Source organism: Mobula hypostoma, chromosome 25, assembly GCF_963921235.1.
Source record: "Mobula hypostoma chromosome 25, sMobHyp1.1, whole genome shotgun sequence".
Lineage (NCBI taxonomy): Eukaryota > Metazoa > Chordata > Chondrichthyes > Myliobatiformes > Myliobatidae > Mobula > Mobula hypostoma.
The window spans coordinates 31312214-31428048 of NC_086121.1; the positions used below are offsets into that span (position 1 = coordinate 31312214).

At 42.0% G+C, this 115835-nt stretch overlaps 3 protein-coding genes and 1 long non-coding RNA gene across 6 annotated transcripts; 2 read left to right on the forward strand and 2 right to left on the reverse strand.

The window, feature by feature from the left end:
- Window positions 1-6850: 6850 nt before the first annotated feature.
- Window positions 6851-39141, reverse strand: cdc42 (cell division cycle 42). 3 transcript variants are annotated; one of them, XM_063033213.1, is made up of 6 exons: window positions 39030-39141; window positions 18005-18164; window positions 16466-16538; window positions 15155-15264; window positions 13015-13212; window positions 6851-9110 (listed from the first exon to the last, which is right to left on the reverse strand). In XM_063033213.1, exons 2-6 carry the CDS (start codon window positions 18107-18109, stop codon window positions 9018-9020), a joined length of 579 nt encoding a protein of 192 aa, XP_062889283.1. In that variant the 5' UTR covers window positions 18110-18164; window positions 39030-39141; the 3' UTR covers window positions 6851-9017. The 3 variants fall into 3 exon arrangements, with proteins under 3 accessions (XP_062889283.1, XP_062889284.1, XP_062889285.1); XM_063033214.1 differs by lacking the exon at window positions 39030-39141 and adding an exon at window positions 38893-38914; XM_063033215.1 differs by lacking the exons at window positions 6851-9110; window positions 39030-39141 and adding an exon at window positions 9117-10800.
- A 19813-nt stretch (window positions 39142-58954) lies between these two features.
- Window positions 58955-84330, forward strand: ap5b1 (adaptor related protein complex 5 subunit beta 1). Its single transcript, XM_063033253.1, has 3 exons — window positions 58955-59016; window positions 70143-70304; window positions 73026-84330. The coding sequence occupies exons 2-3, from the start codon at window positions 70155-70157 to the stop codon at window positions 75654-75656; spliced, it is 2781 nt and encodes a 926-aa protein (XP_062889323.1). The 5' UTR covers window positions 58955-59016; window positions 70143-70154; the 3' UTR covers window positions 75657-84330.
- A 136-nt stretch (window positions 84331-84466) lies between these two features.
- c25h1orf50 (chromosome 25 C1orf50 homolog) lies at window positions 84467-106683 on the reverse strand. Its single transcript, XM_063033255.1, has 5 exons — window positions 106247-106683; window positions 100259-100374; window positions 89308-89394; window positions 86140-86271; window positions 84467-85345 (listed from the first exon to the last, which is right to left on the reverse strand). The coding sequence occupies exons 1-5, from the start codon at window positions 106449-106451 to the stop codon at window positions 85154-85156; spliced, it is 732 nt and encodes a 243-aa protein (XP_062889325.1). The 5' UTR covers window positions 106452-106683; the 3' UTR covers window positions 84467-85153.
- On the forward strand, window positions 89401-99257 carry LOC134337907 (uncharacterized). The gene is made up of 4 exons (XR_010016108.1): window positions 89401-90599; window positions 90688-90872; window positions 96033-96177; window positions 98774-99257. It is a non-coding gene; the product is annotated as an uncharacterized LOC134337907 (long non-coding RNA).
- Window positions 106684-115835: the final 9152 nt, after the last annotated feature.

A 115835-nucleotide genomic window follows, 5' to 3' on the forward strand; every position in this document is an offset into this window, starting at 1 on the left:
TCCGCAATCTTCAACTGATGCCACGGCTCGCTCAGAAATAACATTAACTGATAAACCAAACTGCCCAAAAAAACCTCGTGACTTCAGCATCAGAATTTGTATTCAGATTTTTCAACCTTTTCCTCCAACTTCAGTGAGTTAGCTTGGGCTTCAGTGTGCTTGAAAACATCATAGGTTTCACTAATTGGCTTGGCTTGCTTCCTTTGAAACCTTCTGAACTTTCCTTCAGGAGAAAGAATTCTCCAACGTAATGGACAACACGACTTCAAGTCCTCAAATTTTGACTTCCTACAGAATTCTGTTAAATTGATCTTTGGTAGCATTTAAAAAAAAAAAATAAATCGACCTACATAGTTCACCAACTTCCCAATGGAATCCTTCCCTGGACCTTTTTCATATTTTGGAGGATTTCTTCAAGTAAGTTGCATCAACTGGGAGGCAAATATGGAAACATTCTCAAATAGAATGTCTAATGCTAAAGGGCGTTTACAGAGAGAATAAGAAATTAATTCTTATTCCTTCCCTCAAATATTTATTAATAGCACAACAAACATGATAAAACCAGTACAAGAACATTTCCCTGACCATCCAGGTATCATTTATTATTCCACTAGTAGTAATGCAATGCCCTTGGAAGGTACCTGCTTTGTATTTTACCAGTACTTTACCTGGTGCCTGTTACATTGGCATTTCCAAAAACAGCAAGATGATCCTCACTTACTTACAACCTTATTGGTGTTTCCTCATCCGGACCTGCAAACATAACTCTGGAGGACAATACCACTGAATGGTCGATTTGTTTGAGGAACAAACCATGTTCTAACATGGAAGAAAGTGAAAGAAACTTGCTCAAGATGTTTGTTCCCTTCCACCCCAGCCCCCATGCCACAAGATTCTTTTGGCCATCATTACCAAAGCTAGAAACAGGAGACCTAATCATCCAAAAACTTCCAGGTTCCATTATATGAAGATAGATAATGGAGATGGAAATGATAAATTTTAGCCTTTGAGTAGCACAGATCTAAAAATTGTTGCAATTTATAAACATTTCAAACTAAATCACTTGCACAAAACCTTGTTCAAGTGCTACTTTCAGTTTTGAAGAAAATAGCCAATTGTGATAGCCTTGCTCATATCCACAGCAGCAACAAAAACTCCATTAAAGCTATGAGCTTTTATAGCAGGTTACAATTTGAATTCCTTCATCAGGGTATTCTTATTTTCACCTTTCACTGGTTTTAACTCCAATTTCTGGTCACGTAGAAGTACAACACTTCCATTTTTATCCAACCCCACCCCCACGAAGCCATGTCAGATGGGGGTGGGGGGGGGGAGAGGAGTGAAAATGCACACAGATGGATTTGGAAATTTTCAGAAAGGATAAAGCAGTATTGCCATTTCGAGTGCTCTGGTTAAATGGAAACTAGACAGCAAAACTTTTGCTATAGATTAAACAAGAGACACTGGGGACTGGGGACATGCTGTCTGGAGCAAAGCAGGTTAAAACCAAGTTTGATAGGAGGATAGAAGAGCATAACTAGCTTAGATAGGTAAAGAGGAAATCTGATCCCTCTAGCAGCCAGTTAAAGAACCAGGAATATAGATTTAAAATATTAGCTTCTAATACCTCCATTATCTTTGTCTTGGGGAAAAAAAAACAATTGCTTAATACCATTTTCCTAGAAAACTTGCTTTCATATGTACAATGTGAACTTGATGCTATGTCATGTTAAATGCAAGAAGCAATTTCCTTTTATAAAAATCAGTCTCAATGTAGAAGTGTTTTCCCAACCTTTTAGCAACATTGAGCGATTAGGTTTTTTTTGTGAGCGATGGGGTTACTAGTTAGAGTCGGTAATGGACAGGCAAGAGTTTTAAAAGACCTAAACCAAGCATTTTGTGCAAGGTCCCCAGAAAGTTTTTACAATCACTGAAGCTATTCCAAATGATTATTACTGTTATAATAATACAAATGAAACAACTTGTCTCCATACAAGATGACTGGGAAGAAAAATCAGCCAGAACACCATGCTCTTCTTCAAAGAATCTGACCCATTTTCAATGGGGTAGAAAAGCTATCTTATCCCACTTGCAATTTATTTATTTATTATTTTTTTTTAAAGCAAAGTTATTAATGCAGTTCTCTACTCCTAATCACTGCCTAAGCTGTTGTACAGTTCTTGAATTTGCTTACGGAATTCCAACAGTCACATTTTTTTTGTATGCAAGTTTCCAAAGATACTACAAATGCCTGCTGCAATCAGAGGCCCAGGCTGAACTCGCCACCAAGTGCCAAGGTGCGAAAATCCATGCAGGAAGATTTACATTTTATAATATTGCCTTTTGCTAATACAGCAACTTGTTCTGGAATTACTGATGTACACAATAGTGCCATATACAGAAAAATACCCCAAGGGTTAACTCAATGTAATCAGGGTAGATCACCAGCCTTTCCTGTTATCATTCAATAAAGTTATAGCCTATTTTTCACTTGTGCCACATTCTTACATTAATTGCATATCCCTCTATTCTACTGAATAAACCAGAAGGCTCATTTGAATCTACTAGCAACTATTGTTTAAAATCTCCAGTGAATAGACCACTTCAAAGATAGAACTTTCTGGATGAAGGATTTTCTACCCCAGAAACATCCTACTCTTTGTGATGAGAACTAATGTTCAGAGCCCCATCGAAGGAAATTATTAACCCATATCTACCCTATCAAGCCATGTAAGAATTCTGTATACTTCACCAGATTCCTGCATTCTTCTGAACACATGGCCAATTCTGCTTAATCTTCTCCGAAGACAAACCCACCATAGAAATCATTCTGATGAACTACTTTTACTCTCCTGTATCGCTTTGATTCAGTGTTGTCTGGTTCCTATACAATTCCGATAAGGTACCTTCATTCTTCCACTATTTCAGGATTCAAGGTTAGTTTACTACCTATCTTCATCACTTTAGCAAAGTTAACTTGATAACAAATACCTAGGCCCCTCTGAACACCACCAAAGCATTTCAAATTTGTTTAAAAACTACTTTTCTATACTTCTGATGTTTAAAAAAAACAGAAAAGTATTCCTTCCCGTACTTAGCTACATCACCAAAACTGGCTGATTGAAGAGCTGGAACCCCATCAAATTCCCAGAGGACTGACCAGTTTTCAGTCTGTTAATCAATCCTGAGGTTCTCAATCCTCTGCTATAATTTTGCTTGTTTACCACATTCATTAATACACTCCTCTGCTAGTTACAACTCCAACGTTTCTCGAACAATTTCCCTTTAATAACCCCATGCCAACGTTGCCTAATCCAATTACTTTCCAAGGAACACACAATGCTGGAGAAACCAGGTTAGGGAGAATCTATGGAGTGAAATGAGCAGCTGATGTTTTGAGCCAAGCTTTCATCAGGACTAAAGTTAAAGGGAAGGAGCCAGAATAAAGGTGGGAGAAGCACAAGCTCGCAGGTGATAAGTGAATCTAGGTTAGGAGAAAAAAAAATGAGAAGCTGAGAGGAAGAAGCAAAGGTGGGGGTTGGGGGGGGGGGGAAAGAGGAGGGAAATCCAATAGTAGAAGATGACTACTGAATAAAGGTGGGGAACCAAAAGGAGAAAGGTGATTATGGCTGGTCAGGTGGTGGCAGAGGGGAAAGAGTAAGGGCATAAAGGTACTCAAGGGATAAGAGAAAACAAGAGGTGGGAAGAGGGGATTGGTTACTGCAAGTTACAGAACTAGATGGTGATGTTGTCAGCCTGGAGATAGCTAAGATGGAATGTGAGGTGTTGGTCTTCCAATCTGCATATCCGTCTTCAACATGGCAGTAAAGAAGGCAGTGGACAGAGATGCCAGTGTGGGGATAGGAAATGGAATTAAAATGGCTGGCCACTGAGGTGGCTGTAGCAAAAGTGCTGCATGTAGCCATCCCCCAATCCATACCGGGTTTCACCAGTGCAGAGGAGGACATACTAGGAGCACTGGATGCAATTAGTGACACTGATGGATTCACATGCAAGTGCTGCCTCCTGAAAGGACTGTTTGGTGGTGAGGGAGGGAGGTGTATGTCACACTTAGCACAGTTACAGGGTTAAGTGCCTGGAAGGGGATTGGTGGTAACGGATAAGCAGATACCTTAAGGATACAGGGTATCCTTACACTACATTACTTAGGCTACATTTTTAAATATTTTGTTAAAGTAAGTCCAGTTTATTTTTTCCCCCAAAGTGACATGAAATAGCTTCAAGAGCACTTGTAAGAGTGAACATTTAATGCATGACTAAGTTGCAGATTCAGACTTGTTGGTTCATTGGGGCATTGGGGACCTAGCACTTGTTTAGTCATGGCTGGGGTTGGCTGTACATTTGCATCACTTTGTTGCACTTGTTAAAGTTCCAAGCTTAATTCTAGATCTGCATGTGCAGTCTTGCCTGCAAGCTGCTTGTGGTTTGAACAGGATGCTTTTATTTTGCACACAACCGAGAACTGAGCTACATCACAGCAATCAAGCTAGCTAGCCACATTGGCAAGTTCTAAAGAACTGATCATTGGGGCTTGGCACCCGTGGTGTGCCAAATGTAGCAAGGGTATCATAATGTCTCCCAAAAATGGGAATAGAGTGCAAGGTACAAGGTTAAACAGCACAGAACTTCTAAATATCAGGGTTCAAAAAAATGGAAGAAATGCAACCTGCTCCTGCCAATGGAGTTGTTAGCGTAACTTTTCCTCCATTGCACCAGGGAAAGAAAAGTCAACCGGTAAGCAGTTTGGAACCTTTGTCAATCCTCCAACTTCTCAGCAACAAGTACGCCTGCAATCAGGCATTTTACACTAAACCCTTAGAAACATACCAGGTTGTGACTGGAGCAGAGGATTTCCAGCTGTCTTTGCAGCTTTATAGAACCCAGGTAACTAAGGGCTTGTGGGTAGGCTAGAACTAGAGCCAGACCCAATAGTCAATATAAAGTGAAAGTTGAGCCCAATTACATGTTGGAAAGGACATTTATAAATCAGATCCAAGAAACTATTTGTATATCAATTTAAGTAGCATGGTATTGATTTCAACCAACCTTTTGGGGTCCTGCACAATATTTGCCTCTAAACCTCTCACCCTCCTGCAACAGACAAAATGTTGGAGGAACTCAGCAGGTCAGGCAGCATCTAGGGAAATGAATAAACAGTCGACGTTCTAGGCCAAGATCGTTCTTCAGGACTGGAAAGGAAGGGGGAAGACCCTCCTGTTAAAATTATCCACATCTACCTGTCATCCATCTGTCACTTAGGCACAATAGTGTATACTGGAGAAATCCTGAAGTCTTGTTGTTTGCAATAATACAAAATTTTATGGGAGAGGAAATAGAACTTCATCTCCATCCACCAATAAACTAGAGAAAAGTAATTAAATTGTACCTTTTGTTTCACTAGTGGAATCTGCTGTTCCAGTTCCCAAGGCCTAGAAACAAGATTATTTAGAAACATTTATCGAAGAACCATTAAAGTGGCATGGCAAGTAGAACTGCTGCCTTAGCTTCAAACAATGGTTCAATCTTAACTCTGCTGCTGGGTACTGTGGGGTGGGGAGGAAGGATCAAGGCAGAAAAAGGAGCAATAGACCAACAGCTGGCTGAGGATCTAAGCAAGGCCAAAGCAAATAATGGAGATATTTTTTTAAAAAGGTAGAAAATGTTGAGGTAAATGTAGCTACCTCAAATGCTGATTAAATGGTGCCCTGCTTGCCAAAATACCAGTGTTCTGGTCTAATTTTGGACTCCTATGTAATTGGATTCATTGACTTGACATCTACTCACCAATTTTAAGTATGGCTCAAGAAAAATATCTGAACTCAGTCATGGTGAGGGTTAATGAACACAGAGGTGGCTGGAGTCTTAGCATCTAGGATGCAAATGGTGGTGGACAACATTTACAAAAGGAACCAGTTCCATGAACTTTCCCCAGTGAGAATGATGGCAGGTCCCAGCACATAAATGTTATAGGCTAAACCTTCACAACCATGTTCAGCCTGGGATAACACAATGATCCCTCTGCTTTGCCCCAAGTTTCTAGTCCACAGTCAATTCAATTAACTCCACAACATCGAGAGAGTTGAGGTTCAAGTCTATGACAGTAAACATTCTAGTCAGTGCTGAAGACATACTGCATCTCTAGCCTAATTAGTACCAGTAATATAGCTACATTCTCGATCTACCAGTACAGAAAAACTGCCATATATCCAACATTGGATAAATTGAAGACAGACTGTTGAAACTAATCTGGAGCAACAAAAAGTGCTGGAAGAACTCAGGTCAGGCTACATCTATTGAGGGAAATGCATAATTGATTATTCTGGTCATGAACTTCAGCAACCTCACCCTGTTAAATGTCCACTACCATCACATCCGAGATGTTGTAGACACCAGCCACCATCCAGATATTCATTAACATTGACCATGACTGCATTTCCCCTACCACCCACCAAGTTATATTATAGAATGGGAAGCAGATATTAAATAGACAAATCCAGATAACTGGTCTCAACCCAGACATTTTTCAAGGACCGACTCTTTCAAGACTCTGGCTCAACCAAGCCAGCAGTTCCAAAGGATTTTTCTCTTGAGGTATCATTTTGACATGGAGGGGAGTAGAAAATGGAAAGCTAGAAAAGCAAATGGATGCACTCAATGGTTGACACTGAAGTATCTTCAACAGCACTCTAATAATATGGGCAACTTTAAACATTTATACATTTTCAACAGAAAAACTGAAGGCAATATCCTCCACACACCTACCAAAGAGTCTGATTAAATCCGAAAGAACGGATGCAAAATACCAAAAACATAGTAATAAGACAGGAGAAAATTAAAATGTACCATTTTAATGTTGAGTAGGAAAAATACATACTTACATGCTACATTTTAAGACTAGAATTAATCACTATGCTTCATGACAACTTTTTTCGTACAGAAACCTTAAAGCTAGAATTTCCAAACTATTTCACTAGAGCTACTCAAGAGTTACAGAAACTGTCAGGTTAGGCTTGAGTGAAATTACCATGCCTTTCAATATTTTTCTGTTTTGCAAGTGTTACAGATTCAAATGACACATTGTGGTCCTGACAACTGCTAGAGTCCATGATCAAAGTGTAGTATGCAAGCACAACTACCACACTAAAATTCATAACCAAGTGAATGCACCACAATTTATCAATCTAATAAGGATACATACAATGTCATTATCAATTGATATTGTAAAACAAATGCAAGGGATAAAAAGTGGTGTCTGACTCCCATCTGTTTAAAGAAAGTTGCCACTTGCACACCATTATATGGAATATTGTGCTAATAAATGGACAGTTTAAAAATAAATACATCACAAGGCAACTTGGAAATGTTAAAGGCCTTTCAACTTTCCATATGCAGTTTACTGCAACATCTTGCAGATTGCTGACCATTATTCTTGGGACTCCTGCAACCCCAGTTCACCAATTCAGAATATTTACCTGCTTTAAATGCAACCTTTTTTCCCTCCAGGCAGTCCATCCTAGAAATACACGTCATGGTACACTGGTTTTGCTTTGAAGATTGCATGATTATTGCTACAATAGAAGAGACCAATGCACATGTCCTAAATGAACATATCCAAATTTTCCTGAAGTTACAAACTGCTGTGTGCAATCACTACTTAAATGGATTTTACCAAGTGGGCTAATACAGTAATTACTGGAGTTTTGCATAATGTTTTATTGTTGCCCAAATTTCATTCAGTATATTCTTTTAATGGCAAGTAACTTTGAGCCACTTTTGGTAGCATTGTTAAATACAGTACGAGTTCTGAGCTACCTGAAAATGAACAGAATGTACAATTTATTCAGATTTAAGGATTGATGTTTGGATTAAGATCATTAAGATTTCACAAAAAAAAACATGAGGAAACCAAGATGATCTGTAAGTAAGCTTGCTGGTAATTTCATTTACACATAGCCAGTGCAGCAGCAGATACAGGAAAAAGCCAGTATCATTAAATTTCAAATCTGATACAGTATTGGTTTTAGGAAAAAGTGGGGAAACCAAATTGGTAATCAATTTCAGTTCATCAATAAAGAAAGACAATTAAAGGTACAAGTTTAATATTTTGAAAAAAGCATATACAAAGAACTCAACATGAAATAAAGCTCATTATAAACCAAAGTTACCAGGATAATGAAACACAGTTCAAAAATGGTAGATCAAAATTTTGGTCAAATTTTAACACTGAACTCTACGAGATCCTTAGCATCCCCACAGGAATCCAGTCTGCACGTGTTTAAGTATCTCCTACATCACTCCCAAGTGCAATAAACCATCACCAGCATCTTGAAACAACCCACAATGAGCATCTTAACAGCCCAGTCATTGAGCAACATCATCTTCAGATCCAATCCCCAGTTTGGGCTCAGAATTTCTTGTGCCATCATCAGCACCTGTTACATTTTCACACCCTCCCTTGAAGCGTCATTGGTGTAGTTAAGGCCTTTCAAAAATTAGATTATTAATGGAGAACAATAACAAAACCTCGTGTTGCAAGTGGCAATTATGTCAGAATTTGGCCAAAAACTAACAGTCCCCATTAAGGGACCCAATTGCAATTCTTAAAGCCACGTGACAAGACTAGATTTAGATTGTGATACAATGTGAACCAGAGATGCCAGGTTGATGGATGTAGCATTTGGGAGTGTGGCAAAATCTTACAAAAAGCCATTAGTTCATTAAACAGAAGCAATACTGTGCAAGTTTCGTGCCTGTGGCAAAGAATTTTAACAGCAGATTAAAATCTAGTTATGGACAAATAATCCAGTGGAAAATAAATTGAACAGGAAATTCATTATGTCTACTTAAATGTTACATTAGAAGGGGGGACAAATTTACCATTGGCTATTCTATTCCTCCCATCATCGCCCTCCTGGTTGTGTGCAGGGTGTTATTGCAGGATGATTTAATTTTTTTTTAAAAAAACAAATGCTTCAATGTCAGCCTGCAGACACTGCTCATAACAGTGAACAGGGACGCCGTTTCTTCTTAGGTTCTGGTGGCTCCAGGGCTGCCAATATTGCTTCGTCAAATACATTCTTTAGTCCTTTCTGAAAAGTGGGAGAAAAAGGTGGGGTCTCATGGTTACAGATTCAAAAAAAATACAAGAACCAAACAAACAGCTGGGCAAATCTTGTTGACATAAATACCAAGATGCACAGTTCAAACTGAAGTATAAAAACGTTTATCCTAATGACATTTGTTAATATAGTTATGCTCCTTTAATAGTAAAATTTAAGGATTCAAGTGTGTATAAATCAAAAAAGGTGAATTGGGACTGAAGGAATCCTTTCCTCATTCCCTTCACTGATAATACAGTAGCCTTAACCTCTCTTCTATTCTCTTTAGAAGATTGGAACTGAAGCAGCTCCAGAAGTACAGCAAAAGCTTTCGGGGAAAAAAGGCCTCGTCCACAATAACTAAGAAACAATTATGAACAGTCCTGGAAGTTTATGGAATCACTTTTGGCAAGAAATTGCTTAATCAGCTAAGCCAGGAGGGTCTTCGTCATCATTAACTTCCCAAATGGCAGCACTAGAATTAGTTAGACATGCATTTCCCTTGCACATATGAAATAGTAATACAATTTTAAAACTTGCATCCGGGATGTTGGCACTAACATGCTGATTTTATTGTACACAACTCTATAAAACTTACTACACAATACAACTACCACTAACATCCTTGGTCCTAGCCAGAAGGATCTATAGCTAAAATGGTTTGCAACTGTCAGATTTCATGAATATAGATTTAAAAACTGGTATTGATTCCTTGTAGTATCTAGAACAGACAACATTCACAATTTTTGACAATGTAGGAATAAGTAGATATAGAGCACCTAACGTTAAAGACACCAGAACTATGTTGATTCAATTTATACAGCAGCTAAAGAGAGCTCATTTACCCTAATTTAGTAGCAGCTAGGTTTTACTATTTAAGCACACCACTGCACTCCTGTTGCAATATTACTCAAAGATCTGCCTCTAGTTATTTTGCCAACTATACAAATTGAGCAAATCAGATCTGCAGCATTGAAATTTATAAATCAGAATATTTTGCAATGAATGATAATGCAAAAGGTGGTGCAGAGGAGAAATCTATGCAGTAGAAACAAAAGTGGGGGGGGAGGGGAAGAGAGAAAGGTGGAATTTGAAGTTACTGGTGGGTTGAGTTCTTTAACTACTGCCATGGGACTAAAGATCTGACATTACAATGCTGGCATGGAAGTTACAGTAGAGGCAGGGACAATACTGCAAAGTTATCATTAAGTGGCACTATTCAGTTGAAATAATTTTGTCAGTGACAGTTACACAGAAGGTGCCCCTTTGTTACTTTGCCATATTTGCAAAGGATAAAGCAAGAAAAGACAAGGACCCACACAGAATGCCATCAGCTCCATTTACACAGCTCTCCATTATGGTGAACCAAAACACATTTGAGTCAATTTTATTTCAACCAAATTAACACCCACAAAAAGGTGCAACTGTACAATACCTAGATGTACATCACAATTACAGAGTTAAAAACTTTGGAAAGGTCCAAAATGGCATCCAGCAACTTTTACTTATCCATATGGAGAAAAGGAAACCATTTAAAAGGATTCATTTGAACAGCATCTCTATTGAACTGGATACAGAAAAACAGGGACACTTAAAATATACAGCATTTCCGCTTCCTTTGAGTTTCCGGTGGCTCGAGAGCAGCTAGGATAGCCTCATCAAAAACATTCTTCAGACCTCTCTACAAGACAAGGTATGGGGAGAAAAGAGAAGGGTGGGAGTGGAAAAATAGCATGAAGTTAGAGGAGAGATTTGGGTTAGAAAGACAGTTTTAACAACATCCATTTAACCTGGGATTAAAATATCCAACATGCACAACTGAACAAACAAGCAGGTCAGGACTGATGCCAACAACGGCAATGCACCTCAATGGACAAAGGTGACTGCTGACGAGTCTTACAGAAAGTAACCTCCTACATGAATCCCAACTAAATTAGCATTGAAGTGTGACTCAGATATAAGGGCAAGACATTAGAGCTTTGCATCCTATTGACTTGTGGTCGTTTGTAGTTCTGGATTATTTTAGTAATACTTCATATTCCCAAAACGTTTTATTAATAATTTTAAATTTAATCCACCCATCAACACTGTTTGCCCACCCACTGAATTGCAAAGCTTATTATTGAAGGCCAACATTAGAAAGCTCAATAATTTTTTTTTTAAAAAAAGAATTGTGCGTACATGCTGTAAGGACACTATTAGAAACATGACTGCCTAGTTGCTGGAAGTTTGAACCTGCCTTTGGTATTTGTGCAAAAAATTAAGTTCAATAATTACACAGCATTTCATTTGGGAATTTTGAAATTTAGATTTACTACTCTACTCAATGTATCATATTTAAACAGGATCTAACAAAGGTGATTCTATAATTCAGACTCAAACTGGTTCCAGCTGTACCAAAATTGGCAAAAACTGAATTTGCTAAACTAGTTAGAGGTTCTTTTCCAGAAGACTACAAAGCATAAACATGAATCAGGTCCAGATTCTCCCACGCTGAAATAGAGAAAGGAAGGAAGGGAAAAGTAAAGAGAAATGACTGTAGAGGACATGGCAAACACTTGCCAGTGAACAACACATGTCCTGGTTTGAATACTTAATGCTACATTTAGTCACTCAACTGCCTCACGTTGCCAGTGCAATTGAATACTTAAAACTAACTTAACCAACTCTTCAAACATATCAATTGATGCAGTCTCCACATCCACGAGAAAAATCAGCATCTATTCTATTTGCAACAGCTTACCAAGGCTAGGAAGGCTGCATTAACCCCATGCATACTCCAAAAAAATCTTTAAGTTAGTAACCATGACAAGGCGTAGAAGTTAAACAATAGAAAACCAGCAGGCTGAAGAATTCTCCGCCATTTCAAAGGGTCATTTTCAGCAGCTGAACCTTAATGCCTTTCCCTACCACCCCAAATAAAAGCCAAGATGTGCTTCATTTTCCCTGCTTCCTCCCACTCTGAAACTGTCATGCTCATTTATCAAATATTTGTTGCCTACAAAAACATTTCTAAGTAGAGATCCATAAACAGGTGAGTTGTGGAATTGTTCCATGGTCTAGAAAGAATGATTTGGTATGGGATGAAGAAAAACAAAGACTTCATCCAAATCTCATTCTGAAAAGTCTAACTGGGGGGGGGGGGGGAAAAGAGAGAAAAAATACCTGATTGCACCCAGACCCCCTTTTCTGAGCTCAAGACAAGTTTTACATCCACCAAAATGAAATTTGGATATCATATTTTAAATGAAAACTTGTTAATTCACACTGCGAATCTGGCCAAATTCAATTGCCAATTGTTCAGATACTTCACTGAAGTCTAGGTCAGGTATCTTATTTTGTATTCCACAAGCATTTAGATATTAAGCTAACCAGGTGACATCTGCAATTGAAATGCTCAACTTTAATGTTTGTAATTTCAGATGACAGCCACTGTGCACTGACAAAAGTTTGACACCCAAAAAAATCTGCCTGGCCAGCTTATGGTGTATACATACAACTTTTACCAAAAAAATAGAGACATCAAATGGTGGTGGTGGTGGTGGGGTGGGGGGGGGCAGGGGAAGGAGAGAAGAAAATGGGAGTGTATAGAGCAACTAGGCTTAATTCATTAGTAATGCAATAGTGCAAAGCAAGGGTAGGTGCAAACCCCTCAAGAAAAAAAAAGGTTTGTTCTTTTTAGCAGGGTATAACAGCAAATAAGTGCAAATTGAAAACTAGGGTGCCTTTAAGCCTTTATAGCATAGAGTCTGCTTATGTTGAGCCTTGTAATATCTGATATACAAAGATACAGATGTGAACATTTTACCCAAAAAGTACATTAAAACCATGCTTCTTTTGGAAGGTTATATTGATTAAGCAATTATAGAGCAGAAGGACAATTTGGAAGACTTACTTGTGTCAAGGCAGAACACTCCACATATTTGACTGCTTTCAGGTCCTTGGCCAACTTTTCAGCATTATCCAGGATGATAGGCTTCTGTTTGTTCTTTGCAAGTTTTTCAATGGTTGAGGAATCATCCCTTAGATCAATTTGAGTCCCAACCAGCAAGAATGGAGTTTTTGGACAATGATGAGTTATCTCAGGTACCCACTGTATTGACAATCAGGGGAAAAGTGAACAATGTTCAGCATGATTCAGATAACACACCTATTAGCAGAGTTCATTTTGATAAAGGCAGAGTACACATTTCAGAATTAGTTAATTGTAATCACCTTGCATACAAACCCAAGATTTAACAACGAAAAAAGACATCCTTGTACCAGTAATCCAGAGCACACCACTCACCCACATTTTGCAAGACCATGTCACGCTCACACAAAACACCAACTACAATCTGTAGCAGTATTCAATGTTATGAAATGCCCAGACTTTCTATGTCTGCAAGACTATTAGTACTTTAAAGGTTCAACTACCATAGTTGAAATTCAATTGAAGTCCCAAAAGGACATGGCACTCCAAGTTACAGATATCACTGTTCTGGAGATTATAACAAGACTAAAGTTTAGATGTTATGCATATTTGCCAAGAACAGAACTGCAAGAAAAAGCTGGTGATCTCTTTGCAATTAACTGGTTTTCTGCATTAATTACTCATAAAATGTGGTCTGATCTTCATCTAAGTCACCAATAAGAATCATAGTATGCCTAAACTAACAAACAATTGTACTTCTCGTCAAAACTGAGTACACCCTTTAAACAGTCTAGATCCAAAAAAAAGTATGTGAACCTCTGGAGTAATATCTTCTACAAAAGCTATTTGGAGTCAGGTGTTTCAGTCAATGAGATGAGTTTGGAGGTTTGGGTTGTGTCCTGCCCTATAAAAAAGACACACAAAGTCAGGTTGCTGACAGAGCCTGCTCTTCAAGATGGATCTGTTTATGTGCACCATTCCTCGATCAAAATAACTTATGAGGACCTTAGAAGAATTGTAGAGACGCATGAAGCTGGAAAGGCTACAAAAGCATTTCTAAAGACACCGAGAGCATAACATGCAATGCTGAAGGTGAAAAGGAACCCAAGCTTAACAGCAAAAGGCATGCAGAAATCTCTAGAACTTGCTGAAGTCTCTATTCCTGTGTTCACTATAAAAACACTGAACAAGAATAGTGTTCATGGAAGGGCACCAAGGAGGAAACCACTGCTACAAAAAAAAACACACAACATTGCTGCATGTCTTAAGTTTGCAAAAGACCATTTGAATGTTCCACAACACTTCTGAGACAATGTTCCGTGGACAGGAGAGACGAAAATTGAACTTTTTGGCAAAAATGCAAAGGAGGAAAAAGGGCATTGCACATTAACACCAAACTCTCATCCCAACTGTGAAGCATGGCAGAAGGCGCATCATGGTTTGGGGCTGCTTTGCTGCCTCAAGACCTATACAGCTTGCAATCATTGAGGGAACAATGAAATCAAAATTGTATTGACATTTTACAGGAGAATGTCAGAGTAGCAGTCCATTACCTGGTGCTTAGTAGAAATTGGATGATGCAACAAGACAATGGTCCGAAACACAGGAGTAAATGAACAAAAGAATGGTTTTAAAAGAAAATTCATGTTTTGGAATGACCAAGTCAGAGTCCAGACTTAACCCATTTAAAATGCTGTGGCATGACCTGAAGGTGGCTGCTCATGCAGGGTATCCCAAACATATTGATGAACTGAAACACTTGTGGAGAGGAATGGTCTAGAATTCCTCATCATTGTGCAAGTCTGATCAGCAGCTCCAGGAAACATTTGGTGCTGGTTATTGCTGCTAAAGAGGGTTCTACCAGTTATTAAATACAAGGGATCACATACTTTTTCTAATCCGGACTGTGAATGATTAAACAATGTGTTCAATAAAAACACGAAAATTGCAGATTGTATTTGTCTATTATTGTGACTTAGATGCAAATCAGAGTACATTTTGAGTAATTAATGCAGAAGACCAGGTAATTTCTTGCAACTGCACAGGACAAGTTGCTGAAAATCCAAGTTTCAGCAAGGAATTGCACCAAGTAGAACTTAAATCAAGACTGAGGTATACAAACCTTTTCTTTAACATTTTCAAATGATGATGGTGACACAACAGAAAAGCACACAAGGAAAACATCAGTCTGTGGATAACTCAGTGGTCGTAATCGGTCATAATCTTCCTGACCTGGAGACAAATTTAAATTGCCAGTCAAAACCTGAGAAAATGCCTAGACATTGCATTCAACCAAGAAAGTTAGCAAATCCCAGTGCCCAGGAAAATACCATTAAACTGTAGTCTAGCAGCTCAACAAAATTGAATGATTTTCCCCAATCTTCAGAGGCTTTTTCCCAGGGCTGAAATGGTTGCCACAAGAGGACACAGGTTTAAGGTGCTGTGGAGTAGGTACAGAGGAGATGTCAGGGGTAAGTTTTTTTTTAACTGAGAGAGTGGTGAGTGCGTGGAATGGGCTGCCGGCAACGGTGGTGGAGGAGGAGGATATGATAGGGTCTTTTAAGAGACTCTTAGATAGGTACATGGAGCTCAGCAAAATAGAGGGCTATAGGTAAGCCTAGTAATTTCTAAGGTAGGGACATGTTCAGCACAACTCTGTGGGCCAAAGGGCCTGTATTGTGCTGTAGGTTTTCTGTTTTTCTTGCTGGTTCTAGGGGAACTGACAGTTCAATACCATGAAGATACTGGATGCACATCACCCATTGCTATAAACGGTAGATAGTTTGTTCATTATCAAACATGATCTATTTACTTGAAAATATTACAAGCTTCTTTCTTCACAAGCATAGATATGCCCAAGTAACTTTTGGCAGCAACATTTGTAATTCTGTGATGGGGAACAATGGCAATTTAACCTTAAAACCAGTTGCTTCTGGCAGTTGGAGCTTGTCACCTGTGGTTGGCAGCTCATCTAGGAGAAAGAAAACTGATTACAAATTTCCACTGCCTTGCAGCTATACCCACTCATGGGGAAGGTGTGTGGGGTAAATCCAGAGGAAATATCCAAAGCTGGAGTTCCCAAGGCAGTCCTACATTGAATTCAACACTGACTAACAATTCCTGTGATGCCACTGGTGCCAAACTGCTGGTTTCTGCCATTCCTTTGGATTCATCAGCTGTGTGGAGAGAAGCCTGCAACATGTGCACCAGCTTGCTCTCCACATCACAATGCCCTGGCTAGCATATCATGTGGACAGGTAGGACACAACATCCATGATCAACTAAGACCAATGGTGTGCCTTAGCTAATGTCACACTTCATTCTTATGGACCAAGGATGCAAGACTATTCTTTGCAAAGGACATCAAAATTAAAGAAACAATAGACAATTTGACGCCATTCTTCAAAAAGAAACAGGAGGCCACCTCACTTACCTGCAGTGTCAAACAGTCCTAAGGTATATGGTTCACCTCCAATCATAACCGTCACAGCATAGTTATCAAATACCTGCAAAACAGTTCAAGGTTCACAAATTACCTATTTTTCAACTCCTCCATAAATAAAATTTAGGCGTCAAATTTATGATATCAAATTGTGCACGATACAATTATCTTTCAAAAAGCAACGCTCTATAATAGTAATCAATTCGTGTTGTACCTCACAAATGGAGACAAAGCAAAACTTATGCTGAAATCTCTTTGCTACATATTTCTGGCAGGGGAAAACTGCTAAGTCATTATTATATGTAGTCACAATACTAGTACCATGATTGACTCCTTTTGTAAGCACAATTTAATAAAATTAGCATGCCAGCTCACCTTAGGTCCCAATGACGTGCCCTTGATTCACAAACACCAATTTCAACAGCACTACCAGTTTTATGAATTTATGAAACAAAGTTTAGTATTTTCACTTAAAATGTTATCTCGCATTCTCATGTAAAGGAACAAAAAAAAGTTGTTCCTGCTCACCTGGCTAAGACCAACTACTATGCTCCCATCTTAAGGAAAGCAGTAGATTTAATAGGACTGCAAATTTAAATAAGCAATTGCCTTTAGCTATAAAAATGAACCTTACTAGTACTCAGAACAGGAATTGCCTTAGGACAAAGTAATGCTTTCACATTCAAATAAGTTTGTTGAGACAATTGATGGTGATGACTGCCAAACACTACAATATGTTTAGGGATATTTGACTTGAAACATCATCCTGTAAAGAGGTGAGGGGAGAGGGGTAGAGATGAACAGGATATACTACAGTACAATTTATTCAAGATTAACTTTTATCCAAATGGCTATTTTGCCCTGTGATACAAACCAGGCATGTTTAATTAAGTTTCAGCCTTAACCCTTACAGATATTAATTAACACAATTATCCAACTGAAATTTACATCTGATCCACTAATAAACATTTGTGCCAATTTTAGTTATCAGTTAAGATGAAACAATACTAAACAGCTAACAACAGGAATTCTGCAGATGCTGGAAATTCAAGCAACACACATCAAAATTGCTGGTGAACGCAGCAGGCCAAGCAGCTCGGCCTGAAACGTCGACTGCGCCTCTTCCTATAGATGCTGCTTGGCCTGCTGCGTTCACCAGCAATTTTGATGTGTGTTACTAAACAGCTAAGTTTGCTTGCATCATTTAGACAATTAGAGGGAAACCTAGCATCTAGACTGCAGCAGCTATAAAGCATTCACAGAAATACCAGTCCTGAAGATGGACTCTCCTTCAGAAAGATGTCAAATGATCTATTAGACGAATTCCACAAAAAGACAAAAGTGCAGTGCAAATACCATACAAGAGGCACAAGTGGGATGTTTACCTATTACAAGGCCACACCTGCTACTGATATTGGGTGTGCAAGCAGTTGTCATGTATGACTCCAATTGTTGTGCATTTACCCAATTACATCAATTAAATTTTGATGATTGACACCATATCAGTTACATTTTAATTACTATACTTACCGTAGGAACGTACTCTGATGGAAATTTGTTTGTTGTGTAAGAGATTAAGAGACATGTTTTACCAACAGCACCATCACCAACTACAACACATTTAATAGTCTGCATAGCTGTAGGTCACTTTCAAGTCTCCACTTTTATTATATTGAAAATATTGCTGTATCTGGAAAAGAAAAAAGGAAATATATTAAAACAAATCCATGCTTTCTGAAATTAAATTCTTTAAAAAGGTAGCAATATTGGCAAGATATCATTAACTACGCAAAATAAGGACTGAAAAACAGGAGTATGCATTCAAGCTTGCTCTGCCATTCATCAAGATAATGACTGCCTTCTACTTGTCACTTTTCACCATTTATCCCTTTAATATCCAAAAAACACCTGATTTTGGATCACTACAGAAGTTGAAGCGCCAAAGCCCTCTGGGGTAGAGAATTGCAAAGATCCCCACTCTCTGAAGAAATTCTACCAATCTACCTCTTTTCAGAAACTATGCTGATGTCCTTTACGACTTAGCCAGGGAAAACAAGCCTTCCCACATCTTTAATGTAAAACCTTTTAAGTTTAAAAGAAGGTTGTATACTTTGATGAGACTACTTGTCTTAATATTAGAAAACAGTCTCCACCTACATAAAAGGCAATTTCCAAAAGCATGAAAATTCTCCAAGTATATCCTCATTGGGAATATTCTCCCAGAGTATAGACAAGATTCACTCAAGTTGCTTTCAAGAAGAGCGAGCAAAAACTTTGAATAGTGCACGTCACTGAATTTGCAAGCCAAAAGCAATTCAGATCACAATTACAAAAGCTAACAACAGGAATTCTGCAGATGCTGGAAATTCAAGCAACACACATCAAAGTTGCTGGTGAACGCAGCAGGCCAGGCAGCATCTCTAGGAAGAGGTACAGTCGACGTTTCAGGCCGAGACCCTTCGTTTTTTTTAAAAAACTCGCAGGATTGTTTAAAACTGTTTTTAGTGAAGCAATGTGGCCCACCAAAATGCTACATGCCATTTGAAACTACTCAGCCACACCAATATTTAGCAGGTCAAATTAAAGTGCTGCAGAAATTGAAACAACTGAATTATATGAATGTTTATTAATTTAAAAAGATTCTGTGCAATATTGCCAACTCTAGGTAAGCAATCAATCAGCAAATATTAAGGATCAAGGAACTATAACAGCACATGAAATTAAGCACAATACAGATGTCATGCTACAATTAGTTTAAGGTATAATGACAACAACAAATTTCATATTTCCAGTGACTGATGATCAATACCACGTGCAGGAAAGATTGCAATGAATAGGTCCATCACTTATGGAACCCTCTCAAACAGGCAACTAGACAGATCCATTCTTCAGAATCAAATTCCCACATTCTTTTCCAGTATTCTAAACAATGCTGGCTGATCTACCAACTACAAGATGATAAGCAGAAATGGCCATTTGGCCATCGAGTTTGCTCCACCATTTGATCGTGGCTGATTTAATTCTGTCAACCTCATTCTCCTGCTCTCTCCCCACAACCTTTGACACTCTTACTAATCAAGAATGTATCAAACTCCACTTTAAATAAACCCAAAGATTCCATCGCTGTTTGTGGAAATGAATTCCAGATTCACCATCCTCTGGCTAAAGGAATTCCTCATTTCTGTTCTAAAGGGATCTTCATCTATTCCAAAGCTGTGCCTTATGGCCCTCACTCTTCCACTACTTCAAATACTCTCCCTACATCAGAATCAGCTTGTGTCATAAAATTTGTTAACTTAGCAGCAACAGTACCATGCACATGATAAATATCTATCTACTACTAAAACTCTCATGCTCTGTTTGTGACCTTCAATTAGAGCAAACAGTGCATTACAGCGGCACTTTTTTCGGCTAAATCCAATTAAAATGCACTAACTCACAGAATGCAGGCAAAGTTCAGGGTTATATATTCGTATAAAATAGCTCATTCACCAAAAGTCAACAGGCTGCCTTTCACCCGAGACCCAATCGGCCATCATGGAAATTGGGACGCCACAGCCCGACACATGCGCACGGCCAGCCTCAGCAGCGCCTCACCATGCTCACAGCAGCCACACCAACCGCAGCAAAAGGGCAGGGCTATCACGTCCATTTACGAGAGCACCAACCACATCATCAAGAAACAACAGCATCTTGGAGGCTTTGGTGTTACTGCTTCCTATCTTCTATCAAGCATTAGGGTAAAAAAAAATGAATAGCCTAATTATGTCGTGTGGAAAGAGAAAGGGGACATTACGGTCAAGAGAGGACACCAAATGTCATCAGGAAGCAGCAAGGAGAGGGAGAGAACAACAATCAGATGAGGCAGGGCCGCACGACTCCAGGATCAAAGGGAAAAAAATAAATGTTAGAAGAGATGAAGGATGAAAGGGCTGCGCATCTCCAGAATGACAAAAACAGGCAGAGGAGGAGGAAAGAGACAGGAGAAAAGGGAAGATTAACTCGAGAATACGTGGCACAGAGTAATTATTGTGAGAGATGTAGTCATAAAAAGTGTCCATCGTTAAACAAGGAGCAGTATTTGTCTTGCTACGTGTCTTTCTTCTTTAATACACTGAGTTCTTCTTTAATTTCCAAAGCACATCACACTGCACTACCTTTCTCTCAAAAGGTGCCCCAATGGATCACCCAGTTGTCTTGTAGAATTTAAATTTTATATAATATATATAAAAACATATACACACACATTAGTTAGATTAAATAGCAGTGCAAAAATAGAAATAATAATAAAGTGAGGTAGTATTTATGGGTTCAACATCCATTTAGAAATCAGATGGCAGAGGGGAAGAAGCTGCTCCCGAGATCGCTGAGTGTGCCTTCAGCCTTCCTGATGGTAGCAATGAGAAAGAGGGCATGTCCTGGGTGACAGGGGTCCTTAATAATGGATGTCACCCTTCTGAGGCACCACTCCTTGAAGATGTCGTGGCTACTACAGAATACCCTAATTTTACAACTTTCTGAAGCTTCTTTCAATCCTGTGCAGTAGCCTCCCCTCTCCATACCAGACAGTGATGCAGTCTGTCAGAATGCTCACCACCGTACATTTGTACAAGTTTATCCACATTTAACAGGCCTTCCAATGTTCATAGACCATTCTAAAATCTGGAAGGGAAATAATGTGTTCCATAATCAAATGTGTGGGTCTTTAAGCTCCTGTACCTCCTCCCTTATGGTATTAATAAGAGTGCATGTCCCAGTGAGTGAAGGTCTATCAGTAGAGTACTGTAGAGGCTAGTAGTAAAATTATTTTTGTAATTCTGTCTTGGATCCTAGTGATGATTTATGATTTTAGTAAAAATAGATATCCATCCTGCAACTTGGGTGAGGTTGAAATTCTTTTTATAGGAGAGAAATCCTGGCACCAATGATAAAGAAAGTTTTAGGATTAAAAGAGGTCAGATGGCAAGTAGAACATGCAGTGTCAATGGGAAAGCTGTGTGGATTTGATTGGTAGCGCATGTACATCTGCAATTTTAGACCAATTCAAGCTCGTATCCAAAGGTTGGTTGGTTTGAAACAACGCAAATACGTATCTTTGTGTGCATTTGCAGTTGTATAGAAGTATGCAGTTGAAACAATGTTTATTTTTTCAGTTGAGCACTTAAAATGGATCCACATTGACCTGTACAGCCGAAGTTAGTGAAGCATACTGATGAGGATTAGCTACACCAAATTCAAAGCTGTAACAAAGAACTAAGTTCCATTTTGGTATTTTAACTGGAATTTGGTCATCAAGATCTTGAAATGCAGTAGTCTGCGCTGATGCTTGTTGATTACAATCCTGGTTTGCGTGCTAAAAGCAGATGTTAAGATGAAGCTCAACTACACAGGGCTTTGATCCAAAAATAACCTTTGCACCTTTTCTCTGCTTTAAACTTGACAGTAAATCATTAGCTGCAAATTACAATCTTATTTGTGTATGGGAAACTAGAGCTTCCAGAAACCCAAATACAGAACAATTCATTTACTGGCAGATTACATCTTCAACCACCAGCTTTGAAATAAAACATCTTTTAATGAATTCATATGAACTCTGTTCAATATTTCCTTAGTGCCCTTCCCCAATAGCTTGTTCAAAAAACACTGGTTAACTAAGGCAGCAAAAGTTGGTATTGCACAGAGTTGATGTGAATTTGTGAAGGTATGCTTCAACTCCAAATTAGTTGGTGTTTGAGGATGGTAAGTGACAAGCTGACTGGTCTCTGGTTCTACTTTCTCTCTCATTCTGTTAACAGTAGAGTTAACTTGCTACCTCTCAATTTGAGAGTGTTATTCTAGCACCCTTGGAAATGTTCTCGCCAGCCTAGTAAAGTTATTAGGCAAGCATACTACCAGCACTCAAGCTGATCTTTAACCAGCATCAAACAATACCATTTTCCATTACATCCCTTGTCACTTGTTCAACAGGTCACTGCAGTGTTTCATTTTGAAAAGTACCATTTGCTATCTAGATGAACTTTCCACCATCCCTCTTCCCCCACCCACTTCAAGCATCAATGTGCCCAATCTCAAACTCCAGTTCAGAACTAAAGTTTAAGTTGCACACCCTCTCATGTCAGTCTGAGCATAGCCTGTTTCTAGATGTAAAAAGAGCAAGTTCTTCTAACAGAGTAGAACTTGACAGAAGTGTTACACCAATGTTGCAGTACATAACTGAAGATCAGGCTTTGCTGTTGAATATAAAAAGGAAGCAATACTGAGGCATTAAGGCTTTGATCAGACCACATTTTTGGAGGACTATGAGCAGTTATGGGTCCTGGAAGTTTACAAGAATGATCCTGATGAAAGGGTTAATGTATGAGCAGTGGTTGATGATTTTGGGCCTGTACTTGTCGGACTTTTGAAGAATGGGGAGGGGAAAATAGCATTGAAATCTAAATATCGACAGGCCTAGATGTGGAGATGGTGCCTCAAGTAGTGGGAGAGTCCAGAACCAAAGAGCATCTTTTAAACAGGAATTTCTTTAACTGGAGGATAGTGAATTTGTAGAATTCATTGCCACAGATGATTGTGGAGGATAAGCCATTGGGTATTTTTAAAGCAGGGGTTGATAAGTTCTTGTCTAGTAAGGACATGAAAGATTATGGGGAGAAGGCAGTAGAGCAGGGTTGAAAGAGAAACAAATCAACAATATTCAAATGGAGAAAACTTGATGAGCCATTTTGTCCATTCTGTTATCTCTTAGTCTTTTGTAGATTCTGTCTGCAAGTCTGACCATGGACATTCACACTCCACCCCTCTCCCATTCTTCAAACTGCTCACATTCCCCAAATAAGCACTGTTTTCCTTGTCCCTAAGCTCACTTCGCTTTTTTCTCTAACCCCAACTCTCCAGGTACTCTTTCTCAAGAGGCTACTTTTAAACTACATCCTGCCTTCTGCAGGCCTGCTTCCCACTGCCAATCTCACCCAAAGCTGGCACACTAACCCAGGTTACTCCAATAGTTTACCATTGTTTGGTTCTAAACTTTTAGTTCTATAACTCATCAATAGAAGTTTGAGCTAGTAATCATCATTGCATTAATGATTGACTCCAAAAAAAAAAATTAAAGCCCATATGGCGATGAGGATATTAGGACTGTACAGAACATTGAATGGGTAAAAGCTTGGCAAAGGAATGTAATAAGACCGTAAGATATAGGAGCAGAAGTAAGCCATTTGGCCCATTGAGTCTGCTCCGCCAGTCAATCCTAGGCTGATCCAATTCTTCCAGTCATCCCCACTCCCCTTTCACCCCATACCCTTTGATGCCCTGGCTAATCAAGAACCTATCTATCTCTGCCTTAAATACATCCAAAGACTTGGCCTCCACAGCCACTTGTGGCAACAAATTCCACAGATTTACCAACCTCTGACTAAAGTAATTTCTCTGCATCTCAGTTCAAAAGGACGTCCTTCAATCCTGAAGTTGTGCCCTCCTGTGCTAGGATCCCCTACCTACCATGGGAAGTAACTTTGCCTATCTAATCTGTTCAGGTCTTTTAACATTCTGAATGTTTCTATGAGATCACTCCTCATTCTCCTGAACTCCAGGGAATACAGCCCAAGAGCTGCCAGACATTCCTCATATGATAACCCTTTCATTGCTGGAATCATTCTGTTGAATCTTCTTTGAACCCTCTCCAATGTCAGTAACGTGAGGAGTGAAGCTGTTCACTTTGAATCTGAAGGCATCATTGCCAAAATGGGAAAAAAAACAGAGTATTCTATATTAAAGTGAGATTATTCATGTTGAAGTGCAAGATACTAAGGAGGCACAGCAGGGTAAATGTTCACTCTTCCACTTGTGGAATTCCTCAAGGGGTCATAGTTACAAGAGTAGGGAGTGATTTTTTAAAATGTGGTGGTGCATCTGAAAGTGAATCTCCAGAATACTCTATGGTAGAAAGTTGTGGAAGCTAAATCACTGGGGTATTTGGAACAAAAGTTAAAATAACTTGTAGAAGACTGGTCATGATACTTAATGGCAGGGACAGCTTAAAGGACTGAGTGCTTTGCTCCTATTTTGTGTTCCTTCATAAATTGGCTGCATACATATGTTGATTTGAAGCTTGTTATCAATAAAGCAGTGTTAATACATCTTAAGGGAGCAAAAAAATAGCTCACTGATCGATCCCTCCTCATCCCAACCCACTTATTGCCAACTTTTGTTCTGCCACTTTTTATATTGCCCATTTCTCCACTACTTTCTGTCTAGGAGATGAATGGCCTCAACCCAACCTCTTTACTGCCTGACCTGTTGAGTTTCTCCAGCATAGCTTTTTTTTTGCTGCTCCACATTCTAGCATCTGAAAACTCTGTCTCAAGCTTAGAGTATTTGTTTTCTAACATTCTAACAGCAACTCCAGTGCTTTTATTTTCAGCTATAGGTTTCAGAGTGCTGAAAGCTGTTTAATAAATACTGAAACCAAGTTGCTGCAGGAATTGGACTGCAGCATCTGGTGAATGTGGACCTGAAATATATGCCATGACACTTTCTGGAATTATAGAATGCTGCTTATTGATGACCCCACCACCACCTGCACTCAGTGAAGGTTGACTTTTTGTCATTGGCAACATGAAGATTGTCCATAAAAATCAAACTATACAGTTACATTTATCAACCCAGCTTCAAAATTTAATACATCTTGTCAGTTTCTTTTGAATTTCATAGTATGGCAGTTAACGCAATGCTTTACAGTGTCACTGGTCACTGGGGTTCAATTCCTGCTGTTGTCTGCAAGGAGTTTGTACGTTCTCCCTGTGACCATGTGGGCTTCTTCTTGCATTCCAAAGGTGCATAGGTTAGGGCTAGTGTTGTGGACATCCTGTGTTGGTGCTGGATGCATGATGATATGGGCCAGCTTCTGACTGTGGTCATTGATGCAAAGTGACACATTTCACTGCTTTGATGTACGTGACATTACTAATCTTTAATCTTTTTATAACCAGGTAGCATCATTTTTAATTTTTATATGGAGGTACAGTGCAGAATAGCGCCTTCCGGCTTAACAAACTGCACCATCCAGCAACCCACCTAATTAACATAGCCTAATCACAGGACACTTCTGAATGACCAGTTAACCTACTAATCAGTACGTCTTCAGACTGTCGGAGGGAAACTAGTGCACCTGGAGGAAACCCTTGCGTTCATGGGGAGAACATCCTTGTGTACAGGGGCAGGAATTGAACCACAATTGATGATTGCTGGCCTTACAAAGCATTGCGTTAACTGCTACACTACCATACCACTCTTGGAAACTGAAAATAAACTATCTAATCTGGGTATACTTGTATTAAATTTTGCAGCTGATTTGATTTAAAGAGCTGAAATTTTAAGGGCCTTAGCTGCAGAAATGTAGTCTGTACTTGCTGACCACCTTTCCTCTATTCCCATGGTCTGCCAATTGCTTAAGTCTTAACTTAAAATAGTTCTTGGATTTGAAAATACTTCCATGGCCCCTGCATTGGCTGTCTAAGCTTTACTTGTTTTACCTTTATATAAAAAAATATGTTCCTCCAAACTGGTCTGGTCTGCGTAGTTCTCTTTAAACTGTTGAACAACAGCTGTGTGAACCAAGTCCTGTAAATTTCTCTCCCTTTTGTTTTGGGTTTATTTGGACTCCAGTTTTTGGCCAATCTCGTAGTGATCAAATTAAATTGTAACACTTCAGTGGAGTATTTTGCAACAGATGTGAAAGCCCTATACAAGTAAGCTGTTCCCCAGATATGCTCTTCGTTTGTCAACCAACAATGAAGTTATTAGTATAAAAACACCCAATTTGAAAATTATGCTTTGAGCAATAGCTATTAAAACATGAGCTGTATTTATGCTTCCTTATGAGATAACTTGCAGTATCATTCACGTGCTACAATGTGCAAAGCTTCAGCATTCCTTTTTGTTCTTAAACTAAAATGTTTGTATTCAAGAAAAAATAGCAGTTAAAGGCCTTGGGGCTGAATTGTAAGTAATTGGCTCACAATTGAAATATGCTGCTTCAACTATACAGAATTTGGTTGAACATAAATCAGCCAATATCTGATATTGTTGGTGAGGAACCACCTGAATTCTAGACTGCAGGTTACATTTGTACTGAAAATTGGTATTTCAAGCTTGATCACGTTTAAAGTACTGCATGACATTTCTCACTCATTTTTCCGCCGCCTTAACAATGATGGAGTTCCTCTTGACCCTGCCACCAGCCCAACAGCCTCAACATCCAACACATTATTCTCCACAACTCCCACCATATTCAATGAGATCCTACCACCAAACATGTCTTTACCTCCCTAACTCCCATCCACTTTCTGCAGCTACCACTCGCTCCATGATTCCCTTGTCCATTCGTCATTGCCCACTAATATTCCTCTCGGCACTTATCCCTGCAAGGGGCTAAAGTGCTACAACTGCCCATTCACCACCTCCTTCACTTCCATTCAGGACCTCAAACAGTCCTTCCAGGTGAGGCAACATTTCACCTGCAAATCAATTGTCAGGTGCTCCTGATGCAGCCTCTTTGTTGGTGAGGCCCATCATCAATTGGGGTACTGCTTGTCGAGCATCTCTGCTCCATATGCCAAAAGTGGAAACTACCGGTGGCCAAACATTTTAATTCCCATTCCGAATTGTCAGTCCACTGCCTCCTCTTGTGCCAAGACGAGGCCACCCTTGGTGGAAGAGCAACACCTTGTATTCTGTTAGGGTAGTAACCTGATGGCATGAAAATCAATTTCTTCTTCCGGTTTAAAAAAAAATTTCGTCCCCTCTTCTGTTCCCCACTCTGTCCCCTTACCTCTTCTCACTTTCCCTTGGCGCTCCTCCTTTCCTTTCTCCTCTGGTCCACCCTCTTCTCCTATCCTTTACCTTTCTCACCCACCTGGCTTTACCCATCATACAGCTATCCGCCTTCCCCTCTGTCCACTTTTTATTCAGGCACTTTGCCCCCTCCTTTTCCAGTCCTGAAGAAGGGTCTCGGCTTGAAACATCGACTGTTCATTCATTTCCATAGATGCTGCCTGACCTGCTGAGTTCCTCCACCATTATGTGTTGCATAATATTTCTGCATGTTTAACTTCCACCTCTTACTCCACATTTTCTTAGTGTACAAATGGCTTATTTTAATTGCGGATGTTTTCATGAGATTAGTGCACTTTACCGTTGCTGCGGTCCTACAGAGATCGTAGAGAAACCTTGCAAGTCTACAGTTGCTACCGGTACTAGTTTGTGGGTGGAACTGCAATATGAAGCTAGTAGCAGTTGTATCTCACTATCTCTTCCGATGCCTTTAGGGTTATTGCCTGTCAACTAACACTAGCTCTTAGTATTATTCTTGAAGCTTAATGTCAGTTGTGTACTTTTGTCACTGAATTGAAGGTATCTGATGTAGTTACTGATTATTTTAAACTTATTGTGCCTCCATGCTGCAGCGTTGAGTGAATTTTGCTTCCTTTTCCCATTGCATTGGTACAAGACAGCTGTTTGCACATTAACTTTTGGGCAAGATGGGATGTTTACAGGGATGGTATGTAAAGCATGTTTCATGTTTGTGCCTTTTTCAGCTGATATTTACAGTGGGATATCCAATTCCTTGCAGCCTAACTAGTTCATGTCAAAGCTTGTCAACTAGCATCACTAGCTTCAACAAATATTTGCCAGAGTGCATCATAGCAGAGACAAGATAGTGACCTGAGATCTTATCTTTGTTTTGTGTACTTGGCCAGGGATGCAGATAGCAGACACTTTATTTACATTAAACCAGAATCTTGACTAATTTTGGCTGTCTAATAATGTTATGTTTTAAAGATAATAAAAACAATGACATGGATTTCAGAACAAGTTGAGCTTGACTTTTTAAATATTTATGATTCTGTAGAAAATGGGGTTTCAAAGAGTACTATGCGGTCAACTGTGCTGCACTTCAACCTTATTACAAAGGTGAAGAGTAGGCATTAATATTTTGCATACAGGATTGAACTGTATTCTACGGGATCATTGGGACCCAAGTTTGTAACTTGCAGTCTTATTTGACTGTAAAGTTCTTATTGATTCCAGTGTCATTAAATAAGATGGAAAACTTAGGAGTAAGCCTACTTGATCACTTCGATTTGGATGCACAAATGGAGAAAGTCAATTTTGCTGTTGTTCGAGGTCATTTATTTGGTTCGAAAGAATAAAGGCAGTTTATTCAATAAAAAAATTAAACCCAAATTTTAATTGCCTGGTAGTTTTAATACATTCCAATAGAGTGGCAGGATAAACTACCTGGGGTAATACTTAATTCTTGGTATATTTTATTAAATCAACTCCATGAAAACCTGCAGACAGACCATCAGGGAAATAACCTTGTATGTTTGATGCAGCAACAGGAAACAATACTATACACACATTTCAATCCACTGATCTATTAAATGCTCCTCCAAAAGGAATTTTTCAAGCTTATAATAGATCTATGCAAAGTTGACCAAGCTTGTTATACAGAAACTAATATCCAAATGTTATTTTAAATACCTTTGGTTTTCTGCAATATTTGAACTTCCACTTTTGCTTACTGCGTTAAAATTCAAATTTCATACAAGCATAGAGATACTCATCTGAACTACTGACCAATAGAAATGTAATAACAAAATATAGCAAGTAAAGCTAGACCAAGGTTTCTTAACTTGGGTTCTGCAAAGGCTGTGATATATAAAAAAATATTTTTTTTGAACTTCACGCTACTCGCGATGATACTGCTCACAGTGGTGGGCAATGACTGAACAGCCCCATTAGCAAACTCATTAGCGGTCTCTCAACTCAGCATGGTGTACACAGTAGGACTGTTTATTTGGTGAGTCCATTCTCAGTTTTTGACACGAGATGGGGAGGCCATTGATAATTGATGAGCGCTGTATTGCATGGAAGGGAGGATGGTAGGCTGATGAGGAGCACTGTGTTTTGCGATCATTGAATGGACTTGCCCAACTTGGGCTGTGACATCAATCTAACCCTCCCAAATTACCTCCCGCAACTTCCCCTTTCATCATATGAACCAGTTGAACAAGCCTGTGCAATGCCCTGGAGAAGATGTTATGACTTCAAGTGACAAGATTCTTGGATTTAAAAGGCAATAATCTTTGCTGGGGGGGGGGCGGGAGTCCTGTTGTAGTAGGAAATCCTGAAATGTTTCTACTGCTGCTTGGGCTTGAGAGTGAAGGAGGATATCAATAAGTCTTGTGTCTTACTGAAAACCAACTGGAAGAAATGCAGAACAAAATTGGATAGCATTTTTCCTCTTTCAACATAAGTGTATGACTGGGTGGGGGACCCTTTCTCCAAATCTTCTGCTCAGCCTGAGACCTTCCCTTTGACAGAAGAGGAAAAACTTCTGAGCTGCAGTCTGAGCGTGCACTCAAGATTGAGATTTACTGATCTACCCATGGACAAGTCACGATTTCTGTGAGAATATCCTGCCATTAATAGGAAAGCAATGCTGCAGTTTTCAACTTCTTACATGTGTGAGCAAGCTTTTTCTTGTTTAACAAGCATAAGAGCAAGGATAGGAATAGTATCATTTCAGTTGAAGGTGAAATCTGTGAGCTTATCTCAAGTTCGACCCAGAATTGAGTACTTGGGCAGCAAAAAAAAACAAGCACTGGTTTCACAAGCTAGGCCTGTATTTGAGCCGGATCATGTTACTTAGTAAAGGTTTTCCCCTAAAGTCCTGAGTAAAATTGTACCTTGCTATATTCTTATTCATATAGCTTTGGCTTATGGTTTTTAGTGACAATGTCAATAAAATCTTCATGCTGTAAATAGTGTTAACCAGATCAATTTACAATCTTTATTCAAATCAAATCTACCAAGCCTACTTTCAGAAAAATTAAATCCCATTTTGCTTAAGCCAGTTATTTAACAGAAGTTTATTATGTTTGCTACAGGAGTTCTCTAAAATTTATGAAAGGGAAAATTTTCAAGGTAAGCTAAGCTTGACTACCTGTTTCCACCCCCACCCAAAGAAAATTCATTCTCTACTCAAGAGCATTGACAATTGTTTTTAGATCGTTTTTCTACAACTTACTGATCACACTACCGTAATGCCAGCTGTAGATAAAATAATTTCTACACCGGTGGTCCCTCAGACCTAAAAATTATTTCAAGGGTTCCTCCAGGGCAAAAAGGAGAAAGGCTGTGCTCGCTTTGACCGTCAAAGCATGGAGGACCCATCACAAACTCCCCCAGCCCCCAATGATCCTGCGATTTCAGTGAAACCGATGTGTGAACATCCTTTGGGAGGGTGAACCCACAAAAAGAATCCAGCCCAGATGGGAGTACCAAAGCCTTCTGATCAACTGGATAGACTGCTCACTGAATCTTTAACCTCTCGCTTCAGCAATCTGAGGTACCCACATGCTTCAATTACGCAGGTGCCTACGAACATGGCAACCTGCCTCAATGACTATTGCCTAGTACTTTCAAAACACGTCATCACTGTAGACGTGAGGTTGGTGTTGAAACACAAATCCTGCGTGAGAAGAGATCTGCTCCAATTTACCCATCTGCGCAACAGCAGATGGCATTTCATTGGCTCTTCACTCAACCCTGGAGCATCTGGACAGCAAAGACACATACATCAGGATGCTCCTTACTGACTACAGCTTGGCATTCAATACCATCATCCCCTCAAGATTAAACAACAAGCTTCAAGAGCTTGACATCAATACCTCCTCACTTGCAAATCCCAATCAGCTTGGATTGGCCACAACATCATCTTCACAATCTCCAATAGCACAGGTGCACCACAAGGCCATGTGCTTAGCCCCCTGCTCTACACTTACGACATGGCTAAGCAGAACTCCAATACCATATTCAAGTGCACTGATGACACCACTGTCATAGGCCGAATCAAAGGTGGTGATGAATTAGCATAGGAGGGAGACTGAAAATCTTGCTGACTGGTGCCACAACAATCTCTTACTCAATAAGATGAAGGAACTGACTTTTGACTTCATTAGGAAACCAGGAGGTCCATGAATCAGTTCTCATTGGAAAAAAATCAGAGGTGGAGAGGGTCAGCAACTTTAAAATCCTCAATGTTATGTCAGAGGACCTGTCCTGGACACAGCAATTATGAAGAAAGCATGGCAGCACCTCAAATTCCTTCGGATTTGACATGCCATCTTTGATGAAGCTCAATGGAAGTGTGGAGGAGAGTACACTTATTGGTCGCATCCCGGCCTGATATGGAAACACATCCAATGGAAAAATCTTACAAAAAAGTAGTGGATACTGCCCAGTCTATCACGGGTAAAGCTCTCACCACCATTGAGCACATCTATACACAGTGTTCTTGTAAGAAAGCAACATCTGTTATCAGGGACACCCACTAACCTGGCCATGCTCTCTTCTCACTGCTGCCATCAGAAAGGTAGTAAGAGCCTCAGGACTCACACCACTAGGTTCAAGAACAGTTATTACCCCTCAACCATCGGGGATAACTTCACTTGCCCACTGTTGAAATATTCCCACACCCTATCGACTCACTTTCAAGGACTTTTTTCCCCCATCTCATGTTCAATATTTATTGCTTATTTATGATTGTTATTTCTTCACTCTTCGCATTTGCAGTTTATCGTCTTTTACACACTGGTTCTTTGTCGGGTTGGCGCAGTCATTATTGGATTTATTAAATATGCCTACAAGAAAATGAATCTCAGGGTTGCATGTTATTACGTATACTTTGATAATAAATTTACTTTAAACTTGGCACTTTTAACATTTGCAGTCACAACTATACTTAGTTATGTATTGTGTCCACAAGCAATAATGGGTATCAAATTATTGAAATCTTTGGTTAAAAAAATAGCAGTTCAAACAATGCTTGTCCTTACTACAACAGCCAAACATGGCATTCCTTGGAGTAACATGTATAGTCGCAATCTATTAAATTGCATCAAAGTGCAATTTCTTCCAAAGTGCATTGCCTCTGACAATAAAAAAAAGCTCCAACATAATTACTCATATGATGTTAGTGCAAAACTTCCTACTTGCATACTTAATTTTTCTAGTCTACTCAAAACTGATTAAATATTTGATGGTTTGCATACAGGAACCATGTCTGGCAAAGTAGTCAATGACAAAAGCACACATAAATTAAGCATGTAGTTTCACCTAAACCTAGTAATTTAGCAATTTACTTTAATCTCAATGTAACAATTCACTCAGTACAAAATTACAGTATCGGGGGGCCTGACTTTTTTTTTTAAAAATGATACTAAGAACATCAATATAATGTCTCACTTATTAACCACTGAGTACAACTATCTAACATGCACAAACATAGTAAATACCAAGATACAGGTTATCAATTCACAGAACAGATGGCAGGACTCTAGTCAATTATGATTCAGTACATGAAAGCCATAGTCTTTTGTCCAGAATCACACATCACTACTGGTATACTATAGTGATTTTCAAACCACCTTAAGAAACTCACCCAAGCAATCCAATACAGCTCTGCAATACAGCCTTTATTCAAATCAAAAAATAGTGACTTCTTTTAAGAAACATTGCAACTTACCCCCAAGGTCATAGCCCTCCTCTGAGAGCCTGTGATTCAGGGTACAAAACAAACCTCTACACCCCCAATCCCCAAGCTTCACCCCCCTTCCACTTACTCCATGTATCCACTCTCTCCTTGCCCCTCCTCCAATGCTCCCATTTGCCCACCCCACCTCTTTTACCAAACTTAGTCAGCCAGCATGTTACTATTTCCCCTATTCCCTCCTCTATGTTCCAATTCATCATTCCTCACGTGGATACATCTATCAATTTCCAGCCATTGCCTATCTCTTAACTTTAGACTGGTCATTACCCCTATTCTTTCAATGCAGATGAAGGATCTCAACAAAACCTTGAATGTCCATTTCCTGTACAGATGCTGCCTGATCTAGTTTCATCTAGCAGCCATTCTTTGCTAAAGGTTCCAGCACCTACAACCTCTTGTATCTAATAACCTCTTAGATTTCCTTTTAAATTTCTCTTCTACGCCTTCTAACCAATTCTAATGTTCTTAGCATCTGTCACACGTTCCATCATCTCCTGAACTAGTCATTAAGGTTTCACATTTGGTAGTCCCATTTATTTGACAAAAATATTCATTGTGAACCATTCATTGCTTCAATACTATCTGCCATCCAGTATCTGGTACAAGTTCACTTGCTGAAAAAAAACAAGAAAAATTGAAACTTCACTCCAGTCCTTTGTATTAACACTAGAATTAACTGTTAATTTGATGGTGACACTGTTCTCCCACTGAACCACATTTCATCTTCCCATTTCATTCACACATACAATCCAGAATCACCCTTACCCACATCCCACCACCACTACTGTTGCTGCTTCCTCACCCAACATGTTGGGTTTGGTATAAAAAAACTAGAGCTGCAAATGCACTCCCAGTGCAAAACAACTGCCCAAATAATTCACGCATGCTTATTTTTAATAGCCACATTGCCTCAGTCGACAATTCCATTTCTTCTTACAGTTACAATAGTTCATAGAGGATAATGCAAGTATGAAGGAACAGCTAGCAGGCTTGAACATCCAAGTCACCTGAAAAGGGTGAGACAGGAAGTCACAGATTGTATTATTAGATAACCTGTAGATTACAAGAGCAGAAGAGCTTTCACCAGATACTTGCACATCTACAGCTAGAGTAATGTGTTCAGTTCTGGTCACATTATAGGAATGATGCGATTTCACTGTAAAGAGAGGACAACAGTATACTGCCTGGAAGTTTTAGCCAAATTCGGATTAGGTCAGAACTGTTTTCTTTGGAATGCAGACAGTAGCTGAAGGAATAATACAAACAAGCCAATAGAATGGGTATGGCCTATTTCACTCACATAGATCAAAAACCAGGAGAGAAATTTTTAAAGAAAATGCAGTACAATAACATTTAAGCCAGTGGGTTGCTAAAGAATGGAACTCTGCTTGTAAAGAATGGCAGATCCAGAAACTTCCACATTTACATGTATTTGAAGCACTGTGCCTGTGGGACTCTGAATAAAATGCCAGAGGCTGGACCAGATCCAACAGATTTCTCAGGTAATTGCCATGATCCCAATGGCCAGAGTATTTTACTATTTTTACAATTTCACCCCTCCCAAAGAGACATTAATCTAGGGGTTCAAGACCCAGAGGATGTGTGGATCCAATGGGCTGAAAAAAAAAGGTAGTACAACCAGTTGAACCACTGCCTCCCATCCCAACCTGGGGTGCTGTGTCCATGGAGCTTCTGCATTTGCTCCGTGACCACTCAAAATCCCTTCTATGTTCTAAAGACATGCCAAATCTGTTAATTGGTCACAAAACTGCTTTTAGCATATAGAGTTGGTAGAACCTGAGTGTGCTGGAAAATGCATTTTTTAAAACTTCGCCCCACGATTAGTGCAAAATCTATGGTTAATAATCATTGGGCTGAAAAAAAAACCATTTCATGCAGTATCTTCTCATGAAGAATTAACAGCAAGTGCAATTCTTCATCTTGCAATCATCCAGAGAGCAGAGTCAGAAATTATATTCTTCATTCGGGATAGGGCTTCCATTTTGGTGAGTAACGACGCAGAATTGCTGAGGCAAGCTAGATTAGCACTTTCCCACAAGCGTGCAAAGACAAAGTGGCACAAATATCAGAAATCAGGTCAATTCCTTTTAAATTTCTACTCCTATTCCCTCCAACCTAAACAACTGCCTGTGATAATTTAAAAATAAATCCTCGGACACCACACGTACTTGCTTAAAGCAAGATCACACAAATTGATTAATCACAGTACAAGTCTTAAAAAGAAAATGAACCATTTAACAAGACCTGGACTGCCCAGATGGAACTTACTCAAGGTGTGGATGCTATTTATATTTTTTCCTTAAATGCAATCATGTAATACACCTTGGTAATTAGACTACACATTTTATGTTAAGGGAACTGGGAAAATACAAAATTAGTCCAGAAGAATAACTCAAGGGGTGAATAATTAATGGAGGGGTGCAGCAGTTAGGGAGCCCAATGGCCTCCTGTTTCTATTTCTCATTCCAATTTTGCACATTTCTTGTAAACTTCATAATTTCCCATTCATGAAAGTATTGCACCAAAATTTGCTAAAGCAGACAAAAAAAAGCACTCAAATGCAAGATAGCTCATGGACAAGCAGGAAAAAGGTCACTGCAGTCAATAAAAACATTTATGGAGTAAAAGGGCTTCATGAAACTCAGGCCTGCTTAACACTGTAGGCCTCAACATCAAATTGTCTGTGATGAGGTTATGTGTAAGTAACAAATAAAAAAAGATTGTATTTGGACAAACTTGCAGCCTCAGTGCACATAAGGCAACTAGACAAAACTCTATGGATTTAAATTCCAAATGTAATGGTAAAGGCAATTTTACATTATGTCAAATTAGTTATAAACAAGAGGTTTTGCAAATGCTGGTAAAGTAGAACAATACACAGAAAATGCTGGAGGAACTCAGGTCATGTTAGTTGTGGTCCAAGATCACCAGGCTGTTGATTTCAGCAAGGGCTACAAATATGAAGCTGGGAGTACAACAATTCCTTCTCTTGGAAGAAAGTTTATATTGCATGGCAAACTTAGCCATAAGCATTGCTTTGAAGAGTGCAATAGCTGTAAAGCAATATTTTTTAAAAAATATTTACTGAAAGGTAACAGAGTTTACCTGCTAATTTTAAGTATTTCTGTTAATAACTGAAAACCAGTTAGAAAAATAATTACAAACTACAACAATAGAGGTGGTGCAGTACTTGTATTATGGTCCAAAACCCAGCCAGTGATCCAAGAAACGCTGATGCAACTTTGTAACTAGTCACACTGAAGGTTACTAACCACAGCATCAAGTGCAAAGTTTCCTCACAGGAAGTGAGACTTGAAAGAACAAGCAACAATGTTGCATTTTTCTTTCATATTTTATGAAATGCATCAGAACCAACTGGGCACATTGCACTGTTCACCCAGCTAGAACAATCCTTATAAATGTTCTCATCTTCTATTGGCCCAGAAGATTCATAAACCAAAGCCTTCACCTTCAAAGTAGGCACACTGAATAAAGTACTTTAGTGTACACTGCAACTTAGTAACTTTAAAGGGAAGTTATGAACTGAACAAATTTGTTCTTGGGAAGCTGAACTCTCTGACGGGTTCAAGACTTTACATTGGTCCAAACCAATTAAACAACTCCCTTTAATATTCTGCCTTAGGAAACTAAGGAAATTTATTACATAGGACATACAAGAATTCAGTACAGCACAGAACAGGTATCTTCAGCACTAACTATGACAACTAACAAAACTAATCTCACTTATCTGCGCAGAATCCATGGTCTATTCCCTTCACATCTTAAAAAGGCCACTGTCATGTTTACTTCCATCACTATCCTGGCAGCATGTTCCAGGCATATACCACTCCAAAAAAAAACCTCCTCCTTGCTCATCCTCAAATCCATGACTTCTACTACTTAACCTTGGGAAAAAGATTCTCAAATCATGTCAGGCTTTCCCTCAGCCTCAAACGCTCCAGAGAATGTAACTGAAATGGGTCCAACTTTGTATAGCCAATACTCCCCAGTAAAGGCAACTTCCTAGTTAACCTCACCCACCCTCACCATTCTTTCTGCATGAGGCAACCTGAACCGAATATAATACACCAAATAATCAACTTCAAGGAGGATTTAAGTGATATCTCAAGATCAGTGTTTAAGATTTATGCCCTTCTTTCAAAGATTATTGACCACATTCACATTATATGCGATAAAATATTGAATTCTAATTAGATGAAGTGTTACCTTCTGGAAGTTTTAAAATCTAACTTGACCAATGTTTATACAACTAGCAAAACAAAAAAAATCCCTCCTGTACTTAACTTCCCAAAGTGAAAGCACCTAGAAATTCATGCAATGAAAGATACTCTGACGCCAATTAGATCTTCCTTCCATATGAAAATTAAAAATGAACTAAAGACATTAAAACTAAACCAAATAAGTCTCAGAAACCCTTAAACAAGGCTAACTTGCAAAGCATTCTACTGACTTCCTGTGACTGCAATACAACCTTCAACTCATTACCAAATCCAAGATGAGTCCTATATAGGTCTCAAAAGCAAACAAAAATATAGGCCCTGAATGATTCAAATCATAGTCAAAAGACAGGAATGAAGACAATCAGTGCTATTGAACTATGTACAAAAAATGACATGTTTATGCCTTCCTGACAATGTCACAATCCTTGAAAAGATTACCTTCTGAATCAGTAAATTGGGAAAACTAAACTCCATTGAATTATATTTCCTACTGTAGGATTTCAAGGACAAGGAGGAAAAAAAACACGATCAAGTAGATACTGTTCATCATGCATCAATACTGGAAGTGGAACACAGAATCCACTTTGAAAACTGCCATATTAAATTGATCAAGATGACTTTCACACTAAAAATCAGAATCACAACTTAGCAAAAACGTACTTAAATGCAAGCCTTTGAAAAAAGAGGCCTACTGAAATCTTCCAACAATAGAATCAGTGTTTTTATATACCTTGCAGCAGTAGGTGGAAATTCTGATCATCCTACCCATTTTACAAAACTATGCCTTCAATCTCAAAGACAAGTGCCATTTTCACCTCAAAAACGCTGATTTGCTCAAAACCCCGTCCAAATATGACTGCACTCCAGAGTTTGCAAACCCTTAACCCAAAATGACAAAATAGCACCCAGTTGCATCGCTCGAACTTCCTCTTCGATTCCTTGTAATGCGAGAGCAACCTTAAAACAGGAAACCCGTTTATAAAATGACAGCAGCTTTAAATGCAGTTAAATTGTCCACAACCAGGGATGTTGCTGGTGTCAGCTGGAATTAAGGAGGAAGACGCCTACAAACTGCGGCATTTAGCGAGATGTGAATAAATAAAATGCAGCAAACACACCCCTCCCCCTTTGCACTGAATATAAAGCAGTTTGCCGAATCTCCGCTGCCGCAATAAGGCCGAAAGAGCGCACCGCCCCACCCAGTCAACTCTCTGCCGTATCCGGGCTCCATTCGGAAGGGGAGCGCATATTTGGTGGGGGGGGGGGCGTAAAGAGACAGACGAGGCAATGCCCCCAAGCCGGGTGACAAGACAGGAACCGGGCAGAGGAGCCGCCGAACCTCCAGGCACTACCGACCTTCATCCCTCTTTCAATACACTGAGAAGAGGGGAAGGAGGCCCGGAGAGGCAGGCCGAGCTTCTGCCGGCCCACGCCCAATGTCTCCCGGCGTGTACCGAAACCAGAGCTCGGGGCCAGGAAGCGAGGGCCCAGGCGTTGTATGGAGCCGCGGTGGCAGCCGCGCCGCCGCCGCCTACCTGCTTCCCTCGCTCGCCCCATCTCCCTAGACCGAGCCTTCAGCTCGCCATCCCCGACACAACCGTACAGACAGCGGGACGAGGGGCCCCGCAACCGGAATAGTTCCCGAAGCTCGTACCCCCAGCCCGTCACTTACCCCAACAAGACACCGACTGCACCGGGCGTTGGCGACTGCACGGGGTTTCCTGCACAGCTTTAAACCGCTGCAGGGGCACGCCACGATGACGTTATCGCGCTGCCTCCTCAAGCCGACCGGAACGTCACTGTGCGTCATCACGCTGCCATTCTAAAGTTGATACTGTAGATAACTGGCCCAGGCATTGGGATTGCCTCTTCCTGAGTCTGCAACGTGCCTTGGGGATTGACACCATCCATGAGGCACTCCTCTGAAATGACCTGAGTGAAGCACTTGCCATTACCCACAATCCGTATGTTCGAGGCATCAACCTCCCCTTTTTTTTGGTCCCCCACCCCATCCCTCCCCACTGATCTCCTTCCTGGCACTTATCCTTGTAAGCGGAACAAGTGCTACACATGCCAGACAGCCCTTCCAGGTGAGGCGACACTTCACCTGTGAGTCGGCTGGGGTGATATACTGAGTCCGGTGCTCCCAATGCAGCCTTCTATATATTGGCGAGACCCGACGCAGACTGGGAGATCGTTTTGCTGAACACCTATGCTCTGTCCGCCAGAGAAAGCAGGATCTCCCAGTGGCCACACATTTTAATTCCACATCCCATTCCCATTCTGACATGTCTATCTACGGCCTCCTCTACTGTAAAGATGAGGCCACACTCAGGTTGGAGGAACAACACCTTATATTCCATCTAGGTAGCCTCCAACCTGATGGCATGAACATTGACTTCTCTAGCTTCCGCTAATGCCCCACCTCCTCCTCGTACCCCATTCGTTATTTATTTTTATACATACATTCTTTCTCTCACTCTCTTTTCTCTCCCTCTGTCCCTCTGACTATACCCCTTGCCCATCCTCTGGGATCCCCCCCACCTTGTCTTTCTCCCCGGACCTCCTGTCCCATGATCCTCTCATATCCCCTTTGGAATCACCTGTCCAGCTCTTGGCTCCATCCCTCCCCCTCCTGTATTCTCCTATCATTTTGGATCTCCCCCTCCCCCTCCCATTTTCAAATCTCTTACTAACTCTTCCTTCAGTTAGTCCTGACGAAGGGTCTCAGCCTGAAACGTCGACTGTACCTCTTCCTAGAGATGCTGCCTGGCCTGCTGCATTCACCAGCAACTTTGATGTGTGTTCCTTTTTTTTGGTGATTAGTTTCTCACACACCACGGGAAAATACAAAACAGGACTAAGGCATCTACTCCACTGTTCAATAACATCCTACTAATCTTCCACAGCATCATTTTCCTATTCAGTATATATATCCCTGATTCCTAAAATATACGGAAATGTACAGTATTCCTATCTGTTTTTAATGTGATTAATGTCTGACCCCCCCACACAAAACTCTTTGATACAGAATTCCAAATGTTCACCCCTGTTGTTAAAGAAATTCCTCGTCTCTTTATTCCTCAATCACATCCTCCTTTCATCAAGACTGTAAAACTAGCTTGCTATCATCTGTCCTGTTGAGTCTTATAAGCATTTTATTGTTTCAATCTAGTCACTTCTGAAATACGGGCTGATCTCATCCTGCGCAACCTCACCTCATACAGTAGAAATGCCTTCAGGTAAAGTCCTGGCATGCTTTTGCCAAACTCCCTAAATAGCAAATGCATCATTTCTTTCTTGATGAGATTGAAATGCAGTAAGACAGATTCAACCTCGTATGCATATCCTCTTAAAATAAAGACAAATTACTGTTTATCTCTGAAAATACTTGTTACACCTGCATATTCTACCCATCAAGATCTCTTTGTGCATCTCAACGTTGTTAAAGTACGCAATATTTCTATTTCTTTCCAACAAATTGGCAAGCAGTTTCAAACACCTGGGATTGCACATCTCGCATAACCTCTAATGTTCCCAAAACACCTTCTACACAATCAAGAAAGCACACCAATGCCTCTACTTTCTGAGGAAGTTTAAGCGAGCTGGACTATGCAGATCAATGCACATGTGCATCTACATATGCACAGTAGAGAGCATCCTAACATGCTGCATCACTGCACTGCAGCAGCCTGGAAGGTTCTACAACGGGCTGGTGCCAGTGATGTCCAAAGCATCACCTGCATCAGCCTACCTGCCATCAAGGACATGAATATAGAAAGGTGCCAGAAAAGGGTCAGCAATAGCATGAAGGATCCTACCCACCCTGATCATGGACCCATCAGGGAGGAGGCCACAATGCAAACATGGTAGCACCACCGAGCTCAAAAACAGTTACGTTCGCTAAGCAGTAAGTCTGATTAACACTTCCACCCACTAACCCACCCCTCCATAACCCCCACCAACACCACTTTATCATTTCCAACAAGAGTCATCATAAGTACAGATGTTCCTGTGCCTAGCGTCACTTTATGATGTACCATCTATGTACATAAATACCAATGTATTTATATTTATTGTTTTTTATATTACTGTGTTTTTTGTGCAGTATCGGATCTGGAGTAACAATTAATTTGTTCTCCTTTACACTTGTTTACTGGAAATGGCATTAAACAATCTTGAATCTTAACATTTTCCACATTATATTCTATGAGTTGCGTTGTTGCCAACTTACCTGGCCTGTCCATATTATCTTGGAGCTTCTTTGTATCTTTATCACTATTCATGCTCCCATGTCCAATTGACCAACAACTATCCAAAGTAATGGAGGAAGACATGTCTTCATGGGTGTTAAAACAAATGTTTGCATTTGCCTAAGTGTTAAACTTGTTTAGCTGATAGCTGAGGACAGCTGTGATTGATCCATAGACAGACAACCAAGAGAACAAACAAGCAATGTTGCTCATGTCCAATCATCAACTGAGCGATTGGTTTAATGTAAAGAGCAATGTATTTATATAACACTGCCATGTCTCCCTTAAGACATTCCAAAATCAGAGTTCAGGTTTATTATTGCTTACGTATGTCATGAAATTTGTTGTTTTGCAGCTGCAGTACAGTGCAAAATGTGAAAATTACTGTAAGTGACAATAACAAATCATGCAAAATACAAGTAACAAGGAAGGTGTTCATGGGTGCATGGACTATTCAAAAATCAGATGGTAGAGGGGAAGAACCTGTTCCTTAAACATTAAATCTGGGTCTTCAGACTCCTGTACTTCCTTTCCAATGGTAGTAAATGGATCCTTCATGCTATTGCTGACCCTTTTCTGGCACCTTTCTGTATTCATGTCCCAGATGGTAAGGATCCTTAATGATTGATATCCCCTTCTTGAAACAATGGCTCTTTAAGATGTCCTTGTTGGTGGGAGGGTTATGCCTGGCTGAGTCCACAATGGTCTGCATCCTCTTGTGATCCTGTGCACTGCAGCCTCCACACCAGCCTGTCATTCAACCAGTCAGAATGCTCTCAACATTACATCTGTATACATTCGATAACATATTTGGTGACGTACCAAATCTCTTCAAACTCTTAACGAAGTAGAGCTATGGCTGTGCTTTCTTCATAGTTGCATCCATGTGTTGGGCTCAGGACAGATCTCTGAGATGCTGACACCAGGAACTTGAAGATGCTTGCTCCTTCCACTCAGCCCCCAATGAGGACTGGTGTATGTGTGTTCTCTCGTGTTCTCTTCCTGAAGTCCACAATCAACTCCTTTGTCTTGCTGATGCTGAAAGTTGTTGAGACATCACTCCACCAGCCGATCTATCTCACTCCTGTACACCTCATCACCACCTGAGATTCTGCCAACAACAGTGGCGTCATTAGCAAATTTAGATGGTATTTTAACTCTGCCGAGCCATGCAGTCACGAGTGTAGGGAGTGTAGAGGAGTGAGCTTAGCACACATCCTAGAAGTACAACCGTGTTGACTGTCAGCGAGGCGATGTTATTACTGATCCGCACTGACCGTGGTTTCCTAATAAGTCGAGGATCCAGTAGTAGAGGAAGATCCAATGGCCCAGGTTTAGAAGTTAGTTGCTTCTAGCCAATGAAATACTTCTACAACAGGAATTCTGCAGATGCTGGAAATTCAAGCAACACACATAAAAGTTGCTGGTGAACGCAGCAGGCCAGGCAGCATCTCTAGGAAGAGGTGCAGTCGACGTTTCAGGCCGAGACCCTTCGTCAGGATGAACTGAAGGAAGAGTTAGTAAGGGATTTGAAAGTTGGAGGGGGAGGGGGAGATCCAAAATGATAGGAGAAGACAGGAGGGGGAGGGATGGAGCCAAGAGCTGGACAGGTGATAGGCAAAAGGGATACGAGAGGATCATGGGACAGGAGGTCCGGGAAGAAAGACAAGGGGGGGGGACCCAGAGGATGGGCAAGGGGTATAGTCAGAGGGACAGAGGGAGAAAAAGGAGAGTGAGAGAAAGAATGTGTGCATAAAAATAAGTAACAGATGGGGTACGAGGGGGAGGTGGGGTATTAGCAGAAGCTAGAGAAGTCGATGTTCATGCCATCAGGTTGGAGGCTACCCAGACGGAATATAAGGTGTTGTTCCTCCAACCTGAGTGTGGCTTCATCTTTACAGTAGAGGAGGCCGTGGATAGACATGTCAGAATGGGAATGGGATGTGGAATTAAAATGTGTGGCCACTGGGAGATCCTACTTTCTCTGGCGGACAGAGCGTAGGTGTTCAGCAAAGCGGTCTCCCAGTCTGTGTCGGGTCTCGCCAATATATAAAAGGCCACATCGGGAGCACCGGACGCAGTATATCACCCCAGCCGACTCACAGGTGAAGTGATGCCTCACCTGGAAGGACTGTTTGGGGTCCTGAATGGTGGTAAGGGAGGAAGTGTAAGGGCATGTGTAGCACTTGTTCCGCTTACACAGATAAGTGCCAGGAGGGAGATCAGTGGGGAGGGATGGGGGGGACGAATGGACAAGGGAGTTGCGTAGGGAGCGATCCCTGCGGAATGCAGAGAGAGGGGGGGAGGGAAAGATGTGCTTAGTGGTGGCTGGTGGGGTGGTAGGTGAGGACCAGGGGAACCCTATTCCTAGTGGGGTGGCAGGAGGATGGAGTGAGAGCCATTCCCTTCTCGCAATTCCTCCGTCTCCACCGCATCTGCTCTCAGGATGAGGCTTTTCATTCCAGGACGAGGGAGATGTCTTCCTTTTTTAAAGAAAGGGGCTTCCCTTCCTCCACTATCAACTCTGCTCTTAAACGCATCTCCCCCATTTCACGTACATCTGCTCTCACTCCATCCTCCCGCCACCCCACTAGGAATAGGGTTCCCCTGGTCCTCACCTACCACCCCACCAGCCTACGGGTCCAACATATTATTCTCCGTAACTTCCGCCACCTCCAACGGGATCCCACCACTAAGCACATCTTTCCCTCCCCCCCCCCTGCATTCCGCAGGGATCGCTCCCTACGCAACTCCCTTGTCCATTCGTCCCCCCCATCCCTCCCCACTGATCTCCCTCCTGGCACTTATCCGTGTAAGTGGAACAAGTGCTACACATGCCCTTACACTTCCTCCCTTACTACCATTCAGGGCCCCAAACAGTCCTTCCAGGTGAGGCAACACTTCACCTGTGAGTCGACTGGGGTGATATACTGCGTCCGGTGCTCCCGATGTGGCCTTTTATATATTGGCGAGACCCGACACAGACTGGGAGACCGCTTTGAACACCTACGCTCTGTCCGCCAGAGAAAGCAGGATCTCCCAGTGGCCACACATTTTAATTCCACATCCCATTCCCATTCTGACATGTCTATCCATGGCCTCCTCAACTGTAAAGATGAAGCCACCCTCAGGTTGGAGGAACAACACCTTATATTCCGTCTGGGTAGCCTCCAACCTGATGGCATGAACATCGACTTCTCTAGCTTCCGCTAATACCCCACCCTCCCCCTCGTACCCCATCTGTTACTTATTTTTATACACACATTCTTTCTCTCACTCTCCTTTTTCTCCCTCTGTCCCTCTGAATATACCCCTTGCCCATCCTCTGGGTCCACCCCCTCCCCCTTGTCTTTCTTCCCGGACCTCCTGTCCCATGATCCTCTCGTATCCCCTTTTGCCTATCACCTGTCCAGCTCTCGGCTCCATCCCTCCCCCTCCTGTCTTCTCCTATCATTTTGGATCTCCCCCTCCCCCTCCAACTTTCAAATCCCTTACTCACTCTTCCTTCAGTTAGTCCTGACGAAGGGTCTCGGCCTGAAACGTCGACTGTACCTCTTCCTAGAGATGCTGCCTGGCCTGCTGCGTTCACCAGCAACTTTTATGTGAAATACTTCTAAAATTCAGTTTCTGTTGTGGTAAGAAATGTGGGAACTAATTTATTCACAACAGTTCCCATACGTATTAATTAAATAATAGCAGGATCTTCTAATTAGGAGGAATGAGTAGTCATCAAGCCACTAAAAATAATGGCACCTTATATAGAACAATGCCATGGAAGCTCTTGTGCGCAACTGAGAGAGCGGAAAGGATCTTAGATTTATGTTTTGTCAAATAGTCTATTGTATTTCTGATGTTATACTACTCTCAGGGTAATGTACAGTGGCATCAACCTGGATTTGTTGTGTTTGCATCTCTGGAATGCCACAACATTCTGACTCAGACTGGAGGCCTACCGACAGAACCACACCTAACATGAGGGCACTTCATTCTGGTATTGTGTTATGTTTGGAAATGCGTCCAAGCTTACAGGTATGAGAAAGGCTGGTTTCCTTCCTGAAGAACATGAATAATGTTGAATGATATCATTCCCAATGCATCCCACCACCTTGCTCCTACTTCAAACAAATTTCTCAGTTTTCCAGTTCAGATGAAATGTTATCAGTCCACAACTTTCATAAATGCTACCTGATTTGCTGAGTACCCATGGAATTTTCTGTCTTTATTTCAGATTTACAGCAACTTTAGTATTCAAGTTCAACTTTATTGTCATTCATTCAACTGTAGACATGTGCACTGCCAAATGAGACAACCTTCCTCTGGAACAAGGTACACAATGCAGTACATATAACTCACACACATTAATTAATATCACCACAAATAATAAGGTGCACAAACAAGCTAAAAAGTAAACAGTATAATGCTACTGACACTTCATATGTAATAAAACCGGGGTGTGGAAGGCAGTTCAGTAGTCTTATAGCCTGGGGGAAGAACCTGTTTCCATCCTAACAGTTTTTGTCCTAATGCTATGGTACAGTACTTCCTGCTTGATAATAGGGGGTCAAAAAGGTTGTTGGGCTTTTGCTTCCTACCTTCAATCACATATGGGAGTTGAGAGGGTAGAATTAGAGTTGATGTGTCCCCACCCTGAGATGTCTGGAATCAGGAACACATCGGTGGTCTGGCCAGTTAGAATACAGAAAGAAGTTTGTCCTGGGTAGTAAATCTTCGGAACTCTCTACTAAAAGGGAGGTACTATGGCTAATAACCCAAAACAACCCATTCCCCTGTCTGCCACTCCAACAAGCTGCTGACTGCACTGAACTTTTGGCAACTGTGTGGGGTTTACTGCAAACCTTTAAACTGCTAGACCATGATGAAATTATCCTGGGAACTTCTACTGGAGCTGAACATGCTCAGCATTTTGCTCTGCATCATCGAGCTGAGTGATGTATAATAAATAACAAGATTATTAATAACAAGTGAAGCTTCAATATGTGAAAGGGATAAAAAGAATACATGCAAATAATAAAATTGTGAAATAAAACCAAAAATCTAATAATGCAGAGTAGATATATCAGCACTGAAAAGAATGTGTTTCAGTAACATTCATCAAGACATTATAAATAAAATGCCATTCTAGATAATTTTGAATGTTGATGCCTTAAAATGCACAGACCAAAAGACACCAAATCTAATTTGCATAGGTCTGGTCAGTGGTGGGGTGGGAACATGCAGAAGATTGGAATAAGCTGCAGAAAGTTGTAAACCCAATCAGCTCCATCATGGGCACCAGACTCCACAGCATCCAGGACATCTTCAAGGCATGATACCTCAAAAAAGCGGCATCCATTACCCGGGCATGCCTTGTTCTCATTGTTACCATCAGGGAGGAGGTACGGGGGTCTGAAGGCACACATTCAGTTAAATAGGAGCAACTTTCTCCCATCTGCCATTTGTGATTTCTGAATGGACATTGAACCCATGAACACTACCTCACTACTTTTTGTGCACAGCTCATTTAACTTTTTTATATATTTCTTACTGTAATTCACAGTTTTTATCATTATGTATTGCAATGTCCTTCTGCCACGTAACAACAAATTTCATGACATATGCATGTGATACTAAACCTGATTCTGACTTTGACATTTACGACAATCTGTACATTTTCTAGTATCAAATAACAGATAAACAAGGACAGGTCACCACTTAACATCAGAAAAAGTACAAAAGCAACTGGTTACCTTCAACCCAGGATTGCATGTTCCATCCCGCTCCTCTTACACAGTTCTAGAACATTGAACAGTACAGCACAGAAAGAGGCCGTTCAGCCCTCCATGTCTGTCCAACCCTTGACGCCAATCTAAACTAATTCCAGTTGCCTGCATATGATCTACAGCCCTCCATCCCCTTGCTGTTTACATGCCTGTCCAAACACCTCAAAAACATTGCTGTTGTATTTGTTTCCACCACTTCACCTGGCAGAGCGTCCCAGGCATCTCCCCCTCTCCTCTGTGTAAAAAAAAAGTGCCTCACAAATCTCCTTTAAACTTTCCCCCTCTTCCCTGTAGAGCTATATCCATTCTGGGATATCATCTCTGACTATATACATTACCTGTGCCTCTCAGAATTTTATGAACATCTATCAAATCAGGTTGGATTCAAGTTGGGTTCAGTGGTGTCAACATCAGTAATCTGGTTCATTCATTCAAAGCATAACCTATCCATTAACATGCATCGATTTCCACTTTGAGACATCTCTGCCCATCTCTGGCTTTACTTCATTTCCATTGCCACTGTAAAGGTCATTACGTCTTTGTTGCCTAAATGTCCTCATTTCTGCAACACATCCCACACCAGCCTTCTAAACTCAAGCTCACCACTAACTCTACTGATCCAGAATTGCTCAGAGAAGGCGAGGTGAGAAATTCAGCCAGGATTGCTAATTAATTGGTACATAATGATTTCACCAATAAGTACATGTGGCCAGATTCAATGGGTGAGAATAGGACTGTAAGCTTCATTGTTATTTGTTTTCAAGGACATATTCTTTTGTACAAGGTATAGGAGGGTGCTGACCAGTATTCTCTTCAAGAGAGGACCAGAAGTTATCAGTACAAATTTCAAAACCAGCAATAAGCCAGACATTGTCCCTGTTTATTTCTGGAAATGTAAATAAACACAGTGACTTGGACTTCAGTTTTAGGATCCCCTTGCCAAGGGTCTTCTATTAGTGGAATGGGGGTTTTAGAGATTAAACCAAATATTTTCTGTATTTAGAATAAAACCTTAAGCATTGAAATAATGAATTTCCAGCATTTGCAGTTTTTCATTTACTGTACTATACATTTGTTTTCAGTAACTGTGTACAAGAATAACATTTACACCTTTTAAATAATATCCTGCCTGTCTGTTTTCCTAGTTGAAGTGAATAACTTCATAATTGTCTACATTATACTGCAACTACCATGGCTTTGTTCACTCATTTGCCTTGAAGTCTTTTTACTTGCTCTTCACAATTCACAATCCCATCCAGTTTCATATGATAGTAACTTTGAATTATTACATTATGTTCCTTCAATCAAATCATAGATATTTAATATGAATACATATCACCATCCGGATCATGCTCTTTTCTCACTGCTGCCATCAGGTAGAAGGTACGAGAACATCAGGACTCGATCCACCAGGATCAAGAATAGTTCTACCTCTCATCAGACTTTTGAACAAAAGGAGATAACTACACTCACCTGCCCATCCACTGAGATGTTCCCACAACCAATGATATCACTCCATGGACTCTTTATTTCATTATCTCATGTTAATGTTAATTATTTCTATTTATTTATATTTGCATTTGCCCAGTCTGTTGTCTTATGCACTCTGGTTGATCTTTCATTGATCTTGTTATAGTTACTATTCTGTAGATTTGCTGAGTATGACCGCAAGAAAACCAATCTCACGGTTGTATATGGCAACATGTAAGTACCTTGATAATAAAATTTACTTTAAACTTTGAAAAGTGGAGATCCAAACACTAATCCACGCCGCACCTCACTGCTTACCACGTGACACCCTAAGAAAGCGCATGTTTTCCATGTTTCCTATCCATCAACCAAATAGCCAACATTTTGATCCATTGTATAACATTAACTGAATGAGGAAATCCTCTGCTTATCTTCCTCTTTAGATCTCCACCAGCACAGAAAGCAATCTTCAGACAATTTCAAGAAATGGCCACGAGTACAGGATATTACATCAGAATGGAATTGGACAACAGTCAGTCTGTGGTACAGAAGTCTTGAACTCCAGAACCAGCCGTGCCTTAGCCCAGATATTTTGGTTCAGTTATAGCATGGGCAGTGTAGAAAACTTCTTGGGTTTAGCCTGTTTACAAAAGGTAAGACAGATTCAATCCAGCACAATGAGTTTACCTTTTTATGTTCTTGAACTTTACCCGCACTGCACTTTTTCCCAGTAGCTTTTATACTTTATTCTGCATTGTTTTTGCTTTACCTTATTCTGGCTCAATGCACTGTAAAATGATTTGATCTGCACAAGCAAGACAAGCTTTTCACTCTATCTTGGAACATGATAATAATAAACCAATACCGATACCAATCTGTTCTCAGTCATCTACGGAAAGCTATCACTGATGGTGTTTTCAAACTGTATTGGTTCTGTAATAACCCGTTCACAGATAGCTGGAGTCAACTTTACCAGGACCCTTCAGCTCCAGAACTCATGAACAGCAATAAAAAAAACTGATTTCCACGGGTGAATAGAAGCAGTTGTTAACTATGCCACCACAGTGCCTGGTAAATCTGGAGTCAATGAGCATCAAAGGAAAAGGCATTTCCAAAGGTTGGAGACATACCTTACATGAGAGAAGATAGCTGTGGTTGCTGAAGCTCTAGCACCACTGCAGGAGGTCATCAGGGCAGTGTCCTTGGCCTAACGATCCTCAGCTACTTCATCAACGATTTTCTCTTGTCATGAGGTTAGAAGTGATGAAGTTTTCTTATACTTATATTTCCATTTGCAACTCCTCAGCAAATAAAGCAGTCTTTACCTGGATGTAGTAAGATCTGGATGACATTTAGGCATGGATTGATGTGCGGGAAATTCATGTCACTAAACTAGCAGGCTATGATCATCCTCAACAAAAGAAAAGTTGCCCAGTTTGACATTCAGTGACATACCTATTGATAAGCTTCCCACTATCATATCACTATGGATGCTGTCCAAGTTGCATGCCATCTTGGACAATGTCTCCCATCCATTACATAATGTACTGGTTGGGCACAGGAGTACATTCAGCCAGACTCATTCCACCGAGGTGCAACACAGAGAGTCATAGGAAGTCATTCCTGCCTGTGGCCAACAAACTTTACAACTCCTCCCTTGGAGGGTCAGACATCCTGAGCCAATAGGCTGGTCCTGGACTTATTTCCTGGCATAATTTACATTTAACTATTTATGGTTTTATTACTATTTATTATTTATGGTGCAACTGTAATGAAAACCAATTTCCCCCAGGATGAATAAAGTATGACTATGACTAATTCTGGGGTTCGCCATTGTCCAGAAATTTAGTAGAACCAGCAATTTACATCCTGTAACTAAGAGGCCAAATCTCCTGTAAAAATTACTCACCTTATGCTACTCTGAAAGCATCTTCAAACCAACAAACTCTCCTACCAGGAAGGACAAGGACAGCAGCACAAGGCAACATTAGCACCACCAGTTTCCTCTCTAAGTTGCACTCTATCCTCTCTTGGAAATATATTGCCATTCTTTCAGCATCATTGGACGTCCCTACCAAATACTGGTGGTGTTGAAGTATCTTCACTAGAAGTACTACAGGGGTCCAAAAATTGCTTGCCACCATGTTTTCAAGGGCACATAAAGGCTGGCATTACTAGTGACACCTTTATTCAGGAAAATGAATAAAGACGGAAGTATAAAGTTTCATATTTCCTGAAGCAAAACACATCTCAGTTTAACAGTTCCTTTTAATGATAGGTTACATGGCAGCAATCTCTCTGCTCAGCAACTTAAATAAATTGGCTCAACTGTAAGTATGAACTCACCATCTTTGACCTTTGTGGTTAAGCATTACCTGTGGTGCAGCAGTAGGAGATGCTAATAGTTAGAGCCGCCAGCACTTGTGACTTTCAAAAATCATTCAAATTCTGAACATTCACAGTAAGTTCCAGGGCAGCTTTATATTTCCATTTTCAAAACAGTGTTGACACTAAAGTAAGGGATTGCCCAACCAAAAGGAATATCACCAAAGTGAAGCATTATGAAACTACCGATTTCATTGGCCTGGTGAGCATATTGGCATAGATTTTTTTTTACTGCTTCAGTAAATGCAACTTCACTGGCAAAATTATAACCCGGTATAACATATTTCAGCATGTTTTTTTTTATCAAGCTTACAGAATATGGGCACCTCTGGCAGTATTTACTGCTCCACCTAATGAGAAGGTTTTGGCAAGTTGCCATCTCAACCAGTAAGGAACTTGTAAAGAACGCACTCCACAGTAGTGTTGGTGTAGACTTTCAACATTTGACTGCAGTGATAATGAAGAAATGCCACAGCAATGAGTCATAATAGTAAATGGTTTGTAGCTGAATCTATAGGTGATGGCGCTCCCTATCTTGTTTTTCTTGGTGACAGAGGTCATGGGTTTGGGAAATGCTACCTGAATAACCTTGGTGACCGGGAATAGCATTAATGATGGCACATATTTTAGTCACGGTGCAGAAATGGTAGAGACAAATGAATATTTAGCAAGTAAATGTTAGTGTTGGGACAGTTGGGGTATCCCGGGAGGGGTAGTATCTCTGGTGAAGGGGCTTGCCATGTCACTCCGCTCTCACCTGTGGCTCCAACGAGCTGTTTGCATGCGATGGCAGCCACCCCAGGACATTGGTTCAACATGCGGGCTAACCAGGTGAGGGTAGCTGGCAGCCTCATATCCCGGTGAGATGGGGACATGCCTGTCCTAGCTTGCGAAGTCAGCTCTGGTGGACTGAAATCTACTGTGAGATCCAACAGCTAGGCAGGCAGCACTGCAATACTCCATGGAGAGTGTAGGGCATGACGTGACACGGAAGACATCATGGTCATCTACTGCAACCAAGGAAGACCCCTATTTGTGACACTTGTTCGCACCACTGGACCCGGACTTCTGAAGTTGAGAGTGGAACTGCCCCAGTCCAACAGTCTTTTCCACTTTAAAAACTCTCCCCCACAGGTTTCCTGTCACCATTGGACACAATGGAAAACCAACAAATATCAGCACGATATTATAATATAACAGATTTTTTTTCCTTTCGGAGGAAAAATAATCATTCCAGAGCTTTGGAAAATGCATTGAACCTTTTATCACCAGTGGTAAATTCCAATCTTTCATTCTTTTTCCTGATTGATTTATTTGAGTTATCTTTGAGTGGAAGAACCTCTGAACTTTAACTTTTAAATTCAATTTTAATATTATGACAGAAAAGTCTAAGAGTTTGTATTCATTTAGTGGTCTTTACAGGGTGTTTTTAAAGCAGTTTGCAAGTAACTGAAAATGCTGGAAGCTGGAGCAAAAATCAAGCTGAAGGGTCTCAATCTGAAATACCAATAATTTCCCTCCCTCCAAAGAAGCTGCTTGACCCACTGAGTTTCTCCATCAATTCGTTAATTGCAACTGTAAAGATACTTTTCACTGAAGACAATGAGGTATGCTTGCATGAAGCTCCTCTGTCAATGTAAGAACTTAACAACAGCAGTATCTCAAGTTCAGCTTTGGTAATATTACAATTAATGACAAGATGATTTAGAAATAACTGAAAATGTTTTTAACATTTATGGAGTAAAATTGGCAAGAGAATGTTTGTAAATGCAGGTTGGATAAATGCATTATGTGCCAATCCAAGGGTCTGATCAAACCAGGTAAGGGGTATTCCAATTAGCTGTTTCTCACAATGGACCAGCAACACCCATTTTTAAAGCTGTCCCAATCATTTTTAAAGCAAAAATAAAGCATGGAGAACAATGCAAATCTGCGAAATCTGAGGAAGAAACTGAAAGTGAGAGTGCACATGCTTTTGCTGTGAAACTCTTACATCAGGCAAAGAAGGATGATGGCTGTTCAAACCACAAGCAGACTTCATAGGCAGCTTGGGGCTGAGTAACACGGCATCTTGAACCTTCACTCTCCTCATCCCACAACCTTTATACTCACTTTCAAGGACTCTTCATCTCATGTTCTTGATAGTTATTACTATTTTTTGTATTTGCACGTTTGGTTATCTTTTGCATATTGGTTGCCCATCCTGTTGGGTGCTGTCTTCCATTGATTCTACTGTGTTTCTTAGATTCACTGTGTATTCCCACAAGAAAATGAATGTCAGGGTGACATATATGTCACTTAGATAATAAATTTACTTTGAACTTTGATGGAAAACGTTAGAGATGCAGGTTGATACAGCTTCAGGATGACCATGATGCATATGACTAACAGTTCAGTCAGACAGTATGTGCGTCTCAAGATTTATTCAGGGCAAGGTTGAAAGAGTTTGGATAAGCATTAGTTTGAAGTTCATTGTCAGCGAATTTACGTATTGCTGAATATTGAAAGAGAACTGAAGTGAGTTGTGTACATGTGTACAAAATGGTAGTAATCCTACCTAAAACAATATTATGACCATGTCCACCACCAAAACAAGTTCACAGTGCTCTTATCAAATGGATTACAATAATTTTCTTGTGCTTGTGGGCACACACTCAAACTGTCGGACATGTAAGTACTTGTACAATAACAGAATGTACTATTAAAGTTGAAATGAATCAATGCTTCCCATGAAATTCCAGCAAAATTAGTGTGCAACTTTGTACTTATTTGAATTAACTTGCAATGAGATTAAACACTTATCGTCACTCTTCCAATGGGTTAGCATTGTTTTAAATTGATTGAAGAAGCAAATGTTTCTAAGTTAGTTTAGCTTTACAATTATGAAACATCAATTGGTTAACTTCTCATTTAAATATATGACTGCATTCTCTGTTATCTATTTTTTCCGGCTGAACTGTTAATGGATCATTATCTCTGCGGGCAATTGAGCGTGGTATGGACTAACTTAGGCTGCAACTTAACCAGAAGGAAATATTTCGAGGTACAACACAGCAATGTGAAAACAGTGAAAAGTTAGAGTAATCAGATCAATTTGCAAAATGAGCCTTTGCAACGGAAACCATAGAACACTACAGCACAGAAAACAGGCCATTCGGCCCTTCTAGTCTGTGCTGAAACTTTTAGTACAAATGTTTAGCCCGAAAATACATTAATTTGAATTAGTTTGCATTAGAACTCAAATGAGGAAAGTCCACTGAAATTAAATAATCACATTAAAAGAAAACACGAGGAATTCTGCAGATGCTGGAAATTCAAGCAATACACATCAAAGTTGCTGGTGAACGCAGCAGGCCAGGCAGCATCTCTAGGAAGAGGTACAGTCGACGTTTCTGGCCCAGACCCTTCATCAGGACTAACTGAAAGAAGAGCTAGTAAGGGCTAGTAAAAGAAATACCTGTAAAGAGAGATGTCAACCATGATTAGGCTATTCCTGATATCACTGTGGTGTCATCTATTATTGTTCAAGAGTCACAGAATAGCAGCGAGTTAAGAGGCTGCAAATTCTTCTGTACCAGGAGCGGGTACAATGACTTCAACAAGTTTGGAATTTAGGTCAAGCCAATTAAGGAACCTAACTGTTGTTCCTTGCGGTGCATCAGGAGGCAACTTTGCTGTTTCTTTAGCATTTTTTTGCCTGTTTTTTTTTACAGGGCGGAGTCCCTCGCTCTACGCTCAACCAACATGGATGGAAAGTGTGTAAGGAGCTGGCCGGACTCAAATCTGGGACCACTCTTCTCAAAGTCTGGTGCAGATGTCAATACATTACACCACAACCCAGCTACAGAACCTAATAAAAAGACCAAATCTATAATGTCTGTGTATAACCACAGTAAGTGTTCACAGACAATTCCTTCAAAGAGAAAAAGCAACGTAGTGTTGATATTTATGTAAATAAGGCACAATTAGCACAGCAATAATCCTCATTAGCATAAAAAGGGTAGTATGTACTATGTGTGGCAAATTCCTTATTGTTTCAATTATAATCAACACGCTGATTCAAAGACCTTGTGTTCTGCAACTGCTTTGCTATAAACACCAAAGATTGTGTAGATACTAGAAACCTTCAGAGACACACAAAAACTGTTGTAGGAACTCAGCAAGTCAGGCAGCACCTATTGAGGGAATTAAGCAGTCGACATTCCAGGCCGAGACCCTTTATCAGGAATGGCAAGGAAGGGATTTGTATTTCAGAATGCGAGCATCACTGGCAAGGACAGTATTTACTGCCAACCCTAATTTCCCTTGATGTGACGCCTATTGGATCATATCAGAGGATATTTACAAGTAAACTACTTATGTGCCTGGAGTTACATATAGTACAGCAGATTTCTACCCCCTGGAGATCACTAGTGAACTAAATAGGATGATACAACGATTAGTATTATTACTAAAGACTTTTTTGAAAACTAATTGTATTTACACCGCTGTATAATGACCTTGAACTCTGATCCCTACAACAGGATGTAACATAGAAGCATAGAAAACCTACAGCACAATACAGGCCCTTTGGCCCACAATGCTGTGCCGAACATGTACTTACTTTAGAAATTACCTAGGGTTACCCATAGCCCTCTATTTTTCCAAGCTCCATGTACCTATCCAGGAGTCTCTTAAAAGACCCTATTGTATCCGCCTCCACCATAACTAACTAACCATCCCACCATGCCCTCTTCTCAATAGACGCCTCCACTAATACTGTAGTTAGTATTGCCTTAAATGTGTTTACAGCTGCTCTTCCTACAGATGCAGCAAACTCACTGAATATTTCCAGAACTTGCTTTTAGTTGCAGAGTTGTCTGATACTTTTTTGCCTCAACTACTATCATAGGCTACTCAATTGTATCAAAATCAGTGAAAAGTCAGTAGGAATAAAATCCAACAGACCACCAGGCTCTGGCCTAAAGCACAATAAAGGCTCACACAGCCCAATCAATCACACAAAGTCCTCCTCATTAACATCTAAGGAAATTGGTGCCAGTACTGGGGGAGTTGTCTCACAAATCAGACAAGTAAATGACATACAGTCATACTCAGAGAGTGCTGGGAATAGGAGTATGTCAACACAGAAACAGTTCTCAGGCTCTCAAAAGTGCAATAACTATAGTCATGAAGAAATAGTTTGAGGAAACTTATGAAGATAGCAATTCAATTCGGGGGTGCAATTAAGTGAAGTACAAATACTGAAAGGTTGGAAGGACATCAAGGTGCATGCACTAAAGGCCAGAGTCAAGAACTCACCTATGGTTTTAATGTTTAAACTACTGTTGGTGTTGATATTGAGAAAGATAGTCTTAGATTACAGATTGATCAGTTGGTAAAAAGGGTAGAGGAATGGCAGATGGAATTTAACCCTGAGAAGTGCAAGATAGTGCACTTTGGTAAGACTATTAAGACCATAAAGCCATAGGAGCAGAATTAAACCATTTGGCCCATTGAGTCTGCTCCACCATTCAATCATGCCTGATTTATTTTCCCTCTCAACTCCATTCTTCTGCCTTCTCCGCATAACCTTTGATACCCTTGCTCATCAGGAACCCATCAACCTCTGCTTCAGACATACTCACATACCTGGCCTCCACAGCCACCTGTGGCAATGAATCCCACAGATTCCCCACCTCTGGCTAAATCAATTCCTCCTACTCTCTGTTCTAAAGGGGTGTCCTTTTATTCTGAGGCCATGTCCTCTGGTCCCAGACTCTCCCACCATTGGAAACATCCTCTCCACTTCCAGGCTATGTAGGTGTTTCAATATTCAGCAGGTTTCGATGAGATTCCCCCCTCCCCCCATTCCTCTAAACTCCGGTGAATACAGGACCACAGCCATCAAATGCTAATAAGGGCAGGACAAACACAATGATCTGCAGGGCACTGGAGGACACCGAGGAACATAGGGAACTTCAGGAAAAGATCCAAGGTTCCTAAAGTGGCAGCACAGGTAGATAAAGTTGTGAAGTTGGTGTATAGAATACCAGTCCTCATTAAATGTCTGCAAGAGCAGCGGTTATAAAAGAATGATTAGGCCAATGCTGCAGTACTGCATACAATTCTAGTAACCACTTCATACAAAAACACATGAATGCATTAGAAATGGTGCACAGATTGACCTGGATGTTGTCTGGAGGGAGTACTTATGAAAGAGACTGGATAAACTAGATTTGTTTTTCTTGGAGTAAAGGAGACGGACGGGAGATCTGATTGATATATACAAAATTATGAGGGACATAGACAGAGATAGGTGAAAACCTTTCTCCATAAAAGAGGTGTCAAAAGCCAGAGGGTGCTTGTTTAGCTAAGGAGGAAGTTTAAAGGGGATCTGAGGAAGATTTTTTTTCATCCAGAGGGTATTAGAATCTGGATCCTAGTACTTGAGTGAGTTCTTCAAGCAAGTATTCTCTCAATATTTAAGTACCTGAAATGCCAAGGCAGAGAAGGGAATGTACCAATATAAATGTGATTAGTATAGTTGGATTAACAGTAGCAATTTACTGACAGGAGTACTGGTTAGCAAAACTGCAGTACTTCTCAGTGAGGAGTATATGGTTAGTAAAGGATGGTGTTGGAATTTAACAGATAAAATCTCCAAAGTCTCAGTTACAAGAGGTGAAGGTGAAGGTTCTTGGCCCAAAACATTACCTGTACTCTCTTTTCCATAGATACTGCCTGGCCTGCTGAGTTACTCCAGTATTGTGTATGTACATATGTACTACTAGGGAGAGGGTTGAGTGTGTGAGAGTAGGTACTATTGGCAGAATTGGGGAAATCTGGAGTTAGGAAATCATACGCCAGGCACAAAGGTGAATATAGGGGGACCCAAAAGGCTACACAAGACAAATCATTAATTAAAAAAGATTCTGCTGATACTGGAAATCTTGAACTAAAGAACACTGGCTTTAAGAACCCACAGGAAGTCCCCTACATTGGGTGCATGCAGTTTTCAGATTTGGAAGCAAACTTACTGCTAGCGTCAAGGTGGGCATATCTAAATTTAGCATGCCAATAGCCAGCACAGACTTGATGAGTCAAAGGGCCTGTTTCTGCAATGTGTGACTAACAATCGCATCAGACATCCTAAATTTATCATCAAATGGAAATGGTAATGCACTACAGAAACATGCCCTTAGGTCCATCTCGCCTATGCCGACCTGATTGTTGCCTAGTCCCATCTACCGCAACCAGGCGATACCCGTCTCGTCCACGTACCCATTCAAACTTCTCTTAAATGTTGCAGTTCAACCCCGTCCACCAGTTCTGCTCGCAACTCGTTTCACACCCGAGGAGCGAGTGGATGGATAGCTCTCATTAAGAGTTTAAATAGATTATTCCCAGCTGGGTTTCAGTTCTGCTGATCAAGAAACTGCGGTAAAGATTGCAAATCCATCGTCCTTTCTCTGCAGGTAAACACATATTCCAAATAGATTAGACTAAGGTTTTTAAAAATCACGATAATTCTGACTACCAAGAAAGACCGGTGGGAGTTCGTTGCCAACCCGTATCATATTGAACTCCAGGCAAATCACTCCACCAGAGGAGATAATTTTAAATTAAGTGCTCACTTAACATCACCACCCTGAAGATGCCGCGCTGCCACACCCTCCTGGTTACCGAGGGAGCAACTTGCCCTGATGACATCATTTCCGCGAACCGCCCTCGCGTCATGTGACCGCAGCGGAGTCACGTGATTCGGGTCTGCCTTGAGCTACTTTTCCGGGTGAGCAAAGAAGCTTGTGGAGATAAGTTTTGGGGGGAAGGGGTAAAGGGAATCGTCTTCAGGTGGCCAGAACTGGGCGGCAGTGATAAGTGGTGGTCGGGAGGGGGGCTCTAATTATTCTGCATTATGTCCGGGAGGTCCTGGGGAAACGAGTTCTAGTCCATGGTCATGGGGTCACTTGGGTTGAGGTTCTTGAGGTGATCAGGAGGGGGGAGTTGGTTAAGTTCCGGCTGAAGGGTCTCGGCCCGAAACATCGTCTGTACTCTTTTGCATAGATGCTGCCTGGCCTGCTGAGTTCCTCCAGCATTTTGTGTCTGTTAGTAGGTTATAATCCACTGGCCTGGAACAACGGCAGAGCCATCGAGTCATTAAGCACTGACCCTCAGAAACAAGTCTCGCCCATGCCGACCTGATTTTTGCCTAGTCCCATCTACCCGCACACCCGTGTCATCCACGTACCTATCCAAACTTCTCTTAAATGTTGTAGTTGAACCCCGTCCACCATTTCTGCTCGCAACTCGTTCAGACTCGTGGAGTGAGTTGATAGAGTGGAAGGTATCGATCATTAAGCGTTTATTTTGATTATTCCTAGCTGGCGTTTCAGTTGTGTTGATCCTTCAGTGACAGGTTACTGTGTTGCATTTTTGCAGGAACTAACAGGAAGAGGTTAGTTTTCTTGCAACGAGTTGGAAGTTTTTCAGTTTTACACCTTACGTCCTTGGAGGTGGAGTGTGTCATACGGGTCCACATTCTGACAAGTATCCGTTTGGCTTATTCAGTAACATTGATAAAGCCATTCTGGAGCCTATAATTAAGACAGAGATCCCCGCTGAGGGGGATGGGAGGGAGGTGAAGCACATAAGGAAATGCAGATTCTTGTTGCAAAAAAAAATCTGTTGTGTTTTCGTGACTGTGGCTAAGTACAGCTCCAACAATGTATTCAAGTTTGTTGTGATGCCTCTGTTGTGGGTTGTATCAAAGGTGGTGATGAATCAGCATTCAAGAGGGAAATAGAAAATTTGGCTGACTGGTACCGTAACAACAACTTCTCACTCAATGTCAGCAAGAGCAAGGAAATGATTGTAGACTTCAGGAGAGGGAAACCAGAGGTCCATGAGCCAGTGATTATCAGAGGTAGAGAGGGTCAATAATTTTAAATTCCTGGGTGTTACTATCTCAGAGGACTTGTCCTAGACCCATTATATAAATGTAATTGCAAAGAAAGCACAACAGTACCATTATTTCACTAGGAGTCTACAGAGATTTGGAATGACATCAAAAACTTACACAAACTTCTATAGATGTGTAGTGGAGAGTGTATTGACTGGCTGTATCGTGGCCTGGTAATGGGAACATCAGTACCTTTGAAGGGAAAAGGTGGTGGATTCAGCTCAGTACATCATGGGTAAAGCCTCCTAATCTTTGAGCACATCTACATGAAATGCTGTCATAGTGAAAACAGCATCCATCATCAAAGATCCTCACCACCCAGGCCATGTTCTCTTCTCACTGCTGCCATCAGGTAGAAGGTACGTGTGCCTCAGGAATCACACCACTGGGTTCAGGAGCCTCAGCCATCAGGCTCTTGAATAAAAGAGGATAACCACACTCATCAGTTGGGATGTTCCCACAACCAATGATCTCACTTTAAGCACTTTATCTTGTTATATCATGCTCTCATTTGTTTATTGCTATTTATTTATATTTACATTTGCACAATTGGTTGGCTTCTATGCTCTCATTGATCCTGTAACTATTCTATAGATTTGCTGAATATGCCGCAGGAAAATGAATTTCAGGGTTGTATGTGGTGACATAATGTACTCTGATAATAAAATTTACTTTGAACTTTGAACCTTGAGATCCATCCACCAGTTGCAGGCCACATCCCCTGCAAGAGAGTCTTCTGAAAGTGAATTAGGAAAGGTACTGGATGATGCTGTAGAAAGGTTCAAGGACTGCATTGGAAGACTCAAACATATTAAGGGCAAAATAGTGTTAAATGAAAATGCCACACTCAAGTTTTATAGAACCCATCTCGTTTCTTATAGTATCTATGATAAAGCCGCCAGTGAGCTAGATCGCACGGAAGTTAAAGGAATTCTCCCCAAGGTTGAGTGGAGCCCATGGGCAACACCAGTGGCTCCAGTAGCCAAGAGGAAAGGGACTGTTAGGATCAGTGGTGAGTGTTAGGTCACCATCAGACCAGTACTGGAAGTAGATCAATACCCTGTGCTCAGTATAGAAGATATCTTTGCAAATCTTTCTGGAGGAAAACACTTCAGTAAAGTCTACCTACAGATGGAGATGGAAGAAGGACTCTAAGCACTCACAAAGGACTTTCTCGTTATAATAGGCTTATTTTTGGAGTAGCTTCTGCAACTGCACTCTGGCAGAAAGCTATAGACCAGCTGCTGCAAAGTTGCCCAGGCACTCAGTGTTACCTGGATGACATCCTTGTTATTGGTAAGGATGACAGGGAACATCTCCAAAATCTCAAGACAGTGTTAAAAATATTAGAAGATTACGGGCTCAGAGCCCAAAGCAACAAGTGTGAATTCTTTTAGCAAGCGTCACTTACTGTGGTAACACCATTGATGCACCAGCATTACACAAGTGTGCTGAGAAAATTCAAGCAGTGATGGATGCCCCAAGCTCTATGGTCATGCCACAGTTGTCCTTTCTAGGATTTGTTAATTACTATAACAGATTCTTGCTCCACCCCTTGAACTGATCACTACAGATCGGAAAGAAATGGCAATGGACAAAGCAGTGTGAGGTGGCTTTCCAAAAGACAAAGGAAATGGTGATGTCAGACACTGCACTCTCACATTATGATCCACATTGTCCAGTGAATCTTGCCTGTGACGCCTCGCCTTATGGTGTAGTTATGCCGCATGTTATGAGTGATGCAGGTGAATGCCCCGTAGCCCTTACCACTGCAGAGGAAAATCGCACACAGATTTACAGAGAGGCCTTGAATCTGGTTTGGGGTGTAAAATGTTTCAACCAGTGCTTGCGTGAGGGAGAGTTTACCCTCTATTGATCATCAACTACTAGTGGCCATTTTAAGAAGGGCGCTCGACTCACAGCAGCAGCACAATTGTAGAGATGGGCTCTGTTTCTTGGAGGACACAATTCCAAAATCAAATTCAAGAGGGCAACTAATCATGGAAATGCTGATGGATTGTCCTGTTTAAAGGAACTGCCTGAAAAATCTACAAAAGAGGACACTCATCTTGATGTGTTCTCCCTAATGCAAAGGGAAAGTATCCCTATTACGGCAGAGATATTACAACAAAGGGAAGCCTAAAAAGTCCCCACACTGCTTTAGGTCTACGTGACAACAAAAAGACTGAGATGTGCAGCGGAAATTCCAGTTTCCCCCTTTTTTTTTTACCAGCATCACAATGAACTTGCCCTTGACAGGGGTTGCCACGTGGGGATTGAGCGTTGTTGTACCATCTAAGCTGAGAGCCATGTGGAGCTACATGCCAGTCGTCTAGGTGTGTGATCAAAATGAAAGCGTTAGCTCAAAGCTTTGGTGGGCTTGGGATAAATCAGCAGATTGAGCAGCTTGCCATGCGCTGTTTGGGGTGCCAGCACACCCAGAAGAAAAGTGTCCAGAGCTGCCAGTCCCATTTCCTGCAGTCCCAGAGTCAACTCCTTCAACCAGCACGGAGGAGGCCCCAGAACCTGAGATTTTTTCACAACCACAAGTATCACCTGCCAAGTAGAGTGACCCCACCCCATGTCATGAAAAGCATTAATCGACAAGTATAAAAAAAACCTTCACAATGATTAAATCTTTAGACATTGATGCCAGGACAAATAGGTACAAGAACAGTTTCTTTCCGTATGCCATCAGTCTTATGAATACTTGAATTTTAGTCTATTATAAACCAAGTCCCCCTGTACATACACAGGTATACCTCATTGTATATAGTTCACGATTATTTGCACTATTGTTTTGTTTGCTTTTTGATTCTGTACAGCGAGAGCTCAGGGAAACCGGCATCAAATTCCCTGTATGTCTCCACATACTTGGCAATAATAAAGGATTCTGATTCTGATTCTGATTTAGAGACAATAAAAAAAATCTACTATGCTGTGGATGTCTAATATTAGTTGTAGTATATGGTATATATAGTATATTGTGGAGATGTATATAATGACTCGAGAGCAATACGTTTCATATTTGAGTTGAGATGCATTCTATATTGAGTTGGAGTTTAATGCTAAGCATGGAGGAGTGTTGTGTATTTAATATTTCAGTCATATTTGAGTAATACTGTAAATAGGTTATTTGATGAAGCAATATTTGTTTTTTACATAATTCATTACTGGTATAAGATAGGGCGGCATGGTAGTGTAGTGGTTAGCACAACGCTTTACAGTACCAGTCACCTGGGTTCCATTTCTGCCACTGCCTGTAAGGTGTTTGCACATTCTCCCTGTGACCACGTGGATTTCCTCTTGAGTGCTCCAGTTTCCTCACACATTCCAAAGACATCCCGGTTGGTAGGTTAATTGGTCTTTGTAACTTGTCCCATGATGACGCTAGGATTAAATCAGGACATCACTGGGTGGCGTGGCTCGAATGTCAATAAGAGTATGTGAATGGCGTACATCATCACGCCAGCACATCATAAGTGCGTGTCTCGTTTAAAGTAAAAACAAAACTAAACACACACATCTCCCAGCTCCATGTTTTTCTTTCAATTAGTTTTATGTTTCGGAGTTACAGGACATAACACCCTCTTCAGTCATCAATACAACCCAGTTGGATTTAGTCTGCGGTTGATTGCAGTTGTCTTTAACACTGTACTGCTTGAAATCAACTATCATCAGTAAGTCCACAGTGAAAGCTGCATCATTTATTTTAACCTTGTCTTGAGTTACAACAATAGTGTATTTATTGATAGAGGGTTAGTGGAACTTGTGCAATCATCTTGAGTTACAAGATATTCATAGGATCATTGTATGAGCATTGAAGGACCCCATATTTCCTGTGCTTATTCTGTGAAAGTGCTATGGTCTGGTAAAGTTTTGGGGCACTTTCTGTGTATTTTGAGTTATGATCATAATTGAAATGGGCTTTTAGCATTGTCAAATTATTCATTGATCATGCAATTTTCCTCATGCTTCCAGTAACATAAATAATGTCTTATGGTCTTTATAATCTCATGACATGTCATTTGATCCATCAGGTCTGTGCCAGCTCATGAAGTCATGTAGCACAGAAACAGGCTCTTTGACCCACTGACCATCAAAGTTCAAAGCAAATTTATTATTAAGTACCTACAAGTCATTGTATGCAACCCTGAGATTTTTTTGTGGGCCTACTCAATAAATCCATAGAATAATAGCCATAACAGAATCAATGAAAGACTGGCTAACTAGAGTGTTCAACCAGAGTGCAGAAGACAACAAGCAGTGCAAATGCAAAAGAAGAAATAATAATAAATAATTAAGCAATAAATATCGAAAACATGAGATGAAGAGTCCTTGAAAGTGAGTCCATTGGTTGTAGGAACATTTCAATGATGGGGCAAGTGAAGTTGAGTGAAGTTATCCCCATTGGTTCAAAAACCTGATAGCTGAAGGATGGTAACTGTTCCTGAACCTGGTGGTGTGAGTCCTGAGGCTGCTGTATCTTCTTCCTGATGGCACCAGTGAGAAGAAAGCATGTCCTGGGTGGTGGGATCCCTGATGATGGATGCTACTTTCCTGCGACAGTGTTTCATGTAGATGTGCTCAATGGTTGGGAGAGCTTTACCTGTGATGGACAGGGCCATGAGAAATTTTTGTATGATTTTCCAGTGAAGGGCATTGATGTTTCCATACCAAGCTTTGGTGCATCAGTCAGTATGCTATCCACTACACATCTATAGAAGCAACATACACAAAATGCAGGCCAGACAGCATCCATAGGAAGAAGCACAGTCGACGTTCCGGGCCGAGACCCTTCATCAGGACTTTCCTCGTGTTCACATCTATAGAAATTTGTCGAAGTTTTAGATGTCATCCCAAATGTCCACAAACTCCTAAGTAGAGGTGCCACCATGCTTTCTTTGTAATTGCACTTACGTGCTAGGCCCAGGGCAAGTCGCCCAAAATGATAACACCCAAGAATCTAAAGTTGCTGACCCTCTCCACCTCTGATCCTCTGACGAGGACTGGCTCATGGAACTCTGGCTTCCACCTCTTAAAGTCTATAATCAGCTCCTTGGGTTTGTTGACTTTGAGTAAGAGGGTGTGGTTATGGCACCGCTCAGCCAGATTTTCAATCTCCCTCCTCCATGCTGATTCATGCCTACAACAACAGTGTCGTCAGCAAACTTAAATATAGCGTTTGAGCTGTGCTTAATCTCACAGTCATAGTGTAAATTGTCAATTATCTAATTAAACTAATCCTACATTAATCCTTTATTAAATTCACTCTGTAGTTGTCCTTAACACTGCAGTGCTGAAATTACTAACATCACTAAGTCCATAGAATCTACCGTCTACCATCACACTGGGGGTTAATTTACAGGGATCACTTAACCTTTCGACCTAAACATCTTTGGATTGTGGGAGGGAAGCAGAGCACATGAGCACAACCCACACTACCTTATGAAGAATGTGTAAACTCCATATAGACAACACCTGCAGTCAGGATTGAATCTGGATCTCTAGTGGTTACGAAGTAGTGGCTCTACTTGCTGTATTGCTGTACTGTCATTTTTTTCTGGTAGTCTCTGTGCTCTCATCAGTCCCTTTCCTTTGTTCATCACCCTGTAATCCATTGTCTCTCAAGTGCCTGTCAATTTCTCCCAGTTCTGGGTAGGTCTGTAGTCTAGTGTAGTTTTGTGTTGTTTTATGTAGTTCAGTGTAGTTTTTGTATTGTTCATGTAGCACCATGGTCCAGAAAAACTTTGTCTCGTTTTTACTGTGTACTGTACCAGCAGTTATGGTCGAAATGACAATAAAATGTGACATGACTTGACTTGACCGAGCTACACAAGTTCCGGTTTAAGATGGTGCTGGTGATGCCCGGTGACTACTTATCGATGGCAAATTCCAAAACAAAGAAAACTACTGAATACGTTATTAATAACACTTTATTAATAACGATCACCACTAACAATGGAGAGGCAAGCAGAGGCGGGAGCAAGGAAAGTCCCGATGTCTGATCGATTTAAACAGCTGGCCGAATTGGAAAGGTCAGGTGCGAGCTGGATCATGGCGGCGGTGTCTGCGTCCCAGAGCTGTCCAAGGGCGAAGAACGACCCAGTGTTTGGACGATCTTCTTGGTTCTGCTCATTCTCCGCAACGTTGACTCCGCGCTGCACTGAGCTGAGTCTGTGGCCTGCTCAGGCTGCAGGGAGGCCCGGCTCATTGTCTGTGGTCCCGTGGCATTTACTTGGCTCTGCACTGAACTGAAGCTGTATCCAGCTCAGGCTGCAGTGATACCCGGCTCTGTGTCCTTCATAAAACCTCAGTCCTGAATGCTATTTGCTTACTTCTGTTGTTAGCACGATTTTCTTTTCTCTCTGCTCACTTGGTTTGATAGTCTTTATCTAATGGTTCTTTTGGGGTTTCTTTGTCTTGCAGCTCTCAGTAAGGAGACGAATCTCAAGGTTGTATAATGTATACATACTTCGATAATAAATGTACTTTGAAACCAGAGCACCCATGATAATTTGATTAAATTCAACAATATAGTGCTTTTAAAAATAATGCTTTTATATGATGCCTCCTTAGATCTCTGAAACACCTAAAGGACATATAACAAATTCCCTTTAAAAAACACACACACACACACACACACAAACTATATATGCACACACATTTGAGCAATTGATAAAATATTTTAGGTAATTGCTCCTATGATGGTCTTTTATACATTAAACAGTAATTGGTGGAATTAGACAGGCATCATCCAGCATCTGGAAAAAGAGGAGAAATCCCAGCAGTGTGGATAAGATCCTATGAACCAAAATTCATATCTCAGTTACATGCAGTTTGAGGCATTAATGAATCAGAATCCTTTATTATCGTCAAGTATGTGGAGACATACAGGGAATTTGATGCCGGTTTCCCTGAGCTCTCGCTGTACAGAATCAAAAAGCAAACAAAACAATAGTGCAAATAATCGTGAACTATATACAATAAGGTATACCTGTGTGTGTACAGGTGGACTTGGTTTATAATAGACTAAAATTCAAGTGTTCATAAGACTGATGGCATACGGAAAGAAACTGTTCTTGTACCTGTTTGTCCTGGCATACAGTGATCTAAAGCGCCTACCAGAAGGAAGGAGTTGGAACAGGTGATGTCCAGTAATGAACATGTAATATTGGAGATTACCCAATGTGAAACCAGAAGTAGCCTAACATGATGTCTGATGTCCCTCCTTGATCAATCACAGAGCCCACACTTGCTTGTTCCTGCAGCAGACCCTGTAAGCCAAATCATTGAGTTATAGAAACACACAGCATGGAAGTGGGCCATTCAGTCGAACTGGTCCTGCCGACCCGCAGGCAGCCCTCTGTATTTAATCCCATCTCCCAGTACTAGGCTTTCTCTGCCTTGGTGACTCAAGTACTCATTCAGTTGCTTCTTAAATGTTGTTAATGACCCAGCTTCAACCATTGAGTCAGAAATGCATTCCAGGTACTTTCCACTCTCTGGGGGAAGAAGGTCCCCTCAGATCTCCTCCAGATCTCTTCCCCTTTACATTGTAAATTTAAGACCTTTTAGGTTCATCTGTCTCTGATACAGGGAAAGGTTCCCTGCAGTCTACCCTACTTATGCCCTCATAATTTTATTGACCTCAACCATGTTCCTTTTTCTGCTCGTAACTGAACTGCACCATCCCAGGGAACATCCTGGTCAATCTCTTCAGCACCTTCTTCACATTATCACATCCTCCTATAACATGGTGACCAAAAACTGCACACTGAGCTGCAGAGGTCTGGGCAATGTTTTATGAAGTTAGAGCATAACCTCTCCCTGCTTCTTGTATTCATTGCCCTGACACATGAGGGCCAGTATCCCACATACATTCCAACCTTTGCATACCTGTGTTGCCATCTTCAGGGATCAATGAATGTTGCCAAAACGAAACAGTGATCTGAAAACAAAACAAAAGAACTATAAATACAACAAATTTGAAGTAAAAACAGAAAATGCTGTCAACATTCAGTATCTGTGGAGAGAGACATAGAATTAATGTTTCTAGTCGTAGTACCTGCATCAGGATGGGATTGGCCTGATATACTAAAAACAGAAATTAGTCTTCAGAATGCACGTGGAAGTGGACAGTGCATTGGGGCAGCACGGTCGTGTAGTGGTTAGCACAACGGTTTACAGTACCAGCGACCCAGGTTCAATTCCCACTGCTGCCGGTAAGGGATTTTGTATGTTCTCCCCATGACTGGCATTACACAGTCCAAAGATGTGCAGGTGGTAGGTCAATTTAAATTGTCCTCTGATTAGGCTTGGATTAAATGGGTTGTTGCAGGTCAGTGTGCCTCGACCTACTCCACGCTGTTTCTCAATAAAAATAAATATTTGGAGCATAACAAATACAAATTCTTAGAGATAATTGCATTATCTGCTAAAACCACTTGTAATTGTCTCTGTTCGCTCAATTTAGTGTAATCTGTTGCCCAACCTATTACCGTAGGTCCTCAGAAGAATGATAAGGTATTTCCAACAACAGATTGCTTGTCTGTGTAGCAGCAATTACATTGTGACCAAGCTATTTCCTTTGAATTGCGCTTTTTTTTTAAACCTCGTTCTCACCACTTTAACATTGCATAATCAGATCCTGGCAGTCTGAAAATTCAATGCCTGTTTGTGTAGCTTTAATTATGTGTGCACGTGATAAGGGGCTGCTTTACTCCTTTGGAAAGCAAGCTCTAAATTGGTGCTGTTGCTATCGTCACTTTGAATTGTGTGAAATCTGCAGGGATTATGTGTTTTCACTGTATTTGAGGACCCAAGGGAGAAGGGAACTTGTGTTCCACAAGACAATACTTGAGTTTAGAAACATGAGAGGTGATTTCATGCCTCACATGAAGCTCGGCAAGGTAGATGTGGAGTTAATATTTCTGCTGGCTTGATTGCTTAGGCTTGGGGTCACAGATCAGACGTTTGAGACAGACAAGAACCAAGGGTGATTGTCTTTGGAATTTACTGCTCCATTGGGCTGTGGAGGGTCAGTCACTAGATCCTCAGTCACTGAAAGACGTACTGATGGGAAGTTCAGACATCACTTTGTTCAATGGGTGGAGTAGATGGGGTGGAGAGGCGACAGGCAATTTTTCCCCCACTGTTTCTTAAGTTCTTAAAACTTGGTTCCCCTTGGGTTATACCTGGATTGCAGACCCCTTGTGAATGTTATTCCACAATACTCAGCTGAGAATGAGTGATAGAATGTGTGAGAATAGTGATAGATGGCCCAGTACACCACGACTAAAGCCCTCCCAACCATTGAGCACATCTACATGAAACACTGTCGCAGGAAAGCAGTGTCCCTCGTCAGAGACCCCCACCACCCAGGACATGCTCTCTTCTCGCTGCTGCCATCAGGAAAGAAGGTACAGGAGCCTCAGGATTTGCCCCACCAGGTTCAAGAACAGTTACTACCCCTCAATTACCAGGCTCTTGAAAAAAAGAGGATAATTACACTCACCTATTGAGTTGTTCGCACAACCAAGTTCTCACTTTAAGGACTCTTTACCTTGTTATTTCATGGTCTTGTTATTTATTGCTATTTGCACTTACACTTTTTGTTATCTTCTGTGCTCTTGCTCTTTCTTGATCCTATTTACAGTTACAATTCAATAGATTTGCTGAGAATGTCCATAGGAGAAAGAATCTCAGGCTTGTATGCGGTGACATATATGTACGCTGGCAATAAATTTTTCTTTGAACATAGTCATACCTTAGAATGGTCATATTAGGCACTTAAGTAACCTGAGCACTTAAAGATTACTTAGCAAACTATTAAAATTACTACCCCCCCCCCACCCTCTCTTTCCCTGGAGATAATTGCGCGGTATCGTGGGTGAGGACATCGAGAAGGAGGATTTCAAATGTGTTTGTCAGCTGTAACTTCCTCTCTGTTGTAGCTATTTGGTGCCATGGCAGTGTCACCTCATTCCGAATGGGCCCAGAAGGTCGCTGCATTCCGTGCCAGCCCAACACGTTTTCTTGCCAGTACAACAGCTGAGAACTTTGTGCAAGATCTACTGAGAATCCTTACGGATGAGAAAATGGGTGAAAATATAAAGGTACCACATAATTCTGTCCTAAACTAGAAAGGCTCATATATCAAATGTATACAGACTAACAAATTACTGTATTTACTAATGCATTTATTTTATTCTTAAGATATTAATCATTATTGTAGTTTCACCATCATGGACTGACTTCTGAAACTTCACCCAAGTGGCTAATGGTAACTCCTCTGCAGATTCGGCACGTTGAGATGTCATCTGATGTCCACACTTGTACAAACTGCAGCTGGACAAAATTTGGGGTAAAGGGAAGTGAGGTTAACTTTCTCCCCTATTTAATAATTAGTTAGTTACTGTCTGTTACACTGCTGGCATTCAGGACAGCAATGAAGGTCCTCCTGTTTGTCTGTCCTTGGCCATCTTCTCTATTGTGCCCCGGTGTGTGGTTCAGGGTCTTCATTTCTGCCTCTACGGTATGGTGCCGAGTTGTCTTTGGTCTCCCGCGTTTCCTCCACCCTTTGGGGTCGTACATTCCAAAAACCACTTTTGGCCTTGGTCTAGGTGGTGTTCGGGGCTTCCTTCATCGTGCCAGTAGCTTCCTCGCAGTTTTCACTATGATCAGTCATGCAGATCCCAGGAAGACCGTTGCACACAGATATGGCATTTTTCATTGCTGTATCTGTAACAGTTTTTTTGAACAGTCAGGGTTGTTAGCCCTGAGCTGAACCCCTGAACCTGGAGGACCAGTGGACCACTCTTAGTCTGGCCCCTACCCTTTAATCTTTTTGGCATGGGTTACCCTACCAAGAGTCAAAGCACAAGGCCCCGACTCCAGCCAACATAGCTCTCCAGTTCATTGAGACACGCAAGTCTCTAAACTCTACGACAAGGTTGTGGTCCTCTTGGAGAATCCCCTAATTAATAACTTCTGTTAATTTAGCAGTAGTCAAGGATTAATCCCAGAGCTTTATCGATTTGACTTCTTTGTTCATAACTTTTTAAGGAAAGACATTTGTTCATAAGTCCACTCACCCCAGGAAACAGAATATAATATATTTTCACCAAGGTTAACACTTTGCAGTCAGTTCAAGTTCAGATTTTCTCAGAGTTGCAACCCACAGAAGATATGAATCCTGAAAATAAAAAGCAGCAATGTAAAGTTAACCACATCATTATCTCTGCTGTCTTTCAATGTTGCAAACACGAGGAATGCAGAATCTAGAAATGGACGAACCATTGTCCTGCAGTTAACTTCCATCTGCCCTTTTGTAGTTTTTAAACCCAAGTTAATTGTGTTTTTTTCTGCACACCTTAATCTGCTGCCCTAGGTGTTGACCCCTCTCCCCACATCCTCAAGATGTTGAAATCAAGATGCCTAGCAACATTTCACACTTGCTTATCCCCAGAACTTCTTAATGGTACCAACAGTCACTCCTTACTTTTACAGTATACAGCCTTTTGAAATACAAGTTTTTCACATCCAGTTGATGATTCCTGATTTACCTAATTTATGTCCTAGTAATATTATACAAGATTGTTCCCTTTTTCCAAGGTCTAGGACTTTTAGTTATGCTTCTTGATGGTTCTGGATAAAAATGTTCAATGGACTTCTGAAAGAACCGTAGAATTTTATGGAAGATGCAACATGGTTTCATGTAGCACCATGGTCCTGAAAAACGTTGTCTTGTTTTTACTGTGTACTGTACCAGCAGTTATGGTTGAAATGACGATAAAAAGTGACTTGACTTGAACAGAACATATCAAAACAAGAAACGAGCAGAAATAAGCCTTTGAACATTTTTTGTCAATTTAGTGGATTGATCCAATCTTGGACTCAGCATCACCTCCCCATGCTCTCTCATACCTTCTACCTCCCTTATCTATCTGTCGTTTCCATCTTGAATTATTCGATGAATCCACCTTCACAGTTCTGAAGTAGAGAATTCCAGAGATACACTACCTACTGAAAGAAAAAATCCTCCTCATCTCCCTTTGAGATCGACAGCCCTTTATTCTGAAGCTATGCCTCCTAGTTCCAGATAACTCCATAAGGAGAACAGCCTCTCCAACAGCCATCCTGCCCAACCCATTCAAATTTTTATGTTTCAATACGATCACCTCTCGCACTGTGGTTAGCACAGTGCTTGACAGTACCAGCGGCCCTGGCTCAATCCCACCACTGCCTGTAAGGAGTTTGTACGTTCTGCCTGTGACCACATGGGTGTCCCGCCACAGGCAAAGACGTAGCAGTTTGCAGGTGATTGCAAATTGTCCCATGATTAGGCTTGGATTAAACTGGGGGTTTGCTGGGAGGCACGGCTCAAAGGCCTATTCAGCATTATCTCAATAAATAAATAAATAAATTTCTTTTGTACTCCACTGGCCCATCTCCCTTCATTGCAGCAATCAACATTGAAATCTCTCTGTGTGCTGCTTCCAATGCTTGTATATCCTTCCATGTGTATGGAGACCAAATGTGCACAGAGTATTGTAGGTGAGGTCTCATTAGCGCTCTGTAAAAGGTCAACGTTCCAATAGCCTTCACAAGTACTTGTGTCTGCATTCAAACTTGTGATTTTTAAGATAACTGTGTATATTTACAACTCACGAAAAATGCTGGAGGAACTCAGTAGGTCAGGCAGCCTCTATGGAGCGGAATAAGCAGTCGGTGTTTTGGGCCAAGGCCCTTCATCAGGACTCAGTATTTCGTGTGTGTTGCTCTGGATTCATGCATCTGCAGAATTTCTTGTGTTGACGTGTTTATTTCCATTTCAGGTGCAGATTCTGGGCATTCTTCAGGAGTTTCCAAATTCGTTGTTCACCAGCTCGCAGTCAGCAGAAAGGGCAGTGGAATCAATCTTCAACATCTATTTGCAGCTGCCGCTGGTACTTAAGTTACTTAGTCTGAAATGCCATCTACTGCTGTCTGTAACCACCGTGGTAATTTCCACCGACCATCTGATTAGTGATCAGAAGGTATTGAAGAACTTGATGAAGCAGCTGTTCAATGTGGTGTGCGACTCAAACGATCACAAAAGCGGTGTGAACTTTAGGCCTCTCAGGGCCATGGCGTGCAACTGCCTTCGAGAGTTTGAAACTTGCTATCCAGGTCTCCTGTCGGGGAAACTGGAGCTTCTGTCTACCCTGCGGAAAGAAGAGGTGACTCCCTTGCACCAAGCCTACACACTGCTGTACAGCCAGGCATTGAAAAATGCCATTCACACCTTCTCACAGGTGCATAGTGCTTCTGAGGGGGCCATTCGTGAGATGCTGGTACGGAATGAGGAAATCAAGTGGAAGGTGATGGAGAAACAACGTGATTTGGCAGCTGTCACTATAACAACTAATTTCTCGTTGATGACTTCTGCTGATGAGACAAAGGAGTTGAAGTCTTGTATATCATTACTGCTGGAAGAATGCTTCCTCCTGACTCCAGTATCTCAAGCTGTCTTGCTTCGAGATTTGGCCCAGGTCGTAATTATGGTGCACTCACTTTCTCCAGCAATTTTCAGGTCACAGATATTGCGTCTGTTTGGGACAATGGATATATCCTTACTGCACACCATGTTGTACATGAAAACAACCTTCACTGACAGCCTTTTCACAGGTGAGGACGAGAACCTCCTTTTGAAACAACTAGTCGTAATGGCCCAACACCCACTGCTCAACGTTCCTCTCAAACTCTTCTACATGGACTGTCTGCTCCACTTTCCTGAAAACCGTCCCATTAACTCTAACCTGGAGGAGAACCTTCCGGTTACATTCACCTCAAGGATGGCGAATTGCCTGTTCCCCACCCTCTTTAACGACAGCAGTACAATGCTGGCTCGTCTCAATCTGTTGAGTCTTGTGTGCCTTGAGAGTACAGATGAAGAAAGAGGGGTCACTGAGATCTTTGATTATCTGATGTCTTTGTACAAACTGGTAGACATTAGTGGAAACAGGGAGCGAATAGTAACATTTTTCCAAGCCATGTACATATTTGTGGGACATTTCTATTCTAATGAAGAGTACATGTCACAGTGGACTAACCATATGGTCCAGTTGTACAAAAAACATTGCAGCTTAGCTCCACATATGATAAACCTTTTAGATAGCACCCAGAACCTATTGGAAGATTGTAAGTGGTCTGTTTCACTGGCAGGGGCCCTGCAGAAGCTAGTAGTGGAACTCCCGTTTCAGCACTTGACCCCTTCTAATCTCATGTGGAACCTCAAAATCCTGGCTAGAGTGGCCAAAGAAAGCACAATAGCGCAGAAGGCAACCATTCAGTTCCTGCTGAGAGTCGTTCAGGCGTCCGACTTGTGTGAGCGGGGGGACTGGCGAATGGGGAATGCCATCCTGTCCGTGTGCAGGAACATCTTGCACTGTCAGAATCTGGAGCCCACCTTCAGGGACCTGGCAGACCTCTTGCAGCACATCCACCTCTGGTTCCAAGATATCGACATCCAGGACCACGCTCACTTGTATTATGCGCTACTCACTTGTCTCTCTGGCGAGAAGCTGGCAGGGGTTGTGGCAGCAGGACCAGGCAACTGTAGTCAGGCCAAGATGCGCTCACTTTCCCTGATAGCAGAAAGTGCAGACTCCTCAATCTCCATTCTTCCAATTAAGCACCCAGTACTACAGCTGACTCCTTTTCCAGAAGACAATTCTCCCACTGTCAGTCCTCCTGGAGAAACCAGTGACCAGGACCTCCAAATAGATTACTTTGAGCAATACTTGGATCAGTTTCATGATCCTGGATTTGTTTCTACAATTGAACAGAAATTTTATTTGAGTTTTACAGAGGAGGTTGATCCTCATTTTCACAAGCTCTTTACCATACTTGTACACTTTGACTTGCAGAACTCCCACTATGAATCATTGAGTGATCTTCATGTACCCTGTCTTCTCTTCAACAAAGAGCCTCACGTTTTCTCCCTGGTGTTCAAGCCTCGGTTACCCTTCCCTTTCACTTTACACACCAACGCCATCTTTACCACAGAGGACGGTGACACTTACTGCAGTCAGCTTGAGCCTGTTGACATTGATTTCCCACGGCTCTTCCTGCCCTTTCCAGTGCCTCTCAGTTGGCCATCGGATGTCAAGGCTAGCCTTTTTAACAAGCTGTGGGCATCATTGATCCAAACTGAATCCACCCAATCTGCTCTCAGTCGTTTCTGCTTTAAGACGGTCCAAAGATCTCTTTGTGAGCTTGTACAGTCACATTTTCAGAAGTACGTGGTCTCACAACGTACAGAACCAGAATCTTACAAAGTTTTTCTCTTCCTGCCCCCGCGCATCAATATTTTATTCCAACTAGAACAAATGGATGATATTGTGAAGGTTGATATAGTCACAAATGACTGGAAACTTTTACCATTCATTAATTCTTACCTTCTGGACATGACGTCTGGAAATTAGCACACAGGCTTGCTGCAAAACTGGTCATCTGAGTGAGGCATTGCAGTAAACTAGTTTTAGTGCTATTCTGGGTGCAAACATTTTTATTCAAAGTATAAAAATAACTGTGAAATATTGCTGAGTGAAAGCTATCTGTTATAAGGCACTGCAGGCGAGACATTTTCAAATGCAAGATTCAATATTATTGCAATTCTGTCTTGGTTATTACAAAGGAACATGTATAAAGGTCTAAGGATTTACTAAAAATGCTGGAAATTTTATTTTTCAGACCAGAACTATTGCTATTTTAGTCCTTTATCTGATTTATTAATCGTAACTCAGGTAATGATAGACATGCTTTTTGTTGACAGATGCACTTTAAGTTTCAGTTCCTTATCCCTGTATAGCAGGGGTTCCCAGCCTTTTTTATGCCATGAACCCCTACAATTAACCGAGGGGTTTGTGGACCCTGGGTTGGGAACCCCTGCTGTACAGCAATTTCTTCTGAATGTTTCAAGATACCAGCAGGTTATTTAATCAGTCTTGGCGCTGATGCCTGTGCAAATGGACTGTGGAGAATAAATTACTTTCAGGAAAGGAGGAAGGAAATGATGTGTGAAAAATAGTTAGCTCAAATTCATTATGTGCTGGCAATAATACTGATCAATATATGTGGCTTTCTTTTTAACTTACTTGATTCAGCGTTGCATATAAAGAGAATAAAAATAACTTATTTTTATACAGGGCTCAGTACTCTCCCAACATTGAAAAGGATTTAATGTTTTCATATGACATAAAGCAGGCCATTTGGCCCATCGCTGTCCCTCAAAACGTTCCCATCAGTGCCAATTCCCATAACCTTTTCACTCTCATATGCTCCATAAATCCTAACTGGATTTCCTTTGAAATTTCAGACTCTTACTTACTTTAGATTAGATTATGAGGACAGTCAGTCCTCGTTTATTGTCATTTAGAAATGCATGCATTAAGAAATGATACAATGTTCCTCCAGAGTGATATCACAAAAAAAAGGACAAACCAAAGACTAACACTGACAAGACCACATAATTATAACATATAGTTGCAGCAGTGCAAAACAATACCATAATTTGATAAAGAGCAGACCATGAGCACGGTAAAAAAAGTTTCAAAGTTCCGATCAACTCCTGATAGTCCCCGATAGCAGGCGGCAGTAGGGAGAAACTCTCCCTGCCATAAACCTCCAGGCGCTGACAACTGTCGATGCATTGGAAGCACCCGACCACAGCCGACTCTGAGTCTGTCTGAAAGCTTCGAGCCTCCGACCAGCCCCTCCGATACAGCCTCCTGAGTCCCATCGTCTGCCGAGCGCTTCGGCCCCACCCCGGCCACCGAGCAACAAGCAAAGCCGAGGACTCGGGGCCTTCTCCTCCGGAGTTAAAGACTCTGAATGGAAGGAAAGGCAAATCAGCAGTTTCTGAGGGGCTGCTACTAAATATGTTTAAAACTAAAATTCCCAGTGCGGAACAAAATAAGAACAGACAGTTCAACATAAACTTGACGCTCGTGCCTTTCTGAAGGTGACAAACAAATGCTGATAGCACTGGACAACACATTTTTTCAGAAGTGTTGCCTCCTCAGAATTGTTTTTTCTTTATGATAGACCACTTGAAGCTGAACACAAATATAATTTCAGTCTACTTATATCACGTAGGAATTGGGAGAAACAAGTAATTAACTTTTATTGAATATAATGTGTTTAATTGTGTAACAGTGCTGACACTTTCCAATAGTTCAACTAAGCTGAAAATGTTTTGTTGATGATTTTCATTTGTACTCAGTGTCTGAGGATTCTCACTTAAGTGTCCAACAAAAATAAGCCAGATTGATGGATTCCAGTTGCCCTGATAAACCGTTTCTCCATGACCATAATCTCCTGGTGAAACCTTTCACCATCCTCGTAACTCACTGTACCAAGCTTTGCAGGAAAGAAGTCTAAATGGAAATGCAGAAAATGAGTCATTAGTGATATCTTGTACTTCATGGTTTTGTTTGCTTGAAGGAGATTGTCAATCAGTTGCATGTAGCTTGGTGCTTTACAGTTGCCAAAAAAATTTCAGCAACTTCCTTGAATGCCTTCCATGTGATTTTTTTTCCCCCGGTCCTGCTAGAAGTTCTTCACATTGCCCGTCATTGATGAGCTGCTTGATTTGTGGACCAACAAAAATGCCTTCCTTAATCTTGCCCACAGATATTCTGACTTGGATTGAAACTAGGTGATTTTTTTTTAAAAAAATGCTGTGTGATAGGGAAATTTCATGGTAGTTTTCATGATTTTCAAAATCCATATGATATACCCAAAAGTGTTCAGGAAGCAAAATCCAAGAATGGTGAAGGAACAATAATGTACCTCAAAGGTAGAATAGTGTGCGGGTTGGAGGGCAACGTCCAAGTGACGGGATTCCCGTCCTTTTGCCGCCCTTGTCCTTCGGGCTACTAGAGGCCATGGGCTTGGAATGTGCTGTTTCGGGAGTCTTTGGGAGTTGCTGTAGTGCATCCTGTAGAGGGTACCTACTGCTGCTACTGTAGAGGAGCCAGTGGCAAAGCAAGTGAACGGTTGTAGATGGGGTGCATCTCAGGTGGACTGCTGTGTCCTGTACGGTGTTGAGCTTCCTAAGCATTAAAAACAAAGCCCAAGAAGAGTTTACGCATTCTTCTGCATTGTTGAAGTTGCACTCATTCAGATAAGTGGACAGTGTTCCAATACACTCCTTGAGTCTTGTAGATGGGGAGTACAAGCTTTGGGAAGTTAGAAAGTGAGATTCACGCCACACAGTTCCTAGCCTCTGGCCTATTCCCATAGCCACATTGTGATTGTGGCTACTCCAGTTCAATTTCCTAACCCCCCTAACCCCCACCCCCCCCAGTTGTTTGATGATGGAGAAAACTTTTCTGTTTACTACTCTGCACAGATTTGACAGCAGCTTTGTTGAATGAAATTTGCAGACCATTTTAATCCTATATTTGCAATAGTATTAGATGGAGTGCAGAGTTTTACACACAAACAAAAAGAGTCTTGCATTTAGGTAACATCATCTTGGTCTGGGGATGTCTCAGTGCACGGAAAGTACCTTATGAACTGTGGTTACAGTCTTAATATTTCTCAGCTCTTTCTTGGGATTGAGGATGATGTGCTTCCACTTCAGTTCTGTGTAAGATAATGAGACCAGCATGAGATGTGCAGGCTGCTTAATGGCTGGGCAGGAGATGGTAGCGGTGATGGGTAGTGTAGGAGGTGGTGTATTCCTACCCCTGCATCTTTCTGATCTTCTGAATGTTCCCAGTAAAGATCCTTAGAATCATAGAAATCATTTATGAAATGGAAGGAGGTGGTTCAGACCTCTGCATACATGCTGATCAAAAATAAACTCTTCAGCCTAATTCCACCTCCAAGCACTGGATCTGTAGCTCTGTAGTTCCTGGTTTTCCAAGTACACATCCAATTACCATTAAGTGTGTACTTCTGTGTCTACCATTGCTTCCCACCCACCCCCTGGATGAAATTTATTTTCAGTCACATAAATGCCTTTCAACCATTCTCCCTTTCCTCCTTATAAATTTGCCTCTGCAATTGTGGTGGTTGCCCCCATTTGGTTGTCATTTCAACCTAATTAGCCTCGTTTGATAAGAATCTCAGAGCATCCAGGGTTCATCATTCATTGGGATCAATCATGGTCCTGCTTTCCATAAATCAGGAAGGATGCTGCATTTTTCTTACTAGGAGGAGTTGAGATCTTTGCAGAGACTTTGGGTAATCTGTTATTTCTGGTACTCCTTTTTCAATCTTTTTATTGGTATCGTAATGATAAAGATTAACACCATAAAAATCATACAAAGTTATTGGGATTACATTGTTGTAATTGTCATATATAAATATAAACTCCATTAATACATGGATATTAAACCTCCCAATCTTACAGGATACAAATATTATATATAGACAAATTAACATGAAAGGAGAAAAATATATATATACCCCCACCAAAAAAAACTAATCTAACAAGATAGACCAATTAAACTACAGAAAAAAAAGACATAGGCTGTTATGAAACATAAAAGAAAAGAACCATTAGTGTCATTGACTCTGTTCCCCTCAACATATACCAAAAAAGAAATAGAGTAGGTTTGGTATTTCTGGTACTCCTCTTGGAAATCTGTTGCCGTGAGGGAGATCAGAGTACAGTACCTATTTTGAGAATCTGGTGTTGCACAAGCCAGATGATAAAAACCTACGCATTCGAGCTGGCTGAGTGTAACCCTAGTCTCAAAGCTGGGAGAGGACAACTTGTTATTTCACTTATCCTGCTGGTGGATTTGGAGGATATTATTGGTGTGTACAGTGCCAGCTCTTGATAGTACATGAGTCTGCAGATAAGAGGGAAGAGATGACTCCCCAGAAGATCATGAGTTTCAGCCTAGGTTGATAATCTTGATCTTTGAGCATTCTTTTCCTGGAACAGACGGTATCCCTGATGAAGTTCGAGAACTTGGCAGAGAAGTGCCTCTGACACAAATTTAGAAGGCCAAATACTGTGTAGGCACACTGGAGACAGAGGTAACTTTCATAATTAATGAAAACCTCTTACTGAGAGGTTGCTCCCAAGGTATGGAAGATAGTCCACGTTTGCTAGAGCTCTGGCCGGATCCTTATTGTAGGACAGGTGGAATTGTGCAGTGGTAGGGAAGCACCTTGCTTTGTGTATAGAGCATAGAACTGTATAGCATAGGAACAGGCCCTTCATCCCACAATGCCTAACTCCCCTCCACTACTACATGATCTTATCCATGTGTCTGTCTATATTCGTAAATGCCGTTATCATGTCTGCTTCCACCACTAGTTGTGGCAACCCATTTCAGGCACCCACTGCGCTCTCTTGTTTTAGAATACTTGCTTTGCACGTCTCCTTTAAACCTTCCCCCTCTTGCCTTAAATGTATGCCCTCTAGTATTCAATATCTCTATCCAGGGAAAAATGATTTGTGTAACACCTATTGCTTTGTATGCTTCAACTCTACTTGAAACATGGACTGAGAATACACATGTTCACGTGTATCATCTGCAGCTCATTGGCTGAAGCTGGAGTGATCTTAGTTCTGGAGTGGATGGAGGTAATGACAGTTGCGTGGTTATTTATTTAGAGATACCACGCAAAATAGGCCCCTCCATCACCCAGCATTTAAGCTAACCATCAGACAATTTACAATTAACCTACTAACCGGTAGGTCTTTGGACTGTGTGAGGAAACCAGAGCACCCGGAGAATGCACAACCTCCTTACAGAGGATGCCGGGATTCAACCTGAAATGTCGACAATTGCCCTCTTCCCTCAGGTGCTGCTTGACCCGCTGAGATCTTGCACCACACCTGCTGTGCCTTTGACTCTGAACTGGTTTGGTGCATCGCCATGTTCTAACATAATTTTCCAAAAAAGTACGGGCCGTGCAGGTGATGTTGATAAACATTAAAGAATGTCATGCATCATGTGTGATCCTACCTGTTCACTACTCACTGAATGGACAGTAAGAATGAGCTCACCAGTGGCACGAGACTATCCAGGACCAGAAGACATAGGAGCAGAATTAGGCCGTTTGGCCCATCAGGTCTGTTGCACCATTCAATTATGGCTGATCATTTCTTTCCCCCTCCTCAGCCCCACTCCCTAGCCTTCTCCCTGTAACCTTTGATACCATGTCCAATCAAGAACCTATCAAGCTCTGCCTTAAATACACCCAATTATCTGGCCTCCACAGCTGCCTGTGGTAATAAATTCCACAATTTCACTACCCTCTGACTGAAGAAATTTCTCCACATTTTAAATGGATGTCCTTTCATACCGAGACTATGCCCTCTTGTCCTAGACTCTCCCACCATGGGAAGCATCCTTTCCACAACTATTCTGTCTTGGCCTTTCAACGTTCAAAAGGTTTCAATGAGATCCCCCTCAGGACTAAATTCTGAGTACAGAATCAGAGCTATCAGATGTTCCTCACATGATAACCCTTTCATTCCCAGAATCATTCTTGTGGCCTCTCCAATACCAGCACATCTTTTCTTAGATGAGGAGCCCAAAACTGTTCACAATACTCAAGGTGAGGCCTCACCAGTTCCTTATAAAGCCTCAGCATTACATCCCTGCTCTTGTATTCTAGACCTCTTGAAATGAATGCTAACATTGCATTTGCCTTCTTCATCAGCAACTCTATCTGCAAGTTAACCTTTAGTGTGTTCTGCACATGGACTCCCAAGTCCCTTTGCATCTCAGATTTTTGGATTTTCTCCCCATTTAGAAAATAGTCTGCACATCTATTTCTATTACCAAAGTGCATGACCATGCATTTTCCAACTTGGTATTTCATTTGCCAATCTCCTAATCTGTCTAAGTCCTTCTGCAGCCCACCTGTTTCCTCAATACTACCTGCCCATCCACCAATCTTCGTATCATCTTCAAACTTGGCAACAAGGTCATCTATTGCATCATTGAAATCATTGATATACAGCATAAAAAGAACCCCCACAGAACACCACTATAGTCACTGGCAGCCAACCAGAAAAAGATCCTTTTATTCCCACTTGCTGCCTCCTACCAATCAGCCAATGCTCTAACAATGCCTGCAACTTACCTGTAATACCGTGGGCTCTTAATGTGGCACCTCGTCAAAGGCCTTCTGAAAGTCCAAATATACAACATACACTGCATCCCCTTATTCTATCCAACTTGTAATCACCTCAAAGAATTCCAACAGGTTCATCAGGCAAGATTTTCCCTCAAGGAAACCATGCTGACTTTGTCCTATCTTGTCCTGTGTCACCAAGTACTCTATAACTTCATCATTAACAATTGACTGCAACATCTTCCCAACCACTGAGGTCAGGCTGACTGCTTTATAATTTCCTGTCTACTACTTTCCTCCTTTCTCAAAGAGTGGAGTGACATTTCCAAATATCCAGTCCTCTGTCTCCATGCCAGAGTCCAAATGATTTATGAAAGAACACAATCTTTACCGTTACCTTTCAGAAATCTTGTGTGCAGTTTCTCTGGTCTAGGTGACTCATGTACCCTTAGGTCTTTCAGCTTTTTGAGGACCTTCTCCCTTGTGATAATAACTGCACTCATTTCTCTTCCCTCACACCCTTCAACATCTGGCACACTGCTAGTGTCTTCCACAGATGCAGGCTACTTATTTAGTTTATCTGCCATCTCCTTGTTTCCCCCCCCCCCCACCCTGATTATTTCTCTGACCTCATTTTCTACTGGTCCTATATCCACCCTTAGCTCTCTTTTTTATTTTAACTTGAAAAAGCTTTTACCATCCACTCTGATATTTGTGTGTCAGCTTGCTTTCATATTTTGTTTCCCTCCTAATGATTATTTTGGTTGCACTCTGTGAGGTTTTAAAAGCTTCCCAATCCTCTGTCTTTTTACTAATTTTTGCTTTGTTGTATGCTCTCTCTTTTGCTTTTACATTAGCTTTGACTTTCCTTGCCATTTGAGTACTTTGTAATTTTTGGAATACATCTATCCTGCACCTTCCTCATTTTTTCCAGAATCCCATGTCATTGCAGCTCTGCTGTCATCCTTGCCAGCATCTCCTTCCAATTTACTGGCCAACTCCCTTCCCATACCACTATAATTTCCTTTACTCCGCTGAAATACTGCTACATCAGATTGTACTTTCTCCCTATCAAATTTCAAGTTGAACTCAATCATATTGTGATCACTGGACGTGGGTGCACTGTTACCCTATAACTGACTGTGTGGATAAATATGTTGTTTTGACTACAACCAGATTTGAAATATTGACAACAAATACTCAGCTGTGATCCACCAGGCTCCAAGCCCTGGATCTATGCTGATACATTGCTGAGCCTGGCAACTGTCACACCAAAGCTGAGTTGCTTAGGTCAGGGGACACCTGTTTTCAGAATGGTGGAAAGGCCTACACAGAACAGTTGATGTTACGGCAGTTATAGGGTTTTTTGAAGATGTACAAAATAGTTGACGTAACATGGGAAGGACAACATCTGGAAGGGAGTACAAAGGAAAGGATCACAGACATCTGGAAAGATTGCTGGGATGAAGGATATAGTAAGCCCTATTTTCTTCAGAATTAAACAAGTAATTAAAAGATATAAATGATATTAAAATGCTCCTTTTTAACATTAGAGCAAATGTTTGGTAAGTGCTCTGTCCTCATTGGGCTATAGGATGCTTGTACCAGGGGTTGGAACCTGCCATTTCACACCTCCATCATAAGCTTCAGACTTGCTCCGTAAGGCTGCAGAATAAAGTCTCTGCACCTCAGCTCTTTTTTTGTATAGTGTCACCTGTGACCCTGGGGAAGCACTAAGCACCAGGATTTTTTTCCCCCAGGAAGACCAGGAATGTTTTTGAAGATCTGCAGACCACTCTATATTTGGTAAATCACAGGCAGATTCTATGCCAGTGTTGACTGAGACCTGTCCCAACATTTTACATTGAACGCGGCTCTACCACCCTTTAGAGAATCACCCTCTGCTTCATAACTATTAGATCTATTGTCTCTGTCTTTTATTCACAAACATGAGTTCTCTTATTTATTGTCAATCTTTAACACAAAGTTTATTTTTACTGTCTTAAGGATTTCTGTAATCCAGTGGCTAGGTGAAACCCACACAGTGTGGCCATTATAAACAACAACAGGGAAAGAGGGATAACTTTGACTTGAAAGAAAATAGGAGAACACTAGTCTGAAATACTAATGATTTAAGTGGAGAACACTTCCTTCAACAGAAATTTTATTTTCCAAATCAAAATTGAGGAAAAATCAACTTTTATTCATCAAAGATGTTAAAACCTGTGAAACAAAGACAGACTTGTAGAGCCAAATTGTATGTTAGCCATTGTAGAATGGGCTTGAAAGTGCAAATGGCCTGATACTGTCCCAGTAATGGACTAAAGAAAGCAAATTATGAATCACTAAAGTCCATTTCCAATTGTAAATAATTCCAGTTACCACCTTACACATAAGAAATTCATGAACTCAGTCACAAGTTGGAATATTGCCACTAAATATGGTATCTTGAGAATCACTTAATCTCATTCTTTGGGTCTATCCAGGAAAATGAGATTATATGCTGATTTCAAATATGAGTGCTGATAAGAGGCTACTGGTTAAGGAAATGTTTTATTTATGGCCTGATGTTAGCTGTTAATGATTACTGAATTATGTTCTTTTGTTATTTTGTCTTGTGCTATTTTATGTGATCTATAATTAACTTAGAGAATGCTATTTGCATTAAAGAAATGACAGATGAACAAGTCACGGACAGCCATTTCTTGGCTCTAAGGTAGTGTGTGAAAACCAGAACATGAAAGAAACATTTCAAAAAAGTGGCGAGAAAGAAACATTTCAAAAAAGTGGCGAGAAAGCATGGTATTTCTTAAGCAAAGGTCTTTGTCAGGACCCGTTGAATATTCAAGACTGTTCTTGATGGGAGGCATTAGTTCATCAGTGGGTTAGTCCCTGTAATTTCTGCCACGAGCTCTGCCTGTGTCTGGTGTTGAGTCAACAACTTGTCAATAAGACCAATTTCCGCATCTCTTTTGTTGATATCTTTGTATTCTGTCCACGACTGGTCATGTTGCAACTTGTAGGCCCCGAGGAACTCATGTGGGCAGCTTGGCCCCCACTCCTGTAATGAACAGCCAGAAATAATAGGTTTACAATAATAGGCCAACATAGAGTTCAACACCCCAAGACATGCTGAAGTACCTCATGGACAATTGTATACTTTGGTGTATAACTAAGATTCAAGATTGTTTAATGTCATTTCCAGTACACGACTGTAAAGGAGAATGAAATAATTGTTACGCTAGATCTGATGCAGCACAAAAAAACCAAGAAGATAAAGAACACAAGAAAAACAATCAATATAAATACATAAGATAGCTTACATGCATAGATTTGGGAGCATTATGAAAAACCCGTGAATAACTTTGGAAACAGGGAGCCAATTGCATACAGCACATTCCATATAGCTGAGATATTGATGGAATGTTAGTCATGGCAATGTTGGCTGAGGCACAAATATTGTCCAGAACTAAACAGAGCAGAACCTGCTCTTCACCATGTAATATTTTACCCCTAGATGTAAATCCATTCCATTTTACATGGAACATTTTATACCCACCAGAGAGGACGAGCTGAGATTCAGCTTAACAACTGAAAGACAGTGTTTCGATCCCTAAATCCAGCTCTAAATGGCAGGGTGGATTATTACTTATGGCTCTAGAGTGGGGTCTAATGCAGAGGTAACGGTGCTGCTGGCCAATGTATGATGAAACTTCTCAGAGTTTGCCCCTCGGTGGCCAAATTAAGTCCCTGACCTTTTTCTCAACCACATCACAATGGTAGCACCACTGTGAAGTAGTTAAATATAGCTGCCTTTCATTCTCTGAGGATTCTTAAATATCTGAACTTGCTAACCTTTGGAGAAAGGATGGAGAAATATCGCTGTCCAGACTCACGTCTGTACATGAAATAAACTGTTCCAGGCTTCTTCACAATGTTACAGGCAATGTGATGGAGATCAGCATCTTTCCCGGCCTCTTCCAGAACCTGAGCAAAAAGATCCAGCAACGTACAGATGAGGAAAGGACACAGGACTGAATTAAAAAAAGCACAATATTGACAGATTGGTATTTGGTGGCTAGCATAGACATAGTGGACTGAAAGGCCTCTTTCTGAGCTGTATGATTGACAATAATGGAGTTGGACTCTAAATGGACAGCACTTTTTCTACTTTAAATATTGACTGAATTGTAATTTGTGTAAAATTGAGTGTGCCAGTTTTCAAAGCTTTTAATTCTTATTATTCCCCTTCTGCCAGATGAATTCAACAGTCAGACACATACTGACACAAAGCAGATACAATTTTCAGAGATGCAAATTAAGTAACTTACTTGAGTTTTGAAATCACTCATAACCCACTGAAGCAGGAGTTGAGCAAGCTGTGTAGATTTTGGCTTAAACCCCAGTGTTTTAAATTCAATTATCACGAGTTGAAGATAGTGGCTGCCATCATTGTCTATGAGCAGCTGGTGATAAGCTACTCCTTTGATCTGTTGTAGAGTCAGTGATGAAGGTACCGCAGAGTTCCTTTAGAATGGGTCATTATCCAGTGAAAATACAGCAAATCAGGATAGCATCCACATTGAAAGGGGCTTTAAGATGGCCACGTTATGGTCAATGGACCACACTTTCCCAAGTAATGAAAATTGCTGGGTGAATCTTTATGTCACTGTTGCACTGTACATACACTGTACACTGTAGCACAGATGATGGAGGAAGTTAAACATTTAAGGTAAATTGATGTTTAACCCACTTTGACCACCAAACAGAAAGCATTTCACTCTTCAGATTTTAGGATCTGTTAAGAGCCGCAGGGTGCCTGACATCTTGACAATGATTGCAATCTAGAAAAGGATGCTCTTAAGTGGCCCATTTCCTGTCATGTGATCAGAGCACAAGGCAACGACTACAGGAAAAGCTAACAACCACACGAAAGTAGGTCTCTAAAACTGCCTCTGGAGATAAAGTTCACAGCTTTTATGTAACCAGGGAGCAGGCTACATGCTCAATCAAATAATTCGGTTTGCAGCTACTTTTCAAAGCAAGTAACTGATGAATTTCAGATTCCAGGTGTCTAATACAACCACCATTGATGGAGAAGGAACACGAAATGCCTCTGACTCACATAGAAGACACTTAAGGAATGGAGGAAGCCGAGGGTGTGACCTGATAGAGGGATGTAAACTTACGAAAGGATGTTTTTCCCATATTAGGGGGTGGCTACGACAAGACAGAATGGGTTGAAGGTGCGAGATAGGAGGCTTTAAAGGGGATCTGAGGAGGAAATTTTTCACAAAGTCTAGAGCACACTGCCTGAAGAGGTGGTGGAGGCAGATACTCTCTGCATTTAACAAACATCTATTTGAATCACCAAGGCATAGAATACTATATTTCAGGGGTTCCCAACCTTTTTTATGCCATGGATCAATACCATTACGCAAGGGGTCTGTGGACCCTAGGCTGGGAACTCCTGCCATAGATGGATCTAATGTACATAGGTACACAGGAAGCGTGGACACGATGGGCCTGTTTCTGTGCTCAATAACTCCCTGATATTTCTATATTTATTTTGTTGTAGAAAGAGGCCATTCAGGCCATTGAATCTATGCTGGGTCACAGTGCAATCCCATTCACCAACTATGTTTCTATGTAACCTATTCCCTCTGCATTCCTGTACCTCATTTACACCCACCCTCTCCACCCCGAGATCAGTGGTATGCCTTTAGGATGTGCGGTGAAACTGGAATACTGGTGGGAAACTCACATGATTACAGGGATAATACGCAAACTCCACACAAACAAAACCAGAGGTCAGGATTTAACCCAGGTCACTGGAGTTGTGAGGCAGTTCTACGAGTTATACCACTGTGCCTCTCCTATCCTGATTCTATTCTGGTCATAGACAGCCTGAGAACCCAACCCATTCTTTGCCCTGAACCCAGTATTTGTGGAACTTGCGCTGAAATCAGGAAGGTTCCTAGTTCGAAATTCAAAGCCATATTTAATCGCAATGATCTAAATTCCACTCTGCAAGGGAAGCAGGCTGAATTTTCTCCACAGGTGGACAAAGGAATTGTAAGTAAACAGGAACTTCCAAAGCAGAAGCAGCTACGTTAGCAGATCTCAGTGACGTTCTCTCAATTTGGGGGTTTGCAAAGCTGGAAAGGAGCTTTGACAACCACAAACTGTCAACCAGATCAGCTATCTGTGTTTTTCAGAGCAAATCTGTGGCCATGGAAAACTAGGGTGAGTCCAAAACAATGAGGAAGCAGTGCAAAGGTATTGCATAACTTTAAGGCTGTTTGTACCTTTCGACACACACAAACTGCTGGAGGAACTCAGCAGGCCAGGCAGCATCTATGGGAAAAAAGTACGGTCAACGTTTCAGGCTGAGACCCTTCAGCAGGACTGGAGAAAAAAAGACGAGGAGTAGATTTTAAAGGTGGGGGAGGGGAGAGAGAAACACAAGGTGATAGGTGAAATGAAACTGGGGGGGGGGGGAGGTGAAGTAAATACCTGGGAAGTTGATTGGTGAAAGAGATACAGGGGAATCTAAGAGGAGATGACAGAAGGCCATGGAAGAAAGAAAAGGGGGAGGAACACCAGAGGGAGTGATAGGCAGGCAAGGAGATAAGGTGAGAGAGGGAAAAGGGGATGGGAACTAGTGAAGGAGAGGGCAGGGGACCCATTACCGGAATTTCAAGAAATCGATGTTCATGCTATCAGGTCGGAAGCTACCCAGACAGAATACAAGGTGTTGTTCCTCCAACCTGAGCATAGCCTCCTCACGACAGTAGAGGAGGCCATGGATTGCATATTGGAATAGGAAGAGGAAGTGGAATTAAAATGGATGGCCTATCACCTAGTGTTTTACCCTCGCCTCCCCACCCCCACCTTTTTTAAATCTACTCTTTTTTTTTCCTCCAGTCCTGCCGAAGGATCTCGGCCCAAAATGTTGACTGTTCTCTTTTCCATAGATGCTGCCTGGATTTCCAGCATCTGCAGATTATCTCTTGTTTGTACCTTTCGAGCTTTGTCTTGGAGATATTGGATTTGCTCGGCTATCATGGTCAGTTTATTAGTAGCGTTGGCACGGACGAAATCATCTGCCTGGAATAAAAGAAATTTCAAAGTTAGTGAAGCGAAAATCACAAAGTAGGTGAGACTTCAGGGCTTCACAGAATTTAAATAGCATGGAAACCGACCTTGTGGCCTACCAAATTCAGGGTGGCTACTGAGATCCCAGGCTATGCTGATCCCAGTTTGTTATTCTCTCCATGTTCCCATCAACTCTCCATACATTCTACCACTTATCCACACACCAGATGCAATTTAAACCACCCAGTTAACTTACCAGCCCTCATTTGTTTGTAATGTGGGATGGAACCCAGAGATCAGGAGAGGAAACAGAGATTAGGATTCGGCCCGTGACACTGCAGCTGTGGGTCAGTAGCTCTGTCAGTTGGCCCATGTTCACTACTGATCTGTCAGTCAGATCAGAAGACCGTACAACATGTGAATCCGAAACCCAACTTCACCTTACGTCTTCAGTCCCATATCCCCCATTCTCTCGCCTAAACTTTCAGTTGCCCTCAGGAGTTTTATGGGACGACATTTCCAGATTGTCCAAGGAAGCATTTCCATGTATCACCCCATCCACCAGCTTCAGCTTTTATGTAATTTTAAAGCTTATGAAGTGAAAGATTTAGCTGTGCACTGGAAGTATCAGTAAATTCCCTTCTTGGTTTCAAACATGTCTAACAGTAAACGCATATAAAAAATACTGCTACCATTCCCCCGATGAGTCAATAGGGAAACATAATGCCAAGTGGGGAAGTTCATTTTAAATTTATTCACTATTTTGAAGGTAGGATCGCTGGTCAGACGAGCACTGATGGCCCTTCGGAAGGGAGTGGGTGAATCATTCCTTTAACCACTGTGGTGCTTCCGGTGAATTTACTCTCACAAAGCGGTTGGTAGGAAGTTCCAGGAGTGCCAAATTGAACTAATCCCTTTTGCTTCCACATGGTGCATATCATTCCATTCATTACAGATGTTCTTGGTGATAGATGTCACACATTTGGGAGATACCAATGGAGGAGGAACTGCAGTGCACTTTATGGACAGCACACAGTTACAGACAGTAACTGTGCACATGCAATGGATGTTTGAAGTGATGGAAGGGATGCCAGTGAAGTGGACTGCGTTCTCCTGGACAGTGTTGGGGTTCTTGAGTGTTGCTGGATCTCCATTCATCCGGGCAAGTGGAGAGCATTTCAATTCACTTGTGTCTTGTAGCTGATGGAAAAGCTTTGGTAAGTCAGGAGTAAGCAACTTGCCACAATGTACCAATCCTCTTATCTGCTTCTGTTCCCAATGCGTTTGTTTTTTATTTATTTATAGATACCATGCAGAATAGGTCCGGCTGGCCCTTTGAGATGAGCTGCCAGCAACCCACCAACTTAATAGCCAAACCACAGGACAATTTACAATTAACCTACTAACCGGTATATCTTTGGACTGTGGGAGGAAACCGGAGCACCCGGAGGAAACCCACGCATTCGTGTGGAGGTCTTACAGAATACAAGGTATTGTTCCTCCAACCCCAGTCTGGCCTCGTCGTGACAGCCATAGCCACCCATTTTAATTCCACTTCCCATTCCCATTCAGATATGTTACACCTTATTTGGGTAGCCTCCAGCCTGATGGCATGAACATCGATTTCTCAAATTTCCAGTAATGCCCCCCACCCCTCTCCTTCACAATTTCCCATCCCCTTTCCCCTCTCTCACCTAATCTCCTTGTCCACCCATCTCCTCCCTCTGGTGCTCCTCACTCCTTTTTCTTTCTTCCCTGGCCTTCTGTCTCTTTCACCAATCAACTTCCCAGATCTTTATTTCATCCCTCCCCCTCCAAGTTTCACCTATCATCCTGTGTTTCTCTCTCCCCTCCCCACCTTTTAAATCTACTCCTCGGCTTTTTGTCCCCCAGTCCTACCAAAGGGTCTCGGCCCAAAACGTCGACTGTACTCTTTTCCATAGATGCTGCCTGGCCTGCTGAGCTCCTCCAGCATTTTGTGTGTGTTGCTCGGATTTCCAGCATCTGCACATTTTCTCGTTTGTAGCAGAATCATATTTGAAAGAAGTAGTAGTAAAAGAAGCAGTTTCATGAACTGTCTGAAGGACATTGCCTTTGGTCACATTGTTTGCTGGTGCCATCTTCTTCCGTTCTTGGGCCTGGCTTTCTCTTGCTGTTGTAATCATGCTGGCACAACTCACAGCTTGGCTAGAGGCATGGCCAATGCTAAGGTGGACATCTTTTGTATTACAGACAGCATCTGCTTTCATGGACTGGATGGTTAGATTAGCTCTCAGCTGCTTTTTTATAATGTGTGGAACTGAATGGATGGCAGCCAGTCAAGTATCAGGTCCAACCAAACAATCCTAGTTTCAGTTCCTCAGTTGCCTTGAATTAATTTATTTGAATCAGTGCAAGAACTGAAACGTTACAAACTGGTGGTAGTTCAGCTGGTAAAGCTGCTGCCTCACAAAATGACCTGAGGGATTCAATCCTGACCCTGGCTACTGTCTATATGGCATTTACATGTATAGCCTGTGATTATTTGTGTTTTTCAAAAATATCAGAAACATTCAGATGTGATGAGATTGATTTAGAGGGCCCTTAACTTAGTGATGTCAACACTCAGTGCTTTAAGAAGACAATCCACTACTGTATTCTCTGGCCAATAAATCCCCAGTCACGTTCACAAAATAAAAGATTCATCAGTTCCTCCAGTATTTTGTGTGTGTTCTTCAAGATTTCCAGCATCTGCTGAATCTCTTGTGTTAACTATCGATCTTCTCCAAAAAAAAATGGGACTGATAGATGTCCTCCTTTTTTAAAGGAAGGGGCTTCCCTTCCTCCACCATCAATTCTGCTCTCAAACGCATCTCCCCCATTTCATGCACATCTGCACTCACTCCATCCTCCCGCCATCCCACTAGGAATAGCAGACATCCCACTCTGCAAAAACTCATTTCAGGGAGGTAGCACCATCAATTTGCGGGAGACTCCCGGAACTTGCAGGAGAGGTGGGATGTCTGCAAAAGAGTAGGTCCTTAGCAGCTGGCCAGCTAGTTTAAATAATGTTAGCTATGCTAATGAACGAATGACACCTGTTAAACTCAGCTCAAGATGTCTTTTACAGTCTAACCCACCATGGGCAATAGAAACCAGCAGGCCAGGCAGCATCTCTAGGAAGAGGTACAGTTGACGTTTCGGGCCGAGACCCCTCGTCAGGACAACTGAAGGAAGAGCTAGTAAGAGATTTGAAAGTGGGAGGGGGAGGGGGAGATCCAGGGGGAGATCGTTTCGCTGAACACCTATGCTCTGTCGGCCAGAGAAAGCAGGATCTCCCAGTGGCCACACATTTTAATTCCACGTCCCATTCCCATTCTGACATGTCTATCCACGGCCTCCTCTACTGTAAAGATGAAGCCACACTCAGGTTGGAGGAACAACACCTTATATTCCGTCTGGGTAGCCTCCAACCTGATGGCATGAACATTGACTTCTCTAACTTCTGCTAATGCCCCACCTCCCCCTTGTACCCCATCTGTTATTTATTTATATACACACATTCTTTTTCTCTCTCTCCTTTTTCTCTCTCTGTCCCTCTGACTATACCCCTTGCCCATCCTTTGGGTTTTCCCCCCTCCCCCTTTTCTTTCTCCCTGGGCCTCTTGTCCCATGATCCCCTCATATCCCTTTTGCCAATCACCTGTCCAGCTCTTGGCTCCATCCCTCCCCTTCCTGTCTTCTCCTATCATTTCGGATCTCCCCCTCTTCCTCCCACTTTCAAATCTCTTACTAGCTCTTCCTTCAGTTAGTCCTGACAAAGGGCCTCGGTCTGAAACATCGACCATACCTCTTCCTTGAGATGCTGCCTGGCCTGCTGCATTCACCAGCAACTTTTATGTGTGGGACTGATAGCTGTTCTCCAGGCCTTAAATCTCTGATCTAGTTTGAGGTTTGGGTTACAGAGAAAGAATATTTCCACTGGCACTCGACTGTAAGTGAGATGCTAACCATAACTTCCTTAAATGATCTTTGCAGCTTTAACATTCAGAATTCTGTCAAAGACTTGAACACGTTCCACAACAAATGTGGTCAATTTAATCTGAAGTCCTTTGCAACCTCATCCTGAGGTTACATAAATGGAAATCTTCATATCTAACTTGCTGGTATGGGACACAGATTGTCCGACGCATCTACCAACTCACTTCATATGTAAAGTGTTGCACTTAGCAACATCCTGAACATAAGAAAGAAAATATTTTAATTCCAATTTTTTACCCAACTGTCAGACCTGATTCACACATTGTAATTGTAAATAAAAAAGTTTCACTTCTCGTTAAGAGGACGCTTCAGTTCAGCATCCGCCCAGCCAGACAGATGCACTCCCCTCACTTCCAACGGAAATGTATTTAGACCTTTTTATTTAGAACTTAGATCTTGAAAACCGCAAGAAACCAAGGGGCTGATGTTTCTATTTTCATGGTCCATCAGTAGCTTGAGGGCAAATCGCAATTTCCCAATTGTTCTCTCAGCAGGTTTTTGGCCAAAGAGAACTTTTACTGCTTTTCCTGGCAAGATGTTTGGATTCCTCCCATTGGCAACCAGCTGTCTCCCCCGGTCCAGTTCGAAGAAACCAAGTGTCTGCCTCACTAAACAGAATCATACTGAACAGGCTGCCTGCATCACTCCAACTCACCCCAATCAACCATCTCCCCAGGACAGTTTCCACACCCAGGCCTGCTCCAAGATATGCCAAACAGCCATCTGCCCATCTCCACCCACAAAAATTTGCTCCCTTTCTGCCTATGATACACATGAACCAAACTATTTACTTCAACTTGTACCATGTGGCCACCCACCACAACCCATTTATTATTCCAACTCTAACCATTCAACAGTTTATCCCACTCCATCCCTCCCTAGTTGGTTTATCTATGTACTCTGTATCAACAAACCCTCCTGAATGAATGCAACAAACATATGCTACTCCTTCTAAGCCTTCAGCAGCTTGTCAATGAGCAGGTTCATTCTCAGCCAGCCAGTTCACTACACTACACACTCCATGCCAACAAGTTGTCTAGCTCACTTCATCTCTTATCAACCAGTTTCTGTCCTCCACCTCCGCCCCACCCAACCAAACTAGCAGCTGCTGCAGTTTACCCCATACTAAACCGCTGTCTGCCCCAGTTTATTTCCTACCAACCAGCTCTCTGCCCCACCTCCCATCACACCGACCAGCTCTCTGCCCCACCTCCCATCACACCGACCAGCTCTCTGCCCCACCTCCCATCACACCGACCAGCTCTCTGCCCCACCTCCCATCACACCGACCAGCTCTCTGCCCCACCTCCCATCACACCGACCAGCTCTCTGCCCCACCTCCCATCACACCGACCAGCTCTCTGCCCCACCTCCCATCACACCGACCAGCTCTCTGCCCCACCTCCCATCACACCGACCAGCTCTCTGCCCCACCTCCCATCACACCGACCAGCTCTCTGCCCCACCTCCCATCACACCGACCAGCTCTCTGCCCCACCTCCCATCACACCGACCAGCTCTCTGCCCCACCTCCCATCACACCGACCAGCTCTCTGCCCCACCTCCCATCACACCGACCAGCTCTCTGCCCCACCTCCCATCACACCGACCAGCTCTCTGCCCCACTTCCCATCACACCAACCAGCCTTCCCCAATCACTGCCATTTCCCAGTCCAGCCACCACCGACAAGCCACTTCTCCCACAGCACCAGCTATCTGCCCCACAGTACCTGTACCAACCAAGTGTATATCCCACACAATCCCAACAAACCAAGTGAATGCCCAGCTCCAGGCTGGAATTGGGGTTGAGAGGAAAAATGGATCAGCCGTGATGAAATGGCGGAGCAAACGCGGCGGGCCAATAGCTCAATTCTGCTCTTGTGTCCTCTGGTATCAATCATCCACTTCTTACTCTTGTCCCAAACTAACCAGCTATGAGCTTCACCCCACTAGAGACCCACCTGTTATCTGCCCCTTCCCACTTTAAATCTTTCAGTGGACTCCCCACTCTTCCCCAGCTTTCCCTTCCATTCTCTCCACCGCATCCATACTGACCAATCTGCCCATCTCTGTTAATCCCATTTGTCTGCTTTAGGCACTTACCCCTCCAACAAGTACCAATTCAATTGCGATTTAAACATCGTCATTGCATCTGCCTCCACTGTCTCTTCAGTCAGCTTGCTCCAAATATTGCGTGAAAGACTTGCCCTTCAGATCTCCTTTAAATTTCTCCTCTCACATTAAACCTGTCCTCCTCGTCCTAAACTTCCCCTTCCTGGGATAAAAGATTCTGATGACCTATCCCATGTATGCCTACATAAGCAAACTAAGTAATCTTTTCACTCCACTACCCAGCTGTATCATCACATTCAGAAAACCATGGACATGGATCACAAGGTCTCTCTGTACATCAGCACTTTCTAAGGTCCCTGTGTTTACTTTATACAGTACATCCCGTCAGAATTTGACCTCTCAAAGTGAATTACCTCACAATCATCTGGATTAAATTCCATCCAATATTTCAACTCACTGATGTGCAAAGTTATCCTTAAATTCTCTTGTTCATTACTACAGCTCCACTAATTATTGTGTATGTGCAGACTTACTAATCATATTCCATGCATTTTCAGGTTACTGGCCGTGTGAATACCCACTGTTTTCAAAGTTCAAGTAAACTTATTATCGAAGTACATATATGTCAAATACAACCCTGAGATTCATTTCCTGTGGGCATACTCAATAATTCCATAGAATAATAACCATAACAGAAACAATGTAAGTAAGTACGTGTTTGGGACAGCATTGTGGGCTGAAGGGCCTGTATTGTGCTGTAGGTTTTCTATATTTCTTTCCTTGTAATGAAAGACCACACCAACTTGGGCATTCAACCGCTGTGCAAAAGACAACAAACTGCGCAAATACAAAAAGAAAGAAATAATAATAACAAATAAGTAAGCAATAAATAGCGAGAACGTGCAATAAATAGCGAGAACGTGAAATAAAGAGGTCTTGAAAGTGAGCCGGAAGGTTGTGGGATTGGTTCAATGACGGACAAGTGAAGTTGAGTGAAATTATCCCCTTTGGTTAAGAGCCCGATGGCAGCAGCATGAACAGAGCACGTCCTGGGTGATGGAGGGTCCCTGATGATGGATGCTGCTTTCCTACAACAGCGTTTTGTGTAGATGTGCTCAATAGTGACTTTACCTGTGATGGTCTGGGTTATATCCAATACTCTTTGTAGGATTTTCTGTTCAAGGGAATTAGTGTTTCCATACCAGGCTATGATGTATCCAGTCAATATACTCTCCACTACACATAGAAACATAGAAAATAGGTGCAGGAGTAGGCCATTCGGCCCTTCGAGCCTGCACCGCCATTTATTATGATCATGGCTGATCATCCAACTCAGAACCCCGCCCCAGCCTTCCCTCCATACCCCCTGATCCCCGTAGCCACAAGGGCCATATCTAACTCCCTCTTAAATATAGCCAATGAACTGGCCTCAACTGTTTCCTGTGGCAGAGAATTCCACAGATTCACCACTCTCTGTGTGAAGAAGTTTTTCCTAATCTCAGTCCTAAAAGGCTTCCCCTTTATCCTCAAACTATGACCCCTTGTTCTGGACTTCCCCAACATCGGGAACAATCTTCCTGCATCTAGCCTGTCCAATCCCTTTAGGATTTTATACGTTTCAATCAGATCCCCCCTCAATCTTCTAAATTCCAATGAGTACAAGCCCAGTTCATCCAGTCTTTCTTCATATGAAAGTCCTGCCATCCCAGGAATCAATCTGGTGAACCTTCCTTGTACTCCCTCTATGGCAAGGATGTCTTTCCTCAGATTAGGGGACCAAAACTGCACACTATACTCCAGGTGTGGTCTCACCAAGGCCTTGTACAACTGCAGTAGTACCTCCCTGCTCCTGTACTCTAATCCTCTTGCTATAAATGCCAGCATACCATTCACCTTTTTCACCGCCTGCTGTACCTGCATGCCCACTTTCAATGACTGGTGTATAATGATACCCAGGTCTATAGAAGTATGTCAAAGTTTTAGATGTCATGCCAAATCTTTGCACACTCCTAAGAAAGTAGAGGCACTGTTGTAATTGCACTCACATGCTGGGCACAGGTTGGGTCCTTGGAAATAATACTGAGGACTTTAACGTTGCTGACCCTCTGATGAGGACTCTGGTTTCCTATTCCTGAAGTTTAGGAGCATGCTAGAGGGAGAAAAACTTATGGGGCTCCAGGCAAAGAGCTGGTGGATAGGATTGACCAGATGGTCTTACAGGAAGCTGGCTTGATGTGCCAAATAAACTCTTTCCATACTGAAAAAAGATTGCCAAACTCTTAACTGCTCCCATCTGATTGGTGTTTGCAGAACATACCTGACTTCTGTCATTGAAACTGCTGAAGTCCTACACACAGGAGCCAGAGCACCCTTCAAAAATGCAGGCAAATTTGCATAAGGTGACTGGGAGGGGAGAATGGAAAGATAAAGGTGGAAATGCCAATGAGAGAGAACAGAGGAATACTGTGTGATAATGAAGACAGTAATACTTCAGTGGTCTACCACTGATTAATGATATACCCTGATGCTTTGGCCAATTCCATCAAATTATCCACGCACACCAGCCTCTTGATCCATAAGTATAACCATCCAATATTTTCACTTCTGATTCCCCACGACACTCAGATTATAATAACCCTACTCTGTATTTTATTCTATTGAGGCATGGCAAAGAGTAGCTCCTTCTGGCCCTTCGAGCCAATTACCAATTAACCTACCAACTGGTACATCTTTGGACTGTGGGAGGAAACTGGGGCACTCGGGTAAACCACATGGTCATGGAGAGAACATACAAGCTCCTTACAGGGTGTGGTATTAGTATTGGTTTACTATTGTTACCGTGATACAGCAAAAAAACTTGTCTTACATACTAGTTATAGAAATCAAATCACAGTGCACTGAGGTAAATCAACAACAATGCAAAATAAAGTTTAACAGCTGCAGAGAAAATGCAGTGCAGGTAAAAACTAAGGTGGAAGATCAAGGAGTCTCTCTGGTTGTACTTGACGCACGCGGGTATTTTGAATCTGCTTGCACCAGCAACCACTGGTGCCCCAAGCTGTGAATTGGCACATCTTAATGGGTGAGGGACAGGAGAATGATTACTTTAGAATCAGAGCCTCAGGGAATGGGTGGATTGAGCAGAAGGAAGGTGATCTCCAACAGCAGAGAAAGAATCTATAATTGAATTACAGGGAGGTGGAGCGAAGTTAAGATGGCGCCAAACGGTGACTCCTTTACTTGCATCTTCGGAAACAGCTCTATTTTCATCTTTAATATCTTTATTTTTCCCTTTCAGGGTTCTTTTGAAGACCCAACCTGGAGTTGCACGCTGACTACGGTTCTTTGCGGGAATGGGACCCGCTCTCGGGGTTTCAGGACTGGCCATTGTTCGGCATGGCAAGGGTTCGGCCTGACAGTCCAGCTTGATTTCGGAAGCCTAAGATCTCAGGACTCTGGGGACGGCCGGATCGAGGGTCGGTGTCACGGCAGGAGACCCATGTGTCGTTGGGGGAGTCGGAAAACCTACTGCTGTGGGCCTGAAGATCCGGGATCTTTGCGATCTTCAGGCACAGAGCTCGAAAAAAGTGATGTAACCGATTTTTAACATCGGAAACCAGAGAGTTACTTGTTACGTCTCCCCGCTCGCTGGGAAAATGGAGACACCTCTTTCTCCCTTATTAGGGAGAGAGAGAATCTGCGGTACATCAAATGCTGAGTGAAACTCGAAGTCTTTGGGGTAAATGCAAGTCTGTGTCTTTGCTACTGTTTTGCTCACGCTTGAGTGCTTGGTGGTGGGTGCTGATGCTATTTTTTGCTGGTGGGGGGAAGGGGGGGGATTGTTGTTCCCTGCCACTTACACACAGGAGGGAGGGGAGCTGGGGGAGGGGGGGACTTTGGGGTTCTTACGTTTGACTGTCGTTTATTCTTTGGGGCACTTCTCTGTTCTCATGGATGTTTGCGAAGAAAAAGCATTTCAGGATGTATATTGTATACATTTCTCCGACAGTAAATGTACCTTTGAATGATAAGAAGAGGTGCACTCTGTGCACAAACATCGTAGAATCGGGCACTACAAGGTGTTGCATTAACATCAGGTCCTTCAGCATAGCACAGTGACGCAGCCAGTGGAGCTACTTGCCTCCCAGCTCCAGAGACGCAGGTTCAATCCTCACCCAGTGCTGTCTCTGTGGAGTGTGTACATTTTCTCTGTGATTGCACAGGTTTCACTTGGACGCTCTAGTTTCCAGTAGATTAACTTGCCACCGTAAATTGGCCCTTGTGCAGTTTAATAGGAGAATCCGGGAGAAGTTGGTGGAAATGTGAGGAGAATAAGTTACAGGAAAAATTAATGGGGGGCTGAGACTGCTCTTCGAGCTGGTATAGACTTGATGGAACAATTAGATGCCTATATAGGAAGGAAACATTGAAATAATATAGATCTGTCAGGTTTCAATAGCCATCTACTATCATTTCACTAAGGGCTATAAGAGGGAATGCTGTAGGTGTTCCTCAGCTTGGCTCCCAATCTTCATATTTTGTTCCACAACATTGACTAGAACTGTGCTTGTATGATGGTTGGCTGAAGGTCCATTGGGTTCATTTAGCAGGCAATAGGGTTCACCTGGGCAATGATGCCCTCTACAGTTGAGTGGGCCATTGCCACTAAGTGCCACAGTTCCTGCCTGAAACTCTACTCTTGTGAATGACTTACATCATCCGTGCAGAATAACCAGAGGCCTGGATGAGAGAGGGACTCTGCATTATCAGGGAAAGTACGTACCTTTTGGATTTGTTCTGCCAGAACTACAAGGTCAAGGGGGTCTCCAAGCCGATTAGTCTTGTAGGAGCTGACCAGCTGCAGGCCTACAGGGTTGGCATTGCTTTCCACCAGTGCCACTGTAAACGAGACAATAAACAATGAGAAGACACAATCACCCTTTGCCAACTGCACTGGAGCCAAGAGAAATGGACTGCCACTGTCAATCTCTTTGGGGTAACAAATTAATGTTCCAATTAGCCTTGGCACCCAGTGATCTTGGAGGTGTATCAAGTTAGCCTCACTTCTAACCTTTGATCCCTACTAGTAGACAGTGCATGGGTGTTTATCACCTGCTGGGAATTATTCAACATATTTCTGAACATCCATGAACACCACCTCACTATACTGCAGATGCTGGAAATCCAAAGCAACACACACACAAAATGCTGGAGAAATTCAGCAGGTCAGGCAGCATCTATGGAGGGAAATGAATAGTTGATATTTTGGGCCAAGACTCTTCATCACAATTGGTTAAAAAAAAAGGAAATATAATGCAGAAAAATGAGAGATCATCCAAAATATAAAAGCAGAATATTTTTGAAATGGTGAGAAATTAAAAGGCATTTGTTTTTAAAGGGACTGGATTATCCTTACGTAATTGTTTATTTGGGTGGCAGGGTGGAGATACATCTCTACCAAAGGAGACGTAAGGTGCTCCTTCCCTCCACCAGCCTGCAGGTGCCCCTTGGGCACAGTATAGCACCTGCTTAGCGCTCGATCAGGGTCACTTGAAGCCCTGGACACAGGTGGTGGACGGTCGTATGAGCAGCCAGTGCATATCACGTCTTGGTTATGCGACCACTGCCAGACAATCTCTGACGAGTATTGATAATGGCTGGGGCCACTCGTCTTGTAAAGACACTGCCCAGAAGAAGGCAATAGCCAACCATTTCTGTAGGAAAATTTGCTAAGAACAATCAGAATCAGAATTATTATCACCGGCATGTGACATGAAATTTGTCAACTTAGCAGCAGCAGTTCTATGCAATACATAATATAGAAGAAAAAAAGTAATAACTAAATCTTATTCAGTATACTTTATACAGTATACGTATATTGAATAGAATAAAAATCATGCAAAAAACAGAAACATGATATGTATTAAAAAAAAGTGAGGTAATGTCCAAGGGTTCAATGTCCATTTAGGAATCGGATGGCAGAAGCTGTTCTTGACCATGATCACCTATGTCATACAACACAGCACATAATGATGACAATGATGAATGATTTACTAAAATTTTACAGGCAATTTAGAAGCCTAATGGGACATTGGCGTTTAGTCCAATGGAATTTAAATTGAAAAATAAAGATGTATAAATACAATTTTCGGAGCTCTGGTGAAGCTGCATATGGAATATTGTGTTTAGATGGTCAACGTCGACTCAGATGGATGAAGGGTCCCTTTGGGTGCTTATCCTTCTGTATGACCTCCTGATCCTAGTGAGGGATACATCTGTTGTACAGGGTGTACAGCGATAGTTCACCATTTGATTCCTGAGACCAGGGTTTTATATTATAAAAAGAGAATACCCAAACTCGCCTCATAGTCTCCAGCATTTTGAACAGCAAGATCTCACTAAACGGCACAAATTCTGACAGTGCCTGATGGAGCGTGTGCAAGGGTGAGGATTGAACTGACTGGCATGTCCAGAACCAGGGGTCACAGTCTCAAACTGTAGGGTTAGCCACTCTTTCTCAGATGAGAAGGAATGGGTCTTTGTAATTTTTAACCAAGAGGGCTGTGGAGGATCAGTCACCGAGGTTGATAAACTTTTGGATATTAAAAGGATCAAAGTATAAGTGGTCGGTGCAAGAAATTCATGATCTTACAGGACATACAGAAGGGGCAGAATGGCCTGCTATGTTTACTTCTCATGTTTTAAATGTTGTCTATGCTTCCTTCAAAACTCACCTGCACCCTTGCCCTCCATACCCCTACCATCCATGTACCTAACCAAACTTCCCTTAAATGATGAAATCGAGCTTGCATACACCACTTGCGCTGGCCGCTCATTCCACACTCTCATGACCCCCCAGTGAAGAAGTATCCCCTCATGTTCCGCTTAAACTTTTCACCTTTCGCACTTAACCCATGACCTCTGGTTGTAGTTCCACCCAACCTCAGTAGAGAAAGCAACACACATCAAAGTTGCTGGTGAACGCAGCAGGCCAAGCAGCATCTATAGGAAGAGGCGCAGTCGACGTTTCAGGCCGAGACCCTTCGTCAGGACTAACTGAAGGAAGAGTGAGTAAGGGATTTGAAAGCTGGAGGGGGAGAGGGAGATGCAAAATGATAGGATAAGACAGGAGGGGGAGGGATAGAGCCGAGAGCTGGACAGGTGATAGGCAAAAGGGGATACGAGAGGATCATGGGACAGGAGGTACGGGAAGAAAGACGGGGGGGGGTGACCCAGAGGATGGACAAGAGGTATATTCAGAGGGACAGAGGGAGAAAAAGGAGAGTGAGAGAAAGAATGTGTGCATAAAAATGAGTAACAGATGGGGTACGAGGGGGAGGTGGGGCCTAGCGGAAGTTAGAGAAGTCAATGTTCATGCCATCAGGTTGGAGGCTACCCAGACGGAATATAAGGTGTTGTTCCTCCAACCTGAGTGTGGCTTCATCTTTACAGTAGAGGAGGCCGTGGATAGACATGTCAGAATGGGAATGGGATGTGGAATTAAAATGTGTGGCCACTGGGAGACCCTTCCACACCTTCGGGACACTTTCTTCGCCGTCTGTAATGGTCTTACTCTGCCTCTCAGTAGAGAAAACCTGTTTGCATTTACCTCATCTATACCCCTCAATTTTGTACATAACCATATAAACATATAACAATCACAGCACGAAAACAGGCCATCTCTACCCTTCTAGTCTGTGCCAAACTCTTACTCTCACCCAGTCCCACCGACCTGTACTCAGCCCATAACCCTCCATTCCTTTCCTGTCCATACATCTATCCAATTTAATCTTAAACGACAACATCGAACCTGTCTCAACCACTTCTGCTGGAAGCTCGTTCCACACAGCTACCACTCTCTGAGTAAAGAAGTTCCCCCTCACGTTACCCCTAAACTTTAATAAGTGTCATAAGATGAAGAAGGTCTTCAGCTGTGACACAGATGAGCAGAATTATGTGACTCGAGCACAGATGTGCAAGAGGGGTGGAGCATCTAATAATCAAAGTGGTAAGTGATGTGATTCACATATGGCCATCAAACCTGACTGCCTCAGATCTTGCTGTATAATGAATTTACTTTTTGTGAAATACTTGGGCAAATTTGTTGAGGGATATTGGAAACTTGGTTCGGAAAAAGAGAGGGATCTTCAATAAATATAGGCAGCTCGGAGTTAATGAGGTGCACGAGGAATATAAAGAATGTAAAAAGATTCTTAAAAAAGAAATTAGAAAAGCAAAAAGAAGATATATGGCTGCTTTAGCAAGTAAGGTGAAAATAAATCCAAAGCGTTTCTACAGTTATGTTAATAGCAAAAGGATAGTGAGGGATAAAATTGGTCCCTGAGAGAATCAGTGTGGACAGCTATGTGTGGAGCAAAAAGAGATGGGGGAGATTTTGAACAATTTCTTTTCTTTGGTATTCACTAAGGAGAAGGATATTGAATTGAGTAAGGTAAAGGAAACAAGAAGGGTAGTTATGGAAATTATGATGATTAAAGAAGAGGAAGTATTGGTGCTTTTAAGGAATATAAAAGTGGATAAGTTTCCAGGTCCGGACAAGATATTCCCTAGGACCTTGAGGGAAGTTAATGTGGAAATAGCAGGGGCACTGATAGAAATATTTAAATTGTTATTAGAAATAGGGATGGTGCCGGAGGATTGGCGTATTGCTCATCTTGTTCCATTGTTTAAAAAGGGTTCTAAGAGTAAACCTAGCAATTATCGGCCTGTGAGTTTGACGTCAGTGGTGGGTAACTTCATGGAAAGTATTCTTACAGATGGTATATATAATTATCTGGATAGACAGGGTCTGTTTAGGAACAGTCAACATGGATTTGTGCGTGGAAGGTCATATTTGACAAATCTTACTGAATTTTTTGATGAGGTTACTAAAAAAGTTGACGAGGATAAAGCGGTGGATGTTGTCTATGTGGACTTCCACACGGAAGGTTAGTTAGGAAGGTTCAATCGTTAGGCATTAATATCGAAGTAGTAAAATGGATTCAGCAGTGGCTAGACGGGAGATGCCAGAGAGTAGTGGTGGATAACTGTGTGTCAGATTGGAGGAGGGTATGTAGCGGTGTGCCTCAGGGATCTGTACTGGGTCCAATGTTGTTTGTCGTAAATAGTAATGATCTGGATGATGGGGTGGTAAATTGGATTATTAAGTATGCAGATGATACTAAAATAGGTGGCGTTGTGGATAATGAAGTAGGTTTTCAAAGCTTGCAGACAGATTTAGGCCAGTTAGAGGAGTGGGCTGAAAGATGGCAGATGGAGTTTAATGCTGAAAAATGTGAGGTGCTACATTTTGGTAGGACTAATCAAAATAGGACATACATGGTAAATGGTAGGGCATTGAAGAATGCTGTAGAACAGAGGGATCTAGGAATAATGGTGCATAGTTCCCTGAAGATGGAATCTCATGTGGATAGAGTGGTGAAGAAAGCTTTTGGTATGCTGGCCTTTATTAATCAGAGCATTGAGTATAGGAGTTGGGATGTAATGTTGAAATTGTATAAGGCATTGGTAAAGTCAGATTTGGAGTATTGTGTACAGTTCTTGTCACCGAATTATAGGAAAGATGTTAATAAAATTGAGAGAGTACAGAGGAGGTTTACTAAAATGTTGCCTGGGTTTCATCTCCTAAGTTACAGAGAAAGGTTGAACAAGTTAGGTCTTTATTCTTTGGAGCGTAGAAGGTTGAGGGGGGGACTTGATAGAGGTGTTTAAAATTATGAGGGGGATTGATAGAGTTGACGTGGATAGGCTTTTTCCATTGAGAAAGGGGAAGATCTCTATCAAATCTCCCCTCAATCTTCTACATTCCAAGGAATAAAGTCCTAACCTATTCATTTTTTTCCTTATAACTCAGGTCCTCTAGACCCAGCAACACCCTTGTAAATTTTCTCTGTAGTAGTCTGCAAGGTTGGATTGACGCAATCCAGCGAGAGGTCACTAAGTGGTTTGACAATAGGAAGAAGAGGATGATGGTTGAAGGTTGCATTATGGACTGGAGGGCTGTGACTAGTGGTGTGCCACAGGGATCAGTGCTAAGCTCATTGTTGAGAATGCACACAAAATGGCTACTTTGCAGATGACACCAAACTAGTCAGTAACGTAGACATTGAAAAAGGTTCTCAAAAAATGACAAGATCTTGATCTGCCAGGCAAATGGACTGAGGAGTGGCAAATAGCATTTGACTCAGATAAGTGCAAGGTTTTGTACTTCAATCAGTCAAACCTTGGGAGGATTTTCACAGTGAACAGTGGGGTGCCAGGGAGTGCTGTACAAACAGAGGGACCCAGGAGTACAACGTATAATTCTCCAAGTTGGACAAAGGTCCTGGTCCCATACTCTGTAACTCTTCAGTGGCCATCTGAGCTAGTCCCATATGCCCACATGTCATCCACATCCCTCTAAATATTTCCTATTCATGCATTTGTCCAGTTGTCTTTTAGAAGTTACTTTTATACCTGTCTCACCCTCTCACCTTAAATCTTTGCCTCTAGTTTCTGATTTCCTTGCCCTGTGAAAGGACTGAATGTATGCCACTTATGATTTTGTACATCTCTATAAGGTCACCCCTCCAAGAAGTCCTAGTGTGCCCAACCTCTCCCTATAACTCAGACCCTCTTCTGAGAGTAGATACCTTACGTAACCACAAAGCAGGATAAATTCCTTAAAGATTAAGATTACCCGGTTACATTGCCTGCGCTTCAGGTCACTAGCAGTAACAACTAAATATCAATTAGTCAGTCTCCTTCTTACCGGCAGCGCTAGGCGACTTGTCATTTCCAGGATCGCAGACACTCATGATGTTAGTGGAGTCTCTAACCCACTCTGAATTCTCATGACACTGACTACCTGCAAGCGTTTTTATCCCGGGGGCCTTGCTCGCTCCCCAGAGCGACTGTCCTCCGATCTTCCCGGACGAAGAGGCGTCCGCAGGGCCCCCGCGGCCGAGCCGGTCCATCCGCCCGGCTGTGATTTCAAGCGTCAGTCGCGGAGACCGAGCTGAGAAATCTCGGGGGCTCGCCGAGGGGCCGAGACGCTGGCGGAGGGCGCACGTTGTGATCGGGCAAGTGCGGTGGCAGCTCGCTGGCTTTGCCAGCTTGTGTAACAGCGCCTGTTATGTCACAGCAGGAAGTGCATGGTCGCCCAGAGCAAACAATACTTGTGTAACCCAGTGATGCAGTTCCAATCTCTTGCGACATTTAGTCCACCGCTATTTATTGTGCTCGAACGGCCACTGAAGATGGAGGGGAAGTGATGGGTCCCACATCCAGCCAGAGCAGATCTAACCCCCGTAATATTGAGGGGAGAGTGTTGGCTAAGACCGTGGGGAGAATTTGTCAGCTCTTTCATTGGTTTGACTGCTATACCCGCCAGAGACGGTGGTTGGTCTCTGTATTAACATTTCACCCACGCACTAAGTGGATGGCTGAGTGGATATTAGGCTCAATGAACAATCCGCTGGAAGAGCTCGGTGGGTCGAGCAGCATCTGAGGAGGGAAAGCAATTGTTAACGTTTTGGCTCTGAGAGAGGAGATGATCAGTATAAAGACCATCCCTTCCCCCTCTTTATACTGGCCATCTTCCCACAGTCACAATCAGAATCAAGTTTATTATCACCGGCATGTGTCATGAAATCTGTTAACATAGCAGCGCAGTTCAATGCAATATATAATATAGAAGAAAAAATAATCATAATAAATAAGTAAATCAATTACAGTATACGTATATTGAATAGATTAAAAATCATGCAAAAACAGAAATACTATATATTAAAAGAAGTGAAGTAGTGTGCAAGGGTTCAATATCCTTTTAGGAACTGGATGGCAGAAGCAAAGAAGCTGTTCCTGAATGGCTGAGTGTGTGCCTTCAAGGCTTCTGTACTTCCTGCCTGATGGTAACAGTGAGAAAAGGGCATACCCTGGGTGCTGGAGGTCCTTAATAATGGACGCCGCCTTTCTGAGACACCGTTCCTTGAAGGTGTCCTGGGTACTTTGTAGGCTAGTACCCAAGATGGAGCTGACTAAATTTACCACCCTCTGCAGCTTCTTTCAATCCTGTGCAGTAGCCCCCCCCCCATACCAGACAGTGATGCAGCCTGTCAGAATGCTGTCTACAGTACCTGTACATCTATAGAAATTTTTGAGTGTATTTCTTGACATACCAAATCTTTTAAAACTCCTAATGAAGAATAGCTGCTGTCTTGCCTTCTTTATAACTGCATCAATATATTGGGACCAGGTTAGACCCTCAGAGATCTCGACACTCAGGAACTTGAAACTGCTCACTCTCTCCACTTCTGATCCCTCTATGAGGATTGGTATGTGTTCCTTCGTCTTACCCTTCCTGAAGTCCACAAACAGCTCTTTTGTCTTACTGACGTTGCGTGCCAGGTTGTTGCTGTGACACCACTCCACTAGTTGGCATATCTCGCTCCTGTATGCCCTCTCGTTACCATCTGAAATTCTACCAATAATAGTTGTATCATCAGCAAATTTATAGATGGTATTTGTGCTATGCCTAACCACACAGTCATGGGTATAGAGAGAGTAGAGCAGTGGGCTAAGCACACACCCCTGAGGTGCACAAGTGTTGATCGTCAGCGAGGAGGATATGTTATCACCAATCTGCACAGATTGTGGTTTTCCAGTTAGGAAGTTGAGAATCCAATTGCAGAGGGAGGTACTGAGGCCCAGTTTCTGTAACTTCTCAATCAGGATTATGGGAACGATGGTATTAAATGCTGAGCTATAGTCAATGAACAGCATCCTGACATAGGTATTTGTGTTGTCCAGGTGGTCTAAAGCCGCGTGGAGAGCCATTGAGATTGCATCTGCTGTTGACCTATTGTGGCAATAGGCAAATTGCAATGGTCCGGGTCCATGCTGAGGCAGGAGTTCAGTCTAGTCATGACCAACCTCTCAAAGCATTTCATCACTGTCGATGTGAGTGCTACCGGACAATAGTCATTAAGGCAGCTCACATTATTCTTCTTAGGCACTGGTATAATTGTTGATTTTTTGAAGCAAGTGGGAACTTCCACTCATAGCAGTAAGAGGTTGAAAATGTCCTTGAATACCCGCCAGTTGGCCTCTGAGACAGAGATCACAGGGTCATCAGGTGCAGCAGGGATCTTTATAGCTGTAGTTATATTCTCCCTTTCAAAGTGTGCATAGAAGGCATTGAGTTCATCTGGTAGTGAAGCACCACTGCCATTCATGCTATTGGGTTTTGCTTTGTAGGAAGTAATGACTTGCAAACCCTGACAGAGTTGTCATGCATCCGATGTCACCTCCAACCTCATTCAAAATTGTCTCTTCGCCCTTGAAACAGCCCTCTGCAAATCATACCTGGTTTTCTGGTATAGACCTAGGTCTCCAGATTTAAATGCCACAGATCCAGCCTTCAGCAGATGACGTACCCCTTGGTTCATCTATGGCTTTTGGTTTGGGAATGTACAGTAAGTCTTTGTAGGCTCACACTCATCCACACAGGTTTTAATGAAGTCGGTAACAACTGCAGCATACTTATCCAGGTTTGAAGATGAATCCCTGAATACAGTCCAGTCCACCGATTCAAAGCAGTCCTGTAAGCACTCCTGTGCTTCCCTTGTCCATACCTTCTTGATTGCTGCAGTCTTCAGTCTCTGCCTATACTCAGGGAGTAGAAGCACAGCCAGGTGATCAGACTTCCTGAAGTGAGGGTGTGGATTTGCACAGTAGACATTCTAGTTGGTGGTGTAACAATGGTCCAGTGTGTTGTTTCTTCTGGTATTGTAAGTGATCTGCTGGTGGTAATTGCTTAGTGATCTTTTTTTAGACTAGCCTGGTTAAAATCCCCCAAAACAATGGTGAAGGTGTTAGGGTGCGCTGTTTTGTGCACGTTGATCCCATTGTTCAGATCATCTAAAGCCTGATTGGCACTGTCAGTTGTAAATTAGGTTTTCGACCTGAAACATCCACTATTCCTCTACCCGCAACAGATGCCACTTGACCGACTGAGTTCTTCCTAAAGATCATTTATCACTCCAGATTCCAGCAACAACAGTATGGGTATGAGGCTCTTATTTCTTCTGGGTTGTACTTGAACTCACAACCTTCCTGGTCCAGACTCAGGAGTATTGCCTACTCACCGTGACACTGCAGACCATTCAGCCCATCAAGTCTATGATGTCTCCTAGCAGTGTAATCCCGACAGTCTCATTACCCACGTAGTGTTCTGTAACCTGTCCTCCCTCACATGCTCGTTAACTTTCCTTTAATTCTTCTTGCCACTTAGCGACACTGAAGGCTAAGTCACCTACCAGCACATCGTTGAACTGTGGGGGGAAACTGGAACACCCAGCAGAAACTGATGCAGTTACAGAGGGAATATGCACAGTCCACACAACACCCAAAGTTCGAAGTACATTTATTATCAGTGTATACGTTATACAACCTTGAGATCTGTCTCCTTACAGGCAGCCACAAAACAAAGAAACCTGTAAAAAATGACCAACAAACATCCAATGTGCAGAGAGAGAGAGAGAGAGAGAGAGAGAGAAACAAACCATGCGAACAATAAAAGAAGCAAATAGCATTTAGGACAAAAGTGAGTCCTCAGCTACAAAGCCCAGAGCAACTGGAGCAGGCGACAGCCTCACCCTCATTTCGGTGCAGAAAGGAGTAAATGCCCCAGAGCCCACAGGCATGAAGCCCGGAACCAGCCGGACCAGGCCACCTCAGCCTCATTTCTTGGGAGTCCTTGTGCAGGATACCCTTAAGGTTAACATCCAGGTTCAGTCGGTGGTGAAGAAGGTGAGTGCGATGTTGGCATTCATTTCTAGAGGAACAGAGTATAGGAACAGGGATGTGATGTTGAGGCTCTGTAAGGCCTCACTTGGAGTACTGTGTGCAGTTTTGGGCTCCTTATTTAAGAAAGGATGTGCTGATGTTGGACAGGGTTCAGAGAAGATTCACTAGAATGATTCTGGGAATGAGAGGGTTAACATATGAGGAACGTTTGACCACTCTTGGACTGTATTCCTTGGAGTTTAGAAGAATGAGGGGAGACCTCATAGAAACATTTCGAATGTTGAAAGGCATGGACAGAGTGGATGTGGCAAAGTTGTTTCCCATGATGGGGGAGTCTAGTACGAGAGGGCATGACTTAAGGATTGAAGGGCGCCCATTCAGAACAGAGGTGTGAAGAAATTTTTTTAGCCAGAGGGTGGTAAATCTGTGGAATTTGTTGCCACGGGCGGCAGTGGAGGTCAAGTCATTGGGTGTATTTAAGGCAGAGATTGGAAAGGTATCTGAGTAGCCAGGGCATCAAAGATAATGGTGAGAAGGTGGGGGAATGGGACTAAATGGGAGATTGGATCAGCTCATGATAAAATGGCGGAGCAGACTCAATGGGCCGAATGACGGACTTCTGCTCCTTTGTCTTATGGTCTTATGGTCTTATTTCAGTGCAGAAAGGAGTAAATGCCCCAGAGCCCACAGACACGAAGCCTGGAATAGCTGGACCAGGGCACCTCACCATCAGAGCAGCAAGCAGACCCAGCCCCATCCTTGCTTCTGGACCCGACACCCTGCGTCTGGGCCTGGACCCTGCCGCCACGCTGCGGCCCGTGCCTGACCTTCCCAAATCAGCCCAGCGCGCAGATCAATCTCACATTGCCAAGGTTGACCACCATTAGTCACTGGAGATAGGAGACAGCAGCACTAACTGGTGTACCACCAAGCCACCTTCAGTCAATTGATCCATTCCTGAGATTACAGTATTGGGTAACACTGGTACGCTCGTGGTACCTCTATACAAACCCTGACGTGTGAAATATAGAATCAGACAGGCTAAGGAGATCCCAGCTTTGTTCTCCAGTTACACTGGGGCAAATGTTGTGATGTTTGCTCAATCCCAGTGCTGTTAAATTAAGGAGAAAAGGGAATAGGACGGCAGAATTCAAATATCCCGACTAGGAAGGTACGTGCATAAAAGCAGCTTGGTTGTGATTCTCCCATGGTGTAAAGTTAGATGGCTTGTTCATCACTGGCACCTCCATACATTTGGACCCCTATAATTATCAAACAGGAGCCTGGCCTGCTGAGTTCCTCCAGCATTTTGTGTGTGTAACCTGGTGAATGGATGTTTACTGCAAAGCCATATATGTTGACATCATGGTAGGCTGATTCAGAATATTAAGATGTATGGAATCCAAGGTGTGGACTTAGAATTGGCTTGCCCATAGAGATAGAGAGTAATGGTGGAAGAGTTATTCTGGTGGAGATCTGGACCAGTGGTGTTCCACAGGGACCTGATGTTTGTGATATATATTAAGCAAGATCTCTCCTTTTGCACTATTTACTTAATTTAATTTTATATATATATATTTCTTAATGTAATTTACAGATTTTTAATTATTATGCATTGCAATGTACTGCTGCCACAAAACAACAAATTTCACGACATCTGCCAGTGATATTTAACCTGATTCTGATGATTTGGAGGAAGATCTAGATCTAGAATTTTGCAGTCAACACAAAATTGTGGGCAGTGAAGAAGCTTGTGAAACATTACAGAAGAATATAGAGCAGTTACAGATATGGGTGGAGAAATGGTGGATGGATTTTAATTTGAGGTATTACACCTTGGAGATCTATTGTTCGGGGAAAGTGTACAATTAATTGCAGGACACCTGACAATAATAACAGAGGGTTCTTGGAGTCCAAGTCCATAGAATCAGATTCTACATGAAATTTGTTGTTTTGTGGCAGCAGTAGAGTGTAAAGACATGAAATTATTATTAATTACAAAATAAATTAGTATTGCTAAGAAAGAATAATGGGGTAACGTTCCTGAGTACATGGACCATTCAGAAATATGATCCTGGAGGGGAAGAAGCTGATTCCGATTCAGATTCATTTATTTATCACAGGTATAAATAAAGTGAAATGTATCATTTGCGTTAACAACCAACACATTGTGAGAGTATGCTGGGGGCAGCCCGCAAGTCTCGCCACACATTCCGGTGCCCACAGTGCTCGACAGAACAACACGGCACACAACAAAACAAAACACAACGAACAACTAAACAAAAACCATCAAGTAAGATCCTTTCCTCCCTCCCACCCACACAGTCAGACCCCCCAATCCCAGGACAGGGCTCAAGCCTCCAGTGGACTCGCAGACTCACGGACAACCGGCCTCCGACTTCCCCAGCGGACTTTTCTCATTTACTACAGATGCATCTCAGAAGAAGACAAAGCTGTCTCTGAATCATTGAACGTGGGTCTTCAAGGCTCCTGTCCCTCCTCATTGATGGTAGTATCGAGAAGAGGGTGTGACCCGGATGGTGAGATTACTCAGTGAAGAGGTGCTGCCTTCTTGAGGCACTGTCTTTTGAAGAGGTCCTCGATGGTGGGGAAGGTTGTCCCTTTGATGGGGTTCCTTCAGCTGCAGCCTCGTGTGATCCTGTGCTTTGCCGCCTCCATTGCAGGCTTTGACATATCCGGTCAGGATGCTCTCCACTGTACACCAATAACATTTGCAAGAGTCTTTGGTGACATAACAAATCTCCTCAAACTCCTTCTTCCTTCTTCATGAAGACATCAATATGTATGGCTCACGTTAGAACTCCATAGCTCTCTCAATGTGGCCATGCAGGTTGACAGGGTGGTAAGCTTGCTTGGCTCACTGAGTCCAACAGTACGGAGTCGTGTTCCAGCTATACAAAACTTTGGTTAGGCTGCAGTTGGAGTATTGTGTCCATTTGTGGTTGTCCCATCACAGGAAGGATGTCGAAGTTTTGGAAAGGGGCAGAAAATATTTACGTGGGTTAAAGGGTATGAGCTATACCCTTTAACCCACGTAAAAGGGCTGGACAAAATTGGGTCACTTTCTCTGGAGCATCAGAGGCTGAAGGTAGACCGAATAGAAGGTTATAAAATTTTGAGAGGCATAGATAGACGGTCAATATCATTTTTCCCAGAGTATTGATAGAAAATCCTAAGAGACACACACTTAATGTTAGGGGGTAAATTTTAAGCGAGATATGCAAAACATGTTTTTTCACACAGAGAGTGATAGATACCTTGAACAGCCTGCCAGTGGAAGTAGATATGATTGAGATATTTAAGAGGCTTTTAGATAGACACGTGAATATGCTGGGAAAGAAAGAATATGAATAATGTACAAGCAGAAGAGATTTACTTTAATTTGACATCATGTTCAGCACAGTTAGTGGGCCAAATGGCCTTTTCTTGTCCTATTCTATCTCCTGTGTAATATGTAATGGTTAATGTCATTCTGCTGAGATATTGTATTCATTGATTATTCATCAGATTTACCTACCTTACGTTCCAGGTCCAATTTTGCAGGACCTCTCTGTCCTTCTGAAGATTGGTAGTTGTGGTGCAGTGGGAAAGGTACGGTCACCTAGTGAACCAGTCACTAACCCTGTCATGACTCCATCTGTACCAGGGATCTAGGACTTTGTCCAAAACATTTGAACCCTACACCTTCATCTGCTACACAGCAGGTGTGGTAAAATGGTGTCCAGGTTTCAGTTCAGAGTTGGAGAGAAGACCACAGTCAGTCACAGACCTAGGAGAGGATGGGAGCTAACTAAATCTGTTGCTGGTCGAGTGTTTATTACTCGTTTACTACATCACAGAAAGAGACCTTTCGTCCCATTTGGTCTATGCCAACCCCCAGCAGAGCAATCCCATTAAGCCTTACATTAGCTACGGCTCTTCTGTGTCGCTTGCTTTACAATAGAAGATTGTTTCATTTATCCTAAACTTCTGATCCTTTCTTAGGCACGGCCATGACATGCTGGGTCTTTGCCACACCCCACAATGCACTGGCACTGCTGCATCAATTGTCAAAGGAATTTGAACCAAGACTGCAAGGAAAGGCAATGCAGAAGATGTATGAGTTTGGTGAGAGGAATCTCAGCAGTAAGCCCCTCCCAATGCATCTTGGTGTCACCCAGGCACTGAAGCTGATGTACAGGTATGATGTCTCCAGATCTGTTATTAAGGCAGTTGGTATTGGTTTATTGTCATGTGTTTCAAGGTAGGGGGGCACGGTAGCACAGTGGTTAGCTCAACGCTCTACAGTACCAGGGACGCGGGTTCAATTCCCACCACTGCCTGTAAAGAGTTTGTACGTTCTCACAGTGACTGTGTGGGTTTCCTCCGGGTGCTCCGGTTTCCTCCCACAGTCCAAAGATTTACCAGTTGGTAGGTTAATTGGTCATTGTAAATTGCCCCATGATTTAGCTAGGGGTAAATCAGGAGTTGCTGGGCAGTGGGGCTGAAAGGTCCCATTCTGCACTATATTGCAATAAAATTTTTTAAAAACTGTGAAAAACTTTGCTTTTGTGCCATGTATTTATTTTATTGTTAAAATAAAACAAAATGCAGAACATGGTCTTACAGTGACTACCAAAGCAGACAAATAAAATGCAAGGGGGAGGGAAAGGAGACTAGCTGGAAGGTGATGGTGAAACCAGGTGGGTTGGAAGATAAAGGGCTGGAGAAGAAGGAATCTCCTAGCAGAGGGGAGTGGACAATAGAAGAAAGGGAAGGAGGAGGGGACTTAGGGGGAAGTGATAGGCTGGTGAGAAGAGGTAAGAGGCCAGATATGAGAATCGAAGAAGAGGAGAGGAGGAGGGAAAAACATTTTTCTGGAAGGAGAAATTTATATGCATACCGTCAGGTTGGAGGCTACCCAGATGGATGCTCCTCCACCCTGAGGGTGGCCTCGTCTTCGCACGAGGAGGCCCTGGACTGACATGTCGGATCAGGAATGGGAATGGGAATTAAAATGTTTGGCTACTAGGAAGTTCCGCTTTTGGCGGTGGGAACAGAGATGCTCCATTCACTTCCATTGTGCCAAACACAAATCCATTTTTATGACACATGATCTTCCCAAGGAGAGTGAATCAGAAAAAGAGCTGCAGACTTGGTCCACGTGAGTGATTTGTGAACAAAATGTGATCAAACATCACTTCGCAACTTCTGTTTAAAGCTTTGTTTTGACAGCACTTGCAGCTGTATAAAACTTAGGTGAGGTCCCGTTTGGAGTATTGCGTTCAGTTCTGGTCGACCATTACATGAATAATGGGAAGGCTTTGGAGAGGGTGAAGAGGAGGTTCACAAGGACACTGCCTGGATGAGCTATAAGGAGAGGCTGGATAGACATGGGTTGTTTTCTCTGGAGTGTTTGAGGCTGACGGGAGACCTGATAGAAGTTTATAAAATAATGAGAAGCATAGAAAGAGTCTCTTTGCTAGGGTCAAAATATGAAATACTAGAGGATGTGTATGACCAGAGGTTAGAGGGGATAAACTTAAGGGAGA

Coding starts and splice junctions, on each gene's coding strand:
- cdc42 (XM_063033213.1), bottom strand. CDS start 18,109: ATGCAGACTATTAAATGTGTTGTAGTTGGTGATGGTGCTGTTGGTAAA. Junction 16,539..18,004: donor CATCAGAGTACGTTCCTACG/GTAAGTATAGTA, acceptor ACTGTTTTGCAG/GTATTTGATAACTATGCTGT. Junction 9,111..13,014: donor AGTGTTCTGCCTTGACACAA/GTAAGTCTTCCA, acceptor CCCACTTTTCAG/AAAGGACTAAAGAATGTATT.
- ap5b1 (XM_063033253.1), top strand. CDS start 70,155: ATGGCAGTGTCACCTCATTCCGAATGGGCCCAGAAGGTCGCTGCATTC. Junction 70,305..73,025: donor AAATGGGTGAAAATATAAAG/GTACCACATAAT, acceptor TTTCCATTTCAG/GTGCAGATTCTGGGCATTCT.
- c25h1orf50 (XM_063033255.1), bottom strand. CDS start 106,451: ATGGACCGGCTCGGCCGCGGGGGCCCTGCGGACGCCTCTTCGTCCGGG. Junction 100,375..106,246: donor CAAGTCGCCTAGCGCTGCCG/GTAAGAAGGAGA, acceptor TCTCGTTTACAG/TGGCACTGGTGGAAAGCAAT. Junction 85,346..86,139: donor TCTCCATCCTTTCTCCAAAG/GTTAGCAAGTTC, acceptor TGTTCATTACAG/GAGTGGGGGCCAAGCTGCCC.